Genomic DNA, 144,179 nt, shown 5'->3' with positions numbered 1-144,179 from the left:
GTGAATAAAAAGAGGGCAGAATTTTCATGGTTTTTATCCAGCATCTTTTCACAAGCACCAAATTGACTTTTGCAGGGGAAAAGATATAAGAGGCTTATTTGTGCTACCAAGTTAAGATTGTGTCATCAGTGTCTCTCTTAAAAACCCCACCAAGCCATAAGAATTTAATCTGGGCTAAAAGCTGGCAGAACCGTTCTCAGCCCTCAAGTATGTTTTAAACCCCATTAACAAATATGTGTTAGGCCATGTTAGGCCACTTATAAGCTAAAACACTCAAGGCTAAATAACAATAATAGAAAAAGTCCTTTCATCTTAATGTGGAATGCAAAGAGGAAATCAAATGTCAAATATTATATGGCCTAAAAAATATTCTTGTGTCTGTGCATCAAATGAGAAAGCTTTGACAAGTCTTTCTGATTAAGTCTCAGGATTATTGAATGGTTCTTTTTGCTTGAACTGTTGGGAATATGTTATCAGCAGGTCCTGAAGACAGATCACAGAGAACTTTAAAATATGTGAGTGATAACGTTTTGAAATAGCTGCAGAACTTTACTGCCATGAAGAAAAAATATGTAGATTTGGCTTACTCCCAATGGGAAGATGAGCTGCATAGTTTTGTGCAGCTTGAAGGCGTTAAATTTGCCTGGTGGGAAGACCAGTTAAAAGAGAATTACAGCAGTTTAAGCATGAAAAATAAGAGCAGGCTGCACATCAGCACTCTCAGTTCTCAAGAATATATTGTTAACCTTAATTCTTGTTTGCATTTCTCAACTGAAAAAAAGAAAGAAAATGGATGATTTTAAGAAAAAAATTATCATCTCATTTGTGCATTAGAAAAACACAGTTTTTTTCAACATTCATCTTTCAAGACATCATGAGCCTGAAAAGGGATAGATATTGTCCTCAAAAATCTTATCAGATAAATGCTTTTAAATGGCATATAAAGGGCTGGATCTGAAATCCACTTTAGGCTACTTTAAGCTCTGGACCTTGTGATGCCTCTCATCTGCTGTGGCCCTTTGCTCTCTGCCTTGATGTCAGAAGAATGAGTCCAGATGTGAACCGGGCTGAAACCCAGTATGCAGAGAGCTGCTGTCTTCTCTACATTGATCCCAGCACAAGCAACTAGGAATGCAGAAACACAGAGCTTGATGTGGACAGCATCGCATCAGACATTTAAGTTTGCCAAAAGTGAATGGACATTGTGCACAAAACAGTTTTAAGCCATGTGACCCAGGAAAAAGCACTTCTCACCAAAAACATTAAACACACTTCAAGTTCCTTAATCATAAATGGTTCTGTTCTGTGTATGTTAAAGAGACAAAAATCCTACACAAGATACTTCAGGGAGCCATGGCACTTTTATGGGAAATATGCTAGATAAGCTAATATATTTTTTTTTCTATCTCTAAATAGCATGGAGCTAAACTGCAGATAAAAATAACAATCTGGGAGCACGGCGTGTTGATAGGAGTGTTAGTGCAGAAATACTAATATTCCACTCACAGTTTCCAGAGATCATACAGTCTTAAATAAGAACTCATAGCCCAAAATCTGATTTACACAAGTGTCTCTAGTAGATCAAATAATCCCTAGATGAGCTACCTAAGTAGTCAGTAAAAAGAAGGAGAGTACTTCATCCTGATTTAGCTCCTAGCTCGAGTGCTGCTTCAAGAGGCTGCTCCACAGTGATTGCACAGTGAAAGGGACATGGTTCTCTGGTGCCCAGTTGGTGAGAGCCAGGGTCTGGCCAAGAGTCACTGAACAATGAGTGAGCTTTTTGCTCAACAATGGCTCTTTGCTCCCTAAGCAAACACAGAGTTTACAGAGGCTAAACTGCACTTTTGGGGTCACTTTATTAAGCCTTATATATGATATACAGGCACAATATACACATATGTTTTGTATCTGGGGGGAAATATTTGCAACCCTCTGTTCTGGGTGCAGGTGCATTGGTGCTGGCAGACACACACCTGCAGCCCCAGGACATAAACCAGTGGGACAGGTGGACATACCTTGTGGGAAGTGGTAGCCCATGGGGAGCCCACAGTGGGGCAGGTTTTTCCTGAAGGACCGCAGCTAGTGGGAATGCCCCAGGCTGGAGCAGGGAAACAGCATGAGGAGGGAGTGGCAGAGAGGAGCTGTCATGGAGTGACTGCAGGCCCCCATTCCATTGCACAGCTTAGGGCAGGTGGTAGAGAAGTCAGGAGTGAAGAGTAAAGTTCAGCCTGGAAAAATGAAAGGGTGCTTTGGTGCTTTTTTGTTTTGTTTATCAACCCAACTTTATTTTAATTGGCAACAAATTAAATTTTCCAAGGTGGAGTCTGTTTTGCCCATGACAGTAATTGGCGAGAGAACTCTGTGACCCATGAGTTTTTCCATCCTATTTTCTCTGTTGGAGAGGGGAGTGAGTGAGCAGCTGGGTGGGCATCTGGCAGCTGGCCAAGGTTAACCACAATCTCACAGCAACAAATGAATTGCCAGAACTCCAATGTGTACCTTGTTGACTGTGGTATTTAACCACAGAAGAGAAAGCTGCTTATTGTCTCAAATTACCTATGAGAATTTGATTATGGTATGACATTCAGCATTTATGAGCCAGAGAGGCATCAGCTGCAGAATATCAACCCTGGAAAGAGAGCTCTTCTGAAACGTGCCAAATAATGTGGGATCAGGCAGGAAGGCTCCTGCCAGACACTGTCACAGAGACACTGCTCTGAGGAGGCAGTTCCTTCATCCCAGAGTGAGGTACAAAGTGAAGATTTGGTCTTGTCCCTGTGCAAGTGTCCCCAAGAAGCAGCTACAAAAAAAGCTGCTCCTTTAGCCCAACAGGCTGTAGAGTCCTGTGCCACATCCATTGGGACAGGAGAATGCTTCTTTGACAAGGTGGAACTCTACCATGAAAAATGTGTAATGTTTCTTACTTTATATTTTTAGAAAATAGAACAATTTACCAACATTTACAGTTCTGGTGTTGTAATGTCCTCATGTGCACACAGCTAGTGAGAGGTATGTCTCTCCTCTTCAATTGCTTTTCTGTATTGTGAAGGCATGAGGTTCCCTATGCCAGTTCCCTGCCCTCTTGAGACATCAGGGACAAAAGCAGAATTTCATTGTAATTGAGTTTTAGACCTCTCTGCTATAGGGAGTGCATAGCTCTTTGAATTTATCTCTACCCAAGGAAAACATTTCATTTTTTGAAAAATGCTAATATGTTGCATAGTCTAACTAAAGATTTTAGTATGCTTGCTAATATAATAGCCCTTGTGCACCTTGTGCTCACTGTGATTTAAAAGGTTTTCATTGGGAAAGATCTGACTGCTGGTGAGAAACCAAAAAAGCACCCCTAATCCCCCCCCCCAATCCCTAAGTAATCCTATTTCTCAGTGAGGTTTGCTTTTTTTATGAAGTGTTGATTAAGCAAGGTGTTTAACTGTGTCAGTCAGTTTCCTGTTACAGTTGTTCAACTGAAGAGTAGTTCTACCAAAAAGCACAGAAAACCTTCTAAACCTATATTGCTCACAGCTCAGAATGGAGGCCCAGCTCCATCTCACTCCTCCAAGGTGCCTCTAGGAGGAACCCTATCTCATCACATTCCTTATCTCCTCCTAATGCTAATGAAGAGAGGAGAATGAGTGAGAGGCAATTCCAGAGAACAGCTCCCATTTTCCTCTCTCCTTCACCATTTGCTCCTTCACACTTCTTGTTATTGCTAAGTTCTTCCTTAGGAGTTTCACCTAAGCAGACTGAATCCAGTAAGTATGAGTCAGGAATGCTTAAACTCTTCCTGATGTAATGAGCAACCTAAACAACGAGGGCTGGATCCAATTACCCTGAAGCAGTTGGAGCACTAAGTGAGCTCTGACAGTCCCATGGTTCCAGAAGTAAAAGGCAATCAAAATATATTTGATTGTTGTGCTGAGAGGAAGAAGCAAAATATGGAAGTCCCAAGGTTGCCTGGAACTGTGGAAAACAAGGAGAAAGTGAGATGGCTTTTGACTGTCTGCAAACAGCACCCACAGGTGCATTAAGAAGGAGAGACAATCAGAAGGTAACAGGTTCTGACAGTGGCTAGTCCGTAGGCATAACATTTTGTTCTGCTAAAAAGAAGAATGCCAGAGATATTAGGAACAGATGCCAGAGACTCTGGGAAATTACATATATGCAGAGTGACAGTAAAGGCAAAACATCCCCCTCAGTGATGAGAGTCAGGGGCCCCAGGGCCACTGCTACTTCACGGGAAGAGACTGCACCTCCCCACGTCAGTAAATACTGGCTGTGAATTGCCATGGTATCACCAGAGGTAGTGGTTATCTGCAGCTGCCTGGAATTGTCAGCCCAGACAGTGGAGTCACCTTCTCAGAGGTTCGGAGAGGAGAGAGGCTGGGGCTGCCTCAGGTCAGCCAGCTCTCTCTTGAGGGGTCCTCTGCCAGGCAGGGAGCGCGACAGGCTGAGACAGTCAGGACTTCCAGGACACACATGTCAGAGCTGTATCAAAAGGTTTACTGCCTCCCTGGACAAGTGACATTGAGGTTGGAAGGGAGGTCTGTGAGCTTGAGCAACAGTGCTGCATACTCTCTCTGAGCCCCTGGTGTTGGTGTTAGTCTTTGCTGCAAGTGTGTAGAGAAAGGTCTTAAAAACTTTGCAGTCAAGCTTTTTAAGGGTAAGCATTTGTGTTGTAAGGGAAAAAAAGCTGGGCAGTGTGCTCAGCTCCCAAAACACAGCTTCTGCAAAGTACTGAGAAACTCATGAAGCTATGCAGAGCTGTCTGGCTCTGGCCATAGACCCAGGAGTCAGCTCTCTCAGAAGTCTTAAGCCCTGAATATCTAACGAACATCTCACCCTGCTAGCAGGTGGTGGGCCAAAGTGCCCCCCTTCATTGTAAGAATCCATACACTTCACTTCTGCAGGGAGGTAGGTTCTAGGTGTTCTAAAGCACAGAGAAAGGACTCCAAGCAGCACTCAAATGCTGGGGGCTCTGATGAGTGCAGGAATGGAGAAGCAAAAAGCTTCTTATAAACACACTCATAAGGAAATTCTAGGCTGCTTCTTTGGGGCTGAAATGGAAAGAAAGTTGTAGATCAGATTTTAGAGAGAACATGACTCAGGAGCCAAAGGGAGACAAGTTACCTCCACTGAGAAGATATAAAGGCATTTGCAAATGGCAAAGGCCAAGGAGCAGGACTTCAGTAAAGCAGGTGCTACATAACAAGTCATATGGTTTTAGACACTGTCTCTCACTTCTTTTCATCAAACTTGCCCTTAAGTCACTGTCTGCTGCAAAAAAAGATGAGAAAGTTGTTGCGGGTTCTCAAATGTAATGATGAGCAGTTTTGCCTGTTTGTTTCTGGCTTTTTGTTTGACATCTTACTGGATGATTTTTACAAATAAGGTAGCAACTCTGAAGTTCAGTGATGAAAAGATGAAGACTGCCATGTTTGTGAATTAATAATGCAGAAGAGCTGTAACAAAGGTGCAAACTGAGTGAAGCGGAGAGATTACATTTTCATTGAGTACAACAACAGCATAACATTGTCAGATTCAGACAGGGAGGAAATAATTGTAAGTTTTGCCATTTAAAAGAAGTGTTTGAGCCACCAGCAACATTGGCAGAATGATGGTTTGTTAGAAATCTCTTCAGTATGTTCAGGTAACTGGAACATCATTCTTATTTACATATATTATCAGTCAGATGCTGTTCTCAGCTTAGCTGACATACCCCTGAAGCAGCTATAATCACAGGCAAGGCCTGATCTGGGGTTATCTCCAGCACAGCTGAGAGCAGTGTGTTGCACTAGGGTGTGTTTTCACCTGTTGGTGGGAGTGGCAGGAGAATCTGCAATGGGCATGTCATGTAGAGGTCAAGACAACCAGCTCTAGTTTGCCTTCTGCTTAGCAGTGACTTCAGATAGATGAATAAGGTGCTGATGTCATTAGCACTCCTGGAGGGGAGTGTGGGTAAATTTTTGTATTGCTTGGGCTAAATAAGGCTGCCTCCCCGAAAAGACTGGGGTGCAGTTTGGTGAGGTTCCATCAAGCCTACCATGATGTGCTTGACAAAGTTTAGATGCTGCAGGAATTTATTGCTTGGTTTATGATCCAAAGGTTGTTGAAATCAAAATTGAGAGACACACTGTCTCTGAATCAAGACTTCATGTTGCCCTTCACACTCATGCAACAATGGAGTCCCTTGGGATAACTGGATGTGAGAATACACGAGAGAAGTTTCTTTGTATAGATCTCAATAAAAATTTCAATAAACAAATCCAAGCCAGAGGTAAACATTTGGATAACAAGACGTTGTCTGATAAAAACAGGTGGAAAATCCTCTGCTGGACTCTGGATAGATGAATCCTAGAAAGCCTATGGGCCACAGTGCACAGCTCATCCTGCTGAGTGAAAATGCCCACTGAAAGGGTAAGCACATGAGACAAAAAAATATTGAAGTGTAAACCAAAACTGACTGCAGAAAGAAATGTCAGGACAATAAACCTGACAATACTTTACTGATGTTGTAGATATTGGTAGCTTGTCATCCTTTCAGTATCATCTCTGGTTCTGGTGGTCTTCACCTCAGAAATGATCTGACCAAGTAGGTCAGTTCCAATGTTACTATAATAGTGGCATGTTTTATTACACCTACTGAATTTATAATCTCACCTATCAGACACTTCAGGAGCTTTGGTTATCTTCTGCTGATGAGGTTTTATGCCAGTCAGCAAAGCTCTAACATTAGAAATAGATGTAAATGTAAATTTCTCCCTGATTTTTACAATGTCTGTCCCATGCACTGAGCTCTAAATCTCATCTTTACTAAGAATATTGTTTGAATGTCTGTTTGTGCTCCAGGGAATTACTAAGAGCATTTTTATTTCCTCCTCTTTCTGTACCACATATTTTTAAGTCCTATTTCCCCCTGCAGTCTGTCAACCAAATCCAAATGTTTCACAGGCTGGAATATTTCAGGCAGCTCTCACCTCTTCAGAAGTCCACATTAGTTTACCGCATTTAGACAGAGAGTCACAGCCTGTCCTTAATTGCAGCCTACAAAGCTGACATGCTCAGTGTTAAGTCCCAGTTTCTGTCTTCCTCATGAAACACCTTGGCCTTGACCAGATCTGCCCTCTCTGAAATAAGATGAGGTGCACATGTGCTCTGTCTTGTTCTGCATGGGCCCCATCCCCCTGCCATCCACACTGTCTGAACCACATCTGGATGCCAGAGCCAAGTGTGGGCACAGCAGCCTGAAACCTACGCTGGAAAATTCCCATGGGACCCTGTCACTTGTTTTCAGCATTCATTTTAATCAGCTACAGTCCTGTAGTATGGATTCTCTGACTTTCAGTTTTCTTTTGATTCCTTACATTGAAAACCAATTTGTCTCTAAGGTACCTCCACATAAGAGTTTCAGTTCAGGCGAGGAATGAGTTTTTCAAGCAAATTTCTCAGTTGTCACTCTTACTCTGCTATGTTTCATATTTCTAGTGAAAACATGCTAACTTCTGGATGAAAATAAACCAAAATATACACTCTGGGTGCTCCAAACACTACCAAGCACTCAGCTTACAAGATTAGATTAGACCCAGTCCAAAGCAAACCCATTCCAAAATGTGTACGTCACATCCTCTGTATCACCTGTTGTACTGAACACATCCTTCCTATTGTGCAGCACTATTTGCTAACGTAGACCCAGGCTAGAAAAGCAAAGCTATTCCAGATGACGTTAAGCTGTCTCAGACAAGTGGCATGCATTTGGCACTTGAAGGGTGTAATAATCATGTAGCACAAAAAATGGTCTGGAGTGATGTAAATTCTGGCATTTAATTTTCTGGTACTTTATTTCAAAACAATCTGGATGTGGACAGTATCAACATAATTGTAGTGATGTTTGTGAATACTAATTATTATAATATGAAAACCTGGCCTCTTGAAGCATAGTAAACATTCTGATCTAGATTCTCCACTTTCCTACTTTTCTATAATCTTTAAAGGAGTTGCCCCCCAAAAAATTAACATGAATATTAACTTTCCAGAGAGCACTGTCATGCCCTCAGAAATGTGCAACAAGATATCTCTGTTACATCCTGTGTGAGCCCATGATCCCCTTGAGGACAGAGGTACTCACTTGCAGGAGCAGCCAGGGGCTTCACTCCTCAGAAAATCACAGTGGATGGAGATGGGCACTGCTTTTTAAGTCACACATGTTCATCTAGAGAAAACTCGTTGACCCACAGGACCTTCAAAATTTGAAGCTCCATTTACAGGTGTCTTACTTGCTCCTAGCCCTGTGATCTTCAGGTTGCCAGATATAAATGTGATGTGGTGGCCAGCAATCTTTCTGACGCTGTGTTTGGTGGGTGGATAAAAGAACATGTAGAGAGACAGTTTCTCAGTGTATTTACCCAGAGCTTAAAATGAGCAGAAACTTTAGGAATTGAGAATTTTTTTTCTTATTACTATGCAGGGATTGGAGAAGTCAGTGAAGAATGTGCCTTCTCTGTATCAAGTCCCCCTGATGATATTGTAGCAGCCACCATAACTACAAAATAAAAGCAAAACTGGATGGGGAGCCAAGCTGAACTGAGAGCAAGAGAAAGACTTTTATTCTCAAATATCCATGGCAGGGTGGCTGTTTCCCATGGAAAGATTGAACAGCTGGGAGCAGTGTTCAGTGTACAATGACCAAGGACAAATCCTCAGTCAAGGATGACAATTTGTCCTCCTAGTGAGAGAGACCCACTGCAAACTGCAGAGGATGAGAGCAGATCGCAGTGAATCCTTATGATGCTACTCCTGCCTATTCATGCAAAAAAACTCCAGAAATCATCAGAGATGTGTTAACTGCAGGAGTCTCAAAGCAAAACTAGATAATATTTCCCAAGGGAGGAGCTTGCCACCAAACCATGAATAATATTTACTGCATGGGAATTGGTATACAACAAATTATCCTTGTCTTTTGTATGTTCTCACCAGAACATGCAGGCAGTGGATTACAAATAAAATTACTCTAGGAGTAAGATCCACTGATCTTTAAGGTATAATATTACCCATTTTTTCTGCCTTTTGCATGTTGCTTTCTCTTTACAGTTTCCTCAGTCTTATAAGCCTATGTGCCATTTGTAAACAGGGAAATATACCCTCATAGGAGTTCTTGGGAAGGAAGCATTGAATAATGCTTGTATGATTTAAAAAGAGAAAAAACAAAAAACAATAAAACAACCCAAATAACAAATCAAATTATTTTGATAAACTATTCAAAACTACATTTTAGCCATGCAAAAGGGAAATGGATATTTTGGAATGCCTGTTGAGGATCAAATCCTACAAATTGGCACCTACCTGCAAATTGATCTCTACAAAAGAATGCAACAGAATGCCTATTCTTTTAAATGAAAGGGACAGTAGCACTTTCTAGAAGCTCTAATTTGCAAAAATTTTTGCAAGTGCAGGTGGAAAAAGGCTGACATACATAGTGGTGTGATTTACTTTTGTTTGTCATGTGGAAAGGGAAGAAAGTATTCCAGTTCCAAAGGCAAAACAGCTTCTCAGTAGAGCCTGTGTGTAACAGATCAGGTGAAGAAGAAATTTTGTGTTGCAGGTATGAAAAAATTTCAAAGTTTCAGATTTTTTGTGGAAGGCAAGATCATAAATGGTACAAGCCCCTTTGCCTAGCTGGCTACTTGGCAAGGCAGGAAGGAGGTGCTGATCCCTTCCTCCCTAGTAACCAGTGGTGGGACACATGGTAATGGTTCAAAGCTGTGCCAAGGGGGAGTCAAACTGGGCCTTAGGAAGCATTTCTTTATCAAGAGGGTTGTCAAACACTGGAATGAGCTTCATGGACAGGTGGTAGATGCCCCAAGACAAGAGTTGAAGAGGCACTTTGGACTAAATTATCATTGTAGGTCCCTTCCAGCTGAAATGGTCTGTGGGAGGAAAGGAAGGAAGGAAGGAAGTGTTGGAAGGAAGTGTCAGAAGGAAGTGTCGGAAGGAAGTGTCGGAAGGAAGTGTCGGAAGGAAGGAAGTGTCGGAAGGAAGTGTCGGAAGGAAGTGTCGGAAGGAAGTGTCGGAAGGAAGTGTCGGAAGGAAGTGTCGGAAGGAAGTGTCGGAAGGAAGTGTCGGAAGGAAGGAAGGAAGGAAGGAAGGAAGGAAGGAAGGAAGGAAGGAAGGAAGGAAGGAAGGAAGGAAGTGTCGGAAGGAAGGAAGGAAGTGTCGGAAGGAAGTGTCGGAAGGAAGTGTCGGAAGGAAGTGTCGGAAGGAAGGAAGGAAGGAAGGAAGGAAGTGTCGGAAGGAAGTGTCGGAAGGAAGTGTCGGAAGGAAGTGTCGGAAGGAAGTGTCGGAAGGAAGGAAGGAAGGAAGGAAGGAAGGAAGGAAGGAAGGAAGGAAGGAAGGAAGGAAGGAAGGAAGTGTCGGAAGGAAGGAAGGAAGGAAGGAAGGAAGGAAGGAAGGAAGGAAGGAAGGAAGGAAGGAAGTGTCGGAAGGAAGGAAGTGTCGGAAGGAAGGAAGGAAGGAAGGAAGGAAGGAAGGAAGGAAGGAAGGAAGGAAGGAAGGAAGGAAGGAAGGAAGTGTCGGAAGGAAGGAAGTGTCGGAAGGAAGGAAGGAAGTGTCGGAAGGAAGGAAGTGTCGGAAGGAAGGAAGTGTCGGAAGGAAGGAAGGAAGGAAGGAAGGAAGGAAGGAAGGAAGGAAGGAAGGAAGGAAGTGTCGGAAGGAAGGAAGGAAGGAAGGAAGGAAGGAAGGAAGGAAGGAAGTGTCGGAAGGAAGGAAGGAAGGAAAGAAGTGTCGGAAGGAAGGAAGGAAGTGTCGGAAGGAAGGAAGTGTCGGAAGGAAGTGTCGGAAGGAAGGAAGGAAGGAAGTGTCGGAAGGAAGTGTCGGAAGGAAGGAAGGAAGTGTCGGAAGGAAGGAAGGAAGTGTCGGAAGGAAGTGTCGGAAGGAAGGAAGGAAGTGTCGGAAGGAAGTGTCGGAAGGAAGGAAGTGTCGGAAGGAAGTGTCGGAAGGAAGTGTCGGAAGGAAGTGTCGGAAGGAAGTGTCGGAAGGAAGTGTCGGAAGGAAGGAAGGAAGGAAGGAAGGAAGGAAGGAAGGAAGGAAGGAAGGAAGGAAGGAAGGAAGGAAGTGTCGGAAGGAAGGAAGGAAGTGTCGGAAGGAAGTGTCGGAAGGAAGTGTCGGAAGGAAGTGTCGGAAGGAAGGAAGGAAGGAAGGAAGGAAGGAAGTGTCGGAAGGAAGTGTCGGAAGGAAGTGTCGGAAGGAAGTGTCGGAAGGAAGTGTCGGAAGGAAGGAAGGAAGGAAGGAAGGAAGGAAGGAAGGAAGGAAGGAAGGAAGTGTCGGAAGGAAGGAAGGAAGGAAGGAAGGAAGGAAGGAAGGAAGGAAGGAAGGAAGGAAGGAAGGAAGGAAGGAAGGAAGGAAGGAAGGAAGGAAGGAAGTGTCGGAAGGAAGGAAGTGTCGGAAGGAAGGAAGGAAGGAAGGAAGGAAGGAAGGAAGGAAGGAAGGAAGGAAGGAAGGAAGGAAGTGTCGGAAGGAAGGAAGTGTCGGAAGGAAGGAAGGAAGTGTCGGAAGGAAGGAAGTGTCGGAAGGAAGGAAGTGTCGGAAGGAAGGAAGGAAGGAAGGAAGGAAGGAAGGAAGGAAGGAAGGAAGGAAGGAAGGAAGGAAGGAAGTGTCGGAAGGAAGGAAGGAAGGAAGGAAGGAAGGAAGGAAGGAAGGAAGGAAGGAAGGAAGGAAGGAAGGAAGGAAGTGTCGGAAGGAAGGAAGGAAAGAAGTGTCGGAAGGAAGGAAGGAAGTGTCGGAAGGAAGGAAGTGTCGGAAGGAAGTGTCGGAAGGAAGGAAGGAAGGAAGTGTCGGAAGGAAGTGTCGGAAGGAAGGAAGGAAGTGTCGGAAGGAAGGAAGGAAGTGTCGGAAGGAAGTGTCGGAAGGAAGGAAGGAAGTGTCGGAAGGAAGTGTCGGAAGGAAGGAAGTGTCGGAAGGAAGTGTCGGAAGGAAGTGTCGGAAGGAAGTGTCGGAAGGAAGTGTCGGAAGGAAGGAAGGAAGGAAGGAAGGAAGGAAGGAAGGAAGGAAGGAAGGAAATAAAAATCTTACTTTCACTTTGCTGTATGAAGTGAATTGTATAAATTTCCTTCACATTCATATGTCTTCACATTAATGTATAATATTTATGTGCCCAGATGGATTTCATCTGACGCTTTTAGTATCCTTAATAATCTTTATAATTGCAACAAAAAACCCCAGCTGCCAATGTCCTGGACCCCTGATGGCCATGAATTGGTATCTCACCTCAGGGAAATGCTGGTGTTAAGGAAAGCAATCTAAACCCCTAGTTCCTTTAACTTCTGGGTTATCTGAGGTATGAAAGAACATGAGGAGTGAATAAACACCCCTATTCTTCCTGAGTGGTTCTCGTGAACTGAAACGTGGTTTTGATGTCTGTACCAGATCTGTTTGCAACTGCAGGAGTATAAGTGCATGAAGGACATTTTTATCTAGTACATTTAGTCTGGCACCTTTTGTCAAAACAGAACTCAAAACATTTGTGTCAGCCAAAACAGGTGTTTGGCTTTTAATGGAGCTGAAGCAAAAGTTTGAACATTGTGTAGGATGAAAGATGAGCTTGAGGAATGTCTAGAGAATACATTTCAGTGTGTAAATATTCCAGGCCTCTCACTGTTGCCTGATTCAAGAAAAAATAGAGGCAAAAACAAGCTTCTGGCAGCCTCCATCCCCACGCCTTCCTCTCTGTTTTCCTCCAGTAGAGCTAAGTGCACGCAAACAGGGAAGGCCAATATGTTACAGAAAATAGGCACATCTATTACTAGCCAATGTGCTGTCATGTCTCAGTTGGAGTACAGTTTGCTGAATTTCCTTTTTCACTTCCAAGAACTGCCTGTCCACAGTCTCCTTCCTCTCCCTTCCCATCAGCACCACCAATCCTGCAGGCTGGCAAGCAAACATGGTGTCAGGAAACAAATACTTAAGTACCCAGCAGATGTCTAGAGCTCAGCTCTTTCTTCAGGAATCACTTTATTTTATGTATATTTTTGATAACTGATCTGCCAAAAAACAAATTAAACTGTGTAATTTATTCTGATTTGACAAAATGCAAAGTATTTCTTGGAAAAATTTAAGATAAAATTAAAATCTGTGGTCTACTCATCACATAACAATCCAAACACTCTGAATAAATGATAACAAATCAGCTAGTGCAGCCTTTTGACAGTATGAAGTCTTTAATCTGCAGTCATTATGGTTCTCTGATTGCCCCTTCTCTGGCTGTTAATACCTCCTCCTGAGTCTTAGTGTCAGGAATTAGCTGCAGTAATTCTATTTCAATTACGGCCAATTGATGATAATCTGGATTTCTTATATGCTTCATATAAAATTATTGTCAAGCTGGTACATTAACTCTGTGTTTGTGTACCTTTCCTTTAGGAAAAAAACCAGACGACTTTTATTTGCAAATTCACCATTTATGTAAGTTCTTTCATGATCACCAAGGCAAATTAAAAGAAAAAAACAGAATAACGTATGCCACTAGTCTGTGAAGGATACTGCTGAATTTGTCAAAGAGGGATAAAACCTTGGGGTACTATCTGAATCATCAACTAAGCCTGGATGATCAGCTAGTGCCAGTGATTACAAAACACCACCCACAACAGACATACTCTCCCCACACACACTGTGTATCAGCTTCAGATTCCAGGGAAATGCTGATCCTTTATCCCTAGTGTGTCTTTGTTTCCTGTGATCCAGATTAGGCACTTAACAGCTCCCAGCTGGGTTAACAAAATTCCCTGTACCTAAAACGATGCATTAGCTGCAGCCATAAAAGTCAACTTTCTGCTGCCTCCAGAGCCTGATTGCTGTCTAGAAATAGTCCAAATGCTCTTTGCTAAGGTGAATCTTTCTGTTATAGTGATGTGGTTAGGATTGTCTGACATCAACTGCAGCCTTCATTATTATAGGTTAATTTGCAGGAGCTGTATTGAGACAGCTCCAGTTATCAAAACAGCAGTCCAAAACCCAAAGCCAAATAGTGATGGCCTACAGGCTACAGAATGGATACCTGGATATGAGAATAAAATTACCTCTCCCGCATTTGAAGTTATCAGCATTTTATAGCATCCTATTCTGCCTCCCTTTTCCTGTTAAAATGTGTCTTAGGACATGAGAGATCTCACATCCTATCCAGTCCTACTGAAGGAAAACTGTTGCATCCACGTAGCCATGTCTTGGAAAGAGCATTGACTGAGAAAATTGCTTTCAAGAGACTCCAGTACAACACTCCTAGCCATGTGACCAGGTTATGACCAGGTTATGACCAGACTGCACAAAAGGATGCCAACAGCTCACTAGATAGTTCTGACCTGCAGCAGATGTCCAAGGCCCAGCTGCAAGTGCCAGATGTGTGCCCTGCTCTCTGTGGCAGGCTGATGTGTTTGTGACAGGGAAGGCAGGTTGCCCAACATGCACAGTGCCTCGGCCAGCACTGCTCACAGCTCTGCATTGTTAGCAAAAGTCAAAGGGGAAAGCAGATTTGTACTAACATGCCAGAGTGATATGGGACAACTGAGATATGGGCACATTTTTTGCTGCCCTCTGACATCTTCTGTCTTAGACAGTTGCCTGCACTATCTCTTAGGTACCAACAGCCTTGACAAGAAGTGCAGGGAAAAAGGGTCTGGAAAAGAAACTGTAGCAATTATGAACAATTCAGAACTATAAACCTGTTTGTTGGTTTGGGGATTTTTGTTTCTGTTTTCTTGTGAAGGAGACGGGACCAGGATCCTTATCTGTATCCTACTGCATGGAAAGAATTTATAATTAGTACTTTTTCTTAGAAATACACATGACATGGAATAAAAGGAATTACATCTTATGCTGCAGTCTTTTGTGTACATACATATATGTCTAATGTCTCTGCAGCCTGGTTTTGCTGGTTGTCTTGCACACCATAACTATTCCTGATAGCATAAAACCTTGCCATTTTGTAGTGCATCCAAGGCCACCCTACTTCCATATGTGTAATATGCAGCCCCTTCAGGTACATGTAGGAAGTCTAGGCAGCCTGGGCAATTGCAGAGCTGTTGTCCATGTGAAGATCAGTTCTGCCCTGCTGGAACAACACGGCTCCCACCATGCTACTGGTTTTAGAGCTGCACACATTGACAGGGACATATGAACATAAATGCTGTGAAAGCAAAAATGAAGGAGCTGTGGGACCTGAGCTGTCTGAACAGATATAGGAGCCCCCAAGTTCCAAATGAAACAGAGTGACACAGTCCTGTAAAAAAAATACCATCAGGGAGAGAGAGAAATATATTAGGATGTTTGTAGGTCATTGTTAATTAAAAAAGGATCTGATTATCATTAACATAAATTGTCACTGAAGGAAATGGGGCCTGCATTGCAGGAGACAAAGCTGCTGAGTTAGCTTAAATTGCCTGGAGTACATGTACCATGTGATGGAACCACTGAAGAAATTGAAAGCAAATTATAAATTTGCATGTAGGTAACTGATTCAGAAAACAGTTATGCTGAAGTTGAACCTCAGTGTTTTGTTTAATTTCAATAAAGCAATATAGGTAGGGTTTCAGCTAAAGCTGTAGGAGCAGCAAATTTGCTATAGCTAAAAACAATATCCCTCCATTTTTAAAAGCTAACATGTGAAAGAGAGCAACACGAAAAATCAGAAACTCCTGATATTTAAAGGTGTAGATCAAGAAAATAAAATTTTATCACCTACATTAAGTTGTATCTCTCCACTTGCCAGACACTTCTGGGCCAAGCACTCTGATAATTTGATTTATTAATTCTTTCCTACAGACTATTCCACCTAGTTAGAATTTGACTTGGTCATCTTCTTGCTCCAGAATTCATTCTGCTTTGCTCTTGGATTGCCAGTGGCTATGCCAAGAATAGCCCTGTGACTGACACAGCCTCCAGAGCACTTGGAAAATTGTATCTGAAACTCCACAATTTGGAGAGCTTTGGAAATGAAATGTCTTTTGCTCTGTTTCCCTATTGTGTGGAAGAAAGACACTTGGAAGATCATCTGAAAGAAGGAAAAATACTAAATCAAGTAAGAAAAGCTGTAAATGCTACTCAGATCCTTAATTTACTTTCTGTGATACCCATAGTGATTACAATGCTGTACAACTGGAGGAGATATATATTGGTCGGAACATTTTGAATAATTTTGAATTTGTTTTTACCATGTCAACGGGCAGTTTAGCAGCTGGAGTTTCGGGATTACTTTACAAAGTTACCTTATTAAGTAACATTATTGAGTACTCTGCATTTACTTACTGTATTTCCATTTTATCTGTTGTGGTTGGTGCTATCTAACTGAGCAAGTAGACTACTTGCTGAGGTTTGCCTTCAGAGTAAAAAGCATTTGTGGTAGGACTGCAAAAACTGTAGTTTAAAAGTACTTATCTCAAGAAATGTAGTTCAGTGATTCTGCAAATTTAGTTTATACTGTTGAAAAACAAAACTAGCTACCAAGATATATATGCACAGATGTATGAGATAACCACAAAGGTAATATGTTATTTGTAATATCATTTGCAGATAGTGAGGCAATCAACATCACTTTCTTGATTTTGTTGGAGCTAAAAGGATTTACATGAACCACACATTTGCCCCATCTCCCATAAATGTATTTATCAGAGTATCATATCCCTCTTCTAAAGAAGTGTACTTGGAGATCAGTTCCTGTGGAAAGTGCTGTATCATTAAACATTAATTAAACCATTTACATTATGATAAATTAATAGCTGATAGAGTTTATTAGAGTGATATCTCTTCTACAGATACGTTAAAAATAAATGCTTTATTTCATTTAAAAGTAATTTGGAATTTTTTAATGTTTTTTTCTTTTAATTTTCTTTCCTGAAGGTCTTTAATTTTCCAGCAAGCACAAATCCTACCTTCAAATGTGCCTTGCTGTTTTGGACTGGGGACTGTTTCTGCATTTCTGAAACCATTTGAAAATGTCCAGACCCGTCTTCTCTATAGTGTTGCTAAAAATGTCTGCTGAATTTGAAAGCAGGTTGAGCTCTCTAGAAACTCTTTCATTTCTATGATTTTTCTGCTGGCCTCTGACTATGACAACCAGTTAGGTGCTTCCTGAAAATGTTCTCTTTGCTTCTCTTATATTTTTCTCTAGCAGGTACCTTTCCTCTGCAGAAGGTGACTGGGATCTTCTCTTCAGCTCTTGGACCCAAAGAGGCTATCAAGGGTGAAACCCTCTGTGCCATTGTCATTTTATTGTGGTTTGCTTACCTTAAAACCCTAAATTTGGGGTCACTGATAGTGAGGTAGCCAGATATGTAAAGTGAAGCTGTTGTCCCCTGCAAATAGACCAGAGCTAGAATTATGGCCTAAGGGCATAATGTCTTTGACAGAACATCCCCTGGTCTTGGCAGAGTCCTAAAAATGCACTCAAGGTGCAGATTTATTGACCAACTGTTACTATTTTGAGCCCTTTGGATATAAAATGCATGCTTCTCATATTAAAAATATTACTTCAGAGGAAAGAAAATTCTGAGTGGCCAATACTCCTTTGTCTGACCATTGTGACTTGCCTTTAAAGACACTCACTCTTCGAACAGTCCTCTTTTCTCATCTGGAAAATTCAGAGCCTTCTAACATATTCTAAAATTATAAAACTGACTAGTTTTAATCCTTTCTGGATTTAAAGGAGGGCGGTTTTTAGTTTTCATTCCCTGATGTCTTGATCTCTGACTTAAAGAACAAGCCTATTTTGTTTTCCATGCAGATATTCAATGATACTAAAATATGCATGTACAAAAAAAGGCTCAATTGTGCACAGGTTCTTTGGGGAAAATGTTTGTTGACATCAACAAGATTTTTTGCTTGAGTAAGGTCCTCAGGATTTGGTCTGATAGGTGTCTTGAGGTTTTCTGCCTGAATTGTGCTGTGATGACAGCTACAGTGACAGTAGTAGCAGACCAGACTTTGCTTTTTCAATGCTGTAAATCCAGCTCACACACAGGTACACTGGCAAGCCCACTTCTTACCCTGGGCAGGTGTATTTACATGTGCAAAACAAAGTTTCAGTTGCCTTTAAGCATGTAAATTAGCCCCTTGTGTGTCTGCTTGTTAACATGTGCCTCAGAATTAGCTAACGTGCACTGAGAGCAGATTTTTACCATATTCCAGAGAAAATAATGTCTTCAAAGGAAAATAAAGATGAGGCATTTTGTTGACTTTGCTCTTATTCTATCTATTCTAGGAAAACTGAGAACATATTTCATTTATGAAAAGCTATTCCAACCAGCTTAACAATCAAGTTAGAGTCACCTCAAAAGTAACATATTGCCTTTGTCATTTTTCATATATTTCTATATTTTATGTACTGCACTGATACGGAGCTTTTCTTGGCAAGTTTGCTTTTGAATCACTAAATAGTTGAACAGACTGTCACTAGAAAATGCTTTGGAACTTTTATGAGCATACTTTTATTGTAAATATTAATTTACAGTGGAGCTATTTCAGTATCAGAACATAAAAAGCAGTGCCGTGAAGATTCTTAGCTAAAATAATTTTTAGTTTGTGAGATTTATTTAGTAAAATGTTCAGTTGCAGATGGCAAATTTTAGTCTGAATTAATAAACATATAGGTCTGCTGGTTTGCAGTCTTATTTTAGCTTGTTTGCCTTTTCTGTGTGTGCATAAAATCTTTGAAAACTTTAAGCTTTACCAGTGTCTTTTAGAAGAAAACATAATTATGGTACAAAATTTGTTTTTCCTCGCTCTGTTGTAATCCCAGTGCATTTCCAAATAATAAACAAATTAGTATTTTCCTGCTTAACTTGTCCTCCTCCTTGAAGACAGGAATAGCATGCCACAAGAACATGCAAGTTACTGTGGTGAGATGTGTTGCCCCAGTCCTGAATCACAGCTCTGGTCTGTGTTTGGGCTCTACATGTGCCAGCTAAGACCGTGCTCTGGCACGGTGTGTTTCAAACCGTTGCCTAAATTTGGTTTTAGGGGGACAAACAGGTCTGTTCCTGGGGATAGCCCAACCCTGAAGCTCTGCTGACTGCAACATTCTGCCTCTCCCTGTGCCCTGACCATCCCTGGGGTGATGGGGATGGATGAACATATCCACTGCCCTGCCCAGAGGCGTGAGCTCAAACCCCGAGGCAGCCACCCCTGCCTTCGTCTTTCTTCACTGGAAACTTCCCCTTTTCATTAGACTTGAGCTGGTAACTGAAATTTATTAGCCTAAACTGGGCTGGAACTGATGAGATTTACGGTGATATATAGAAGAAATGCCGAGCTGGAGAAAACTGATGAAAAATTGAAATGATAAAGTTGTATTGGGAGCTTGTTGAGGTAATTGAAAAGCCTTGTTATGTTGTATTGTGATGGGTTCAAATAAAATATAGGTGCAATTTGTCTAGATCATGCCTGCAGCACACTCTGGAATAGATTCCTCTCCTCTAGAGTTAGGGATGTGTTCAATTTTCACCTGTCAGTGGCCATTGTGAAGGGGTGAGATGAGACTAAAACTTCTCTTAATTGACATAGTTGACAGCTCGGCATTTTTCCCACCACACTGCTTGCAGGAGGTCAGGGACTGTTCTTCAAAACACCCAGAGGCATTTCTGCAAAGACGTCCAGCACACCCATTTTTGTCCCCCGGCAATCTCCCATGCTCTGTTCCCTTTCCAGAGAAAACTGATTAGCTGTGGTGCATTTCTGAAGCTCAATGCAGCACCTTCTGCAGGCCCAAGGGTTGTCTGCTTTCTAGCAGACTTCTAGCACAGCCACCCTGTGGCTGAAAATTGCTTTCCATACCCTTCCTCAACACTTGTGGGCTCCAATTTGATTGTTTCAGGTGTTGAGGAGAAGATTTTGTTTAAATGTATTCCCAATACAGTAGTGAAAACAAGTCAGATGCTATTAATTATGCAGAGGAGGAACCAGGTTCTCAGACAGGTATTTTATAATTACATAAGCAACAGCATTGTAACAGTCATGGTGATCTAAGATTGTAACAGCAGCTAAGTTTGCCCAGAGAAATAACATCTTTTATGTAGCCAGTTTGAGCACCTAGGGGAAAAAAAACCAGACTCTTCTTTACTCTGCTTTTACTCTTGTGTTTCTGATTCATCTTTTCATTCTAATCAGTTGGTCTAATAAAAAATATTACTTGTGTCTACAAACCTTGCCTCACAAGTACATCTGACTTGAATCAATAAATAGATCTTCTTTGCACAATAGATAATCATATGATAATTCAGTGCCAGAGAGTTTGTCAGTAGTGACATATAAGCTGCACACAAGATCTTTTTAAATATAACCATATTAAATGTATTTTGAAAAATACTTTCTGTTTGAAAAAAAGAGTAATTTTATTCCTCTGAATGGAACCTGTAATGTGCTTGTGCAGTGGAATTCATCTTTCTCTGTCAATGTAGTATCTTTCTCTCCTTCTCCATAATGCCCTTCATTCTCTGCTTTGTGCTAAGTATATGTATTGACTTTGCAGAATTGCTGTAGCAAGCTGTAAATGATATATTCAAAGAAAAATCCCTGCTCAGTGCCCATAGAGAGAACATGAACAGTGCTGGGCAATCAGAGTTATGCTGCATTTTGTATTGTCACATTCAGTGCAAGCAGGAAAAGCAGCCCAAGCACAGACGTCACTGACTTAAGTTCTGACAATAGAAGCCTGTTCCTTTTTCTATTCATATAGAGACATCTGAAGTGTTTTTCCTTCTTCACTTTATTTCTTTTCTATTAGCCCCTGTCATCATGCATGGCAAGAAGACAATCCTTGATTACCTACAGTTGTCTGTAGTTGTCTGCAGACAAAGGCAATTTGACAATTGCTTGTTTACCAACCAGCATCCTACCTGTGATTTGTCCATAGTACACACTTCATATCCTGTGGTACAGGGACCACAACAAATAATTCACTTCTTTTACCTAAGTGGTGCAGTTAGAGATATTCAGAATTGGTTTAGTAAATGCCTGGAAGAGCAGAAAATCTGCTCATCAGCACTCCATTAGAAACATTGTGGGAGAAAAATTGTTAAGAGTAGGTAGAGTTGTAATAATACAGTTGTGTGTATTTTTCCTTTGTTTTCACTTGGAAATTCCACATGCCCTGATAAAAATAAGCAAAATGAAATGGGTACAGTCAGGGAGAGGCCAGGCTGAGGCCAAGATGACATGGCAGTTCCTTGGCAGCTCCCTCTGAGGCTTTCAGCCATGCAAGTCCCCTGGTGCCCTCCATCTGAGGTGACATTTTGAGATGTGAATAGGACTCAGTAAACTTTCTTGCTGCTGTCTTGAAACAAATCAGGTTTCAAACTATATTAATAAAGACCAGAGCTGTAAAGCTGACTCCTACTCTTGGGATTCCCTGCCACTGCTGTGGAGTTTTAAAGACTTGTGTGAAGGAAAAGCTAATGCCTCTCTCAGCAGAAGAAAAAGAGAGTATTTTCCTCAGTGACTCCAGACCACAAATTACTTTGCTGAAGACACTGATGGAGCAAACCAGGCTCATGGTCTTTTTAGCAGAAATAGACATCCATATTCTAATTTAATCTCTTACTTATGAACAGCCATTGAGAAAGGAGAAGCTGAATCCTACAGACCTTCCAATAAACAATAGACTAAAACAAGACTAATATGATAAACTGATAATTAAGTTTAAGGAAAGCTGGCAGAGACAAAGACTTTAGTTTAAAGAGCAGGAGATAGCCCAAATCAAGGCTGTATTTCCAGATGGCTACCAGATTTAAATATATGCTTAAATAAGGTTTTCTTTAATTGATATAGAAGAAAAGGTGACTAAGAAGAAAGCTGTGTCATATTTGTCTTCCCCACCCTACATAAGCAACAGAGGAGATAAACCACTATATTAAGTGACTGAGTAAGGCAAAACAAAAAAAAAAAAGGCAGAGCAAAGAGGGAGGAGATCCCTCTTTTCTGAGGGAGGAAAACATTACAAAGATTTTTTGACAGTGGTAAGCTCAGATAACCCCTTGAGAAGAAATAAAATCAGGCCTTACTCCCAAGGGGAGGTGAGGCCTGAGAGACACATCACTGATTCCTTGGAAGAAAAGGAGAGTGAAGGCCAAAAGAACAGCCTGTAATGGGGAAAGTCATGTCTTGGAGCCTGCTGGATGAGAGGTTCTGGGGTACATCTGTACACATGTGGCACAACAGGTTCAGCCATATAGTGTCTTTGTGTCCTGTACTGAAGTCTTATTAATTTCTCCACTGGATTTTGTGTGCATACATGCTTTTTGAACAGACTGTACAGCAGTCAGGAGTTTCACCATTGTAGCACGTAACAGCTTGGCCTTTCTTGGCTGCAAGTACAGCTGATATTCTTCCCTGTGGACATGACAACTTGAAAGCTATTCCTATTACTGGTTTAGTAACATTTTACAGAGATGGATGTGACTTTATGACCGCACATATTCCTTTCACCATTCTTGTTATAGATGCATTGTCTTGCTATGTCACTTCTTCAGCAATGTGCAATATTGTTTTATTGCTTTGGAAACTTACTGCTTTTGGGTTGTGGATTCATTTTATTGTTTGGCATATGGAATTTTTTTTAGTTAATATTCACTCTTTTTGCCTTCTCAAATAGATTCTATAGTGCTCTTAACAATTGTTGTATTTTAAAAAGTTGTGATTTATTGCACAATACAAACCATTACAGTTTAGGTCGTGATCAACTACAAAAGCAAATCAATGGTGAAATAAACACCCACTATTCTAAAAAGTCACAGAAGTGCTACAAAAATTCCATCATATCAGTTTCTCTGACATCTCTTGGTGCAAATATACCGTTCCAGTATTTGTAAAGAGTGTTTCTTGTTAGCCACCTCTAAAGTGACACCACACACAGTCCACACCTGCAAAATCCAAACCCTCTTTTCTTGTCAGAAGAATAATGAACCAAGCTGGATAAAGTGAGGCAGAAGAGAGAAACATAAAAGCTGTTGTATGACATGCAATGACAATAAAGTGGAAAATAGTTGCTTTCCTGCTTTCTCCTCTCTTGCTCCTTCACCTCTGTCATTTAGGTAAATTGCAACTCATGTCTTGTTTCAGTCCTGCTTGACAGAAAGCTATATGAACACATAAGCAATATCCATATATAATGCTTCATCTTCAAAGTCTTCCTTGTAGGAGAACAGTGTAAATACCTTGCAGCATACAAAATTTTCTTGTTCAAACAGTGATAGCAAAATGCTTCTTTCATCTCTCAGAAAGCCTCTAAATTTTAAAACAACTCAGCATGCTGCATTTTCTGGTATTTTTTTTTTATTCTGTATGGCTTTAGAATTATGTATAGTATGGTGGCAGGGAGTATTGGAGATGAAAGATTCACTTCTTTCATGTAAGGACACTTAATCACAATTGTGCTTAATAAATGGTCTAGATTCAACAATTGATTTTTATTGTTCATGTAAGGTTTAATAGTTCGATTCCTTTTTTTTTTCATTTAAAATTGTAATTGTATTTCATGTTTTTGGGGAAGGAGGTGAGACACTTCTTCATCCACCCGTTCTGCACGTGCATTTCACATGTGAATGTTTGAAACCTTCTCTCATTTTCCCTGAAAAAGCCTGGTGGTTGAAAACATGAGATGCCGCGACAGGTGAGTTGATGAACATATTCTTTGCCACAAACTCTCAACTCCAGTTTCAGAGGCACAGGAAAGCACTCTTCAGATTGCATGATTCAGCTGTGTACTGGGAGGGGAGCATAAGACAGTGAAAATGTAAGTTGCTCCTATTTTACTGTGTAGCACAGGTCTCAGAAAAGATAAGTCAAAGGCACGTTACTGAATCATGTCCCTGTGAAAGAAGACAACACATGAGACAGAATTTAAAGTGCACAGCCACATCTGCTTTAGTAAACACAATGTTTGGATAACCCATTTGGCTGTGTGTGTGAAACTGAGAAGTTTATTTATTAAATGCATGGATTTGTTCTAGTGCTTATTCTGTGTATCATAGAATTCTCCTGTGTTTTCTGTGTCACATAGGAGTGCTGCCTTATGTACTATATATTAACCCTAAATTATAAACTTAAACAATAGACAGTACTGCATTTTATTTTCATGGAACTGCAGTACATGCAATAATCTAAGGACATCCATTAGAGTCGCCATTCTGTTAAAGCTGTCACATGTATTTTATTCTGACTTTTTCCCCTTACTGCAGTCCAACTCAGGGAAGAAAAACTCACAGACTATGAATGGAAACAGACTGAAATGCAAACTTTTCAAGTGGCATCTATTAGCCTTTAAGATTGCAGTCAGACTTATTCCAAGTATGTTGAAGCAGAGGAATGGGGATGTGTGCAAATACAAGAAGTAAGTGCATTGATTCAGTAACCAGGTCAGTTCTAGCAAGAGGTCATTGCTCTTGCAATTATACTCAAAGTAGTAATGGGGTTCTCATACTTTTCCAGATGTTATTACAAGTATTCTGTCCTAGTACTAGGGAAAAGTGGTCTTTTTTGCCTTATTTTTGTCAGAAGTGTGTCGAGACTCTGTGGCTGACCAGTAATGCTGACAAAGGCCATTCCTGCCTCCTCCAACTGCTGCATTAAAAATATTCCCTCAGCTTGAGGATGAGCTCAAAGATGAACATTAAATAAAGGAAACTGGGAGAACATTGTATGGATTCCCAACACACCTAAGTATTAATTTATCATAGCTGTAATTCATCATTTGTTTTGGGCACTTTGCCAGCATTCAAACTTCCAGCAACTTCTCTCCAGAGATCTGACTGCCATTTTTTCTTCTGTAATGCTGAAATGACTATGTTACGATCAATACGAAAAATGCAGGGCCAGAAAACTAGCCAGTGAGACCTTGGTTCTGCAAATAATCATTAGTGCAAATCTGGAGAGAAAAAAAGAAAACAAAAAAACCCACCCAAAACAAATCTTGACTGTATAATCTGAATCCTCATCTCAAGATCTAATTGTTGAGGGACTGGCAGTGTCCCAGGTAATCGATAATGAGATTTAGAGTCTCCTACTGCCACTCACCGGCTTGGCCACAGACTGATGGGGCACAGCTCTCCTTAGTGGAGTTGCTTGAGATTTACCAATTTAACTGAGACAGGGAATGGGCTGTGTGCTGGCAGCAACAAGGAGTTATTGCTACAGGGAGCTATTAGAGAGGTAATAACCTCCTCATACCCAAATGGACAAGTTTCCCTCTCTTTTTCATACATACACATCATCAAAGTTGGTGCAAGTTTGCTGCCTTCCCATTCTGTGCAGAAAGATGAAGGCTAGCACAGGAATGGTGGATAAGGTATACCTGCCCTCCTGGCTGCTTCAGGTCAAGATCGAGACGAATTAGTTGGCAGAAAGGATGCCTTGTCCTGCCCCTGCTTTTGCAGTGGTTGCTCTGTGGATGGGGAGTATTTCAGCAAGCCTGGCAGCTTTTATGAACACTAAAATGATCTTTAAAGGTGGACTTAAAACCCCTTTATTATTTGGTTGTTTTTCCAAAGTCTTACACAAACCCTCCAGGAAACTCTACTGTTTGCCCTCATAAAAGTGGCTCTGACATTAGTCTCAGCGTGTTTATTAACTAAAATCGAGCCTTCCAAAGAAATTCAGCTTTCATCTCCGTACCCTTTTAGTTAAATAAAGGACCGCTTCCCCTCTCCGGTGTGACTTTTGGTCTACCTCAGCAGCCAATGTGGTGCATTTTTGGCATCCTCCCGAGATGTAGCCAGCCCTGCGGAGGGGACACCCGGCGTTCTCTCCCATAGCCGGGGGCTGCGCGGAGCCCGGGGGCCGCAGCTGGGGCGGGGGTTTCCCGGGAAGGAGGGCGGGGGGCGGCGCAGGAGGGCGCAGCTCCGGCACCAGTCGCCTCCCGCAGGTCCCCGCGGCAGCGTCGGACCCGCCGCGACACCCACGGGCAGCCGAGCCGGGGCCAGCGGCGGCCACTGCCCGCGGGCAGCTCTGCGGAGCGGGGAGGCCGCGGGGCTCCTTCCTCCTCCTCCTCCTCCTCGTTCTCCTCCTCCTCCGCCTCCGCCCGCGGCCGCGCAGCCCCCCCAGCCCGAGCGGCTCTCGGCACCGGGGACAGCAGCGAGCGGCTGCTCCCTCCGCGGCGGGAGCGGGGCGCGGGATGTGAGGGGCGCGCCCGGCCGAGCAGGGAAGTCCCGTCGCCGGGAAGGGAGTCGGGAGCTCCTCCACACTGCAAGGTAACCCGACCTCTCCTTCGCGGACTTTTTCTTCTGCTTTTTTCCTTTTCCCCCTCTTTCTCCCTCTCCTTTTCCTTTTCTCATTTTCTTTATTTTTGTTCCCTTTATTTCTTTCTTATTTTTCCCCTTTCCTTTTTTCTTTTTTTTTTTTTCCTTTCTCCCTTCTCCTTTACTTTTTCTTTCTTTTCTCCTTAGGATTTTAGTATTCTTTTCATCTTAGTTGTTCCTCCTGTTTTGTTATTTTTTTTTCCTTCTTTCCCCGACCCCCTGGCTGTCCAGCCGCAGCCAGAGGGCGAGGAGGCGGCAGTGGGGAACGGAGCGAGCCCAGCCCGGGTCGCTCTGGAGTTTGGCTGGGACAAGCTTGCCCCGCTCCGCAGGTGCCCTGGCGCGGCGGCGGGAGCGGGCAGAGCCGGGCAGCGCAGGGCGGAGCGGGGCTCGGAGCATCGGGAGCGGGGAGCAGCTCGGAGAGACGGACAGCGGGCAGAAAGAGCCGCCCGGGGCGTGGAGCGGCTCCCTCCAACTTTCCCGGGGCGGGGAGCCTCCTCCGAGATTTCGGCAGAGCGAGAAAAAACTGTGGGAGAAGGTGTGCGTGTGTGGATGCGTGTGGATGCTGTGCAGCCGGAGATGGGAATTATCCCCCCTCATCCCGCCTCCCGCCCCCTCTTCGGGGCTCCCGCGGAAGAGGCGCCCCCCTGTCCGCGGTGCCCGGCGGCTCTGGGGGTGTCCGGGGTGTCCCGGGGCTCGGCGGGCGCCGCCGGAGGGGCTGCGGGGGACACAAATGGCAAAAGATACGGAAGGAAGAGACCCAGTGGCTGGGACATAAATCAGGCAGAATATATGGGGAGTTGATGAGAATAGGTCTTTTCACCCTTAAAAAAAATAGCCACTTTGGAAGAGAAAAAGGAGGCTGATTATTGGCATCCAGCTCTGAAACCCAGGCAGCTGATGCTGAAGGGAGCCAAAGGGAGCAGTTCTTCTTGGTTTAAAAACAGCAAGACAGTCTCTGCCAAAGATTGCTGTAAACACTGAATAAAGATTTCATTGTGGCTTGGTGTGACTGGAATAATTAGGCAGTTAATTGTTCATTCTGATCTTAAAAGTGCAGTAATCAGTAGTGCACAGTAGGAAAGATACAGGGGAAAGGGAGGAAAAATAGCATTAGGAAAATGATAGGAAAATGCATCACTTTTTCCTCTTCCACAGTTGTTTTTTTTTTTCCTGTGGGATGCTTTTTTTCTCTGTGTGTGTGTGTGTGTGTGTGTGTGTAAGAGAGAGAGAGAGAGAGAGAGAGAGAGAGAGACTGGGAGCACGTGGGTCCCAGTCTATTTAGATAGAGAGCACCTTTATAAAGCTGGGGTGTAATTGTGCTTTTGCTGCCACTGTGTCAGTATCATTTTGGGCTGGACAAAATCAAATTATGAGACTTAAAGAAATCCTATTTTATGGAAATGAAATCTGAAGATGCCTGGAGAATGAACATTTTAACTAGATTGACTAATACCAATTAATGCATTTTACTTATGTGTGCACTTTATTGCCAACTCAGCAGGGATGAAAGCTAATGGTGCCAGCTTTTCTGCTGCTCTCAGACATTTCTCAAGCAGTCACACAAGGCTTTAATGGTAAACTGTTTCGAGGTTTTAACACTGTGATTGTGTCCCTGTTCAGCTCAAGTTCCTCGCAGCAGTGATTCTTTCATGGTAATCTAATGAAATGATCTCTTGTTACACTGTGTTAGCTATTCCCTGTGACACAGCAGGAAGATACAACCTGTGAGTGTTTGTATTGGAGGTGGTGATAAGTTGTTGAGCAAGATTCACTTATAAGCAACAGAATATGACTTACTGATATTAACTGGAAGGTGGCACCCTAGGCAAAAAGGTGTTTTGCTTTCCTATATAGCATGTTTTTCCATATATATTTATATACACATTTGTGTTAAAGAAGCATAATAGTGAATTAACCATCAGAAAGGATGGAAGGATGTTGTGTTTAAAAAGAAAAGGAAAAACCAATTTTGAAAGCAGCCCATAGTCATTTAAGCAAGGTAGAAGGATTTCTAAAAGGAAACAGACTTATCATTCGTATAATTTCCTTGACCTTACAACATTTACATGAAAGACTTATTTGGCTTGGAGACATCTATATAGCCTGCACATCCATCATAAATAAATAAATAAATAACCATGTTGTAATTGGGCAAGGTTTTAAAAGTAATTCAGTTAAGTCTCATTTTTGTCACTGCACATGCAAAAAAAAATAAGAGCTACCTACAATGAGAAAAAACAGAAGGAGAGAGCTTTCTTTCAGCTCTGAAAGTAAAGCAGTTGGTTATATTTTGTTGGAGCTGCGTTTGCTGAAGGTTTTGACCTGCACTTTCTGAGATTTTTGTGGAAAGACGAGGCAAAAACCTGAGGCATGTTGTCCATCTAAAAGTACAAAACTAATATAAAACACTGCAGTCTTCTCTCAGGTCATAGAGTTTAGAAGAGCAACGACAGAATGATGGCTCCAGAATGGCAAAAACATCTCTTAACAATTGGGTATGTAAGGGCCAATGTTAAGATCCACTTCACAAGCATTTTTATTAAGCTGTTGAATGTGCTCTGTCCTACTACAGTGATGCTCAATACTCAGTCTGTGAAGAGTATTCCTGATTTAACTGTGTTGAAAGAATGTCTTCAAGACATTTACCTATTGCTACAGTGTAGAGAGGGGTGCTGCCAACTTTTTTGCATCTATGTAGTCTGAGAAATCTAGGGATGTTCCACTTCTTACAAAAATCCAAAAGGTATAGTGACATGTGATCACATAAGAGACTCTGCTCAAGTTTCTGAGCATTACAATGTTTTGTCAAAGAGTGTTTCAAAAAATTTGCATGGTGCACCCCTTGCAAAAATATCATATTAAAGTCTAGAATAATTTGAAGACTGCTAAAAAGATTTTGCAAAGAGCCTGAAGTGCAAGTGGTTCCTCATTTCTATAATAAAATGCATTGAAAACACACTTAAGTCATCACAGGGAGTTTGGTAAGGGGTCTTTCTTGCATTGTTACAATGTGTAGCAAAATACACAGAGGATTACACACTTTTATTCAAGGAAAATATTTTCCATCAAATTGTAGCTAGAATCCTGGATACTATCTTATACCTATCCTTAATACCAATTTGTACTGTTTGAAATGCATATTACGTCTTCATAATAAAATTGCATTGTCACAGACATAATTGTTATTCATAACAAGTAGTCTCGCAAACAGATTCCATCCCTTTAAGTATTGAGTCTCAGTCAGGCCAATTATGACTAAATTACTGCGTGTTCTCTCCTGTATCAACTAATTAAAGGGTAATTAATAAAATGATAATTTCATTCCATGGCAATGTCTACATCTGGTTGTCATAGCAAAGATTGTTTGACATATGGTTAAATGGTCAGATACTACATTGTATGAATGCAGCATTTGCACAGAACACCTGGCAAGCCAGAGGAATTTAACCCTTAAGACATCAATTTCAAGAATCTGTGTCAATGTGTTATAACAATGGTTTGCTTATTCTCTCCACCTAGTCTTCTTATGCCTTTAAGAAAATTTAGTGCTCCAAGTTAATTTAAGTAACTCTGTTGGGGCGGGGGAAGAGTGGGTAGACAACTTGGGATATTAGATTGGAAATGAGAGATAAAATAGTACTGACTTTTCTGTGGGAAATAAAATGGGTGGCTCTAAATTAACTTCTGAGAAGAGACATTCCATTGGTTGTGATAATTACTGGGAGCTACCCCTTTTCAGAAAATCAGGCTGAAATTAGCATGGCGACAAAATTATCTTTTTTTTTTTCCTTAGCTACAGTTGTATGCCAGGCTTAAGGCTGTGATTGTGGTCACAACAGCATGAAACAGTCTGCATTGCAGCCTTCCCTCACTGTACCTGTCATATATAAATAAAACAAAACTTACCTCCTCCAGTAGAGTAACCAGAAAATTCACACATGCTAAAGAAATGAAATAATCTTTTATCAAGTCAACAGATTATATGAATAAGCATTTCTCCTGTAGGTAACTGTTGTACAAAATAACATATGCACATACTCTGAAGTATCAGTGGTTGAAATTGTCAGGGCAACCCATACATAGGATTTTATACATATCTTAATGGAATCAATATTAGCTCTCATCATTGCCTTGAAAAATTTCAACCACTGCTTTTTCAAAGTGTTCAACAAAACTGTCTGTCTGTCCTTTAAAACATAAACTCTAAGCAGTGATATTTTCACATGAACTAAATGACAATTTCTTATCTATACTGGGTCAAGCTGAATTCCTCATAAAACTAAAAACAAGAAGCAACAGGCATAATGTTTTCCTTCTTTTTAGGGAAAAAAAAAGCTTAAAAGGGGGAAAATAACTAGTGCTTTTTCCCAAATAGAGCAAAGTAAAAAGGATGTAGTGAACTGCAGGAAGACATGAAATTCTGTCTTTTCCCATGCAAAGGATCGTCAATGAACAGTTCCCCCAGTGAATAGTCGGGGTCGCTCATCACCTCGTATGGTCAGGTGCAGAGCGTGGCCAGTGGTGCTTATAAAGCGCTGTTTGTCCGTCTCTCTGAGAGCCTGAGTCCTGCTCCTTGAGAATTTCCAAGCACATGGATCCCCCTCATTTTCATTCTGCTCGTGCAACTCATTAACACCTGGAAAATCTTTTATAGCGTTTAACTGCATCAGATGCACGGTCCGGCACATGTTTTCTTAATAGGGCTTTCACTGTGGCATTGTCAAAGAGCCCTTATGTCACAGCTGGGAACATGAATCTGTCATGTCAGTGCTGTACCTTGGGCTAGACAGTAATCGTGTATGAGTGTGCTTTATGGAGGAGCCGAACATTTCCATATACTGTGTTAGCAGGGAAGAATGTGAAGCTTGTTCTCCTAAATAAAGATTCAGGCTGGTGCTAGTAGAGTACTTTGTACCATTTAAACACTGCTGCCTCTAAGGCATTGCACTTAAGGAGAGGGAAGTTTGAGGCAAGCAAGACACATCCTAGTATTTTAGTGGTATAATGCTGATAGTTAACGATATGTCATCATTTACATTTCAGTAGGAAAAAAATTGCCAGAGGTTTCTAATTCAACAGAAACAACCAGAAGTTGATATGAAAGTCCTTACCCTGGGAATATTTGTTTTTAAAACAAGTTTGATTTAAACATATTTGGCAATATAAGAGGAAGGGGAAGAGAAGTAAATGTTTTCTAATTCTGTATGGTTTTTGTGCCCATTAGATCACTGTAAAACCCAGCTTTAAATAGATTACTTTGTAGCTCTGTAATCAGAATGCCTTGGGTAATTAAAAAAAGGATAGAACTGTGAAAGCTGACAGCAACGCATGTATAAGACCTACTTTTTTCAGAGGAATTTTTAACATAGTTACATACATTTCATCTGAAAGCTAAACACTTAAAATTCACCAGCTACAACACTAGCAAGCATGTCTTGATGGCATTCCAAAAGATAGAGCCCACATTTGAAAAGTGTTTGCAGACTTGAGAAACTGTAACTGTTGTGAAGGAGTTGACTCGGGTCCTCGTTTACAGAATGAATGGATGAAAGGAGCATTTCATGCAGCCACATTCAGTTCCAATTTTCAAACTACTTGTTTTGCTTTGAAAAACACAAGTATAATTCATATGCTAAGAAATAAATTCAAGGTACACTACTAAATGCATTCTGTATGTTAAATATGTTTGTCTGTGACAATTTTTGTAATGGCACTTCAACAACCCCTGAGCATTCAGGGGTTGATACCCCAAACCACAACCAGTCCAAGCTTAAGCTGGAACCAGTGAAACACAGAGGTAATTGGGTAATAGGGCTGCCTTCTGAATTTCCCTCTTGGTTTTCTTCTTTTCAATATCTTCTGTTTTTTCTGACAGTGAGAGCATTGGGATGTTTTTTTGCGCCCATGCCATTAATTCATGTCCTCACCAAAGAGGGAAGAAATAGTGCTGGCTAGGGCTGCCACGGAGCCCCTGGGGAAAACATGCGGATTTGTTTCTCAGTAAGGCCTTTTTGTAAATTATTTTACTTTTTTCAGAAGATTTGATGCCCTTCCTGCTTCTGTGCAGATACCGAATGGAACAAGTACTCACTGAAAGGGGTAGGACTTGCCCTGTTGAGCTTTGCAGCAACCAACAGCATAGCCCAAGAGGTGCTAAGAGTTTTCAGAAAGAGAGCACACCAGGGCTGAGTTCTTCTACATGATTCCTTTCAGCAAATCAAAGGTAAAAAATGAGTCTGTGTAATTGGAGTGTGTTGACCCCAGTGCCCACCAAAGCCACTCTTTCCCTTCCCCCAGCTGAACAGGGTGAGACAAAATACAAGGAGAATACAGGTCAAGTTGAGGACAGGGGATATCCCTCACCAACTACTGTTACCAGCAAAACTGACTCAACTTGGGGAAATCAATTTAATTTATTACTCAGCTCTTCTCCCCAGACTCTACTTCATTCCAAATTTCTCTGCCTCCCTGTGGAACAGGGAATTGGGGCTGCAGTCAGTTTATCATTCATTGTCATTGCTTCTCCTCCCTCATGGGAAGGACTCCTAGCACTTTTCCCCTGCTCCAGCATGGAGTCCCTCCCACAGGACTCAGTTCTCCACAAAATCCTCCAATGTGGGGCCTTCCCATGGGCTGCAGTTCTTCATGAAGTGCTCCAGCATGGGTGCCCTGCAGGATCGATCACAAGTCCCAGCAACATAGGCTACCTTCACCATGGACTCTCCACACACATTCATGGGTCCTGCCAGGAGCCTGCTACAGCAAGGGCTTCCCATGGGGGTCACAGCCACATTTGGGCATCCATTTGCCTTGATTTTGGGTCCTCCAGGGGCTGCAGGGTCACAGCTGCCTCACCGTGGTCTTCACCAGGGGCTGCAGAGGAATCTATGTTCCAGTGCCTGGAGCATCTCCTTCTCTTCCTTCTTCACAGACCTTGGTGTCTGCAGAGCTATTTCTCTCACACGTTCTCACTCTCCTCTCTGGCTGTTCTTGCACAAGGGATTTTTCTCCCCTTCTTAAGTAAGTTATCCCATGGGTGGTTCCACCGTTGCTGATGGGCTCAGCCTCGGCCAGCAGTGGGTCCATCCTGGAGCCAGTGGACATTGGCTGTAATGGACATGGGGGAAGCTTCTGGCACCTCTCACATAAACACCCCTGTAGGCCCCCCCACTAGCAAAGCCTTGTCACTCAAATCCAATACAGTAATTAACCTTTGCACATGCCTAGGTATTGTGAGACACAGTCGAGAGCCCTGCAATATGTCACTTTGTTACTGTGAAGAAAGTTAAGGATTGACGGAAAGGCTTAACTATAAATTTTCTTGCCTGTATGAGTTTAATTTAGAATTGCAATCACGATGTAACATAAATTAAAATAGCAGTAGTAGATCACTAGCTGGCAAATCTCTTAAGAATAATGTAGGTACTTCACTAGATTATGGAGTACCTTCTATGTGCTTAGCCCATTGCTGAAATTAGTCCATTTTTTTAATTTTGAAATACTTTTGAAGAGGAGAGACAGGTTTTAAGAGGTGAAGTTATGGTGACTCTCTCTCTGATCTAGAAGTCTGACTTCTGGAAAGGGGAGCTTCCTTAATGAAAAGAAGCATTTCCCTTGAAATAAAATTTGAAGTTTTGCCCCAAGCATTCTCCAATCCATGCATAATCTGGAGGACATCAACCATTAAAGTAAATATTATGTATTACTTGACCTGCAGATGTAATATATTAAGGCTTCAGAGCAAAAATGTGTTTTTAAGGAAGAGAGTGGAGAAATATAAAGGAAATCTGCAGGCCTTGTGAAGGACCTATGAAGGACAGAAAAATGCTTTCCCAGAAAGGGAAGTATGGGAATACTGTGTATCAGTGATTCCTGTGTGTTTTAATTGGACACTCAGTTTCTTTCAATGTCAAAGGAGGGCTGCATGCAGCAAACAGCTACCATACCTCCTGAGAGGAGCTGCTGCTCTGTCTCCATCAGGAAGGGGTATGGAAATGGACAGTCTCAATGCAAAGAATGCATGAGGAGTGAGCACAAGTTGGTGAATTTATTCTAATAGCAAGGTTAAACGCCATCTTTTCTAGGCACCCATGAACAGCCAGAGGAGATCCTGTCAAATGACTAGTGCACATCCTTGACAATGACAAGGGGAAGGGCTGCCAGGCCTGTTGGAAAGGCAGCAGTCAGCTATTGACATTATCAGACCAGCTCTGTGGCCCACAACCCTGCTCACTTTCTGTCTAGGAGACGCTCCTCAGGAGGAAGGGCCACGAGGAGCAGTTCTGGTAGAAGAAGCTCCACATCAAACACTTGTAGCAGAGGAGGCGCATAGGCACAGTGCTGCAAGGAAGAGCTGAAGTCAGCCTTCAAGCAGATGACAGGAGAGGATCTGTCAAACCAGCCTTCAAGAGGACAGAGAGCATGCTGAGACAAAATGATGATAATAGCAACAAAACCTTGAGGAGACTGAACAGAGAAAGAAGCTGCAGGAGGGCAAGAAAACAGGATTTGTATAGTGAGGCAGACAGAAAGAAATGACAAATGTCTTCATAGAATAACAGAGACAAAAAAGGACAGATCTGATCAGTTGCAAGTATAGAATTTGGCTCTGGTTTGGAAAGAGACTAATACAAAAAGAAGACAAATAACTATTCCACAGGGTGGTAAATGAGCATGGCAGAAAGCAGAAGAGTTTGTGGTAACAGATAAAGATTGGAATGACAGCATCTGGATCCCACAAGAAGTCTCCAGGGTGAGTAAAGAATATTGAGGGAGTTGTTAAAAAAATAATATTCCTAGATTTGCATGTAGTTTCAGATTGCAGCTCACCAATACACCAAGAGAAAGGCATCAGTCAGCAATGTGTTGTAGGTATTAGGGCTATATACAAAATGCAACCATTGTATAAAAATGTTGGTCTGGACCATGGCTAAACCTTTTTTTTTGTGTAGCGTAGACTTGGGAAAGGCAAATCCTCATGAGGGTGAGCTCAGTGGTGCCACTAAAGGCACTGTGTTCAATATACTGTGGTTGAGGATGCTTTCTTCCAGGTGGGCTCCTGCTGTCTCCTGCCCAGGGTACATCTCAGCATGAAGTGGAGGACAAAGGAGCTGGCTGCTGGGTTCAAATGTGTAGAAGCAATAATGGAAGCAAAGGAGAGAAAGAAAAGAGAGCCGCTCTACACTGAGCTGTCAGTCTCTGCCTGTCTGTTTTCCTTCACTCTGCCTTGCCTGCTTGGCCTGTGTAGCTCCTCAAGTGCCCTCATTTGCTGTCCTGCTGCTCTGTGCAAGAGAAGGGGCTCACATTAAAGACTCATTTGTATTACAGCCTGCTAAATAGGCGACTGTTAGTGAGGGAATGAATCAGCCATGGCTAACAACAGTGATACCAAGTATAGCTAATAACTTTTCCCTGCTGCTGTTTGCTATCTCCACCTCATTTGTTTCTCACCCTTGGGAGAAAGAGCTCCACTGCATTACCTCTGTAATCCCCTACTGGGCTGTACAGGTGTTTATGCAGAACAAACATATATGGTTGTGTGGCAGGTAGGTGTTAATTTTTTACTACAAGTTCCTAGCCTCAAAAAATCCATTCCCATTAAAATCTGTTGCCACTTTAATCCTGTTGCCAATGTACCCTTTGGCTGTGAAGTCCTTGTTTTGTTGAAACATCAAGAGTTACCATATCAAAAATAAATTATAAGGTGTTCCGGTTTCCTCTTCATTGTGCCAATTTAGTAAAAGATCAGTAAAATGCTCATAGATAGCCATTTGACACTGGGGTTTTATGCAGTTTGTTCTCTTTCTTTCCTGAGTGTTTAAGTGTTAATACCTTAGCAGTGGGCAAAAAGTATTTGTCCCAGGAGAGCATGGATAGGAGTATTGAAACTGCTGTAGGATCTGGACACTTAAGTTCCCATTATTTTTAATGATCACTGAGCATCCAAATTCCCCATGTAGTTACAGTTACCTATCAAAATGTCCTCATAGAGTTGGTGGACCAAAACTGTTTTTATTCTGAGATAAATTGCCTTCTTTTCTCTGGGAACTTATCAAGTTATTTATTGAAGAGGTAATTACCAAATGTCATAACAGATTTGACTTACTAGCTGTTAATAGCCAATCTATCAACAACTACATGCATTTAAAAGCATTTTTAAGTCAACTGGTCAGGGTTTTTTGCCTCTTAGAAACTATCTAGAGGGGACTGAACCACTTAACTCCTGATTTACAATATCACCCTATGCAGGATGATTATTTTATTGGAAGACCACTTTGCTTTGCAGGGCTCCAGAAGAGTTAGAAGAATGTCTAGTTTCTGTATTAAAGGTTTGTGTCTTTGACTAAAGAGATCTTTCCTGTTCTGTATCCTCATGGGCTATTCAGACACTGAAATCACTGCCTTGATAAACTTCTTTTCATAATAATTTGCTCACCAGAGTCACATTTCACAGTGTTGACCTGTTACTGTGTCATTAACATGACACAGGGAAATAAAAATATAATTTAGAAACTTATTTTCTACAGAGATTTTTCTTTTTATTTGCTTTACTGTGTAGATTGAGATGACTCAAAAAGCATCAAGCCAACTACATAACCCTGCCTCTGATAGTAACTTTAAAAATCATACAGTCCTTTAATGCTCACCATGTCCTTAAGGATAAAAAACACAGGGTAAAGTAACGCTGCATAATTGAATGTTCAGCATTAGAAAATTTCTCACCAATGAAAAAAAGAGTAGAAAGTGGGAGTTTTTTGGAAGCTTAATACTAGATGAAAGTATTTAGAATGGAGACAATATCAGTGAACTGCAAAGGAGGATGCATTTGCAAATTCTGTCCATATTGACCAATAAACAATTTATGGAGAGAACACAAACAAACCCTTAGAATATTTTAAGATCATAGCTTCTGACAAGTATACTTTATTTATGACTTTGCAGTACATTCTTCTCCAGTAATGTTAAGAGGAAATAAAAAGGGAAAGGGGGAAGGCACACCATTCACAATGTTTACAGTGTTTTATCCTCTTGTCCTCTGCCATGTGTGGGGTATTGTCAACATAAGTTGATCAGATAACCTCAATGTTCCTGTCTTATATAAAACCCTGGAACCAGAAAAAGTCACAGATGTGACAATAAATGTTTAAGGATTAGGACTGCATAAAATGGTGCTCCTTTATCTGAAACTTGTGCAGTACTGGTGCCAGTAAATGAGTGCTGCCAGCACAGCCAAGTGAGTCTGGGTGAAAAAGAAGGGGTAGGGTAAGTGTCCAGCCTTAGCACAACTTCTACCACCATTGGATGCTCTACTGCCAAGGCCAATGCTTAATAATCTGATGGGATTATTTGCCTAGATAAGAGCAATATTTGAGTTTAGCTTTGTATCTGCTGATACAACAGCATTTTTTTTAGCTTTTGTCCACAGAGTGATCTGAGTGCTTGAAGAAATACATCAGATTTAGGTTTCTGAGACTGAATCACCAGACAAAGGTAAAACTTGTGTTATTAGTTATAATTTGTGGTTTAGAGGTGCCTGCAGGTGTTAGGTAATATGCAGATTCCCTACAGTACAAACGCATAGGGCATAGTGCTTGCAGTCCAAATACCAGAGCTGGGAGATCACAGTTCTGTTTTGTCAAAGCTTAGATTTCAAAATCATCATGTTTTAGAGAGAAACCAAAGCCTTTAGGAAAAGCTCAGACAAAAGACCTGTCAGAGCAATCACACTAAGTAATGAACAGGTCAAGATTGTGATTTGTGTCCCAAAGTGCCAAGAAGGAGCCCTGATCTGAGAAGTCTTTTTCTGGAAAAGGTTGAAGTTCATATGTTTCTGGTGGGGGGAAAAAAAATGCTTTTTTTGCTTGAAGAGAATATATCTTAAAACCAAAATGCTGTTGAACACAAGGCAGAGTGAATGTAAAACAAGCCCGGAGAACAGTGTGGGCCATCAAGGGAAAATACAAGAGAAAAACCAAACATTGGAGTCAGCCCCTGGTTCCCAATCCAGTACCATGAATTTGCCATCCCATTTCACCAGCCATTATCCTCTTTTCAGCCTAGGCCAAAGTTTCTGGGAAATGAGCTGCAGTCCCTGGGATCAGGAGGGCAGCAGCCCTCTTTGCTTTGGACACTCACCATGTCCCACATGCCCACAGCACTGAGAGGTGCAGGTGTTCCCCCCAGTGTACCAGAGTCCCTTTGGACATCACCACATCTTGGGACAAGGCCGCCAGACCACCCCATAGCCAAGGAGGGTCCCTTTCTGGGGGGACCCTCTGCTGTCTGAGGGGCAGCCTTGCTTCCAATGCTGGACAGACACTGTTGTGAGAAACAGGGAGTAGAAATAATAAGTAGGCCCTTAACAGTATTGTCTGCTTTAAAAGATACCCTGACGGTGTTGGTTAACTAGACAAGTGTGCCTCTAACAAACCCATCAAACTTGATAAATGGTTCTCTATTAATATCCTAATTTTGCCGGATCTCATGAGCAGCTTTTGGAGTTCAGAGGCAGAAAAAGACTGCTTGAAAGATGGCTCTTACAAGAAGCTAATTGCATGCAGGGTTTTCAAAAATATTAGGTCAGTTTCTGTTCAAAAGTTGGGTGCCCGTTCTTCTTTAGTGGCAACAAAATTAATTCTTCTGGGCTTGGGGAGAAAAAGAAGTACTTTGATTTTTACCAGTTAATGTACTGCTGAGTCTTACTTCAAGTAAGTTCAGAATTTTTTAAGTTTTCAAACCATCCACATAGGAAGGGATATAATTTCAAGGATGAAGGATGGTGTAAAATAATTTCAACAAAATTGATTGTGTTGGAAGCACTGTGTTTATATGACTTTTGTAAAATACTGCTTTTTTAATGTTAATATGTCAGCAGCAGAAAAGAAATATTGCAGTTGAGTTCTCTTCTGGAAACATACATAAAAATACCATTTACACCAGTACAGCAATGAAAACAATGTGATTTAAGTCGGGAAAGATCTTTCCCCATAGGCTATGTTTTAGTTCTAATAACAACCCATCTATCTTAAAGACTCAGGATTTACTGTGTAAGGACAGACTGGTGTCTGGAACAATGACCCATGTCATTATTTCAAAGAAAGATGTAAAGAACTTTTACAGCATGGCATGTCTCTGTTGCTCCGCTCTTTAATACCATAATGCAAGCTGACTGGTTTCAATGGGGTTATGGTGGTGCAATGAGAATACATTTCACTCAAACAGGGTCTGAGTTCTCTTTGTAGCAAGCAACTGATTTTAGATTGTTTGATTGTCTCTGATTATTTTTTTAATGAATTTATTGTTACTGTTCTGTTACAAAAATGACCCAATCAACCTCTGGCTTGTTAATTCTATACATCATGATAGACCTTGCACAGATTCCCAATGAGGTCTCTACCTTAATGAGAGTTTTATAGAAAAGTATTCCAGTGTGCTTCTTGATTTCTAGTTGTAAAATAATTTTTTAAATCAGTATTGCCATGAAAAGAATTATAAAAAGAGTTGCTTATAAAACTTTTATATACTTTTAAAACTTGAGGCTGCAAAGAAAGATTCATCTCAAATCTTTTCAAAGTCCTTTCTTATTTACAAATTACACTGAGATTCTAAGTTGAATACTAGTCTTCTTACCTGATATTCTGCCTTGATAGCCACATCCAAAGGATTCAAAAAAGCAAGTTGTAAAATAACAACTAGGTTTGATCACTGAAGTATCCAATTAAGTATTGTATCTATTGTTCTGTTGTATCTGTTGTTCATTAAATTTAAAAATGTTCATAGTGAAAATAGACCCTTTAGTAAAATGCTCCACAGGAAAATCTGTCTGACATTTACATTTTGTAATTGGGATGAGACATTGCATTGGTGTGAAGTCTCTTGGGAACAGCCACACCATGAGATTCTCATGTCTGGTGGGGTTCTAATTCTGTCTGGGGAGAGGGGTCCATAGTCAGATAGAGATGAGTGGATCAAGAATATCAGCTCTCAGCTGTGGCCATCTGAAGTTGGAGTGAAGGAGCAACACCCTTCTTGCTCCTTAACACTAAACATTTTATTTCTAATACTTTGAGATGACCCATATCATACCATAGATGTTAAAGTTTTGCCTTTTTAAACTGATTTTTAAGAACTCCATGGAAAGATAAATTGCATTATTTGGGCTTTTTAGCCTGACGTGGAAGAAATGCCAAGTGCTATAACTTCTTGCAAGATGGAAATGCTGTTTTTCAATCTGATATAAAAATTGTAGGATCATAGTAAATATTCTATCTTAAATCTCTTGTGAAAGGAAAAATAATAGGTACTGTTACATTTCTTTCAAACACTCTTAGCTAATCTAGACTTCGTAGTTGCAGTGGGTTGCAGTTATCACTGTGTGTGTGTGTGTGTGTGTGTGTGTGCGCACGCAAGACTGGAGAAATCCCAGTCATCTAACTTGAGTTCCAAAGAGTCCTTCGTGCAGAAGAATATCTTCATTATTAAATCCTTCCAATGCACTCTATAATACTGAACTCTAGGAAATGTGTCAATTAAAAACATGATGAAAGGCAGAATGAGTAACCCAAAAAAGAATCTCCTTCATGAGTGCAAAAGGCTTTGAGTATTTGGGAATCAGCTTTCCCAGTGAGATGAGCCCTTCCAGTAGGATGAGGAGCAGGAAATTCCAAACATTCCTTGGTTAAGGAAAGTGAAAATGACGGTGTCCTAATGCAGGGTGAGAGGTCCTGCCCTCTCATTTTTATCCCCTGAAGACTCATCCAACTAATGTGTTAGTGCTATTTTTTTTTTGCTGATGATTTCAATTAGATCCTTACACTGCAGCTCTGCCACATATCTGTCTTCTTTCATAGCCTTCTTTTTCCCTGTCTTACTTGATAATGGCCTTAAAGTGGGCTTGCATTTACATGTGCTTTTAGCCTGAGCTCATCCACAGAATTGAAATGTGGAAGTACTGTTTTGTGCAGCCTGTAGAAAGACAAAGACATGAGGCTAGAAAAGTGACATGTGCCTTTTGGTACTTCCTTCCTGATCTAACCTGAAGGTGTGCAATGGCCTTTCAATGTTTCCCAAGCATCCTTGCATCTCTAACGGCACATTTGCCCACTTACATGTTTCAAAACACATTGATAACCTCTCTTCTGTGCTTCCCTGTTTGGAGACAACCCTTAGGCTGTAGGATGTTAATCAGAAAAGAAAAGGGGAAAAAAAGAAACAAAACAATAATCAATGGAGTAGGTTTTGCTCTGTATTGTCCCAGCATGTAATATAACAAAGCAACAGGCTCCTTTGAAATGTTGTGATAGGTAGGCAAGTGCTCAAAGCTGGACTTGAACAGCTTTTACGCATGGAACAGATGCAATTTTCCAGTGCATTATTATTTCCAGCTCCCTGTGACAGTCTGTGAAGTTTGCACCTTTCTATCAGCTCTAGCAGCCAGCAGGAAGCTGTGTCTTCTGGGAAACCAGGCTGAGACTTTGGCACTAACTTCCTCAGAAACTGATGACCTTTTAAAACCCCCTCAAAAACCCACCACCTTCTCCTTCACAAGCAAGGTGCTGCCCTTGTTTTCCTTCCCAACATACCCAGCATGTAGATTTAAAACAACAAAAACAAAGTCATGCCAAAACAAAAAAATCAAACAAAACAAAACACTGCAGTGCATACCCAGTTCTCCCTTGGGAGCAGGATGAGAGGGAGAAGTTACATGGCAGATGTTGGTTGTTTAATGCTCTACAGAAAGACAGTCAGATGCCACAGTGATGTTTGACCCCACAGGGAGCAGGGTAAAACAACTTTCATGCCCCCCTCCTCAGTAGCATGAGAAACAGGGACAATGTGCAGGTGGAAGCAGTCAAGCTAAAAAAATGACCGGAATGAGTACCAGCACTAAGCAGCCTTAGTGCTTCCACTAGGTCAAATCCTTGCTTTGGAGGATTTAAGTAGGACAGAGCCCCTTGCTGGGTTTCTTTCTGGCCATGGGTTCCACTCCTGTGTGCACATGCGTGTGTGCAAACAACACCCAGTCTAGTCCAGGCAGTGAACACAGCAAAAGTTCAAAACTTTTGGATTCCTCTTCATCGTTTTTTTTAAGGGACTGCGTCTGATCTTTGCTTTTCATCCCCAGATTTATTGGGAAGCATTTCTCTTCCCATTTCTCCATGTGGCAGGTTGCATGCAGATTCGTTTTTCTGGTATTCAGTGACCGTCCGCATTGCTTTGTACTTAGTTTACATCTTCATGGCTGTAATGAAACCGAGACTTGAAGGAATAACTGGATAAGCAGGTCTCTCTCTCCAGCTGTCATGTCTAGTTGTGGCAGAAAACTGGTGTTTCATTGTAAAAGATGTTAATTTCAATCTGAGCTGTGGCTGTGTTGAGAGGAGCATAAAAGGAATTCTTGATTATCTATATCAGTACCGTTGTCCCCAGGGACAGGCTCTGAATCTTCAGATCACATATGGCAAGAGTGCTGTGATAAAATATGCATCAATAAAACTTTGCAATTTATGATAATAAAGGAGTGGAAAGTTTTATACACTGTGATAATTATTCCTGACTGGTACTTTTTCCTTCCTTTCGTTCTTCTGTATGCCTTTGTTTTTAAGCCTTTACTGTGTATTGTAGCAATGATTGCATCACTGAAACTGCAGGTTCACAAACTGGGAAACTCACCTTGTTTCTAGGTCCATTGACCTTCTGTAGCCATCAGTTCACTTCTACAGCAGCAGGAATTTGCCATCTCTGGGAAGGTTCTGCAGTGCTGTGACTCCTCACTCTTCTTTCTCTTCTGTGCATGCACACATGCTACATACAGCATGGATTTCAGAGCAGCTTCCAAAAAAGGATCAAATTATATTCCTCTGATCTTTCTTTGCATATTTTATTACTATAATCAATGAGAGAAGCGTACATTTACATGCAGGTAACATTTATTCCATACTGCGTGTCACGTGCACTGTTTTAAACTTATTTCATCAAAATAGAATTCTTATTCTTTTGAAGCAAGAGAAATAATGACATGTTTCCACTCACAGGAAGTAAACAGTGGACTATTAAATAAAACCAATATATTATCTGTGACCCTATTTTTTTTTCTTCCTCAGCTCAATATATCTTTGGTGGCCATCCTATGAGAGAGCCTGTCTCCTTCTTTGGCACACTCCACTGCAATTAATCATACAGCTTGAAATGCATGGCCCAGCAGTACAAACGTCTTGCATGCTTGGGCTCTGCTGACTTCAAAGGGACATCCCTTGCAGTGTTTAGAGGCAGCTCCCCTTCACTGAACACCCTCCCTGACATGTTTGCACGGCGTCTCGCTGTGGGATCCCAGGCTTTACTGGGACATCTAAGCCCTGCTGCGACACAAATAGTCGTTAGTCCCATCTGTCTCCTGTTCCCCTTTTGTAGTTTTTTTCTTTTTTTTCTTTTCTCAGTCTTTTGCTCCAGCTGACCTGCAGGAAATAAATCAGCCACTCTTAACCATTTCCAGGCTTATTTCTTCACAATTATAGATGAGTTGTGAAACTAGTTAGGAGAAACAGCGTAGCCATCAAGCTATCTCAAGAATGTTTCCTTTACTCCTGCTCACTCCACTAAATTGTGAGCTCTTGTGCAGTGGTAGCAAAGCACATATCTTTACACGTGTGCTTATTTCCTATCAGCTTCAATAGTACTTGGTCACCTGCCTGAGGTTCAGTATGTGCTCAGAGGTTTTGCATGTCTGGGTACCAAGGCCTTACCTCACAAAATCCATAACTATTCAGTCTTGCAGGTTCAGCCTTTTTCCCAGATTTCTGCAGATGCTTGAACATCATCAAAGGCAGTAAGATTTAGATAATTTGTGTAGGTGCTTAAGTGGACTTTGACATCTATAAAAGTTCTGCTGAATCTGGACCTGCCTGATTAAAAGAACCCAAACATTTAGCAAAAAGAATAGGAAGGCTATTGCAAGTACATTTCCTTTTTTGTACAGCAGCAGTTAAAAAGACGAAATGCAAAACTATTAGTTCCACATTAAAGAATGATGGGGGATTTAGGTTACAAAAATAATAATTTCTAATTCTACAGATGTAAGGAGAACTGGATGATAAGACCAGCAGTGAAAACAAAAGGGATAATGTGAGGGGTTTTCTGCCTCTGCACTTGTGTGAATTAATAGGAAATTAAAGACTGTTAGAAAGTTGATTGAATTTTGTTTCTTAACTTCTTCATTTTTCATTAAGGTGATCCTAAAAGCAGGTGGCTTTCAATTAGTTTTGTTCAATGCTGGCTAAAGTTGTAATGATCCTTGGGAGAGTGAGAGAAAAGAGATTTATTGCAGTAGGGATAAGCTAGGCCAGGCAAAGAGACAGAGTACATAACCACTAATTAACTCATGTAGTCATTAAAAAAAAAAAAAGGAAGAAAAGGAGAAAGAAAAAACAATGTGCAACCTGAAAGAGGATTGTAAAGCATCTCTGCACTGCAGATCAGACCCTTGAGCTTTCATTACACTGTGCATATCATATTAGATGGTATATATGAGCCAATTGCATATAAATCACATTCTCCCAATGTTGCAAGTCCTTGTCACAGAGCATATTTAATTTAACATTGTAATATTTATTTTCTAAAGTTCTAAGTAGGCCAAAACATACCCAGTAAATTGAGTGCTCTGCCACAGCACAGAGCCTGACCTACACTCCAGTAGAAAATTAACCCTAATTCATCTTCCTAGTGACCCTATGCCAAACAGCTATTCCAGATGCTCCATTCCTGCCCTTCACTGACTTAGTAAAGTGAAGCTGTAGCGGTTTTGACTAATTCAGTTTGGACTTTTAATTACATCTATTCCATTCATTTGTTTCCACTTAAAACCATCGTGTTGTGGTTGCGTGGCTTGTAAGCAAGCTTTGCTTGCTCTTAGTATCCTTTAGGGACAGGCTTAAGCCAGAAGGCTTGTACGTCTGTTGAAACTATGTCAAATGGGAGCTGCTATCTCAGATTGAACTACAAGGCTTTGTTTTCTGACACAAAGGGTCAAAGTCTGCCTAGTTATTTCCATGTGTCCCTTCCCCCTCTCGCTCTCATCAGGATTATTTTAAATTCACATTATGGATGAGCGTTTGTGTGCATATGCACAATTCACTGGAAAACAGAGGCTCTTTATTGTTCAAAGCTTCTCTAGAAGTGACTTGTTTCAGGCATTCCTCTCACAACCATTCGCACATCTCTAAAACCAGAAAGATTTCAGTCAATCTGCTAACAAAGTCTGTTTTCAGACACCATGTGGAGACACCTGAAATGCTTCAAGCATTTTTATAATCTGTTTTTTTCCTTATTGTTGAAAAGAATTAGAAGAAATTGATTAAAAACATTTGTGCTAATTCTGCTATCATTTGACGAATTAATACTATGTTTTGTAGTACATCACACATTAATACTGTATTTTGTAGTGCATTACAACCAAACTGTTTCTTCTGCTCCTCCCACAATTAACACAGATTGTATCTGATTTCTGTAATGTTTTCTACATGTGTAGAGCAGGGCATAATTGGACTGCAGCCCGGGTGCAAAGTAAGAAAGCTGCAGAGAAGACACCAAGATAAGAAAATCTGAGTCTTCTCACTGACCTCTTGCCAGGCACATATGAAAATGTTTCACGACAAAATTTATCAAATTTTATGTATCTTGTGCATGTAAATTATTCCTAAGCTAGACTGTTGAAGGAAAAGATGGAATTTATTTAATTTTTTTTTTCAAACCCTGGATTTATCAAAGTCAGGTGACTTCTGGTTTTGACATTACAGGTACACAAGTAAAGCTTTGCTGTCATTTCTTAGCTCTGGTACAACTCCACTTATGAAGAAAAATTGGACCATATGGGAGCATATGGAAAAAACAGAAGGTTCGTATTTGTGGGAAAGTACCTCCTACAGGTGGCATTGTAATTAACCTTGTGGGTCCAGACTGCACACGTCACTCGAGTGCGCACAGGTGCCATGTCCCTGCATGGGACAGGAGCACATTTCCCATGCCAGCACCACCAGGAGCCACCTGGCCCTCAGGCCACCCTTCCCCACCATGGGTGTGCTGACAGCCCTGCTGCCCCACATCCCACAGGCACCCAGTGGCCAAGGGGGAGCGTGTCCCCTCAGAGCTGGGGCCATGCTGATGGGTAGCGCTGTGCTCTCCCACAGTCCCTGTGGAAGCCGTGGTTGGGAGGCTGCTTTCTCTCCACCTGTGATTTCCCACATCCCCCATCCTGGCACAATCCTGGTGCCCGGGGTCTTGCCAGCTGGGAAAGGAGAGGGAAGCTGTGTCACAGTCTGGTTGGCCTTGCTTCTCTTAGTTGTCCTGGTTATTACCAAAGGGCTGGTAGGATGTGTCATAGTAGACATTTGGCAGGCTCCTTCCCATATTTTGGGCAGAGCTGGGTGTGTCTCTGCGTAAGACACAAGCTTGTGGCCATGTCTCCTCCAGCCCTGTCAGCAGCTGAGACCAGGCTGACTGTGCCCTGGGCATCTTAGCATCGGGACAACAAATAAAAATGAGGAATAGCCGTGTACACAGCGGGTCATGTGCCTGGGACACTGGCCTGTGTCTTGGGGGAATGGGGGGAACAAATGTGTTTGGAACTGTGAGCTCAAGAGAGAAAATAGGAAAAGGTGGGATGGGATCAAGGTTGGGCAAAGGGTTGGATCCATGTTTTTCCTCCCAGCATGACTGCCAAATAAATTTCATCAAGAATTGCTGGAGAGGACGCAAATTGAAGTGGATTGAGAACTGCCTGAACAGCAGATCCCAGAGGGCTGTAATCACTGTCACAGGATCCAGTTAGAGGCCTGTCACTGGTAGTTTTCCCACCAAGGTTCAATGCTGGACCCAGTATTGTTAAACATATTCATCAATGCCTTGGATGAAGGGGCAGCAAGTTCACTGATGGCACAAAGCTGGGACAAGTGGCGATACCCCAGAGGGCTGCGCAGCCCCTCAGAGGGACCTCGACAAGTTGGAGAGATGTAAATGGGCAGAGTGCAACTCTCTGAAATGCAGCAAGGGCAAATGCAGCGTCCTGCACCTGGGGAGGAATAATCCCATGGACCAGCACAAGCTGGGGTCTGAGCTGCTGGAAAGCAGAGAAGAACTTGGGGTTCCTGGTGGACAACAAGCTGTCCATGAGACAGCAGTGTGTCCTTGTGGCCAGGAAGGCCAAAGGTATCCTGGGGTACATTAGGAAGAGAGAGCATTGTTGCCAGTAGGTTGAAGGAGGTGATCCAATGTGACCCCTCTGCTCAGCCCTGATGAGGCACATCTGGAGTGCTGTGTCCAATTCTGGGCTCCTCAGTATATGAGAGAAGGAAGCTCCTGGAGCAGGTCCAGTGGAGGGTGACAAAGGTGATTGAGAGATGGGAGCATCTCTCTCATGAGGAAAGGCTGAGGAAATTGTGCTTCTTCAGTCTTGAGAAGAGAGGACTGAAAAGGGACCTCTTCAGTGTCTATAAGTGTCTGAAGGGAGGGTGTCAAGAGGATGGAGACAGGCTCTTGGTTTTTCCAAGCAATAGGACAAGAGTAAATGGGCAGAAACTGGAGCACAGAAGTTCCACCTGAATAAGGGGAAAAGCTTCTTTACTCTGCAGGTGACCGCACACTGAACAGATTGCCCAGGGAGGTTGTGGAGTCTCTCTCATTGGAAATTTTCCAGAGTCACTTGGATACAATCCTGTGCCACATGCTCTGGGATGACCTTACTTAAGCAGGGAGGTTGGACCAGATGACCCATTGTGCATCCCTTCCAGCCTGACCCATTCTGTAATTCTGTAATTCTGTAATTCTGTGAAGTATGTCTTAAATAACAAGAACCAGCACAGTCAAAAAGTCCTCACCTTTGAAAGGATTTGAAGCCTTTGCATAGCTTTAATAAATGCAATTTGCAGAAACAGTGCAGTGTTTTAAAATAAATTATGCTCACAGAGTCACATGCTGTGATTTATCTTTAAGCATCCTCATGCAGTGTGTTTTATTAAATTTCAACCTGGGCTCTCAACTGTTCAGTTAATGTAGATAATTAATTTGATTATCATTCAATCAGGCTGTTTTGTGACTGAAACAGTCCCATATTGTTGCTACAAATATTTCAGTTAGCTTGTATGAAGAAATCATAATTTCTTTTTTTTTTTTGCTTCCTTGTTTATTTTATTCTAGTTTTGTTCTCACTATCTTTCTTTCTGGCAGTGACTTGTTCTAAAGCACGTAGTGTTGGATTACTAATGCCTCTCCCTAATGCTTTAATAGGTTTCTTTGAGCACACAGTTAGTATTCATTCTTAGCTATGCATGCATCTTCTAGTCATGTTAGGTGACCCTTTTTTCTTTTCTTTTTCTTCATGCAGAATATAGAGGAGGAGAACTGTGGGCGCCCTGTGCATTACACTGCAGTTCTTAATGAATATATGTGCATTACTAATTGTAAAAAGCTGTCTGGCTACAATATACAGGATGAAAAGTGTTATGCATTAGTAGACTACATTCTACTACACTTCTTGGCTACAAAATTTTATACTAAGTACATTACTTTAAAATTAAAGCAGAACGTAAGTACCTAAATACAGTTGATGTGTTCACCCTGTTTACTTCTTGTGACAAAACAAGCGGAGTTTGTTTTTACTAGCATCCATTAGATGTACTCTGCTGTAAAAATTCCACAGAGTTCCAGAGATGGAGGTGGCTTTATGTGTTGTACCTCACCAGGCAGGGTGTGCAGCCTGCACCCCACACGTCTCAGAGGAGGCCCAGTCCAGCCTTGCCCAGGGAGGTGCTCACTGCACCTCCAGCCAGCAAAAGGAGCTGAGTGAGAAGAGGTAGGAACCCTTGTTAGTCCAGCTGGTGAAGATGGGCAAGATTTTGGACCCATAGCTTTGCTTCAGACATGTCAGCCTGTCCAATGGAGGGTATTGAGTCTGATCACAGGACTTGTTGTGTGACATCAGCCCTGCTCTCTGTTACCATGCACTGCACTCTTCTGACGAGTTCCTGCAATAACACTGAAATCCCTCTCTGGGGAGCTTGTTCACATATGTCATGGTGAGGAAGGCAGAACAGAAAAACTATAAAGAGATAAGGCTTTTTAAAGTGATAGGGTCCTTATTCCCTTTCAACAGCCACTGCAGACTTTGAACCAAGGGTGTTCACATCTTTTTTTTTTTTTTATCCAGGATAGAAATTCCACCTTGAACTTCTAATAATAGCTTAGCATGGATTGTTGATTTCGCTTATGAAAAATGCCTCTGAAATTGTGTTCAGTCTTGCCTCAAGCCTTCAGGAGTATTTCTTCCCAGTTTATGGAGTGCACTGCAGTGGATGCTAGTAAAACAAATTATTTCATGAAAGTGACTGGTAGACTGCAATGAAAAGAGAGCCCTTTCCCATCTGCCGAAATGAAATAGTTTCATTCCCTGACTTGCCCAGTTCAGACCAGTGGGCAGTGTTTGCTGCAGAGGGGTGTCAGTGAAAGCCTGCAGCAATGTGTTCCTTCTTTCTTCACCTTTCCCCTGCTCTAGGGGAAATGGCCATGTCTTAGAAAGGGTATGGGAAAAGGCTGTGATTGTGGAAGTGCAGAAATGTCCTGACAGCAGACCTCAGTCATTATAATGCCAGGTTCAAGCATGAAATATTTGCTTATAAAGGTACAATTGAAAATAATCAAATGTATCTTAAGCATCAGGACTGAATTCCAGCTTCACTGAGATTGATGTGAGATTTGGCACTGAATTCCCTTGAAATATTAGGCTCACCAATGCACATAGCTAAGGATAGACAATATCAGTCGAACTTGGAGAAATAAGGAGCTAAGCTACATCTTACACTCCTATTATTTATTATTAAAAGGCATTTCTAAAAGAGTGCTGGGTACTAGGGTACAGAAATGTGTAGAAAAACTCAACCCATGCAGCAGGCAGCTTCAAACTCTAAAGCACCAGGTCTTGGTCTCTGTGGAAAGCTTTTTCAAAAATTATAAGTTTTTTTTTTTACCCCTTATATTTGACACTGCCAAAAAATAGTCACAGATCTTCTTGTCAGGTTCTGTATGTCACAAGAATGATGTGGTGCATTCTTTACCCCAAAAGCCCCATATCCCACACAGAGAGTAGATAAAATGTATTAATTTTTTTCTTCCCTTTTTTTTCCACTCTTTAGTAAATTTTTTTAAATGCCATTCAAGTATTGTGCATGATGTTATTTTGCTTTTAATAAAGACATCAGAACTGTGCTTAATAAGTACTATGGATCAATTTAAAATAGCACCACTTTAGAATTGCTGCCCAAGACACAATCTTAGTTTTGTGTCTTAATTTTCATTCAGATTTCCATTCCATTGCTATATGACCTTTGTTACTAAATTCAGATAGCATTCAGTGTGTGTGTGCTGGAGGAACAAACAAAAAATGCAAGGTTGACTTTCCTGCCGCTTGAGAGCCTGTGTAGAAGCTGTGTTCAGACAAAGTCTACTGGAAAGAGAAGAGTTAAGGCAGCAATAGGTCATGGTAATGGCACTGTAATATCGGTAATGTAGGTCTTGATAACATAATGGCTTTGCTCTTAAAGGTAGTTACCTGAGAATAAACAGATTACAGTTATTTGTACATTAATTCAGCCTTATTAAATGCCAAAGAGCAACTGGAAGTGAGCCTTCAGGAGTTTTCTGACTGTGAACTAGAGCATATCTTAGAGAGACATTTCTTGTAAAGGCAGTGAAAACAGCTTTTGGGCAACCAAAGGATGTGTAGGCCTGGGCCAGTAGATAAATAGGAGCAGTGCTGATGCAGAAAAAGGAAGTTATATAAGGAAGCAGAACATATCCGGATATTTAGAGAAAACGATGACCCTTGAACCCAACATGTCTCATATAGGTGCTTTTGCCTAATGAAGTATGTTGTTAAGAGTGACCAAAACACTTGATTTTGAGGGTGAACCAAACGTCTTACGTTACAGAGAGATTTTCAAGAGAAATAGAAGCTGTGGTTACTTGGTTAAAATCAGCCTTTATACAATCTGCTTATTACTGCAGAATTAATGGGTATGCACGTATCTTGCTAAAGTTACTTTGAAGTATATTGAAAGGCACGTTTTATTAGTCTAATTCTGCTAAGTCTACTTTAAACAAAGTTGTAAAGGAAATACTATAATATTTTCTGCTGAGATTATAATAATTTTCCCAAGTAACATTAGTAAAGCAGTAGATAATGGTGACAAATGACTATGGAATATTTTAGGCAGCAGAAATCAGGCTTACAAGAATTGAAGTCACTAGGGACCACAAAGGTAAAATAAATTTCCTGACTCTTAAATACTGAGTTCTATCCCATAATGAGATGTGAAAGCTCACTGGGGATTTGTTTCATATAACCTCCAAATGAGAAGTCAGAAGAGATACAGTCAGTATCATAAAATTTAACAAGTTGTTCCAGGAGCAGCACAATTTAGAAAGCCTAGGGTCATATAGATTTGTTTCCTGTACCTATAGATGCCCATGCCTCCGCTGGAGTAGCCTTATTGGCTTCTGTTGTGGCTCCCATTATCTCAGACACCCCATCTCTGTTTTCTGCCCCCATGCCCTGTCAGTTTCCACACAAAACTAAAGATTCTTTCAAGGCCATGGGGATCAGTTCAATGACAAGGTCCAAGCCACCCATGTGATAGCTGGCCAGCCAAATCCCCAAGCTGCCCAGCAGAGGCCAAGGCCAGAACCACAATTAAGAGAGAAGAACTTGCTGCAGATTTTCTCTCCATGGGATATTCATTTGGCTCTTTCTTCTCTTTGTTGCAGTTTTGTATAATATGTGTAGGGCCCTGATGATTTCTCTTGCTGTCAGCTCTGAATTAGGCCAGCTGAAACTGGCTGAAAGAACTGAAATTGGAATAGGCCAACAGATTTGAAACTAATTACGACTAGCCAGGACAGACAGGCAGAAAGAACCCTGTCTTAAGGAGTGGGCTGCAGTTGTGTGAGCACTCAGGGCCCCAGCCTTGAACGACTCTGGAGACCCATCAGTCTGTGCTAGGATTGTGCTTGATAATAGAGATAATCCTGTATTATGCAGTCCTGTATATACAGTCCAATTCCAGATCTGAGATGAGGAAACCTTTTGAGGGAAAGGATATTTTCTGTATTTTTGTGGCAACAACATCCCCAGCACCCCAGGCCGCTGCATGCCCAGAAACCAACTGCTGTTTGCCTGCAGATAAGTTGGCTGTGGTCTGTAAATCTGATCTACTGGACTGCATCTGCAGGGAGGTTGTGCCTCCCATGGGCAGCGTGCCCTGCTTCACAGGCCAGGGAGAGTCATTCCCTTCTGTAGTAGGTATTTATCCAGGATCTCTATGGCCCTCAGTTGTCATTGTCCTTCAACATTCACGTGGCGGCTCTGCCACAGACAGAGGGATGGCAAAATGTCATTTCTTTATGAGCCTGTGCTTTAAATGGTGCAGTCACTGGGAAGGATCATATTCTCAGATGAAAGAGGGAGCAGAGAGATGTCAGCAAAGCAGGAAAAACCCAGCGTAAACTGCAAATGAATATTTCCCTTTTTTATTGTGAAATTGAGTGAATTTGGAACCAGCCAATTTTAAAATGAATGTGATGCAACTCACTCTTCCACATGCAGTTAAAACTGCATCATAAGCCTGACCCTGTTTTTCAGTAGCACCCTGTCCTCTGGCACTGCCTCTATTCAGTTAAGGACATGCTTAAGAAAAGATGCACGTTTCTGCCTTGGTGAATTTAATGGTGCTGAAGTCCATCCCACTGCAGGACAGCAGTTAAGTACCTGCTTAACTTTCAGAAAGTCCCTATGTACCAACTGTAATCCACTTCTGAAGCAGATAATCATCTCGAGTACCAAGATATCTCCCTAGAAATGAACATGCCTTGAACTGTTCAATTTATTACAGGTATTGAGGGGATAGAATTCTTATGTAGTTAATAGGCTAATACACTATTATTTAAAAATTTATGAATAGCTATTGAACAACAATATAAATAGTGCTTACCTGCAACTAAAATCTGTGTTGATTAGGTGCTGCTGGAGAAACTTCTGTAATGAAATATGCGCATTGCCAAAACTTGAACAATCCTGTAGTCTGTTATCCCTCTTCCAAAAACCAGAAAAACAAAGCAGAACCCCTCCAATGGGCTTATTCAGTTATGAAATATTGTGGAGGAGGTGCAGGAGGAAAACAGAAGGAAATTCTTTCTAACCCTTGTAGTTATTTTGCCTCAAGATGAAACCCCAAGTCCCTGATTTGGATTTAATGCTTATTTAAATAGTAATTGCTTTTATGTCCTAGGAACTGTGCAACCCACATAATGCCCATCATCCCAAACCAACAGAATACTTTTTCAGACTTCTCACCTTAGCCTGTCCCTTTTAGTGACTGTTGCTTTCTTTCTTTATCAGAACATGCCTTGCCCTTCAAATGAACAGCCAAATTCCCTCTCCCATAAAATATAGGGCAAAGTCATTAACTTCTGGAGTCAATGACTGAATGGGCCCTTGCTTCAGTGGGGTGAGGCTCACAATGAGCTGATGAACAAAGCTTTTCCATTTATGTGCTGAAGTCAAAGAAGAGGGTGTTCAGCTGACCTAATTACCTCTCCAAATAGGACAGACCAAGTAGAAAATAAAGACCATGGGTCAGATCTGGATTTGTGTTATGCTGCTGAAAACTTCAGGGTAATCTGTGATGCTGCTTCATATTTAAAATTGACTCTGTGTCCACTCAGTGCATTAGTCCTACTCTCAGAATCTGTAATGAGCAACCTGCAATTAACTCACTGTGTTTGTACCATTCTGATTCATCATAACATTTCATGTTATTATTAATGCAAATGGTTACCATGAAATATTTCTTCATTAGTTCTGACTGATTGACTTTTCGGTTTTTCTCTTTCCCACTAGGAAAAATAATTAGACAGGAATAATACAATTAAGACTGTTTCAAATCAGTTCCATTAACTTGCTTTGTCTAATCAGTTGCGTGCACCTCAGTCTCCTTTAAGTTTTATCAGAGGAGCTGCTCCTGCACCGGTGCCTGCTCAGGGACTGTGATGTGAGTTGACTGTCCTCCCCTGGGACTGCGCGGCGCCAGCGTCCGTGGGGGCAGTGCCATGTAAGGCCTTGACCCTTAATTGGGATGAGTGAGTGAGCTGGACAGTGCTTGCTCCTGGATTGCAGCCAACACTATTAGACAACCCCAAACTGAGCTACATCCTCCCCTTGTAATGCTTCCATCTGGCACCATGCAGCAATGCCGCTTTGCAAAATGCCATGGCGTTACAAACCCGGCGCACAATGGGCAGGAGCAGCCAGTTGGAAAGACAAAGGCTTGTCCCTCTTCTTCACCTTCCTTATGTATGGGCTGCCAGGGCACAGAGATGAATTTCAATGGAGGTGGGGGCGGTTCTGTTACTGCATTGGGCACAGAGCCCCGATAGGGCTTTTCTAGAACAGCACTGTAAATTTAAATTAAGATGGTAGTATGAAATCATTGTATTGCAGCATCTATTTGCCGAGTGCAGGCTCCAGGTAACTTTAACTTGGTCAGTTTTGATTTAATTGCTTTCCTTCTCTCTCCCCTTCTGCTTTTGCATTTTCCCTTTCCCCATCCCTCTTCTCCCTTTCTCTTATATTTTCTTTTTATTCCCCTTTAAGTCAAGCCAGGTGTTCATTACATCTGCATGGGTAACTAAATTATTAGACACTGAGAGAAAACAAAGCCTTTTACTTAATGGCCATGGGCTCAAGTGCAGATTACACAGAAGTCGGAAAATTGTCATGGCCTTCGTGTGTTATATTTTGCCATTAGTTTTTTCATTTGTGAACATTTAACTGGTGAAATCTATTGGGAAAAATTAGCTTCTCAGTCACTGTGAGGATGAAGGGTGCTGGCAGGACCACTTAGATCAGCACAATCATCTTCTGCAGAGTCATGGAAAACTTCAGTCTCTGGGACAAAATCCACTTGCCATCTTCTCAGTGATCCTGGCCAAGTCTGGCTTCTCATCAGTCCAAAAGAAAAAGGTCTAAAGGAAAGGCGTGACTCATTTCCTATGATTTGGGAGTGTGATGTGCAGGAATGAGATTTGTTGGATGCCATGTCATGCCACCATGTGGGAAGATTTGCTCTGGAGAGCATTCAGTAATTTTCAGACTAATTCTACGGTGGCAGGCACAGAGTAGGAAGTATTGTCTTCATATGTAGGCAAAGTCATTTTATCGCTGCTTTTCTAGGCTCCTAGGTTTTAAAATTGGTTATTATTTGAATACCAACAAACCCAGCATTATTTCCAGGAATTGAAGTTCTGTTACAGAATTGCAGCAGCACAGAATAGGTAACATTGGAAGCAAACGCCTGAGGTCATCTAGCCCAACCTCCCTCCTCAGGCAGGGTCTCCTCAAGCAGCCTCCTGTGTCTTACCTCTAAAATTTCTAAGTCGGGGACAATCCTAGTAAATATCTGGAAAAAAACTATGGAAGGGCTGTGGTTTGAATCTATGCCCTGAAAGCTTAGGGACAAGTTTTTTCTCAGAAAACTGAGCTAAAGCAAGCCTGCTTCACATTTATGTTATTATTGGTTTATTTCCTTGTACTTTCGTTCCTTCACCCTCTTGTTATTTAAGAGAGACATCTCTTTCTGGGAAAATGTGGGGCTAAAAAGTCAGCCATGGCTTCCCAAATGTGTCCCCAAAACAACATAGCTGCTTGACAGAAGGCTTTCAAGGAGGGGGATGTAAGAACCAATTGTGTGGCTAAAATGAAATGAGTTCAGCCTTCACTTCTGAAAAAAAAAGTCCACAAGTGTAATCTTTTTCCATTACAGTTGTAGACAGGACATTTTTAATGACAATGACATATTAGGATGAGAAACTTATAACTGGAGGCATGATGCAACCAAGCTAAAAATGTAGTTAACTTAAGAAATTGCCAGCGGAGACAAAACTGGAATTAAGCAGCAACATTTTCATCCAAGGCAAATTAGCCCTCATGGTTCCTCAACATGAGAATACCTGCTCTGTCTCAGTGCTGTTGTGGTCTGGGGCAAAGACAGATGCAATAGAGGAAAATCCTTGATTATGGATGATATGAGAGATGACCAAAACATCTGGGTGTGGATGAAATAACCAGTATTATTGCTTAGGCTTTTCTCTCATACTACTTTGGCTTTCCTTTCAAACCACCTCTGGTTTTTAACTCCAGAAAGAGTTCTTAACACCAAAGTAGTCTGCTGTGCCTTATGGTAAATTTTATTGAAGACCAGCTAAGCTAAACAAAGATCAGCCTGCTACTACAGTCACTTTGCTTTCTTTAATTATATCCAGTGCTTTACTGTTTCCTGCCTTAATTTTTGTCTTCAGTAGCTTTAAGCTTATTCATTTCTAGCTCAAGGCTTGATCTTTTCCATCTTCTCTTTGGTTCTTGCTTTTTCTTTTGCTTCTCTTTGCTTCAGGCCTGAATAGTTTGATTGTTTAATATATTCTTTAACACTTCCCTCCTGAAGGCAGGTTTTCCATGCAGGTTGGGGATGATTATTTCACAGAGTTGTCCATTACCTGCCTCCTATCCCCAAGTCCTCCATCACTGCTGCTCCCCGTTCTGTAGGCCTGCAGGCTGTGCTCAGTGTCCTGCTATATTTTTTTCTGCCATCCTGTGGCTGTTGGTCCCAGCTTCCCCAGTGGAAGGGCTCATAAGCATCCCTCCTGCCCCCTGCCACACTGGAGGAGGTTGCCTTTCCTCTAGGAAGCCTTGGTACTGCACAAAGCTCCCTGAAGGCAGCCTCTCGACCCCAGCCTTGATCATTTGTTATCAAAGGCACATCCATGTTCGGGGCAGGGAAGAGAGAAAGGGATTACGGGACCCATTAACCCCAGTGCCTATGAAGAAATAACTTCTGCTCCTTTAGTTTTTCAGTTTGAATTGTTTTTTTCCATAACAATGTCAATGGTTTGTGTTTTTCCACACCACTCCTGCAGAGAAAATCCTCTCTCCTATTTTGTCTCTGTGGGATCCTCCTTGCTGTCACAGCTTTTTCATTTTGGCTTTCAGCCCAGTTTCTCCACAAAAGGCACCTGTAAAAGATTTTTTTTAATTACTTTGGCTTTCTTTAACCTGCTTGTTTAGTGTTTTCCTCAGTTCCGTCTCTGATTTAGAACTTTTCTTTATGCAACCACTCTCTTAACAAGTTTTCACTGTTTGGTTATCTTTTATTGTTGTAGCAGGCAGAAAACAGCCTGGAGGTTAGATTGAGATGCAGGTCCTCTCTTTCCAGGCATGTGTTTTATTTAGTTTGAGGACCGCCTCAGCCATGCTACATACAGAAGATAGGAGCTTAGAGAAACAGAGCAGCTTTGCTGACAGTAAAAGTTCCATTAATAACCTGAAAATGACACAGAAATAAAAGGTCGATTTCAGAGCAAGACTCTCTACTTCTCTGCACTTCTGCATAGCACATGATATCAGAAATACAACCAGTTTTGAGTGCTTTATCTTTGCAGTAAATATGTAGTACTTTATATGGCTGCCCAAAGCTGAGGGCATTGGAAAGTCAGGCAAGACCCCTTTTAGCATCACTCTGAGAAGGAGGTGTACCTACTTACAGCTCTTCTTCTTCTTAACCTCTGCACTTTCACAGATTGCCTCCTTGAACCTCCAGGAATCTCTGCTGGGCCCATCTTTTCCAATCCCTGTGAACGTGCTTCCACTGCCCTATAGGTAGGGCATATTTATAGGGATGTATTTTCAACATCCTTCTCTATATTCTCCTGTCAAGCGATCATAGATGGTTCTCTAGGTTCTATGATGCACTGACCATCTGAAGGGAAAATTGCCTATTCTTTTTGCAAATAGAACCAACCTCTTAATTGTCTTTCTCATTTAGGGGGAAAGGCTGCCTGCTCTGGCCTTTTTTTTGCCTCCAGCTTTCTTTTTTTCCCTTTTTAGGAGTGCCCTTTATTATGAGAGTGACTTGTATCAGCAATGTAATTCCTCCAGCAAACTCACTCTGCTAATTTCAGGAGTCTGTTGGTGCTATTTTATTCTTGTCATGTCGGATGCAGTAATCCAGTTTGCATTCACGATTAGATTAGGAAAGACATGAAGTACCTGCATTTGCAAAATTAGTGTGGATTTTTACCAGTTGGCAGCTTGTTCTCTTACTTCCTCCCCACCTCACTGCTGGAAGCCTTTAATCCACTACTCAGATGTATAAGTTAATGCCTTGCTGTGAATCAAGAAAATGTCTTTCTGCATTGTTAATTCCTGTGACATGATCTCGCCTCATGTTGTCTTCGCAGGCACATGCCATGGCATAGCCTGATGAGATGTAACCTGTACTCTAACAGGCAGCAAGTAGTCAGAAGAGCAGCCTTTCATGGGGGCAGGTTTTTCCCACTGAGGATTCATCCAGCCAGATCAAGGCAGTTGGCCAGCATTTCCCAAGGTGAAAGCTGCAGTGCCTTGAGCAGCCAGGAAGTCAGTCACTAAAATGTCAGCATCTGTGCCTCCTCCCTGGTGCATGGAGGACAGAAAGGCCCTTTTCCTCCTCATGGTGTCCTTGGCAGGGGATGAGAACCAGGTGGAAGATGGGATAAAGCACAGAAACGACGGCTGCAGTGCTCAGGCCTTTGCAAGTCACCTCTGTCTCAAATTGGCTTAGCCCAAATTTGGGAGGAGCAGGGTGCTGGTGGGGTGAGCCTGGGCACCCAAGGCTCTCTTTGGTCAAAGGGAGCAAAGCAGCCAGGCTGCAGCTGCCTTCAGCATGGGCAGTGCACCTTTTCTTTCCCAAATACATCCTACCAACAAGGCACATCGTTTGCCTCTGGGCTTTCAAAAGTGCTCTGGGTCCCCCACAAGATCACCTTCATGTTAACTACCACCACTATTGCCAGATCATCATGGAATGAAAAGATTTGGAAGACAAAGGAGTCCAGTCAAAGCTGTGGCTTAGCAGAGAGGGCGAGTGAGTAAGTTTAAGCAAAGCCAAAAATAAAAGCCCTTCTCAATTTTCACACAACTGTGTTGACATATGAAAGCTAAGCGACAGTTTATTTAAAGCGACTCTGTTACCTATTAAATTGCAAAAGACCAAGTCCTTTGGTATTCATGAAGAAGAATTCATTAATTCCATAACAGTTAACTTTAAAAATGCAGCAATATGCTGAATGCTGATTACTGAGCCATGTAAAAAAGGGCAAAATCAAAAAAAAAAAAAAAAAAAAAAAAAAACACCAGAGCAGTATTTTATTCATTTCATGTTGATTGTATTACTTCAGCAGATGCAGTGCTAACCACTGTGACCCTAAACTGGTCTCACAAATGGCAGTTCTCTAGGTCCAAAACCCCCATCTCTCACTGCAGCGTGCCCACAGCACTGCAAAAGAGCACACTTGGCTGTCAAGAAAGGCTTGCAAGAGCTGAGGATAGGGGAAAAAAAAGAGGTGGAGTGGGAACACCAAGCACAAAGTTAAAGAATGCGTTTGTAATGTAACAGTGGTGGTGTGCTGGATTATTCACGCTTCTGCTCCACAACTTGAAATTGAGGGTGGTAAAAACAAGATGTTCAAAACCCATCTAGATGATTTCTCAAGGGGTGCTGTATAAATGTGATAACCATCACCAGTGAGAATAAAGCAAACAGCAGGAAAAAAAGTAAGCAGCCTGGTCTTTGGTGAATTCACTCAGAGTCTTATATGTCAGGAACCATTGTACTTATCATCTGAAATCCAACTCCCAGCCCTATCCTGGCTCTCCATCAGCCCTCGGTCTGCGGTGAGCAAACTTCTTCTGAAGGATTGTCGGTTTGTAGCCAGCGCAGACAACACATCTCTGTCAGGAACAGTAATGCATGTCGACAAGTGCACATTAATTTTAGATTATTCATCCTGACAAGGCTGTTGATTTGGAGGTTTGCTGCAACTGTTGGTTTAAACAGGCACAGAAGGAAGCTGGAGGCATGAACAAAACCCAAAAGGGGTCTTCTGGGAGGGGATCTAATATCCTGATGAAAAGTCTTCCTAAATTTGTCTAGAGCTCAGCTTTGAGCTTGGAAAGCTAAAGTGAAATAGAGATGTATTTCAAGGCCTAGCAGCACAGGAGAGGTAACCATGGCAATTGAACCTATTCAGTCTGAGATAGGAAGGAGCAGGATCAAGTTCCTTCACTCCTTTTATGCAGAAAATGCTTCACATGCGATAAAGGATGAAGGAAAGGTTGTCAGAGAATGAATGAAGGAAATTAAAGAAAATTCATGCAGAAGGAAGAGTTCTTGTGCTCCAGAGCTGCTGAGGAGTTATCCAACAGAGCCAGTCCTCACAGCTAGGGCTGACAAATGCTGCATTAGATTTTACCCCCAATAAAGTTAATGACAATCCCCACACTTGAAAGAATAAAGGATATTGCTTTACATCACCAAGATAAGCTGTGCTTGGGACTTCTCCCAGAAAAGCATATGGAGAGATACAGCTCACCAGTGTGTGCTCTAGAGGAGTTTTCTTTGGTGTGTGCAAAGCATCTGCATCTGCTCTCCGTGGTGCAAAACAGTTGTAGTTGTCTTGCTGCCCTCCAGACTCCCTGTGCTCCTGGGCTCCCAGAGCCGTGCAGCCCTTCCGTGAGCTGCTCTTGTGTCAAGTGTTGCAAATGCATTCATAAGACTTTGGGGAGCAACTTCATGGATCATCAATTTTCATGGATCACAGGTCATTTAAACAAAAGAAGACTGTTAAGTAGTTGATAAAATTATTGGAGTGCTGCTCCCACTCTTTAATATTAGTAAATCTCTCTGTGACCCTAAAACAAACAAAAATGAGTAAACTCCAGTCAGCCTATTCAAGGGACCTGTAACATGTCACAGAGTAAAACTGTGCCATTCTTATGACCAAAAGGAGAATCTATAGAAGTGAAGATGAAGACAAGTGAAAAATACTTTATATTCAGGTTTTAATATTTGTTATTTAAAATATTCAGACAAATACCTAAAATACAGACAGGACTGATTACATGGGTGTGCCCTGCTCTCACAGTGGGGAGTTCCACAGCTGTGGGGTAGGAGGCTGATTCTATACCTCCTACTGTCAAACATCATTGTTTTCTTTTCTCTGAAGACTACATTTTTGCTGTGCATTGCACAAATACAGGGAGCATTGCTTTAGCATTATCTTTTGATAATCACAGCTTAATGGCCTTCAAATTCACATTGTCAGACAATAGTTCTTGTCATGCATAAACTTTTCTATTATTAAAATAAAATTCTAGTAAAAAATAACTTCTTTAAGATTTCCACGGAGAGAGTGCAAAGAACTAAAACTGCTATCCTGTTTGAAACTTCAATAGCAAGCAGACTCCATTACAGAGGTCTTCTCCTCAAGGAATGATTTAACCTATAGACTTTTAGTGTTTGTAGTAATAATTATTTTGGTGAATATGGCCCTGAGCATTGCAGATAAGCAAGTCTTCAGACCCTCAGTTCACTTCTCCTTACCAAAATGGTGCCTTCTTGTGCCTAGGGCAAGGAGAGATGTTGTGGTGGTGTATGGGCTTTGCCTCTGAGGTGAGTAGAAGTCAGCACTGTGAAGTCTCACAGAAATGACAAGCAGGTCTCAAGAGACCAGGTGAGCACCAAAACTTGCCACATGGATGTTACATGCAAGTTCATGGTTACAGGGTGTTTTCCAGAGACTCTGTTGCTGCCTGTTGAGCGTATTCCTTACCCAGAGCACCTATTTAAGCTCCGCTCTTCTCTGCAGCAGGAACAGCACTGGGCAATGATGTGGACAAAGGGGCAGTTTCAGAGGTGAAATGGTTAAGCAATAATCATCTCCCTCTGTCTGTGAAATTAACATTGGAGGCAGAATGTAAAGAGCAGCATGCAGAGCAAGGTGGGTGCAGCTTCCCAAAGGGAGGATGAGCAGCCCAAGTGAATAATTGACTAAATAGCATGAAATCTGGCAATATTCAGTCATCTGAATTCAGGTGAAAAATGTGGGCTGAGCTACTGAACCTCCTGCTGCTTCTAGCAGCAGCACTAAGCTGGCAAGCCATAAGACAGGTTCCCTCCTGTCAGTCTTACCAGTCTCCTGCAGCTGCATGGGGCCAGCACAGGGGGCCCTAATTTAGCCTGACTTCTTAACTAAGGAAATTGTTTATAATAGCATGTAAGTTTTTGGGGGTTTTTTTGTTGTTTGGGATTTTTTTTGTTTTGTTTTTTTGGTTTTTTTGGGGTTTTTTTGGTTTTGTTTTTTTTTGTTTTTTTGGTTTTTTTTTTTTTGCCTGAGCACATTTGCCCCACTTTTTACCGGCAGAACTTTCTTCCCTGATGTTGCTTCCCTCTTCACCTCCTCCCCATATGCCCCAGAGTGCATCCTGCACACACAGGTATAGCCAAAGGAGGACCAAAACCATGCCATTTAGTTTATTCTTTACTTGGAAAGCAGGGTGCAAGGCAGAGGCCATTTCCCCTCAGTCTGCAGCGGAGAGGTTGATGTGGTGTGTTTGATTACATGGAGAAAGCCAACATTTTGAGTCCCCATCAATTATAGTTAACCGATCAAAAGGTTATGGCTTGTGAGTACAAGGGATTGTGGCTTGTGAGTACTCTTACTGACTAGAAGGGTGAGGTCTGTGGGCCCTTGCTTCACTCCTTTGGGAAGTTAAAAAAACAAAGTAGAGCTGCAAATGGAAGATGATTTTGCAGGGTGGCCCTTGAAATCAGGTAAACACTGAGTAAAATCTGAGTAAGAAAATCCTCACCCATCACCACTCAGTACTCTCAAATGCCTTACTCATTCTTTTACATACCAATGCTTAGTGGATTTTTCTTTTTCCTTTAACCGTAGCTGTTTCACTAAGATTAAATAACAAACTGCAGGATTTTCTAATATTTGAGCGTGTTGTAATTTTAGTGGTCATCTTTAATCTTTTTTCCCTAGCACAGCTCTTTCTCTCATCAGCTTAGTATTTAAACTGGATTCATTTTTAATGCGTTAATATGCAAACACATTTATGTCAAAATTGATTCAATATTTAAACTTGTTCAGTTTCAAATACATTTTATGCTTCAGCTGTTTCAACTTGTAGATTATTTCAAACGTGGAATTGATTCCAAAATTAAGCAGGTTTAAATGTTCAGTCAATTTATTTTAAACTATGTGTGTGTTTTAGAGACCTATATTGAGAAATGCTAATTTTTTTAATGGTGCTTTCACAGTTTGCAGTATGTCAGCAGTTTAAAAGTAAGTCTCTGCACATACAACTGCTCCCTAAAGTTTAACCAAGTCTGCATGACTTAGAAAATGGCAAATGATTAGCCTGCTCTGAATATAGTATGTGGAACCAGCCAACCTCAGAAAGATATTTTTTTCTGTCTTCAAAAATGATTGGTGAAAATTAGGGTGAAAAGCTATCTGCCTGTCAGTATATTTAAATATATAAAATAATGCTTTTTGAAAATATGCCATTTCCAGACATAACTGTGAAGCTAGGCTGTGTCTGTAGAACTGCTTGGCTGGACAGTGCAGCGTGTTAGCTAAAAGGGAAAGAGGTCTGCAACTGATGCCCACTAAAAGGATCCCAGCAATCTCAGTCAATTATCTCCTCCCCCTGAAAGCCTGGCTTCTCTGGACCCTTAGAAAGGATACTGGATATTTCAGGCAACAGCATCTCTGCTCTGCATCCTAGCACTCTTGCTCCACAGTGTGAAACAGACAAATACTATTTTGAGGGGAAATTGAAAGCAGCTTCCCTTATTCTCAGGTGAGTATCCTTACTGCAGAGCTATAAAGTCCTTCTCCTTTCCCTTTTCTTCTCCTGGACACTTAATTATTTATGCAAAGTGGCATAAAATAAGCAAGAGAGATTAAAAGCAATGCATAACCAAATTTCTTATGACCCTCTAGCTTTGGAAGTCCAATCTGAGACGCCTCTTCTTTCCCTATTTCAAAGCAGAGATTTGAAGCCTGTTTTCCTGCTTCTTCAAATACATGTAGAATGCCCCTAAGTTTACTTTTAAAGCTTTAATTTTTATTGATTGCTTTTTTTTTTTTCTTCCAAAAACTTCACAAAGCACTGAAATCTCTTTTCAGTGAAAGTGAAAAGAGTGGGAGGAGGAAGAGTGAAATGGGGATGTTTTGATTAATTTTTATCCATTTCAGTGGTGAGGAGCCAAAAACCAAATGTGGCTTGAAGTACTTCTCTTTTGTTTGGTTTTGGCTGTTTGGCTGTCTTCCTCTCAGGAAGACTTAACGTTTTATAGCTGCTTTTTTATACCATAGTAGAACAAAACCTCCAGTTTTCCAGCTGGCATGACCTTCTTTGTAATCTTAGAGAAAAAGTACTGAATGGTTGCAAACACCTTTGCAATTGGATGCACAGGTGGTGTGTTTTTATGGTAGGTGACAAAAGCCTTTGGTTTTGCTGTCTGGATAGAGCCAGAAGTGCTATGCTGCTGTTATTATTGATCTGATATTTTTAATGAGTATTAAAAGAAGAAATGTTAAGTTATTGTCAGACAACTGCTTGCAATGTTGTTGATGCTTTGTAGTAGAACCTCTCCTTGCAGCAGTTACTTCTTGTCCTTCAGAGTGCTAATTTTGCACTGCTAATGTTGTTAATACGTCATAATCCAAAGAAGAAAAAAGAAAACCTCAGGTAAATTTCTTCTCAGGTTGCTTATAATGTGTGAAAATAGGAATTAGTTAATTTGGGCTATTTTCAAGATTCCCATAATTTTAAAACTCTTTTGTTCTTTAGAACGAAATGTTGCATAATAGTAGTTCATGATGCAGATGAGCTCTTTTTTTATTCTCTTCAAATTATAATTTTTAAATTGGAGACGTCTGAGTGTTGGCAAGAGAACACATATTAGCTGCTTTCCTTTCAGCTTTAATTTCATTAAATGCACTCAGAAGTATTATCACTTCACATTAAAAACTGATAGGCTATATGTATCTGCCAACATTATCTATAAAAAACAAGTGGGTTTAACACCTGCATAAGCTCAGGTTTACAATATCTGGCACATTTTATTTGAAGTTGTACTTTAACAAAAGCATAGGTAACAAAAGATGATTGCTTGGGCTTCTTGAGAGTTTAGGGAACTTCAGAAGACACTGTGCACAGACACACAGACAGATCCACACACTCCTACAGAATGTTGGAGAATACAGAATACAGAAGTTACTGTCACATTTGCATATTTATTTCTATCAGGTCACAAATTATGGTCAGTTTAGGTACTGCTGACTGTTTTTTGTCCTATGAGAGACAGCAGTTGTATGCCAATGAAAATACTCAGATGCTCAGCAGTAGCAGAATCAGGTCTGAGAGTGAGAAATGCAGCCAGTCAGCAGATGATAAAAGCAGCCTGAGGTTGCATCTATCCTAGTTAATTAAACATGCCCAGGACTTCTGTCTGGCACTGAGACCAGTAAGCATGAAACATTCCATGAGTCTGGGGACTATTCTGACAGTCTTGAAAGACAGATTGCCACCATCCACTACCCAGGCACCATTATTTAATTTACTAAAGGTTAAGATAGCCTAACTGTTCAATTCCAGAGCTGACATTCTCAGGGCATACTCAAAACTCCAATGGTAGCAGAGGCTGCCTGTTTTCAGAATCAATACAAAGGCTCTTGGATTAGTAGCTGCTGTTCCCATGCAGCTCCCTTCCCTTCAGTGGATGCAGCAGTGCAGCCCCTGTATGCATCTGTGCTGTGCCCAGAGTTCCTGCAGTGCACCATCATGCACCCAGCTTGGTGCATCATCACACAGGAGCAGCACAAATCACCCAGGGTGCAGGCATGGCCTTACTTTTGAGTTTCAGTGCTGGGGGCTGATGGGCAGTCAGCTTTACAGCTTCAAAGGTAGGTTTCCCATGAGAAGCCAGAAAAGCAAGAAGAATATGGTCCAGAAATGAGTCAATAGGCTGGATTTCTAAAGACAGGCCCTCCATCCCTCTGGAAAAACAGGCAGCAACTGGAAGCTCTGCCTGGGACCTGTGAGGAGGAGTAGCCTTGGTGCTATGTCCAAAGGAAGGATAGTGATACTCAGAAAACATAACTTGAGTGCAGTCTGAGGGGAGATGGGGAAAATTACCTGGGTGTGAGCACAGGGAGAAATTTGGCTTGGAAATAGCTTCTGTGCTTCCTGGGACACAGAGAGGCATGAAGGGAAGAACAGCTGAATTCTGTGTTGGTTTCAATGGGCTTAGGGCTGTTAGCACAACCTTGTCACTTCAGAACATTGTACAGTTAAATACATTTATGGTTTTGACAGAGATATCTCAATCCATTTAATACCATGGTAAACAACTAGCCTAAAAATCTATCATCCTTTATAAAAGATTCAGAATAAGAAAAGAAGAAGATTAATGCCTCTGACATATAAACAGGGAAGTTACTTCTTTTTAGCAATATGCCATATTTCCTTAGACTTTAGCTGTAGAGAGACCATTTGGCAACCATTTGACCGATATTAGAAATTATAGTAATTGCTCTTGTTAAAGAAAAGATAAAATGTCATCTGGGCTGGGTTGCAGCTGTTTTGTCACATCTTGGTTCCCCGAAGGACAAAATGTGCACTAAGTAAGGAGCAAAGAGCATCAAGGACAGAAAAATTTGGCTTTGGACTCTGAGACTGGTTATTGCATCAGTGCTCCTAGAGAATAGCAGGCACCACATCTAGTCTTCTTAGCTCATTCAGTCCTTGTACTGGTGTTGGGCTGACTTGGTGGTAGCTCCCTTTTGATGATATGTTTAATGTAGCAACAAAAGCTGCCACCTTAGTTAAGCAGATCAGATTCACACAAAAAAGACACAGACACATCAAAAAGCACACAAATGTATATAAGAACATCCAAATCACACACAAAGAAAAAAATATTATGGAAAAAGAACAAATAGCATAGAAAAGGAACAAATAGGGATAGATATGGACAATAAAGAGATAGAAAGCATAGAAAGAAAGGAGAGAACTAGGAATTCATTCATTGCACAAGATAGATCCTGGCCACAAATAGTTCTGTGGCAAAAAAATGCTCATGTCCTCAAGGACCCCCATTGGGGGTCCTTGCTTGGTTCAATCTTATAATTTTCCAGGAACAGGGAAAGTAAAGTCCCACAGTGTTAGGGTGCAATGTGTGATCGGAGGAGGTGACCCCAACACACACGCTATTATCTGCATACCTGTATTGGTATGTGAGTGCAGTAGTGTTGTAGTGAGTGCAGTACTCACTACAATTTCTTCCAATCAACTTTCCAAATAGAGCTCTCCCAAAGGAAATGGAAGGTGGAATAGCATGTCCACTTTATTTTTTAGCTTATTTCTCAGCATATTGGTTCTATACTCTTGATTTCTCCAGGTCTTATGTTCTTGTGCCTGCTGCTCAGACTTCAGCACACTTGCTGGGCTTACCAGTCAGACATCTTGTGTTCTCCATGACTTTTGCTGACTCTTACAACAAATTTTGTGCAACAGACTGAACTGGAATCATGTTACCTTAGGGAAGGGGGGAAAAGGTTGTTTCTTGCTCTATGACTGTGTAAAACACCATAAAGTAAAGAAAAACAGCCTTGCCAGATCTGAATATTCGGAAGTTGCAGTCCAACATGCATACAGTCAGAATAGGTCTATAGAGGCTTAGAAGTAGCAGCCAGTGATAGAGGAATCTGTTCTAAACTGTAGTTTGATGCATGAATGATCAAATAAATAAAATTAATACTTATATACTTCTAGTACTCACAGGCTGGGAGCTCTCAGTCCATCTGCTCTCTTTATGAGCTATCTGCATTAATGTAATATCCAAAAGGCTGATCAGCTGCAACACTATGTCTGTATTTCTCCAATAAAACTACTGTGACCCAGAAGATCTCAAAGAATTAGATTGAGATGAGCATGGGAAAGCTGGCTGTCCTAACTTGTAATATATATTTATGAAATGCACAATGCATTAGGTGACACAGACAGCTATTTCATTAACTACACATTTTGAAGAGAGATTTTTCTTTGTCTTTTAAATAGATTTTGTAAGAATAGAAAATATCATTACATCAAAGAAAATATTCATATAACCCAAAAGATCTGACATAAGCCCTCAAATGCCAGGCAACCCATAGATGATATTAGAATTCTTTGCCTACCTCTAACTGCAATGCAAATCAGTAAAAAGTTCGAACAAAATGTCATCTTTTATGCTATAATTCTGTGACAGGAAGACCTGAAGGCAGATAAAATGAGTATGCCCAGCTGATCACTTTTCACAATGGTAACGTTGTCATTTTTTAAACGCTCTGATTTGCTACCTGATAAGGCAGGGTTCAATACCCCACAGAGACATAGCTCTGCTCTGAGGAAGCTTGAGATTCCCTTTCTTCCTCAAGATGCCCTAACGACATTCTGCCTGGGGGAACCTTCCTCACCTCCTTGATGTTATCAAACCCTCCTGTCACTATCACTTCTTCTGATGGGGTCAGTTTTGTACTTCTTACATTGCCAGTCAGGTCCTCTAGCAAGGGTGTGGGGCTGACATTGAGTTTAGGGTGCAGTCATGTCTTCTCAGCCTCTGTCTGCCTATTAGGAGTCAAGACTGTGCTTGTGCTAGCAATTTGCCTTGGAGCAGAAGTGCAGCATTGAAACAAAAGTGCAGATTATCGTCATGCACTGCATAGTGGTTGAAAAATCCACACAGTTCTTAAAAAATAGAGGACAAGGACAAGAAATACAAGGGTCCCATTCATACATCGTAGACAAGCAGAACAGAGCATATAGTAATTTGCATGTTGTTCTGTATTTCCTTATATTTAATTAGATTAAATTTTACTGGAGAAAATAATAATCAGTTGATTATTGAATTGAATTCAGTTTTTTGCTATGCTTTTAAAATGGAACAATACATGCCACCTGTAACAGAAATTCTAATAGGCTAAGTATAGGTTATCAGAATTTTTTCTAACTATCAGATTTTATGGCTTGAGACTTAAGTAATGAAGAAGGATCGATACAGACAAAGAAATCAATATGTTTTGCACGCACTGTTTCCCAAGTTCAGAACAAACTTGCAGAACTGTCTGCAATTCCTGCACTGTAGCCATATATTTTGAAATCTGTGGAAAATCAGCCATGCAAAGAATGATCTGAAAACAAATATGAACATAAAATCTTCCCTCCCTGCCCCCAAAAACTCAAAAATATCCATGCATTTTCTTCCCTTGCTTCAGTTAGATGAAAAAAGATTTGCATATGCTGCTCAGCAGAGATGATTCAGGGACCAGTGATGAAAATTACTACAGACACAAAAAGACTTCCATATGAAAAGATAGTGAAAATCTTGAACCTCCTTAGCCTGGAGATTAAATAAATAACATGGAGCATGATAGAAGTACACCAAGTAATGAATAATGTAGATGAGGCAACTTGGGAACTCCTAATTACCTTTTCTTTATAACTCATAACTAACTGCTAAGATGGGACATATTTTTACCCAAAAGCACAGTTAAATATGGAATTCAATGCCACTAGCTACCACTGAAGCAAATCATCTAGTAAAAAATGATAAAAGGGTAGAAAAGTATATGTACATTGAGAATTTCTATTGTTACCCTGGGTCAGCTTAAAAAGACAATGTGTCATAAAGCCATAATCTTCCAAAAGGAAGCTAAGTACTAACACATTTTTGACATCGAGTTTGTTCCACTGTTGCGTTATGTAGTTTTTGCACATCCTTTGAAACATTCATTACCAACCATTGGCACAGGTGAGAGCCTGGGACAGGTGTCAGTGCCCTGCTCTGGCCTAGCAGCATTTGTACGGCTCTAAAATGGGAATAAAGCACGGCTGCAGGGTCAAGAGGCCACTCCTGCCTGAGCAAAGGATCAATTATCCTGGCCTGGGTTTAAACATTGTTGGGAATGGAGGTGCAAGTGGCTCCACATGCAACCTTCTGCAGTGCCTGATAAGCCTTGTCCTTGCAAGGTCACATGTGGCCAATCGTCCCTTGCAGGCAGGGAGGGCCCCCAACTCGGGCATCCGCTGTGGGCACGCACCGTGAGCTTTGCCTCTCTGCCTCACACCATACTTCTGTGTGTTTGGTGACTGTTGTGATGTTGCCTCATTAGTACTTTCTTCTTCAGGCTAATTAAACGCAGACTTTCCTCTGAAGCCACGTTTTCCAGACCCCTGATCTCACTCGGTGCTTGCCTCTGCCCTCCCTCCACCTGAGCCACACACTGGCTGCGGCACAGTGCCCAAATCTGAGTGCAGCCCCCCAGGAAGCCTCTTCAGTGCCAATGCAATGAGAAGGGCTCTTTCACATGTCTTGCTTTTTTCCTCTCCATACATTCCACTATGGTGTTTCCTTTTCTTGGATGTGCTGGACATCTTTGAATTTTGTTTGGTGTGTATGATCCATTACAACCTCTGAGGTTTTTTCCCTAGAGCTGCAAGTTGCAAATTATTTCCCCCAAGACATGCACAGCTGATTAACCCAAATAAAGTGTGTACCTTACTTTTCCTCTCTCAAATTACATTCAGTGTAAAATAAGAAATGGGATACCCATTTTGAATGACTGAATTTTGTAATATACCACATGATCAGGATAATATAAAGAGGATAATGGGAAAGGGCTCTTGTTATTCATTTGTTAAGTGTAATTTAGCTTTCATTATTTCTTACAATAGCAAATCATCTAGTCGTAACATCCTGTGCTAAAGTCTGAATTCTCTATGACTGAGAACTGCATGACAACGTTTAGCAGTGTCGAAAAATTTGGTTGTGTGTGGATTTGCAAATCAGAAACCTTTTGCAGTTTTCACAGATTTTGGCTATAGTCTTGTGAAAATGTGTGATCTGACTAGATAACTTCCCTCAGGAGCTCATGGCTGTTGATCTTCTAGGAAAGATAAAATACAGAAATGTATCCAATCATTAAGTGAGTATTTTGACCCAGATAGGAGCTAAGGTTTTGTCCCTGATACTGCAGTGATATATATATACAATGGCAAATGGAAATTCTCAGATATGTTAATGTCATTTAGAGGCTGACATTAAAAAAAACCAAATATTCAAAACATAATGAAGGAACTCTTGAGAGAAAAATTTTGTAATTATTAGTTTGATATCTTGAACTTGAATTTTCAGAAGTTAGACCATTGATTTATTTTTTTTATAAATTCTGAATTTGATTCTAATTGCTAATTTTATAGAGAGAATTTTTTGAGTATTTGTAAAGAAAATATGCTAAATTGCACTTTTGCTTCCCAAGTGACAAAATTGTCTAAGCCTTGAGAACTATGAGACTTTCTCCAGTTAATACATGGGCAAAATTTCTGGTATAGCCATGGGTGTCTTCCCATTAAACTGCCTATCTAAATAACTCTGGTTTTCCTTTTTATCTGGAAGCTTTTGTACTGACGTGCTGGCAGGACAGGGGTTCCTACAGCCTTTTGTAGCCTGTGAGGGTTACAGCTCTCCAACACCAATGAATCACAGAAACAATTCAGTTGGAAAGGACCTGTGAGATCATCAAGTCTGAATATTAACCCAGCACTGCCAAATCCACCACTAAACCATGTCTAAACCAAGTACCACATTTTAAAAATCTGTACATTTTTTAAATACCTCCAGAGATTGTTACTCTACCACATTCCTGGGCAGCCTGCTCCAATGTTTGACAACACTTTCCATGAAGATATTTTTCCTAATATCCAATCCAAATCTCCCCTGGTGCAGCTTGAGGCTGCATTTATCTTGTCCCATCACTTTTAACCTCCAAGAGGCTGACCTCTACCTGGCTACATCCTCCTTTCAGGCAGTTGTTGAGAGTGATAAGGTCATCCCTGAGCCTCATTTTCTCCAGGCTGAACACCCCCAGCTCCCTCAGCTGCTCCTCATAGAACCCCAGCATACAGGGGTACAATCACTGCCCTGCTCCTGTTGGCCCCACTGCTTTTGATAAAAACCAGGAAGCCACTGGCCTTCTTGGCCACCTGGGCACGTGCTGGCTCACGTTCAGGCAGCTATTGACAAGTTGAAGAGACAAGCCCGAAGATAAGCTACACGTGCAATGACACTCAGTACTAATTAGCCTAGCTAGCCTGGTAATTAGCTCCCAAAACCCCTTTAAAAGTCCCAGATGCACATCTTTGCCTCCACACCTTTGCTTTTTCATGAGATCTGATCATTTTCTGGCTCCAGCCTGAAAGAAATTTCAGGAGCTCCTACTTCCTACCTCCTGCCTCCCACCATGGGTACAGGTGAAACATCTGGAGCTGGAGCTATTTTATTATATTATTCCTTGCCAAGGCAGTAAGCAAACCTCTCTTGGTTTGGATTAGTTTATTCTTCCCAGAGGAAAACTGGAGAGACAAAGAGGAGCACTTTCTGAGCCACTGACTCATTCATCTGCTCTTCCATCCTTACATGTAGCATCCTCAGTGTATGCACAATGATACTTTCTGTTTAGTTTATATATCTTGGAAAAATTTTTATTGGGTCTCAAAATTTGAGCCCAAACTTGGTAGGGTATGTTACTGCTTCCAGTTCATAGCTAAGGACTGTGCTCAGCAATGGAGGTGAAGGGGTGCAACTAGAAAAAAAAATTTTGTTTTTTGCTTTATTCCTAGTTTCTGCTAATCTAGTGGCATTGATCTGTTGCTATTAATAAAAGCAATTGTTTACCTCCCTCATCTGCAGACTCCTAACATCCTTGCAAACACAACAGCGCTGTTTGCTTTATTTTCTATGAAAGCATTTTCCCTCTCCATACTCCCACTCACGTACAGACAAAGCTGTTAATATACCACAGCTATCTCATCACAATCAGGACCTTGCAATTTGATTTTACTTAATGGATCTTTAAGCTAAGGAAAATGTTATTATTTACTCAAAATTAGTCAAGCCTCTTGTTTTGAATGTAAGGGCTCTTTCTAATTATGCAATTCTTTCTTCATTTATTTAAGGTTTCAGAGGAAAAAAAAAAAAAAAACACAAGACAAAAGTAACCTCTAAGTTCCATTGTATTTAAAGCAATTTAAACAGTTCACAAAACAGAAATCCCTGCAAAACCAGTCCTGGTATATTATTTAATCAGACAATGGCCTCCATTTGAAATATCTTAATTTGAAGGGCTAGAGAGACCTTCAGAAGTCAGAGACCTTCAGTCTCCTGGCTGTTTAAGAGTCAGATTCCCCTCTAGGTAGAAAAAGATTGGCATGTGCCAGCACTGAAATATCAACTCCTGGTACACAGCACAGAGATCTCCAGCTCTCTGGTCCCCAGTTACCCAAGCTGTTGACAATCTTTATCTGTCACAGCCTCCTTAGAAGTGGATGATGCCCTTTCTCTCATTTTCTGCTTTCATAGAAGGAAAATAGTAAATACAAGCCATGAGCAATGTGAAGACAATGTATGCATGGCAATGGAAGGGAGTGGGCATCAACTGCTCACACAGCACTTTCCTTTTTTTATTCCCAAAAGCTATCATGGAAAGAACTGGGCAGCATATTTTAGTTTGCAGCTCCCTTAGAATCCTTCCTGGCCTTGTGTATAAGAAAAGGGCTCATGAACTTGGAGGGAAGATCCTGAATTATCATTCTAATAGGCTGACAGTCCTCTGTCAGAGATTCCTTGTCTCTAGGAGAAAAGCATCTAATAAAGCATTCGACAGCCTAAAGACAGGGGAGGAGGGGGATTTTGATCCATTTGTATGTAACTTTACTGTGAAAAATTACCACATAAAAAGAGCATCTTCTTGCTCAGGGGGTCTAACAAAAGTCTGAGTTTCTCCAGTTGCTTTTCCCTTTATTTTGTCCTGCAGACTCAATGCAGATAGGCAGACAGTAGGAGCTGAGGTTTCTATTCTATCATAAGCATCATCCTCAGAAGTGTTTACAGAGAGCTAATTAGTCGCAGCCTGACTAATTGCAGTGAGGCCAACAGAACTGTACGAGGTCCAGCAGCAGCAGTGCAGTTTTGCCAATTAGCCATTCATGCTTGGTAGCTGTGTAAAAGACTTCACCAGTCCAGGTGTACATATGGTTTGCAAAGTCTGCAGTCAGGAAACAAATATCCCCTTTAGTCTCAAGCTGAATGTATATTATGCAGAAAATCACACATAAAATAATAATCACAGACATGCACAATGTGATTTTTGCTGTAGCAGAACTTCCTAGGAGAACACTGCATTTCAATACTCCCAGTTATACTGTGGGACATAGAGGTCTTGCAGGTCTTCATGTGTAGATGTCTTTATAATTTTTTTTCTGAATTTAATCATGGGATTGTATCTACTGCAACATACATTGGTTTAATGTTTAATTCATTAGATCCCCAAGGAAATCTGCAGGTTCCACAAGAGCTATGAAAATCTGTCTGCTCTGTGCAGACACCCCATTGTCAGGGCCACCTCTCCACCTCTTCACAGCAAAGATCTTCTGATTAGAGGAAAACAATATTAGGCTGTGATGTGACTTTTGAGCTGTTTAAAGCTCCTCATTTCTGCAGTTCAGAGTAATATTAAAATATGCAATCCCTGTTAATTGAGACCAGAGCTAAGGGCAGACCTGTAAAGCAACTGGAAAATGGCAGCAGTCATTATGAGTCCCGCTGCTGCCCTGGAACAGGAATGTCCAGTGGTGGCACAGGCACTGCAGAATGCACAAGAGGGAGGGAAAAGAGAGCTTTTCTGGCAAAAGTAAACTAATGTATTTCAATCAGAAAGACCTGCCACTTCCAGCCAAATCTGAGGAGCAGCAGTCGCGCTTGGCACCCCATCCTTGCTGTGGGATGTGTGCCAGAATGGCCCCTGGCACCTGCCCATTGCAGCAGCTCAGTCCAGGATGGATGTGGCTGGGCCTGCACCTTCAGCCTCCTCTGGGCATGCAGCTGGGTCCCGGAGGAGCCACAGGGCAGCCCAAGTACCCAGAGGCCTCTGCAGCCCTGAATTTTCACCCCATTGCTGTTGTTGTTGTAAGAGAAATAGCCCCTAGGGACCTCACCAAGGTGCTGGGGAAAAAGGGAGGCTGCTAACAAGACCCAGACCTACAGAGACACAGACAAAGGAGAAAGAGGAACCATGAGCAAAACAGATGGGAAGAGGAGAAATAAAGACAAAGAAACTGGTCACTGCCTACCCTATATCTGTTTCTCATTTTGCCAGTGCCTCCTTGCATCTGCAGTCTACTGGAACTCATTTACATCTATGTCCCTTCCCAGATTCACCATAACTAAACCTCTCTGAGGCTGAAGCACTCTGTAAGACCTCAAAATAAAATGAATGAGTGTTTCCCATTGCCATTTTGCTTCAAAAAACACCTACAATGCCTTCAGTCTTGTGACAGTCATTCCTTCCTCAGCTGTCTCCTTTGAGTTCTTTTCTCACCCACTTCTGTTCCTCTTTCTGCTTCTTTACATGATATTTTTGGTAGAGAGGCCATGAAAAGGAAAGGCAAAAAATACAATGTTGTTCAACCATTGCCAAAAGCTGGAGTCACTTCACAGAGACAGAGTGATCTAGGATTTACTCTGTAATCCCAAACATGTGAAAACTGAAACAGGTCATTGTAGGGCTCAGATCACAGGATGCACTGCCAGAGGATGTTTGGGGTTTCTGTCCTGTCAGACAAAAGAAGCCTTTATTGCTAAAAAAAGGAAAGAAAAAAAAAAAAAAAAAAAAAAAAAAAAAAAGAGAGAGAGAAAAAAAGATAATGTCATATCTTAATAATCGAGTGTGCTGGTAAGCAAATTCATTTTACTGTTCCAGACCAGCTGATGACATTCTTAAGCTTTTTTTTAACAGGTGTTGCTGCTGTAAATTTTATGCCTCAGTTTACTTGCTAAAGAATGTAATTAAGCCAACAAAAAGCTGGTTGTGACTCACACATAATGAAATGAGAACAGTATCATCATCATTAAGCAGCAAATAAAGCTATTGATTCTTTGCATTATGCTGTAAGGTTTAATTCAATTTCATTTTTTTCTCCTTTCAGCCCTTAATTACACAGTTCATGCTGATTCCTCATTTTAGCAGAACAGAATGGAGTGATGCCCTATCTTCTTACCTTAGCAGCAAAAGCACAAGCCTTCTGAGCCCCAGTGTATCTTTGTTGGACTTTAATTAAAGATAAACTTTCACAGCTTCTGATAAAGGCAGGAATTTCAGTCCTGAGACAGGCTGGGGGCTTCAAGCACAATGTTGGTGCTGCTGGGCTGTGCCTGGCTCATTCTGCCCATTGCCAGATGGGTGCACCATCATTGCCTTGCATTTAGCTAGTAAAGGTAAACCAGGCTGCTAACAAATGCCCCACAGATCTGGAGCCAAGGAGAGTGGGACAGAAAAATGCTGCAGCAGTCAAAATGTGAAAATAAAAATCAGTACTACTATGTGATCTCATCAAAGGACCACTGTGGAGCAGGGTATGAGGGAAAAAAGGTGGGTGAGAGAGAGGGAGGGGGCATCTCCTCTGAGTCCTTTCTGTCAATAGCAGGTACAGAGAGCATTGAAAGCAAGTTCATGGACACTGGGAGCCCTTCATTGTAGGATGTGCTGTGCCAGAGCTGTACTGTCAGCGTGGGTTGGGCTGCTGGATGCTTACAATGGCAGGAACATATTGTACCATTTCTGGAGAGCAATCTGAATAGTGGGAAGAGAGGGGGAGGTTTTGTTGATTTTTTTTTTAAACAAAAACCATACAGATCAGCTGAATAGCATATTTGCTGGATATTGTTCAAGCAGCATTTTTTTTCCCTGCTTGTGGCCAGTTTGCAATACATGTATTCATGCTGATTCCTTATTCTGTGAGCTATTCGTAAATACCTTCTTAATATGCATCAATGGCAAATTTGGCCCTGGTTGAGTAACTGTGTTGGAAACAGTCTAGACTGATGGTTTTTTTCCACTTCTGACTTTCTGATGAATGTGGACATATGAATATATGACTTAGAGACAGGTTCTTCTCTCTTACCTCAGACCTTCCAAAGGGATCTCCCTCAGCTCCAGCCATTGAAGCAACACAAACTTCCATGGGACCACTCAGTGACTTCACTCCTGCTCACTGCAAGTCAGGAAGTCAGAGCCCACAGCAGACAGCAAAAACTGATTATTTTAGAGGTGTCATATCTTCTAAACGTTTCTCTTCTGCCAAGGTCCACAGGGATTTCCAACACAATTAAAGGAGTATGTATGTACCCTTCACAGGAACTGGTGAATAATTTTTTTTCTGCTCTTCCAGATGAACATATCATAAAAGGAGGAGATTGGAATAAATCCTCTGGCATGAATTCAAGCAAAACATACCTGCCAGCATCTTAATTAAAGACAGAAGGTAGTAGATCAAGCGAATTTGTGAAAATATTCACTGAGGGGAAAAAAATGTCCAAAAAGGACCTAAGGATGCTTGTTTTCTTATGAGGTCTCAGGCTCTGTGTTTTTCATGTTCTCTACAACAGCTGCTTAGACCTTGGAATAAAAATCTACCTTCCCTCCTTCTACCCCACTTCTTTGTTTCTTACAAGAATTAGCCCATTTAAATGTAAGGAAAGTTGAAGTACTGTTGTCACTCAGGGTGTTTTTTAACAGAATATTTAAACCCTTGGGAAAACGCTGATTGCCTGAATGCTCCTTAGGTTTGTAATTTTTATGCCCTACACCCCTTTATGTCAGGATTCTCAAAACAGTGGAACTGTCTCCACCTGCAACAGATCTTAGAGAACTGACTGATGGTTTGCAACCATGAACAAACCTCAGGGAAAAGTAAAGTTGATTGAGATCACTAAGTCTTCCAAGGATGCCACCTCTGAATCTCACAAAACTAAGTTTCAGCATCTGCTTCATAATGATGTGAGGGTACTTTTCCCTGAGAAGATGAATATTTGTTATCAGTTGTCATCACCTTTGTTTTAAACTACACCAACAAGCTAAAAGAACATGGCACAAAGTGCTTCTAAAGTCCATTTCATATCCTGTACAGGTCTGTGTGGGTATTGTGGAGCCTGTTTCCCCTTGCTAAACATTTTTTTTATTCTGTCTACCTTGCGGAAAATGCAAAACAGAAAAGGAGCAGTGATTTGGGATCTGTCTTTTGAGTGAAGGAGGTTCAGATCTATGTAGGCTTAACTTTCCTGCAGGCTAATAATAATGCAGAAGGGTTTGATGAAATTAATACAACTGAGTCCATCACCTCAGTGATTTCTTGCAAAAGAGCAGAGAAAAAATTTAATTTCTATTCCTCTCCTATATGGCCAGGATATTTCTTAGTCTGTATATAATTCCTTGAACATCTGTTAGGAAAAAGAAAACAATTGTAACAGCAAAAACAACAACAAAAATACCCTCAGATGTTTTAAACGCCTTTATAACTTTAAGGTCTCTTCTCTTGCTTGTTACACAGTCTCCTTCTCTCCAATTTTCATCACCTCCTTCCTCCTGCATTTTTTCTGTTGCAGTATGCTCTATACTGAATTAAGTACAAGCAATTATTTGCAAACTTACAGATGCAGGTTTTAAAGCCAGCAACACCAAATGATAATTTCCCTAAGCAGTTTTGTTTGTAGCTTTGTTTACTGCTCTTTGCAGCTGTTAGCAATGCTCTTTCCCCATTATCTGCCTGGTAGCAGTTACAATGGAGAAAGTACTGTGAGGGAAGAGTGCCCCAAATTTCCTGCTTGGTGAGGAGCTCTGAGCCATCATGGCTGCAGAGTGCTTGGCTGCTTCTGAGGCAGAGCCTCTAAGCAATAGCACTGAAAGCAGGAAATTGTTTTGGGGTTTTTTTCTCCCCATCTGATTCTCCAACTCTGTGAATTGTTAATATGGTTTAGAATGGAAATGAAAATGCCACAAAAGAGCATCTCATTGCAGGATGTCTGTAAAGATATATAAAAGGATCTTTTCAGGGGTAATTATTCAAACTACTTCACATAACTGTCACCATTAAAAGGTCACTAACTTTTACCACACAGAGATTGCTAAAGATGCAGTGCTGGCATCATCTTCTAAAACTTGGGAAAGTACTCTAGTGTCACTCATGGTCATCTGTGATACTGCCTGGTTTTATCTTCCCTTAACTCAATTCAACTCAGCTTTATTATGTTAGTAGAGAGGATCAAGGTGACCGCTCTTACTGACAGTGTACAACCCTATAACAAATAGCAGTTCTTTCCTTGAGGAACTTTCACTCACAAAATGATAGACAGACCATATCTCAGGCATGTCATCTTTTTACTGGTAATAATTGCAATTATAACCTACAATGTTCTTGCTGTATTTCATTTCAGATTTTAATTGCATACTATCATTCTCATTCCAAATTAAGATCCCAGTGCATATTTTAAACTGTAAATACACATTAAAAAGATGACATCCATTAGACAACCATGCAAGCAGTGTATATGTGGCATATTAAAGAAGCAGATATACTTGAAGAGCTTGCTCTCAACCTAAATGCATGCATATACAAAATTTTCTGTGAAAAAATAAGTCCTTTGGGTATATCGCAGATAATCCTCTTCCCTATACACTATAACATCTTTTCTGTCAAATAGGGTTGAAATTGGCTAAATGGATTCCAGTTTCAGTAGATGAGGACTGACAGGCAGAAAGAAACTACTATACAGCCATTTCTTTGGGAAATCCAGCTAAAAATCCTTTATTCTCTAGGTAGACAATACAAGTGGTATTACTCCCAGCAATGTGATATACAGCTGAATTTTGAGGCTTCAAATCGTGGCAGGCTATACAGATGCTCTGTATCAGAGGCAGCTCTTCTGCTGCCTGAGTGAGTCCTGGGCATCCCTGAGCCGTTTAAACATCTGCAGAGCCTAGGGGGGTTGCTTTTGAGCAAAATGAGTGCTAGCAAACTTTTCATGCCAGCCTTATAGAAATAGGTCACTGCCCCCATTGCCTTGCAAGTCAAGTGAACTCTGAGACTCAACAAAGGCAAAGGACAGGAACATTTGTGTCTGCAATGAAGAGGTGAAAAAGTTTTGGGCGTTCAAAGAAAGATGCAAAAAAGCTGCATAAACCCCTCATCTTGCTCAGACTGAGAATTCAAGGGAGATGAAAGAGTCTGCCTTAATGAGATGGTAGAGGGAGGAGAAGTGGATCTAGAAGTGGAAGATGAGCAGAGCTTCCTTCTTTCTTTGGCCAAAGAGAAATTTTCCATATGGCTATCTTTTCAGAGCAGCAACTTTGTGCTTGCACAGACCAGAGTAGGTTGTGTCTGGTGTTTGCAAGACAGCCTGAGAAACCTGAAATTCTTTTACCTTTGCTTGTCCTTGACCTCTCCAAAAGCCAAGAGTAAAGAAAAGAAAAAAACTTACAGACTTCACTTATTATGAGAAACCCGGAGGAAAGTGCTTGTTTCAGCTGAAAATTACTCCTGCAAATACATGTTATATTATGGGGAAATTGTGTTTTCCAATCACATAAACTGGAAAGTAAAGTGCTATAAGGTGCTAGGTTTTTCACAACAAAGTTGTCTGCCACTGTACCATCCCTAGAATTTCACATGAAACATGGTCAGTGAATGCCTCTCTGGATGCTTCATGTCACTGGGAGCTGCCAGTTCTGAGAGTCCTTAAATGGGTGCACAATTATTGATACAAACACAGAATTACAAACAGCTTTTTGAATGTTATTCTAATGATTGTTCATTATTCTGATGTTTCAGTGGCAGTGGACATAGGAGTTTTTTGGTACCGTAGCCAGTGTTAGATAATGTAGAAATTAGTGCAGTGCTCATTGTTAGTGGTTATTTCTTACTAGGAATGTTTGTTGAGTGAGCCTTTCTTCTGCACAGCAATAGGTGGCTGATTGGTGCTGATTTAATGATTTATAGCATCTTATTTCCTGATGAGACTGCAGCTCACAAGAAGTGCCAGGGACGTGCCTTTTGAGCAGCCTGACATGGGCTGCATATTTCATGTACTGCTGGAGAGTGCAGGCAGGCTGTGTAGTATCAGATCATGTCAGATGTACGTATCCACGATTTTCCTGTGTAACAAAAATCCTGTCATCTCTTGACATAAGAGACACGAGATAACAGTTCTGTGACCCTGCATAATCCTTCAGTCTGGACAGATGAGACAAATCTAAATAATTGAGTATGGGCTCCTCAGACTTTCCTCATGTCAGTGCAGTGCCACAGCCAAAAAGCATAGAATGGTTTTGAACTGCTTTCACTCTCCTCCTGCTTGCAGCAATCATTGTGCTTTCCAATCACCATTAGTGGAAAGGCCAGCAAAGTCCTGGGTTCATGCAAGGCACCATAGGAAAGACTTCCCCACTGACCAGCAGCAGCTTCCTGCTCTGCCTTTTCTGCCACAGATTTGGGAAGTTGCTGAATCCTCTTGGATAGGAAGATAGTAGGCTAACTAAAAAGTATACCCACATATATGCAGTTACACTTGCTTTCACTAATACTGACATTTCCATCTAGCAACAGGACAACATCCAGCATCCTTTCTCACCTCACTGCTCACCGCCTGTAGTCCATTGTTTCGCTGAGACCCTGGACTCTATAAGGCTTGAGAGGAAAGGAAAATTCCAGCATTAATACCACTGTATTGAGTGGAAAGTTCCTAGCTGCCTCCTATTGGAAGTAGAGAACTGGCAGCCATTAAGCCTATTGTGATTATCACTGCAGAAGATTCCTTTTTAGAACTTAGTCCTGTTTTCTTTTAATTGCATCTGTTGGTAGGACTTAGAAAAAGCAACAAAACAGCAGAACATTCACCAACACATTCATAACAACCTACTACCAGTCCTTTTTTATTGCTGTCCCTATGTAAAATGACTGCAGTTTGTATTGACATTACCTGAGATTCATAACATCATTTCCAACTTAGTATTTGATTTTTGGGTGCTTTTTTTGCTTTAAAGCTTTACTTGTTAATGTATTTTTCTATAATTACACCACAATCACTCCTAAGTGCACAGTTTACATTGAACAGAGCCATTAAGGGTTGCTGCTGGTAGTTGATTGTTACGCACAGTTGTGCAGACAACTTTGTATTTAGACCCAAACCAGCTTTACAGAGCAAAGATATATTTAGCTGCAGGAATTTCCAGCCATCATTTTTGTTGATGTCCATAGTTAATCAGGCTGGACAGCCTATAGGGTAATTGTGAGGCTGGTGTTAGGCAGCCCTGTGCTCAGCAGAGATCTCAATGTCTTTGCTGTGCATATGGTGATGAGCTTTAGTGGCTCTGAACTGTGTTCTCTCTGATGCAAAGGCTTCATGGCACACTGTAAACTATCAACAACGCACATTTCTGAGCTCTTTGTTGTTTCCTTCTCTAAACTTTTCCCTAGGTGATGAAGTGATTCTCTATTCACAAAACCTGATTTTGATCCTACCTCTTTGGTGAAATTCATTTGAGTTCTGTGCCAAATTTGTTTAAGGAGCTACAGCTCTTTAACATGTTTATGGCTCAGGGGGGTACACTATAATTTGAGGAAAACATCAGTATGTGTAATACTACCAGTGATGAATAATTAATGCACAATTATAGAATCTTTCATCACAATTTTAAGTGGGCAAGAATAATTTCATTTTTCCCCAGACCACATTTGAAATAAAGCAGAACAGCAGTGAAAGGGGATATACACCCTCAAATAGCCAGGGTAGGCACTGAAGATGACTGCCACACACAAATGAAAGAACAAAGGGAATTTACTTAGACAGAAGGTATTAGCAGAAATCCAGCATCCATTGATGGGGCTTTGCACAGTGCCTTGCACATGTCATTAAACTGATTTGGAATTTGGAAAGGAGACAGAAGACTTCATTACTGCCCTTGTTGAATGGACTAGTGCATCTTTTAATAGCCTCACATAAACAAGAACTCATTTTAATGTCCTGTTCAGAAGAAAGAACACCATCTGCAGAATTAACAAGAAGTATCTGTGGCAAGTGTATGTTCCTGAGGAATCTCCCATTCACTACTTTTTCCAGCCCTTCCACAACTTTTAAAAACATGGGGAATCATAATGCAAAGTGACATGAGTGCTCAAAAGCTACTGCAGGTTGAAACAAGGAAGGGGCCTGTTTCTGTTTGGGCACTGGAGGTTTGCTGAACCAGGAAAAAAATTGTGTATGAAGAAAAAACTTGAGCAGCTGCAATGGCCCTCAGAGTGCTCCAGCTCTGAGCATGAGGCCAGCAGCACAAAGGCTGTGGAGATCAGCCTGGTATCATTTCTGCCCCAGTACATCAAACAGCAGAACAGGCAGTCCTCAATAGACAGGACAGGGGATTAGCTTGTCCTATCAAGGGAAGGCCAAACCTCTTTGGCCTGATATTCAACAGTAATTGCCAGCTCAAACTGCTGATAAACTGAGTTGTTGCATGGAGCTGCTGACTGAGACATGCTGCTCAGTCACGAGAGTAGGAGAGCTCCGACCCTTCAGGACCACCCACTATTGCACTAAAGGCTGCTGCTTGCTGTACAGTCAGGATCCCCTGCTTTAATCCAAATGGAAGCTCCTTTACTTGAGCCATTGTCTCCAATTTTTGGAGGGAAAGACTACAAGAAAATATCTGAGCCATCAGTAACAAGGGGAAGTGGAAAAGGAGTGAGTCAGGCACGGGTTCCTCCCCCGCTTGTCTCCTCTGGCATGGTTGCAAGTGCTGCCTTGTTGCAGGGGCCCTCTGCCTCTTGTCCCAGGACTGCTAGAATGGAGAAAACCCTCCAGCCAGGGACCCCTTAGGTAGGACTGCCCACCTCCAAGGATAGGGGCATCAAGGCAGCCATGTGCCCACCCACACAAAACTGCTTGTGGCTGCTTTTCACTCACTGTGGCTGCAGCAAGGCTTTTAAGACTTTAGCAACAGCTAAAATGAGCCAAAAAAGGTCCAACAGATACCAATCCTGCGGTGATTGGTTTGGGAAAGTTTTGTTCCCTGCCCAGTCTCATGGCTGATTGGCAGGGCACCTTTTGAAGTGGTTGATTTTGTTCCTGTTTAAAGTATCAGACCAGGCAGATTCAGTGCCACAGCCAGCAAAGTCAGCCCTCATTCCCAAGGCTCCAAAGAGGGGTCACCAGTGGGCAGGCAGGTGGGTACTAATTCCTCCCATGAATGCTGTCTCTTCTTGACTTTGTACTGGCAACCACTTTAGAGGTCATCCATAACTTCATCCTGACATACAATTAGTCTTCTATGTTTGTCTTCAAAAGTTTATTTTCATTTTTTCTTTTGTCTGTTTATAAAAAGAAAGGACAGTTTTATTTTATATTCACTTTTCTCCAGCATGGCTCTAATTAAGGCTGATGACAATCTACCCCACATTATAGGCATGGAATACACTTTAATGACTCCCTCTAAGTAATAAATGTTCCTAGACAATAAATAATGATTGAAATTGATCATATTTTCTTGGCAGCAGTATAAGTTTTATTGACTTAGCTGCGGTTTCAAGTCCAAAACAGAAAACCTGAGTTCTGTCTTCACTGTAAAATACCCTTTTTGAATGTGAGCATTTGTCCATTGGATGGTGACTCACCCATATATGACCTGACCAAAAAGGATAACTGGTAACAAGAATGCATGAGGCATAAAATACTGAAGACTCTCTGAAGTCCATTCTTCTGAAAAAGTTGAATTCTTGGGTTTATGATCATAAAAAGTCAATTCAGAATGGACTTGCTGTTCCAGTTTTGCTGACTGTTCACAGATTTTAGAACTAAAGATCACACTGTAAAACTTACATTTTGCTATTTTTTTCTTGCATATCTAATAGAGAATGAACCTATTTTGAATTTTGCACAACTTCCTCTAGAGACACTTAAAAATTATATAAAATTATGCCATGTCTTTAGCTAATTATTTTAGTTAGGGGCTGTTTAAGAAACAAAATTGCTTATTTAAGTTTCACAATTTTCTGAAGTTATCAAGGTCAAAGGGGCACTTTTGGGATTGACATTATAAATTGAAAATATGACTTTGCATTTTACTTTTTTTTCAATCTGTCTGGTTTTTCCCCAGTGTTTTTACTTCTTTTACTAGATTTTTACTTTTTATGTGTCATGCTAAAATGAACTCTTCTAAATAAATGACAAAAGCAAGACCCTAGTACTTTATTATGTTAGACAAACATTTGTCCCAAGTACTTAGAAAATATTCTACAACTCAACGTAGGCAGGACTTCACCTCTGGTACAGTGTGCAGTTTTGGGCTCCACAATATAAGAATACTAAAGTATTAGCAAATGTTCAAAGGGGGGCAACTAAGATGGTGAAAGGAGTAAAGGGCCTGACTTAGGAGGAGTGGCTGAGGATAATGTGTTTGTTCAGCTTAGGGAATGGGAATGGGAGACAGCAGGGGTGTGACCTCATTGCTGTCTACACCTTCCTCCTGACAGGGAAGTGGAGAGGGAGGTGGTGATCTCTTCTTTCTGGTGTCCTGTGATAGGACACAGGGGTGACCTTACTAAGAGATGTTCCATCCAGTTCTAGCAATCTGAAGTTACCTCCTCTGGTCTTCATTAATTACTCTGTCACACTTCATGCTTGATTTTCTGACATGGGTCAGGGACATGAGAGTTGGAGAAAAAAGAGCTGAAGAGCTGCCAGTACTAAGAACTGCTGGAGTTTTTTTCTCTATTAATTTCTCACTGACTTTGTGGCTGGAGGAGTCTGACCAAGACAAAGTGCTAGTTGAGAAGATAGTTTACAGTGAATGATGGCTTTTTAGAGCTTGACTGACAACAGTGTGTTGAAAGGTGTTTGACATATTCTTATTTGATAGCAGTAATGGTGTTGGTCAAGAGAAGATCCGAATACTTCTCATTGGCATTCAGCAGCCCCAAGAATTAAGGGTCCCTTTCAAATCTGATAGTTCAGATTTCTATCTGTCAGGCAGTGTCAAAGAATTCATTCCTTTGTGTGGTTTCCAGTCTGGCTTTGCCTGGAGAAAGCACTTTGAGCTCATTTTATTTCATCTGCAAAGGAAGATGACAGCTCTTTTCTATAGAAAATTTGTGTCTGATAATTATACTATCTCTTAATACAGTCTTTTCAGCCCAAGACTTCCAAATACCCACTGCAGAGACAAGGCAGAACTCTCCCCATTGATCTGTCACAGGTTAAGGCTGTTCTTTGTGATGCTTTCATGTAGATTAAGACACAAGATGTAAGTTGTGGGGGACAAAGGCAGGGAAGGAGCTGTGTTTGTGTGGGGAAATATCCAGAATTTATTGAATTTATTTCATTTTTATTTTTCAAAACATGCCTACATATCTTCAGCCTGTACTGTGTTTCTGGGCTGCCCAGTCCACTCCCAGTATAGAAACATAGAATGGTTATGTTGGAAAAGACCTCAAGATCATCAGCCATTAACCTACAGGCCAAGTCCACTGCCAAACCATGTCCCTGAGTGCCACATCTAAATTTATTATCAGTAATAGTCCTTCACTTGTGACAATGGTAACTAGATAGTCTACTCTTGACCTCCCAACTCATTTCCTGTTTGTCAAATCAGAAGCATCCACTGAGTCCATGTAGCACAACATCACCTCACTCCTCCAAGCTGTGTCCAGCCCCTGCTATCTACAGCATGACTTCACATAAGCTGTATCCAATCTATTTCTATGCCACATTGTCACAGCTAAAATTGGTCTTGTTCCTCCATTTTCAAGCTGAAAAGGGAGAGGAGCAGATAAGCCCGAGTTTAATTTGTTCTGGCAATTATTGGAAATCTCCCACTGAGAGAGGAGCCCTTGCCTGTTGGTGTGGAATGACATATAGCCTCACGGGCCCAGACAAAAGGAGACCCTGCTTTTCTGCAAGTCTATTCAGGCATGTATAGACATATTGGCTGAGGTACCAGCCCATCCGCATCTTAATGGAGAAAAGAGAGAGACAAGGACCTAAAAAAAAGAAAAAGGAATAAAAACTGTGAAGCGAGGACTGACACTGTGGCATTGAAGGCTTGAAAACAAACTGTGCACTGGTGAAGAGAGTGGGGGAAAAAACTGGACTGGCTAGTCCAGCAGATAACTACATTGCTGCTCTCTGTGTTTCAGAAGTATCAGAATAATTCTGTTATTACAGATAAAGGTCATGCTTAGATTGATTTAGAAATGTGAATGGAAGGTAAGTGTGTTTTGGAGCTGGGGTGGAAGCTCAGCTTTATTTCTTTTCTTTTCTCTTTCTCTTCCTCTCCCTCAATTTCTGAAAATCAGGATTCAACATTAATTCAACCCAAATGAATGTGTTATGATAAAACACCTCTGAGAAGCATTTTAAAATATAATTTCCTGCAAAATGAGTGTGTAAGTTTATTTAAAAAAAACCAAAGTGCTAGTCAAAAGGTGAAAGAAATATATTCCATGATTATGGAGGAAGAAAGAGGTTATTTAAGAAATAGCTGAAATGGCAGTTCTTTTTAAATTGTCATGTGAATGCTTTTAAAATGTAATGACAATGGCAGCTATTCTTTAAGGCTTTTTCCTTATACTCTGCTCCTGAGCCAAGGGGAAAAGTGTTTGTGGAGAAAATCACTTTAAATTCCAGGTAGATTTTTTTTTTTCCCATGCCTCTGGATTAATTTTCTCAATTTATCCCTTTAACAATGCTCAACAACAACAACAACAACAACAACAACAACAACAACAACAACAATAATAATAATAATAATAATAATAATAATAATAATAATAATAATGGCCACCTAATTTGTCTACACTGAAAACAGCTGACAGGACGAAATGTCAAAGTTTGGTCATTGGCATTCCAAAAATGATTTCTTATTGCATTAATAACATATTGCAGAAGAAAAGCTGTAATGTAAATTTAGAAAACAGCAGACCCCCTGCTTGGTTTTAAAGAAACTGTCGAGACCTATCCAAAGCTCACTGCACTGATTGAAAATGCTTTTGCTAGCTTTGCTGAACTTAGAGCTGATGCATTGTTTACAGGGATTATAACCTTTGCTGTTGTTGTCTGCGACAAAAAATTAATAATGTACGAAGGTAGCGCACATCAGCTTTCTTTTTGTTAATGGTAATTTCTGTGCAGGACGATTAGAGAATTTTTATGACTGACCAATGCTCTAGTTAGATAAGTGGAAAAAACAAAGTTTAAAAGCAAGAACTGTGCCACCAGATACTTAGAAAGTGCATGTGTAATTGCTGGGAAATTAGTTCTTACTGCAATTAGTGGCCATTGTGTTTGAGCATTAATAGCCTGGGGAAAGCATAATAAAGTTGCTCCTAACTGTTGGTAACAACACATTTCTCAGGGATTATTACTTAATTAACAACAATTTGAAAGGGTAGTTCTTCTAAGACGAAGCATTAATTTATATGGTGTATCTAAACAATACCAGATCAAAACACATCACCTGCTAGGATTTCTCTTGGTCCTTTGGTTTCACTTGTCAGTGCCTGCTTGCCTACATAAAATACTACATTTGCATCTGAGCTACTTCTTCTGTGGGTCCATGTAAAAAGAATTTGTCCCACCTTGGAAGTTTGTGCATTGTTTTCCCATCATACGGTGTCTTCTGGGTCCGAGCAGACTATGATTTTAATTAGAAATGCTAACATGATCAGGGAAGTACCTCACACACCCACTCTTTCCACGCCCTCTACACCAGAACGGGGCAACTGTTTCCCCAACACATGCATTATTCATTCCCAGCCACCTCAACATGAGTTTGCTATTGTTTCCACTGTTCTCTCATGTAGCTTATATTCTCCCAGCATCCCTTCGAGTGAATGGTGTCTGTATACCTCAACTCCTGGATTACTGGTTCCATTCACACACTGGTGCATCAGTTGAGAAAGAGGCGAGATCATCAGACAAAGAGTGTCTGATTGGTTTGTGATGATGTCTTTTCTTCTTACTGAAAGTTGCTGCATGCTGTAGTACAAACCAGACTTGTTCTTTGGAGTGGGTTATGTTGAAAATAAGGCAGAGCTGCTGAGGCAACCTGTTGTACACATTGCCCAGAAGAGCACAAGAGAAATGCAGTGTGTAAACTGAGCTGCAGCAGCAAATGAAAGAACAGAGAAATGCAAACATAGTGAAAGGTATGTCGTAATATTACTATTTATTTTTCTCAGTGGCAGAAAGTACAATTTCTCTATTGCTTCCTATTGTATGCAGTGGGTTGCTCAAACCAAGGAAAGATTTTAAAAGCATTGTATTTTTGTGTCTGTAAGAAACAATTAATCTGCTATGTTCTCTAATATGTGGACAAGCTGTCTGAGGCAGTGCTTCAGAATTATTTGATAGCTGTTTTTTGTGTTCACTGGTATCCATATAAGAGGCTCAGAATAATTCTATTATTTGCTCCTTGTAGTCTGTTCAAGGAGACTGGAAATTTAGACCTAGGCATTACTGGAAAGTGACAGTGACATGGACAAATTATTCTTAAACTGGTTGCAAAACTCTTCTAATTGAAAAGATGTTTTGTAAAATAGGCATTAGGCACATACATTTCTATTTGTGCATTCAGAAAATTCCTGTTCAAACAGCTAATCTGCATGTCTTGAGTGTCTAGATGGAAGCTTATATTTGGAAGTAGATTAGACTGGCACTTATGCAGAGCCCAGACTTCTGTGGTGGATTAAGATTGATTACAGTAACACAAAATTTCATTTTTATTTCAGCAGAATTTTAAAATTTCCTAGTTCACATAACATCAAAGGCGTCCTTCTAAATAAAAATCCATGCAGTGCTCTATCTGAGGGTATATCTTATTATGTACAATATAATCAGATTGATATAGTATTGCATCAGAAACAACACAAGCTGTTTTGAAATGGGCCTTGTGGGAATACAAAATAGGGGATATATAACAATGTATGTGTTTCTTTGAAGAGAAAGAAGAGTTACAGTGAATGAAGCTCATGCTAATTAATAACATTGGACAGACACTGTGTTTTTTTCTTTAAATACTAAATGAATATTAAACCAGAAATCAAAAGTTTTGTTGTCCTTGACATATTTTTTCCAAGTAACATTGTTCATATTTTACTAGTTTGTACAGTTTTTCTTCATAGCAAAATGACCAGGAACTACTGCTACAGAGTTCACTCTGAAGTTGATGTTGTGTGGGGATTATCATTAAAGAATAAACTCCTGTATTTATTTTTTTTTTAAAGGCTGCAAAGACAGGCTGCCTGTGAAAATTCTCTGCAAGCAAAGCAGTGTGGTCCTCATGCATGGGGAAATCCTCACTTTCCTCTTCCTGCCTCTGACACTGCATGAGAGGCAATGATTACCTTGCTGCTCTACTGGAGCCATCCCTCCAGCTCCCCAGCCAGCTACACTCCTCACACAGTGGAGTGGCTCTCTATCAGGGGGTCTCTGAAAGCAGAGCAGGCAGAGATTCTGCAGTCCATGGGGCAGAGACTTTCCTCTGCCTGATTTTTACTGTACAAACTCCGCAGAGCTTCCGTCCAGGACAGGCACTATGGGTCTTTCATCTCCATTTCAGAATGGTGAGGATGCAAGCCAGGCACCCACTGGGGCCCCACAGCCATTTGCAGGTGCTTCTCAAAGCTGGCATCCCAGGCATGGTCTCTGCCAGCTGGAGCAGGTGGGAAGTGCAGGCAGGCAGAGTGGGTGCAGCAGACAAACCACAGCTCAGCAAGTAATTGCTGGTGGTGCTTGAGACTGCCTGTGTGCAGAACCTGGGCAACCCCGGTCCTCCGGGTGTCTGTGTCACTCCAGCAGACTGCAATGCCCTCCCTATATCAGTTTTGCAAGATACCACTTCTCTATTTAAATCCTCTAAAAATGCAGATGTTTGCCAAGGCTTCCCAAGTTAATCACATTCACTGGTTTATTACTCTACCTTCAATATTTAACTAGAAATTATCAGCAACTGACTTAATCAAATCTGATCATTTCTTCAGTGCATCACAAACTGTGGATTTAAAGGTGTCTCATAACCCCCTGCTTTAGAGCTGGGACATGAGCTGCATGCATCTTTAGTTTGCTCTTCCTGGTATTATCAAGTGATGCATTTTCATAAGCACACCTCATCTCCTAGGTAAAATGGACACTATGCTTTCCATATGCATCATATTGTATTAAATTATGTTATATCCCTTTATAGTATATTATATAACATTATATTATGCTATTTAATTTTACTTGAGTGAAATATTTAGAAACCCCATCCCCTTATATTATGGAATTGGAGATCATTCTGGCACTAAAAAGTAGAAAATTTCATTTAGGCTACATTTTGCTTATTATCATGTGATTGGCAAGAAAAATATTCCTTGAAGGAAAGATATTCCAGGGACTGGAGAAGAGGTGATAGATTTTTGACAGGTAATACTATGAATTTATATTGCACATCCATCCCCAGGAATGTCACAGTAGTATAAATAGTATCTGAATAAAATTTTAGTTTCTTGACACATATTTTGTGCCTGCTGTTATTCAATGTTGATAATGAGACAATTAATAGGCTAAAGATACAATATAGGCATTTAATTCTGCCATTTCAATATCAAACCTACAGGGGTACCTACAAAGTATATAGGTAGGTTTTGAAATTCTTTTATGCCTTTTAAATGCATCTGCAGAACTGTAGGTCATATCTTCATGGCTCTGCTCACCTGAATATTCTTACTGAAGTACCCTGGGAGGTGCAAATGAGCCAAGCAAGATTTACCCTGAGCAAAGTCTGTAGAAATCTAGAAACTTGGACAGAAGCTTTTTTGGGGAAAAAAATTGGTTGGGGAGGGGAATTTGGTTCTTATGCGTATTGAAACCCTTCACATTGAAGCATGGCAAGTCCAAGATCAAATGCAGTAATGTAAAGAGCATCACTGTTAGACATAGGCCAAAAGTAAGACAATCAATGCCAGCTTTAGGTGGATTTATATAAACAAAAAAGTGAGTTTAAAAGAGATGAAAAAGAACACTTGTACTCTTACAGAAAGTGTCAATCAATTTTTAAAAGGCAGACATACCTAGGGTCTCTTTTCCATGTTAACTGCCTAATGCAAAGAAGCATTTCTTGCTGTGCCCTGTGATGCTGTACAGCTAGCTAGGATGGAGTCACTGGCATTCAAACTTTGTTTCATTGAAAATACCTTGTACTTAATAGGAGGGGTCACTTAATTATTTTTGCTTGGATATATGGATGTGAACCTATTCTCAGAAGTGGGAATCAATGAGAAAAAATGAGTAGATAGTCCTTATCTTCTCTTATAGGGATTTAAAAGGCAATGGGGAATAATGGTCTTTTACAAAGCTGCAGGGAGTTTGGCCTAGTTAGCACTTTTGTATGCTAACTTAGACTTTAATAAAGTATCAATTAGCACATGCAGAATCAGAGGCTCCTTCTGAATCAATGGAACATCTTTTGATGGTCATTTTATGAAGTAAGGAAGCTCTTCAGTGTTGTTAGGGAGATTACAGAGTAGCTTGCAACACAAAAGTTCTTATATTGGGATCGAGGGTACAACCTCCTGCTTGACAGGATAGTCTCTTTTAAAAGAAACACCATTTAAGCATACAAAGCTCTGGATCTGATTTACCTGTCATGACATTACTGCTGTTACAGAAGTGGGGACCCTCCAGAGCAAACAAAGTGGAGCGGGAGTAAATGCTTTATTCCCCATTAGCCCCACAGTATGGCAATCCTGAACAAACACCTTCTGATCATCTCTTCCCTGGAAAGAGATGTTTCTTGTGATGATTAAGAAAAGCATGAGGGCTTTTTTCTTCATCTTTTTTCCTAATTATCATGAGAAACACTGATCATTCCAGGATCCATTGGTATGTACACATATGCCTAACAATACTATCCATTCCTGGTTAGGTTTCTCTCTACCACACAGTACAACCAGCTGGTTTATTTGAGTACTCACGCAGTAAACACAATTGGAACATGTGGATTCAGCCTAACAGAGGAGGAGACAACGAGGTGGAAAGATCCAAAGAAATTATAGATTAGTCTAGATATAATGAGTCTTCAGACCTTTTATTTTACATTATAAGATGTAATTTTTATTTGCATTTCAGGGTTGTAGAAATGTAAAACTTTTCTAAATTACTTCTGTCTTTTGTTTTTGATGCAAAATCAAAGATCACCTGAACAACTCCAAGATTATTCTCAAGTCTTTTCTTAAAAGCTAAACAAAAAAATGAGACTACACAATTTCTATCAGTCACCTGTTCCAATTTCCACCTGACTTATTCTTAGAGGTTTAGTGTACTTGTAACCTAAATTCCTCTTGCTTCAAAATAGGCTTATTTCACTTCACCTGTCCTGGAAACTAAGATGTACATCAGTACTCTTCTTGTTATACCTGTTAGTATGCATTATACTTTTTTTTAATCTGGTTTTATGCCCTCACCCAAATCTTGTTTTTCCCGACTCAGAAAATACAAATTTTAACCTTTTCACCAGTCCTGTTTTTTCAGACCTCTGCTAAAGTTTCTTGCTGTTTTCCTGGCAGCAGTTTGGGAGTCTGTCCATGTCTCATTTTCAGCTGTGAGGTGCTGCCTTTTTTATGTTGAGGTTGCCAGTAAAAATGCTCCACAGACACGATACAAGAAGCTTGCCCAGCATCCTGTGGACACAGCACAGAGTGGCATTTTCCTCCTTTGGAACGACCCTTGCAATAGTGTTGTCTCCTATTCAGTTTGTGGTCATCTCCTTTCCTACAATGCTGACTCATAGGCTGTTACTCATCTCTCTCTATACCTGGGCATTTGATTTTGCTCTTCCAAGGCTTGTGTTTTTCACTTGTCCTTATTGAATTTTCTGGTATTGATTTCCAAACATTTCTCCAGTTTGCCAAGATCATTTTGAATTCTACCCCCATATTCCCGAGTGCTTACAAAATCTCCCAGCCTGATGTCCTTCTCACACTTTGTAACTTTTAGCATAACCATCCAGTGTTCTGGTCATGAAGCAAAACCCTGCAGGACCACTCAATGCTGACTCCCAGTTTAACACTGAGCTGCTGACAGTGGTTCTTCAGGTTGTTTTCCGGTCTGTCACTGTCATTTCACCTGGGTCTTACTGACCTACGCTGCCTTTGACAATGAATTGTGGAGTTGTGTGAGACATTTCACAAAGGTCAAGTTGTAGTGCCTTTCTCTCCTTTCACATAGACTAGGCCAGTTATCTTAACCAGAGAGGAAAATCAGTCTGGTTTTGTGGTCAACTTGTTCTTCACACATTAATACATGTTTGCAAATCCCTAGCACTTATTATCCTCTAGATGCTGAAAATTTGGTTGTTTGTTCCAGTAACTATCCACACACTAAAGTTATAATGAAGAGTCTGTAATTCACTAATTCACTGGTTCCTCTTCCCCACTGCTCCCTTCTCCTTAAATATAGTATAATAGTTTTTCCCTGCCAGTCCTCTAGGAACTCACTTATCTTCTGTAATCACATGAAGGTATTCACTAATTTTGTCTATTGCTTTAGCTGGTTTCTGAAGTACCTGGGGGAAAATTCAGTGTGGAATGATTAATTTTGCAAGAGATTTCAAAAATGTAGGTTATATGACTTGAGAGAAGACAGAATATAATATATAATATCCCATCAATTTTCACTGGGCACTGTACCTGGCTTTTGGCTATGATGAAGTTGATGAAATAAAAATGGATCAATCTATGTCTTCATGCTTCCCTCAAATTTAAAAGAGAAGCTGAAAAGCTTCAGAAAAAGGCTGGGGAAAAAAAGGGAGAAACTGAAGGTAGTATTTATATGGCTACATTTTTTTAAAGAGAAAAAACGATTCTTCAGTCAAAAGGAAGAAATCAAAACTCACGCTTCAGTGCATAAACTGATTACAAGGGTCAGCAAGGAATTGTTCTCACCATTTCCATCATCTCACAACACTACAATCTTATTTTTTATGGTTAACTAAAGATTATGTATCAAGCAGTATCACATTATTGACCTCAGCATTGAGCACTAGTGCTTATTCCCATTGTTCTTTATTTTCCACTTCTTCTTCCCCTCTCCGAAACTTCAAATACAAAATAGCTAATTAATCAGACTTCTGCAACAAGGAGGAAGAAACAAATTACATCAAGTCTGGAGTTCTCAGGTTTAACTTGAAGCAAAATTTCCGTGTGTAACCATCTTTCAGGCAAATTATTTAAATATGCATGCACATCTTTCACATCTCATACATTTTCCCAGCAATCTGTAGTTCAATATCTAAGAAAAATACCACTTTTCCTTTTTTACATGTTGTCTCATTAGGATTTCACTTGTGTCAGACTAGAAGACCACTCCATTCCCACTTGGGATGTACCATTTTTCCAGCGTCCTGGTGTAATCCTCTTTGCTGCTGTTAGTCACAGCTATTCTGATGTCAAGTTTCTTTTGTCAGAATTTCTTTCATTTCTGAACTATCTCTTTCAAAGCATGTGAAGAGGATGTTTAACTATTTGGAAGTACCAGCTACTGGCAATTTCCAAAGGCAAAATCCCAACACTAGAGCAGAAATCTAGTTTGACAAGCCCATCCTGGTATCTCAAAAGATTGCAGTGCAGAACTTGCTGATAAAAAGGCAGATCCATAAGTAAGAAGGAATACATCTAGAAGGTATGTAAGAAGAATCTTGTTGCTGAAGTACACATACAGATCTAAGAAAGGATCTTCAAATTATTTGAGGGGTTACACGAAGTGGCTACCAACAGTGGGAGAAATGGGCCTTGATGTCCCTGCAGATGCTGCTTGTAGGGTTTCTCTGTGTCCATGTGCTGTGTTCAGGGTCATTCATTCTTTGTACACCACCAATGTCTCCCTGCCTAAAGAGGAGGTGTACCTAAATATTGAAGAGGCACCAAATGACCTTTTAGTGACCATCAGTAGCAGTGAATGAAAGCCATACTTTACTTTCAGGTCCATACTCAAAAGGTTGCATTGATGTGCTCTACTGATTGCTGGAAATGCTTTAAAGCAGCAGAGAGGCCCCTAGAATTTATATGTGAATAAATTTTTTCTCTAAGACTTAAACAAGTGAAAAGGAATAGAACTACAAAGCCTGGTTTATTATGGAAATGTCTTTCCCTCATATCTCTTCCTTCATACACAATAATTACAGCTCCTTGCAGCTGCCTTGTCATAACAGCTAGCATACCTCAGTTACTATGGCAGAGCTGCATGCAAGATGATCCCATAGTCAAGGAGATTGTATAACTGCCCGCACTTTCCTCATGGGGACATTAACCTGGTTCCCACTTCTCAAATAAACCTGCTAATCCCCAGGGAGCAGATAGAAATGCTGGGCAAACAGTTGGACTCAATCTTAAAGGTCTTTTCCAACACTAATGATTCTATGATTTTATGAAATACAGTAATCCTTGGGATCTCTCCTTTCACAATGCTAAGAGAATATCAGTGCAATTATATTGCTGTATCAGCTCATTTCTTTGGGAAATCAGACTCAAAACAGCTGCAGAAGATTCTCCCCTCTGAAGGACAGCAACCAGATGGCTCACAGCAGATAATGGAAGGATGGGAATTTTGGCCAAGAATACCTCAGCTCTTACAAAAGCTGCTATTACATCACCATTACAAATTGAATACTAAAACAGATGGAGCACGGGGTTTTGGATTCTTCTCTGAACGATTCACCTGTAACAAAATGACAAGCAAAGAGTTTGCCAGCAAGACAAAAGATCTTTTATATTCTAGTAAATGCTTGTTCTGCTTAGCCATTAAGCAATCCAGACAGAGGAAGAGCTTCATCTAGGATACTCATCCTCTGAAATGGGAGGCACTGGGAAAGGTGGAAACATGTCCCAACAGTGGATTATGAAGAAGATGGAAAATAGATAACACATACTTCTTTGTGAGGGGTAGGTGTTGTTAGAGCATGTCACATTTACAGAGGACAATTAGATAATGCATTACACACACTCTTCATGGAAACTGCAACAGTTGAGTTTGAAGACCAAAACCTAGAGGCTGGCATGCAAAGCATGGGAGGTTGTTTTTCAGGCTTTATGAACCTTTTGCTTGCTGTCTTAGAACTGGGACAAATGAGGTCAGCACACATTTATTGCTTCTTACTTTATTCTTGCAGCTTGAAAGTGTCCTGTGAAGGCTAAGTACTTATATTCTATTATTTCTAGAAACACTTTGAAGCTAGGTGTTAAAAACAAGGTAGATTCTAGTATTTCAGACAGAGAAGGAGGCTGTAAGACTTCTGTTTCTTTTGCTGGTTTGGTTTCATATACTGTAGCTTGGAGATGACTTGAAAATGTTCGTCCTGTTGGTTAGTTAGTTTATGCCCTCATGCTCAGACTAGGCAATCAATGAGATCAGGGGAGGTGCAGGTGCCAGTGTTGTACTGCTGAGCAATGTCATAGTCAAGAAATGGGAATTAGAGGAAAGATTTTCACCTTTAGAGCACTTACAGCTATTTTAAAAGTTAATTTAAAGAATATCCTTTCCTATGAAAAGACACCATAAAAAAAACAAACAACAACAACAAAACCCAGAAACAGACAAACCAAAAACAACAGAAAATTCCACTATCCACTAAATGCCAGTGGGTGCATACAGTAATTATGAGAGATAACAAAATATTAATTTCTGGTTAGAAAAAGAAATTACCTGTTCACTTCTTTGTCTTCAACAAATGTTGAAGCTGCTTTTGGAAATGGATTGGAGTCCATTTCTAATATGACAAAATGCTGTATGAAATGCCAAATTAACAAGGAACGCAGTCACAATGAAAGTAGGAAGTTGTCTTCACCAGCAACAGCACATAGGCCCTTGTCAATCATTGGTTTTGATCTTTATGCATGGGAGGATATATTACCTCTACTCGGTGCAGGCAGACGGCTGCTTCTCATATCTGTCACCAGATAGGAGATAACACCTTCTCTGTCTTTGGCATTTGGGATTATCAGAGAGCCTTATCAACTGTCCAGTAGGTGTGGGATAAGAAAGAGATAATTTTTCACTGCTACATGGAAATATGCCATATTGTGGGGACTAGCAGACACAAAATGCAATGTTTTGTAGCTAAAGAACATGATCTGCTACCGTAGCCACCATGCAGCATAGGCAGGGACACCTCAGGTTCAAAATGCATTCCAGGTGTGCAACAAGAACAGATTTTATCCCATAGCAAGGGAATGGCAGATGCCTGAATTGCTCAGGGGCCTTGAGACAAGTCTGAGCAAAGACTCCTGGTACAGCTGCAAAGAAAGGTCACACTTTGAGGAGAGGAAGGGCTTTACAGTTTGGTTTTTTTGTTTGATTTTTTTTTTAATCACCATATGTGCTACTTTATGTGAACATCAATTCACAATTTAGAGTTGTTTGTACAGGCTTTTTGACAGCATGGCAAAAGTAGTCAGGATGTTAGAATTAAAAGGAGTTTTTGCTCAATAATGAAAGCATAATTAGTATGATTTTCATAGGTTTTGTGTATCTTTGCACATCCTTGCTGAAAGAGGGGCTGTTTTATCTGAAATTTATTTGAATTTTGCAGTGTATTTGCAATGCTACACTTACTTCCTGTTGAAGTTGACTTCAGCAGAGTTAGTTAGACATGCATGGAGCTTTAGAAACAGTCCTGTACTTCTGTACTGCTCTTTACAGTAGTATTTACAGTGCCTCACACTGAGTAAAAGCTAGGGATCAAATCTTCCCCTGATGCAATTTATCAGCATAATTCTATTTGGAAATGTTTACTTTGTGACTCTGTGTGTCTTTCATTCTTTTTGATCTTTTTATGCATCTATAACCATAGGGCTGGGATTTATACGATGAGACTCCCTCTGTCATTCTGTGGGATTTTTCACTCTGCAGACACTCCGAAGCTTTGAAGGACTTCGGATCTTGAACAAAATTCAGTTCACTGATGTGTCCCAGGAGAGGTTGTTGACTAGTCTGTAGATGTAATTTTATGACAATGGATTGTATTTGGAGTTAATGTTTATGCACCATATGGTACATTGTCAAGTTTCATTGTATTTATGAAGATCTTAATAAAGTGAAGTAAAAATAAAAATACATGTTTAGGCCCAGTCTGTTTTCAAGAAAAGTAATAGTGCCTCTAGATTTTTCCTTTTAACTTAAACTTGCCCAGAAAGTACAACAACAGGTAATAGTAACAGTAGGAGTGTCCTGGGCCAGAGATAAAACATAGGTAGTTCTGGAAGTAGTACAGAAATATTTAGGAGTATGCCTGTTTAGAGATAACTAACTTAGGTACTGCAAGCATTAGGACTTCTAAAATTGTAGAGTTACAGGATCACAGGATGGGTCAGGCCAGATGGGACCACAGAGGTAATTTGGTCCAATCTCCCTGCTCCAGCAGGGTCATCCTAGAGTACATGGCACAAAATTGCAACCAGACAGCTCTTGCATATCTTCTGTGAGGGAGACTCCACAACTTCTCTGGGAAATCTGTTCCGGTGCTCAGTCATCTCCACAGTAAAGTTCCTCCTTGTGTTCAGGTGGAACTTCCTGGGCATCAGTTTCTGCCCATTGCCTCCTGTCCTGTTGTGGGGCACTGCTGAGCAGAACCTGGATCCATTCTCTTGACTCTCTCCCTTCAGATACTTATAGACATTGATAAGGTCCCTCTCAGTCATTCTTGAGACTGAGCAGGCCCAGCTCCCTCAGCCTCTCCTTGTAGGAGAGATGCTCCAGTCCCTTGACGATCTTGATTGCCCTCTGCTGGACCTGCTCCAGGAGCCCCATGTCTCTCTCTCGTACTCAGAAGCTCAGAACTGGAAACAGCACTCCAAGACATAACCTCATTAGGGCTGAAAAGGAGACAAGCAGGGCATTAATTTCTTAAGAAATTTTAGTTCCTGGATCAGCAGAGCCTCCGCCCCTGGTGGATGACTTTAACACCCATTGTGGTGGTGTGTCTGGTGCAGAATACAGCCTACAGCTGCTTACTGACTGGTGCTCCTGTGGGCTTATTGCAAAAGTGTCGTATGCCAAAGCAACAGCAAATGAGGGTACAGGAGCCCTAAGAGCTAATCTGTGAAAACATAAAAGAATAATCCATTTCATGGTGGGTAAAAACCTGCACAGTACTCCCACCTCCACCTTGGTTTAAAATATCAAAATTGAGAAATTCAAGAAACAAAGTAAATAGCTCATTTGGAGAATTCTTTTTAGTCAAATTTAATTTCTTCCTACTGTGGTCATTACCAACCTGTTTAGTTTTTTTTTGCAAAATACTGGGGGGAAAATCTTTAAATGTGTTATTCAACACATAAATCATTTTCTTTAGCATATTCCTAGTGCAGTGTATGTACTACTATGCATGACATATTTGAAGTGTTTACTTAAGGATAACATGAATTTGTGTACTCATGTACAGAGAAAATGGAAGGGGGAGTTTAATACTGGTTGCCTCTCTTCCCCACTTTCTCAGTGTAATGCTACAAATGAATTGCTCCCACTCAAGCCAGGTGTCTGCATGGGTTCCACTAAGGTCTGTAGCATTCTACAAGAGTCCTGAATCTCCACAGCAAAATCCATTACAAGGATCAGGCATAAAAGATATAGGCATGTAATTAATTTTATGAATGCAAATAGTGCACTGACTTTCTGGGAGACCACTTGCACATTGTGATGAGTGCAGTAAGCATGTCAGTGAAGCTTTTCAAGTCTGAGCTTTTTGACTATAAAATCCTTGGCATTTATGTAAATATGTATTGAGCACAATACATTTCAATCCCAGTGGAACTCTCTGGGTGCCCATATGGTCATCCAAACTATAAATGGTTTTATCCTTTTGTTGGAAGTGTTGTTCTCTTCAGAATTAACAAGATAAATGGGTCACTTGCAAGAAATGCCAGAAGTTGGTTCTGGCAGTTATTTCATTTTCCTTTTCATCTTTGTCCAGAATTAGCTATTCAATTAAGAACAACTTAATTACAGAATAAATATGTGCTGGGGCAGGGGGGTGGGGGGGGTGGAAATTTCTGTAGAATTGGAGCATGAAGAGTAGTTCACACTTGGAATATGCCTACTTTAATTTGCAATACGGGCTAAAAGAGAAATTAATACTTTCATTGGTGAACTCTTTTTTTTTTGTAGAATAATTAGGTAGTTCCTTTGTACCATGTATGGACCACAAGTAGCACAAAGATCAATCAGATCTTCATGGGTCTTTATGAAGCCAAAAGTTGTATTGGTAACTGCTGACTGACAAAAAAAAAAAAAAAGGATTTTCAGCAATGCTTGCAAGGCAAGAACAGAGAAAGTAACCTAAACAACCGAGCTGATAATCAAATATTCATCACAAAAGCCAGGGCAAGAAAGACATTTACTTTGGGTCAGGGATATAAACTGTACAGATACACCTACATGTTTTACCACGGAATAGACAACTGTGAGAAACAAAATGAAACATTTAAGTTATTCTTGAAAAACAAAGCACCCTCTGCAGAAATCTCACAGATTTTGGTCTTGTAGTTTTTCCAGGCTCAATAAATTTTGTGTCTGAGCAAGGAAAACAAAGATTTCCCTCTCTTTACTGCCTTCAAATTCTTTTCACATCCCCATGCTGAGTCATGAAATATGTTTCTGTAATATATATTTCATATGGCAAGCACAGGCTCATCAATTTCATCTTTGCAGATTTCCTTAAGAATGCATTTTGAACGGCTCCAAGAAACAATTTGCATTAAGGGAACATTAACAGTTCAGTTCTGCCTCACTCAGCAATGCCAAGCAACCCTTCCTGTGTGGGGCCCCCCGATTCCCTGCAAGGAACAAAATCTGCCTCCAAGCCTGAGCCATCCATCTGTGGCAAAAACCACTGTGGACTCTCTAAGTCTAGAGACCCCACCAAGCTAATCCACCCCAAGCACGTGGCTCTTATCCTAACCAAGTGTTGTGTCTACAGCTGAAGTGACCCTGTACTCGTCCATTACACTCATCTGCATGAGTCCCCTGAGACACTCAGTCACCCATGGCCTTAACTCTATCTCAGCCACCACTTGTGCTACCAAACAGTCCAAACCTAAATTTATGTGAGTGCCTTTTTACGCCACTCAGAAATGCCTTGCCTGCCTGCCTTGGCCTGCAGGCCTTGCAGATGCAGAAGCCAAAGCACACACCTAAAGTTGGTGACACTGTGGGAAAAAGGACCCAGAGAGATCAGCAGCACCTCAGCCCAGGAGTTAACAGAGGCCTTTTTCATCCCTTTAACATCAGCTGAGGACCTTAGACAGAAAAAAATGTCATTCTCCTTCAGTCTCGGAGAGGAACCACAGTGGACTAAACATTGTTATTAATGGTATCAATTTGCCCTTAGGCAAGGAGCAAAATGCAATGGGTTTGAGCCTGCTTGCTCACAGTTTTGGAAAGGCATGAGAAAGCAGAAACTCTGCTATTAACAAAGAAAAAAAAAAAAAAAAGCTCTGTTCCACTTCAATACTACTGCTTTCTTCCATTTCTACAAAAATATATGACCATGTCACCATGGGCTAGCAGTAAATGGGGAAATTACTGGTACTCAAGGAAGGAACATCCTTTTACAAGACTTTACATTACTTAATGGCAAGTTTCCTGACAGTTGCCATACTGCAGAATGAGATTGCATTTGGAATAAGAAATGTTCTTAGGGCTATTGCTGCCAGGGACCACTGAGTTGCACACTGTTTTCAAGAAAGGTTCCTCATGGAACTGCACATTCTGGTGGCAAGTGCTGTTCTCACAAAGAGCTTGAAGCATTTATATCACTCCTCTTGACCTCTTTTTCACTGCTTTTACTTACCTTGCTTCTTCCTGATTTAATGCACATGTGGATGAAAAGCATCCTGATGATCAGATTTCTTTTGCTATTGCCTCCTTACAGGTATACTGGTAACTCTGCAAGTTCATTTAACAATGTTTTGATACCTTTGCTTAAGCACTGTTGATCCTTGATGGCTGAACTTAATTGCAGGAAACACCTGACACCATTAGTTTTGAATTTGTAGTTTGAGAATTCACCTGCAAACAATTCTGATTGCCACAGGAATTGGTCCATAGTGCTGTACCACCTTTTTGCCACATTAACAAAAATGCAACTGATCTGTGCAGTAGGGGGAGTTTCTTAAAGCAAAAGCTCCAGGTAGGACCTTAGCTGCTGGATCATAGCCTGCCCACAGTTTCTCTTCCCGTCGCAGGGTGTATTCCCTCAAACTATACTGGGGGGTGGTGGGAAGCTCTTCCCTACATTTACTCACCAGCAAAACATGGATTGTAAATAATGTCCCCCTGACTTTGCTAAGAATAACTTCTTGTTTAGAACACACCAAGAACATGGTGGGCATGCTTATGAGTGGAGGGCTTCAGCCTTCTTTCTCCCAGGGCAGAGGTGCGTTGGAGGTTTGGAGCAAAGGCATCACAGGACAGAGGCAAGCCTTGCACACATAGCTCTTGGACATAGTTCTCCTGTGGCTGTGGGCATCCAGCAGGGACTGTGAGCCACGTCCCTGCCTCTCACAAAGAGCTGACAACTTCTTCATGAAGTGACAGACACACAGAGATTACTGTGGTCCTTCTGGGCTTATACTGCTTGGGGTAAATCCCCAGTCTTTAGCTTTGCAGACAACAAACCCTGGCATATTATGTAGCCAGTATCTAAACAACAAGCAGTTCTGGACATTGCTCTGCTTAGAAGGATTTTACCATGTTCTGTGCTTATAGTTTTGACTTTCTTTGTCATATCTATTCAGGCTTAGGTTGTAAACTTTTTCAAGGTAAAGGATCCATTAGTTTGCTACACTTTACAGCTGTATAGGCTAGCAGCACTGTGTGGTCATACTTCTGGGCTTTATACTTGGAAACATTATTTTGTGTAGAAGTTAGTCTTAGATGGTCATTTTATCTCTGCTCCCCCTGTGGACATCACTTCCAGTCTTATACTGCCCTTTTCAGATTTCAGCCAACTTTCGGATTATTTTTTGAATTTCTATTTCAGTAGATTTCTAAGTGTACCCAGTTCTCCAGTTGTAACTGCCTTTATGCCGGGGAATTCACAACCATACTCTCCCTCTCTGTTAAAAACACTGCATTGTCTCAGTCTTTAATGTCACACAACTGTCTAAAATGCTTTTTTATTCTTTTGAAATCTTTCAAAGATTTCAGTTGGAAATGTTTGACAGACATCTTGTACATTTATCTCCACAGGATGAAACAATTAACTAAGCCTAAACACCTAAGTGTAGAACAGCAGTAAAAGGAAGTGCAAACTAATGGCTTAAGACTCAGAGCTCCACGTACCTTTCCTAATTAGCCTGTTTGTCATGAAAAATGTCTATTTTTTGTCATGAAAACAAAACATTCTGTTAGTCATAAATGTTCCTTAAAGAAGCAGTAAAAATACTGGACCAACAGAGGATGCATGGAGTGCTTTGACAGAGTAACTTGTGTGCAGCACTAGATCATTAAGTTCAGCAAAATAGTTTGCTAAAGGTTTGCCATAATCCATAGCCTGGAGTGAGGTCACCAACTAAACTGACTTTATGACAAGAAAAGACCCTAGACTGATGAGAAAGGGTCCTCTGATAGAGGTCATTATTCCTTTGTCTAAACAGATCTTTAAGGACTGTGAAAGAAAAAAACATGTTAGCATGACTTGCTTGGACATAGACTATGTGGCCATCAGCACTGTGAAACATTTTGTGGGTTATAAAATGATTAACTGACCATTCAAATTCTAGAAATGTTGCATTTGTAGCAGCAATCAGTTCCTCAGAGAGGAGGCAACAGAGTGTGAAACCTGAATTCAAGCAACAGAGAGGCTGAGAGTATAATTAAAGCCAGAAATAACTTGGAGCTTCCAGAAATTATACTCAAGGTTTGCAATATAGCAATAATATCTGTATTTATGTAGACATGTGTGCATGGACATGTGTGTAATGACAATGGCACAGTTTCCAAACAGAAAGATGATTGCCAAATATTGTTCTCCAGCTATCAAAATTTTCCAGAGTGAACTGTATTTAAATATTCTCTAAGGACTTCTGGTCATAAATATTTCTAAAATGTATGCACTTAACTCATGCCAATCAATATCATAAAGCAACCCTACAGGTAAATTAGCAAAGTCAAGAACTCATACTTATTGACTAAACCCTGATATGACTTGTACCTAAGGCTTCAAGTCTTCAGCTTATATGGTAATAGTATTTCTGTTTTCAAAAGTTGTGCATCGTGATCTTACATTTTTATACAGAGGATTAAATACCTTATAGCATATTTGCCTATTGAGAAAACTCATTTGCCTTGAGAAAAAAGGCATCCTCTTATGAATTTCCTTTTACTTTACAGGATACTGCATTTCTGAGAACCAGGATCTCTCCTGGACATTTCAAAGGACTACATAGAGGACCTTCTTTATTCTCAAGGGACCCAAGTTATTGTGTTTGGACTTTTAAGTCAGTCCTAGTATACGGATGTGGACTTCAGGTAGAATGAGCAATGCAAAGAACTTGTTTGGACTTGGTGTCTCCTTGTATTTTTGGGGACTGATGGACCTTACTACAACTGTGCTGTCAGGAAGTGCGAGGCCCCTCACTGAAGGGCAAGAAGACAACCTGTCAGACAAGCTGCACCAGCGTATGAAGAGGAGCTGGGTGTGGAACCAGTTTTTTGTTCTGGAGGAATACACAGGAACTGACCCTCTCTATGTTGGGAAGGTAAGATCCACAGTGGGAAGATGTCTATAAGAGTGTATCCATCTGAGTATTTGTAGATTGTGGTGAAACACAGGATGTTTCCTCGAGTGCCTTTGCCTTCTTTCATCCGCATTAATTTCACTTCTGCTCCCAAGAGCTTTTCCCCCATGTCACCTCTGTTTGGGAAGAATTTCTGTTTCAAGGGGCTGTCAATATATTGCCTATTTCAAAGAGATCTGCTGCATCAATCATCATCTGCAATTTGAGGTAGTGTTAGAAAATCTGCAGGATTTTTTCCAGGGACTCCTACAATGTCAAGACAAAGCAAGGTTATATTGACATATAAGGATTAGGAAAGAAAGGAAGAGTTTGTGATCATGCTTCTGTCCATGATCAAATCAGCTAGAAACTGCAATTCAAAATCAAATTAAGTAGCCAGTTTCCCTTGAAAACTGACATTTTAGTTTTTGTTTTCAGTAAATCTTCAGGGTCAGAGTATATTCTGGTTTACCACGTCTTGACTGCTGGTTAATTTTGTGGACTACAGAAAAGTTTTTCCACATCTAGAAGGGTAGATGGGCACCTCATTAAATCCAACTATGAAGGGCCCTATTTTTAGATCCCTTATGCCCCACGAACCTACCCATCAGTACAAATATGTGTAAAATATATTCCTGAGCCCATCCTGTACATATACTTGGTAATATTTTGCATTTACTTTTCTGTGTCTCTCTGAGGAAGAAGATGATGGAAATTAGACAAGTGACGTCTGCTGTCACAATCTGTCTTACTATAACCATCCTCCTTTTTGGTTTTTAAAGACCTGAATCACTGACCCTGTATTAACCCTGTTATTCAAGGTGTTATTATGGTCAGCATCAAGTTTGCTTCTATCCTACACCAAGGTGACAAATCTGGACAATAACGCAGAGAGAGTTAATGTGCTTAAGTATTTGAACAACACAATCAAGATTTACATGCCTAGAATATCAGATACAGCTATGACAAGTGGAGAATACACATAGGTATATATGAAAAATAACTTAGAAAGTATGTCAGAAAAGAATTCCTTCACATTTCATTGTTTATATTTTATGAGATATAGGCTCCAGTTTTCCTTCCAAGCTATCCATCTGCAGAAAAAAAAATTACATATCCAGAAGCCCAGTTTGGACTCATATTTATCATTCTACAGCTCCATAGAGCTAAACTGTGCTCTCAGTCACACCAATATAAATCAAAATGGATCTGCAGACTTCAGAAGACCTCCTCCTGATTTATCCCTGCATGACTGACAGCAAGATGTGCTTGCCTTCCTCCCACAGGAATGGCATTACTAGTGATTGCCTCCAGATGAGACCTCATTAGTCTTCATTCATCTGTGCACCTAGCTTTTCAGGTCTTGAGATCTCTATTGAATAAAGAAATTAATATTTGTTTTCAGGCAATTCCCAGCTTCAGAACAAGGGCCAGACTTATTATTCCACATTCTCAGTTACATCTGAAATGACTTCAGGCTTCTGTTTGTGAGCCGAATCTTAGGTAAAATACGCATGGGGAGAAACCAGCTCATCTTTTAGACCTGCTGTTGTCATTAGGAGCACACATATTTGGCACAGTCAGCAGCACTCCTGAGCTTGCCACTGCTCAGCTTTGCCCAAGGGAAGGACACGAGGACACCAAGACAGCTCCTCATGGCCTGCACCCTCCGCTCTGAAGCCCAAGCTGCCATCAGGGAGCTTCTCCAAGGCTGCCGGGGCACTGGCTGTGCTCGCACCGGGGTGCACAAGGGCTAATTAGCACCCACGGTTAACAGGGTCAATTAGTCCCCTGCACTGCTGAGCTGACACGGCTGGATCCCTCGCAAGGCCTCCTAACTCGGCAGAGCTCCATGTCGTCCCGGCACCAGGGAACTCTGCTGCCAGGAGGGGCGTCTGGGGCTCACACATTCCATGGTGTCCCACCCCCAGTGGGGTGGGGAGCAGCCAGCAGAGCAGTGGGATGGCGGCTCTGGTGCTCTGTGAGGCAGAGGCTTCCCCTCGCCTCGCCCAGCCTGGAGCACAGGCACTCTAGAGAGGCAGCAGCCTCCCTCAACTTATCGCTCACCTGCATTTGCGCTGCCTGAGTCTCAGGGATCCTTAGGAAAGGAGTCATTAGGGAATAGACTGTGGGGTGAATTAATTGTTCTGCAGGCCAGAAATTTTTCAGCCCGAGTCACCTCAGGCTGGCTCAAAAATAGCTCTGTAAGGCTTGCACAGAGTGGGGTAGAGGTGCAACAGGGCTTTCAGTCTGCTGCTGGCTGCTCACACCAGCCCTGGGTCCCATACCAGGCCAGGTATAACTGATATCAATCACAGCATCCTGAAACATCCTCATAGCCAGGTCTTGCTTTTATCCATCTGCTCTCTCCAAGCCCCTGTCAGAAGGAGAAAGAATGCACAGCACAGAGCCAGCTGTGCAGCTGGTTCTGGCTGGTTCTGTATGACTGGAGCAACCAAAAAAGCACCTTGGCTTGAACTACAGGTCCAGGCTTGCCTAATTTGATTTCCAAGGCTGCTATGATTCTGTGAACTTCCCTAGACAACTGTTAAGGCAAGGTGCAAAATATGTTTTGGACAGAGAAATGAAAGAAACTTCCTGATGTGGAGTCAGTACAATTTTCCTTTTCTCCAGTGCTCATGATAGTGATTTAAAGCACTTCAGCTTCAGAGGGTTCCTGGTCCTGTCACAGATAAATACAAGGCTTCGGTTTTCCTAGAGGTGGCCATTATTGGCTAATAGGATGAACCAGGGAAACCAAAGCCCCTTCATTTGCTACAGCAGGTATTTTCCACATTCAATGAGCAGCCTACACTGTGTCAGTAATTGAACTGGGAACACACTTCACCATTTTGCCATGTTGGAGGCTCCCTAACCCTGTTTCAAAGAAGCATTTGAATCACAGCAGCTGAATAAATGAATAAAATGCAACCTCTCTGCAGACTATCAATGTACATCAACCACACTCACTCCTGAATCCTTACAAAAATCCCCTGCAGGTGCTACCTCCCTGGAAGCAGAGAAGGGAGAGGCACATCAAGGATGGAGTCATAGACTCACAGACTGCTTAGCAGAGCTGTGTGGGTTCTCCCCTGAGCCGCTCACTGCAATGCTACTCTCTTCCACATGCCCTTTGCCAGGAAATGTGTCATTCCAATGCAGATGTAACATCCTTAATTTTTTGTACAGTTCTCATCAAAAGGAGCAATGCGGGTTGAAACAGTTAAAAACTTCTCAGGAGTTATCAGCTTTATTCCTCCAATAACCCATTCCTTAATATGAAGGAGAAAGTAAAAATTAATTCCTCCTACTCTGTATCCACCACATGGCAGCACAATTTATTGCACCACCCATAAAACAGAGCCAACTTAAAACTATATCACCTTTCCAACACAGTGACTTTTACACTCCAAACTACAGCATTCTGATATTAGGTTTGGTGTGAACTTCAGTCCCTTCAGACACCAAATTCTTTCAAATTTATTGCAGTCTGGCAGTGTTATGTCTTTTTGTCTTTTACACTCTTTTTTGCTTTGTCTTGAAAGAGTGGGTTATACAAGAAGCTACAAAAGTGCTGCTAGCATTTGTTACTGCCTAGCCTTGGTTGAGACCCAATGTTTCTAACAAATCACAGCTAGACAGAGATCCTCTTGTACTCCCAAATTCTTAGCAGCATGCCATGTTCATTCCTTGTTTGCTCCCTTCACAACTGCATTTATTCCAAACAGGGCTTTGGGCAGAAAGTGTAATTTAACCCATAAGTTTGATTCATTATTTGCTTCTAAGTATTCAGAAAATTCCTGAACACCTACTGCTATTTAAAAAAATGCTTTTTTTTTTCTTTCTCTTTTCCTTCTTATTTTTCTCCTTCTTAATTTTCTTTTCCTGTTCCTGTTCCCTTTTCTTTTCCTGTTTTCTTTTTTCCTTGTTTTTAATTTCTTTTTCATTTTTCTCTTTCTTTTCTGTTTCATTTTTGCCTTTTGACTTTGCATTTGACTTTGCCTTCCTCTTTCTCTTTTCTTTTTTTTCCTTTCCTTATTTAATGAGGACTTGTTGGTGTTCCAAAACACATTTTCTTCCATCAAGCCCAGCTCTAATTCCCCAATCAGGTCTAACATCTGTATCTGTCTCGGCAGCTGTATTCTTTCACTGGAGCACTAATGCACTAAAACAAATGCCCAAGATGTAGCTTAGTGGTTCTGAATCAATTTGAAAAGCTATAATAGTGTCCTCCTTGTGGAAGTATCCTGTTTACTAGCTCCTGCAGTGATAATCTCTGAGTAATGGGTGTTTAGGATAAATAATGACAACCACTGTCTTTTTTTAAACTAATCACAAGATGGTGTTTCCTGAAGATATACCAGTTTGCAGTCCTGGTGCCTGCATGTGAATCAATACACATGGCAGCCATCTAAATTTAACTGTTTACCGCTGCCAAATTTTTCTGGGCTTGTTCTTCCACCATTCAGTTAATGCATCACCTGAAAGCTGCCAGATTTTCTCCAAAACACCGATGTTTCTCAGATGCAGTAGCCACTGCAGGGATGGAGGCAGAGGAGGAGGAAGTGAAATACCAGTGGCCTGACACAGCCATTGTCTCAACCTGGACCTTCAGCTCCTGCAGCCACATTGCAGCGCTGCTGCCCTTAACATTCACTGTCCCAGAAGCTGCTTGGAGCCCATGGGCCACCTCCATACAGACCTGTCTGCAGGCTGGGATATGCCATGGAAAACCATGGGATCCCACCTCAACTGAAAGCACTCTCGCCCTAAAATCAGGAGAGGGTCCAAGTTTTGCATAGATCACCTGACCAAACTAAGAGGCAAATAGGGGAGACACGCTTTGGAGAATGAGTGTCTCCCGACCAGACCCTTTACTGGGGGAAAAGGTCTTTCCACTCCCCAGCCAACAGGATCAGCATCATGTGCCCTAAAACAGCTGAGGACCTGCTTCAGTGGCACTAGAAATGCTTAGGTCAGATAAGTCATTTTGCCCACATTCCTATTGAACTTTCTCCTATGTAATAAGTTATTGTATATGATCCTTATGTTTTAAACAGCTCAGAGATGAGATTTCTTCTTTCTTTCTTGACAGAATAGTCTATAATCAACTGTACAAAGTTTGACTTCTGCTTTTTGACACAAATTATGCATTTCTGTTCGGATTATTTCTTCAAATACTGTGTTCATATATTCAGTTTATTATTCTAAGATTTTTCTCTCCAGTTGAAATATTTACCTATGTTTGGCCCCATCCTCCAAGATTACTCCCATCTGTCCTTTAAGCTCATCAAAGCATTAAACACACACCTAATTCCGACCAAATTTCTGAGATAATTTGCCCATATATGCATTTTAAAATGTGTTTCATTGAATCCAGCCCACTTTCACTGCGTTTTTAAAATTATTATTTATCCTTTATTCATCACCCACAATGATAATCACACTGGAAAACAGTATTCACATCTGAACCATTTTGATTTTTGTACCTCAAGTCTATTGCCTTCCTGTCTTTTGGTACTGAATGATTACTGCCACTGGGCATTGATCTTTATGCTCTGTTCCTCAAAGGCATGGAAGTATGAGCATACCATTGTGGATTTTCATAGTGTGAGTGAAATTAACCAATTTGATTGCTTTTGACAGTCATTCCAGTATTTCATGGGAACCAGGTGTTTAACAGAATGTAGTCCCCAGAATTATTTGTTTCCCTGTTTTAGATTATAATTGGTACTATGTTTACTCTTGCTCTTTTCTGTTGCACTCACAGTTGTCTGTGGCTGCTCAGAACTAATTAGCAGTCATGCAATAAATTCGTTTGCAGATTTCCTAGATAATCTGGGATGGTTCTCATTTCTGTAGCCTGCCATGGGCATAAGCAACTGTTTTTTGCTGCTTAGCTCGCTGTTTGACAATATTCCTTCCTGAAGATGTAATGATCCAGGCTAATTTTATTACTAAAATTTAATGGAAAAAGATTAAAATATTTCTGAATCATAACACTTACTGGGCAGCTCTCCCATTCTGCTTTCCCCTTGACCCCAAACAGATTTGCCTTATTTGCCCCAACATTATGCTACTCCTGTAGTATTTGACTCCTCTTAAGCCGTGTGAGGAATCACAGTCTGCAGCTTTGCTGTCCTCACTTTGTCCCAAATCTTCTCAGTGGCCATTGTAACAAGGCAAAAGATAATTATTGTGTTGAGTGAAATTCCAAAAAGGCACAGAGCCTGTTCCTGTTTGGGTGCCTCTGCCTTTTCTTTTGGCACAGCTGTGGGTGCAGAAGCAGGAAGACAGGAGAGGGTTTTTAATTGCAGCTACGCGATACCAACTTTACTATTTGCCTCTTTCAGCAAAGCGAGTTCATTAGAACCAGCTTGTGAGTCCCAACAGTGAGACCAGAATGCTGGGGATGATCACATGCTCAGTGTTTCTCAGCAGCTGCTTACCCAGCCCATGGTCTAATTGAATCCTGTTCCTTTCCACAGCTCCACTCTGACATGGACAGGGGAGATGGCTCCATCAAGTACATCCTCTCAGGAGAGGGAGCTGGCATTGTGTTCACAATAGATGACACGACAGGGGACATTCATGCCATTCAGCGGCTGGACCGGGAAGAAAGGTCACAGTACACCCTCAGAGCACAGGCTCTGGACAGGAGAACGGGCCGGCCCATGGAACCAGAGTCAGAGTTTATCATCAAAATTCAAGACATCAATGACAATGAACCCAAGTTCCTCGATGGACCTTACATAGCCTCTGTTCCAGAAATGTCACCTGTGGGTAAGACAGATTTTGTGGAGTCTCTTTCCCCTATGAGCAAATTGGAGATGGTCACCAAAACACAAATTCCCTGACTCCTTGATCTCAGCTTCTGCCCCTTGTGCAGGAGCTGCAGGACAGAGGAGTTTATCCTGGGGTGCCTGCTTGCTGTAGGAAAGAGACAACAGGCTTTACAACAGCATCAGCTCCTCTGAAAGAAAACGTGCCAAGGGAAGCCTGAGAGATGAAAAAGGTGTGATTCAAACATGCCATGTTTAGACAATTTGTATTACATAGTGCCCCCTCTCCTTTGACATCAGATGGTAGAAATAATAAAATCCATTGGACAGTCATTACCATCCTGAAAATAACACAGTCCTAGCAACCTAATCAATTTCATACTGAGAGCTCAGCTACTGTCCAGGAGCCCTTGAAAACAGGGAGACATAAAACAATCATTGGTTCCTTCTAATTCATGTAAGCCTGCACTAAAAGTTCAGTGAATCCTGAGATTCTGTTACTATTTGCCCTCCACTTTTACAGAATGGGATCATGTTGAAGACACTTCTGTTATTGCAACGCAGAAGACAAAGAGCAGCCTTCCTATTTTCCTATCCTGACACAAGTCAGGAGAAATCATTTCCATATAAGAATTCAAATAATCACATAAAATATTGTTTTTCTGGACTTTTTTTTTTCTTTTTGCTTTGTCTTTGTTTGCTTACTGCTTTTTGTCTCTGTGACATCGCTGCAGAGATAATAATACCATATAAATTTCAAGTCCTGAAGATACAGATATGCTTCAACTTCTCATTCTTCAATATTATGTTGACATAAAGCTAGAGAGAGGCATCAAATACAGAAGTTCCAGTCAGTAATAATATTTTTAATGGTAATGGCTAGCTTGAATTCAGATTTATCTTCAAGCACTTATCTAGTAACATCAGATTTGTTTGTAACACAAAACATTATGTAGAAGGCTAGATACATTCATAAAGGCATTGCCTGACATTTTAAGGAGTCAAAACCCACACATATTTCAATTGTGCCTCACCTTCTCCTTGTTCTTGATAAATTACATCACCTGCAAGCCATTACTAGCTTCAGAGGAAGCAGACCTTGAAAACCAATTGAAAAAAGAAATATATACGCCTCTGTGTGGGTTGCAAAGGCACTTCAGCAGTGTATAATCTTTAGGCCATACAATGTAAACTGCAGTCCCACAGAGAGATTATCTCAGAGATACATCCCTTCATGCTCACTGTTTGTGTACAATTTCCATCCCTCAGTTAACTTGCAGCATCTATGGGCCGGTTAAAACAGTTCATGATTTATGTCAGCAGAGCTATGGAACTTCTTTGAGCTGCCTCCTAAAAATATTCAAAATCAAGACAAGGGGAAAAGAAGCAAGCAGTATATAATTACCATCTCTCTGTCAACCATAACAAAGTACTGTTAGCTCAGCAATTCTGTAACTGTGGTCCATAGCGTACTTGCTCTTTTATATCTTCTTATAGAAGCATGATGACTTAATACCTATTAATTCCTTTAGTGATAATGAGCTACAAGTATGAACAATAAGTACAAGCACTACGAGCATCAAGTGAAAAAGTTCTGTGTGGGAAAGCTCTTGTTAGGCATTTCAATTTACTTTGAATTGTGTACTTTTCCTGCCAGTCCTTTATCCCACAAAGTCTTACCTTGATGGTTTTTTTGTCAGGCACCTCTGTTATCCAGGTGACAGCGACAGATGCTGATGACCCAACCTATGGGAACAGCGCAAGAGTCGTATACAGTATTCTCCAAGGACAACCATATTTCTCTGTGGACTCTCGGACAGGTATGTTATTTCATCAGGGAATGAGTCAGTGTGGAAACCAAAAGAAAAAGTTGCAAGCAGAAAAAAAAGGGCAGTGCATCATAGCTGTGGTCAGAAAAATGTGGCTTTGTGGCTTGGAGCCAAGACAGAGCAGCACTATGTGAGGGGTAAAGTAATGCGGTGGCAGTGAGCTCCAGAAGAAGAATGTGCTTTTTCCAGTGATATATTCCCCTGAATGACCATATTCTGCAACTCAGGATCTAGATGGGTTTGGTGCTGTAAATACTCTTGTTGGTTTCTATCATTGAAAAATGTCTTAAAACAGATCTAGTTGATAACAAGGCTTAGGGGGAAAAAAAATCTATGAACCAGCCAGGACTGGAAAGTGCAAGCTAAAGATGCAGTTATCTAGAGTAGTTTTACCTAAGGGTATTCTTGTTAATAACCTTACATTCATCTATAGGACATCCTCTCTGTTTCACTTGCTTTCTCTCTCTCTTTTCTCTATACATCCAAGGTTTATATTCAAAAGTGGAATCTGGCAGATTTTGACAGTTTCTAAAGGGTATCTGTAGTGCTAAGGTCAGAAACTCGTGAGACAATAGTCACTGCAGAGCCCTAGGGGACAACATAGGAAAAAAACTGAATAAACTTCTTCCAAAGTTAGCAGTTTACGGTGTAGGTAAAGACAAACTTGTATGTGGCATGCTATTTTCTCAGTTTTGTTTATATTTATAATATTAAAAAGTTACTAAAGCTCCTTTGTAATCAGGTGTCAACGACAAACAAATAAAGATGTAATTATAAATTTGTTGAGAACCAAATTATTTCTAAGAAAACAAAGTATCAATATTCAGGGTCAGATCCAGAACAGATTTAACCACTAGAATGCAGCTTATACAGAAGATAGGCCCTTAAGTCCAAAAGCATGTACTTTATCAGTATTTAAACCAGAAAAGGTATTTTTCTCCTCTGATTAACTTCCCAGTCACCTAGACCTGCATCTCTAGACAGGCTCAGAAATGCCTCAGCCTTTAGCTGCCTCAGTCAGCAACTGGACTCCCATTTAGGGTAAGCCCTGTTGTGAGCCATAAACCATTTCCCTATGACAAACACAGGACTGTAATCAACTTCCCCTGTGCAAACTCACCTGTGGGATTTGGTAGCTCACAAAATGCAATTGCAGCTCTGACGTTTTTCTAAAATAGAGCTAGAGCATAAGTGACCAACAGCTCCTTTGCATTGATAGATAGTGATTAAAACACCCAGTAGTGGACAACTCATTTCAGCACAGTCCTCCTCTAGTAGCATTTGGAGTCCCTACCATTTACCTCCCTACACAGACTCTTGGTTCCAGAGGTGTGCTCCTATTCCTATTCTGTCACTGTCCTCACAGGTGCTGAACAAGTGTCTACGTGAAAGCACAGCTTCAAAGGAAAGTTGAGAGCCTCCTCCTCCCTTTTTCCAGAACACTTTTACAGCCTAACCACAATCATATTCCCCTAGAAGATAAAGGAACTCTCCCACTTCCTAAGAAACCATCTGGCTCTTATAGAAAAAAAGGACCTTTGCTCTTTTCTGTTTCCTTAAGAGCACAAACCTCACTCACTTTAGTGAAAGAAATGGTTCCAGTACATTTCTTTGGCAGACCTGAGGATCTTAACCTTTCCCATAGCCTTTCCCATAGCCCTAAGGATGGGTTTGTTTTATGTTCACCACCATCCTTAGCATTTCTTTGCTGACTGACTGTGTGCAGCAGCATCAGATGCTCCCTGCTCTGCACTGCTGCATCTCTGGGTACCTGATCTGGTTCTGAGTCCTGGTGTCCTCTAGGGACCGGAGGCCCCAAAGACAGGCATGGCAGAGCCTGGAGTTTAGGCACTGATGTCTTTTTTTAGGTCAAGCCAAGAGTGGAAATTCCCTACAAAGTGTTCATATATGGAGAAAATACCTCCCAAAATGCTACGTATTTTCATATCTTATTTATATATCCATGGGAGGTGGGGAACTACAGCACTTCACAGGAGGCATTCAGCTTTGCAGGATGGGACTCTGAAGGGCTCCACACTGGAAGATTAAAGCAGCGCACTGCGAGCTCTTCCTAATGGTCACTATTTCTTCCCTTCGCACACAGCGATAATTGCCAACACAATATCTTTTTACTGCTTTTTTATTAAACCCATACATTGCCTTTCTGCTAAAAATGAAGGCTAAATGCAGATCAGTCAAGTTAATAGTGTCCTGATGTGCAAGTGCTGCCTGTTGAACCGTGCGACTGGGATGGTGCCTGGGGCTGACACGCCTGCCCCCGCCCTAAGGACATCCCAAACGTGTCGCTAGCGAGGGATTGTCCCATGGCAGCGCGTCCCCGGGCTGCACTGGCGGCTGCTCGAGGGAGCACCCGGCGGTGCTGTGGGGCTGGCTGGGGCTGGCAGGGCTGCAGGAGGACAGCGGGGGGACAGCGGGGACGCGGAGCCGGCCCGGGCACAGCGGCACGCCCGGAGCGCCCGGCAGTCCCGCGGCGCTGCCCGGGCCGGCGCTCGCAGCCTCCATAAGAGAAGTGCTGCTGCCACCTGATGTCGTCTCGCAGAAGTGTTACCCCGAAGGGAAGGGACGCCCTGCGGTCTGGGGAGCACGGTGGCCCCTCCGGAGCGGGGGCAGCGGTGTTTCCCCGCATTCTGCACTCACAGCCCCAGCCTGGGTCCCGGAGCAAAGCCCCCCGGGCTCCTGCCAGGTGGTCGCTGGGACTGCGTGCTCTGGAAAACTTGTCTTGATGGATGTTTTAGCAAAGCACAACACTTCCAGTGATGTGCAGAGTTTGTCATCCTCGGCAGGGCCTTTAATTCGACCTAGCACACTGTTCCCAAAAAGCTTTTCCTTGGAAGGCAACATTTTAATTTTGAACGTGCAGCCTGTCCCAGAGCTGATGCATTTTAACTGGCTTCTTTAAAATTCACACCTTCTGTTAACCTAGATTCCACTTGGGTGGGTTTTACTCTGCCAGGAAAGGTGGGACTCGGTGCAGAGCCTGGAGTCACTCTTGACACAGAGAATAGGATGCAGGAGCAAGAGCCCTCTACCCTCTTTGTGTATTCTCTAACAGCCATTTTCTTTTGTTCCCCAAATGCCTTTCCACCCTCAATCTCAGGCTTAATTAGAACAGCTCTAATGAACATGGACCGAGAAGCAAAAGAATATTACGAAGTGATTATCCAGGCCAAGGATATGGGTGGACAGCTGGGAGGATTAGCTGGAACAACCACAGTCAACATCTCTCTCTCTGATGTCAATGACAATCCACCCAGATTTCCACAGAGTGAGTACCCTTGGGGCCACGACAGGCAAAAAGGGGTGGCTGAGTTTTGTGTTTGCTCTCATGACAGCCATTTTCAAACTCAGGATAGTGACAACTAGAGATGGGCAGAATTTCAGATTTGATATGGAACTGTCCTTAAAAAAAATGTCAAAAGGAATTATTCAACACCTTGCCTTGCAGAAAAAGTTTCTGACCTCCAAAATTATCAAAAGCAACACTTTTTTTTTAAAAAGGATGGGAAATTAATTTACAGAAAAAGGCAGGAAGGAGAACTTTTGTTTTTAGACTGCTCATGGCCATTGCCTTTGGCTACTAATTGCTACTCTGATTGCCTTTTCATCTTATCTCCAGAGGATGTCTCTCAAATCAGGGACATGTGGTGGTGCTGGAAGTTGAAAGACAATTCATTCAACACTCCAGCCAGGCCACAGCAGGGGAGCATCTGGGAGCTGTGCTGCCAGTGTGGAGTGGGTTGTCACACAGGCTGTTCTCCAGGAAAGGTTCATCTAAACCTTGGCAATATACAGTTAAACCCTAAGATATGTAAGAGCCATACTTAATGGATGCAAAAATAGGCAGCTCCACTCTTACCAGAAACACAACTTTGTATTTACAAAAGTGAACTTCAAAACAAGATTTGCAATATTTTGCTCTTTGTTAATAAGATTTTTTATCACATTCATTTACATAATTCTATATTGCCATTAAAAATTTGAAAGAAGCTTTTCAGTTTTGATTGGACTAAATCTTCCAAGGGATGTAATTTGGGATTTTTAAAGAAAATGGATTCTTTTAGTGGTGTAAATCAATGTCAGGCCATTTTGGTTTTGACTTTTTTCTCATTTAGCTGAGTAATGCAAACTCCCGCAGTTCTTTTTGATGGTATTCTTCTTCTCCATCTGTTACTGCATGTTGCACTGGTAAATCAAAGTATTCCACTAGGATCAGCAAGAACTCTCAACTTCCACTTTTCTTCTGCTAGAGCAACTTCTTGAGCACGCCATTGCCAGCTGTGTTTTCAAAGTGGCATGAATTATAACTGATATCAAACTCTTGATTAAGAAAAATTACAATTCATCAAACCCCGTCCTTGGTGTTATTCTGCCTTCTAAAGCTTAGAATAGCCTTCTAAAGTTGATGCAGTCAACAGAGGGGGTGCAGCAAGGAAGGTTTGAAAGTAAAGCATGACGCCAGAGAAGTATTTTAGGTACAGCATTTATATTTTCAAAATACACTTTTAAAATAGCAGGTTGTTATTTCCCCACTCTTGCTGTTAAGCAAATTAGCAATGCCACAAATGTGGTCAAGACAGTATTTGTAGGGAGAGGCAATACATTTTAATAGAATAACTGGTAAATTCCTTCTTCAGGGCTGAAAAGAACTTTGAAGGGACTTGAGAAAGGATTTGTGTTGCTCAAAACTTGTTTATTCCTGCTGTACAAACTGTTCAAATAAAAGGATACCTGTCCTATTAAATCTGTTACATATCCTGCTTTATATCATGGCTGCAACAGCACTGGTGCTAATTGCCCTATTTTTCTAGTTGAAGTTCCTATCTTCAGATGTATTGCTGTTTTTAAAAAAACCCATTCAACAAACTTGTTCCTATAACAAACACCTAAATAAAACTTCCCCAGGAAATTTAGCTGGGCTGTGGCTTTTAAAGGAAATCACGTGGCAGTCACAACTTTGGCACAGGTGCTAAAGACTCTCTGCAGGCCATGCAGTGTTGTGGCCTCCCTGATCCACTGCATTGTTTTGCAGTTTTTTTGGTTCCTCCTCACAGCCTGTTTTTCCCCTCTCTCCCTGTGTGCTGCTTGTGCCAGAGCATTATCAGATGAGTGTGCTGGAGTCTGCTCCCATCAGCTCCACCGTGGGCCGCGTGGTTGCTAAAGACCTGGACGAAGGCATTAATGCAGAGATGAAATACAGCCTTGTGGATGGAGATGGACTGGATGTCTTTGATATTAACACTGATCCTAATTACCAAGTTGGCATCATCACTGTAAGAAAGGTAAAAAAGTTTCCTTTTTATAGTGATTTATATGGCTAACTGTCCGGGTTACATTTTATGTGTGGAATATTCCCTATGCCTGCAGTAACTTGGTTCCCATTATGTGACAGTAGCCCCTTTCTGGCTGTAAAACACAATTTCTTTAACATTTATTGCTAAAATATGAAAGCAGACTGCATTCCTAAGAACAACTTTTATAAAGTGGGAACATCATTAACATAAACATGTCTTTTCCCACCAAAGGAATGCTCTGACTCCTTATTTATCTATTTAAATATTCTCTGTAGCTTAATTATCCTACAATGCAAGAAATTAGATCAATATTTGCATTTGAACTGTACATATTTTTCACTGTGGTGTTCCACAAACAATAATAAAGCATGCCTTGGAATTATTTATAAACCAATAAAACCCAGGCAGTGTTTATTTTTTTTTTAATTGCTGCTTGAAGATCCATAAATGCTAATTAGTCTAGAGGAAGCTGTCTCTAAAATGGCAGCTGTGAAACTGCTGGTACTCTGTACCACAGGCTATGCAGGAAGGCATTGAGTATTTTGCTTAGGCTCCCCGCTATGGGATATTTATTCTACAATCGTACATAAATGTTAGAAGTTCAACTCTGTTTCTAGGTTATGAAATTGTAACCATATTTCTGCCTAAGCATCTCTAGTGTACTAATAAGGAAGTATAGTTTCCATTTAAATGGCCTGGGATTAAATTGTGCACTAAAATGGAACAATACAGGGGAGAGCTTTGACCTTGCAAGCCTCTATGCCCTGCAGCAAAGCATTTAAGCATGTATTTATGGTCACCTTTCCCCAGCATTTTGTTTTGTGCATATTAGTCCCTAAAGTTAAGCATATCTTCTGGAATGAAATAGATGCTGAATGCAAACTCCAATGTAATTTTCCACTCATTTATCAATGAAAGAAAATAGTTTCTTTTGAGCAAATGTGGCAATAAGCTTGACCTTCGTTATTATGAATACAGTTTTGCTACATTTTCTTGTATGTCCAGAGGAGTTATAAAATGTATGGTATCAATCATACCAGATATATACTGATATACTGGCATCAGGTGCATATTGCTCAATCCACCTACTGTACATAAACATTCGTAATATTTTATGTATGTCTCTAGCTTTATGTAATGCTGTGATTATCAATACTGGGATTGTTGTCCTTTGAATTCCTTCCAAAAAAAATTCAGCTGGTGTCGATATAAAAAGATATCAAAATGGGAGGAGAGGGAAGAGAGAATTTCTAAACCAAGAATGAAATCTTTTTTAAAAGTAAGCAAAACTTCCCCTTTAATTTTTCTTGACAGATTTCCCAAGCAAAATAATTAGCACTTCTAACACAGGCATCAGAAAGCCAGAACTTACAGTTACTGGCAAGACTGCTGCTTGTGGTGTTGTGGCTACTTATCACAGCCTACTAATCCCACAAAATGTTGAGCACCTCCTGAAGATTTACAGTACCTTCCAGGCTGCCTGCCTGGGATACTGATGCTCACCCTACTTTCCTCTTCTCCCTGCCTTCCCTTCTGCACTGCCCATGGAAGGCAGGGTGCTGGGTAACCCAGCCAGCACAGCACACAGGAGAGCCCTGTCCTGTCCTGCCTTCCTTCCCTGACATTGCCTGATCAACCACTTTCTCACAGTGGGTCTTGCCAAATTCCCCCCTGCATGGTGCCCTCTCTCATTGCCTGTGTCAGCAGTGCCAGAAGGACAAGGACAAGGAGAGTTTTCCATGGGCTGCCTCTCCTCTTGGCTGTGTTTTGCAGCATGCTAAGCTCACAGGAGAAGGTAACTTGCCTGCCCTCTCCATGGGACCATCATTGGGAAGAAGTTTGAATGCACCCATGGGAGAAAAGTCCGATGAGAGGGACAGTGTGCTGAGGCATTAGCACAGGAGAGAAATGGGAGGTAAAGTCATCTTTGACAATGAAGGCGAACAGGAACATCAAAAATGCAGTGGTCTAGCACACTTGTCTGATTTTTCTCATTTTTCTAACTTGATCTAGGTGATTATGTATTTTAATAATGTAATTGGGTTTTACAGCTGTTAAGTCTGTGATTTAACTGCTTTTTTATATCTTAGCTTTTTAGTGTACATGCAGTGTTTCTCATGCAGTTTTCTTCACATGTGAAACAATTCAATTCTTTCTTAGTATATGTTTAGGCACCTTTGCATTGCACATTCCCAGCCAGATGGACAATAAGTGTAGCTTGGTCCTTTGAATATCTTACTGCTATTTTTACAGCTCATAAATATGCAACTGGTAGACAATAATGACTCTGCAGCCAGGGATGTTACATTTGTAGACCTCACCAAACCCTAACTGACAAGTGCTATGCCTGCAGTAGTTGCTGATGTACCAGGTGGAGCTAAAGGCAGCTAGAGCAGGTTTCAGACCACCTGCTTGTAGCTGCTGCCACAGACTGCACAGTTTGTACTGCCTCACTCACTGAGCAGCATCTCCAGCAATACTGGACCATCACGTCCCCAGCACAGAAACCTGTTCCCATTCCAGTCTTCATTTCTCACTCTCATGTACTAAATGCTGAGTGATCTTCAGTTTTATAATTTCAAGAATGCCAGTCTTTAGTCAGGCATTCCTATGCAGGACATCAGTACTGGTAATCTACTGTGAAAGCATGAGCTTTCATATGTCACTGTAACATGTCCACTTCTGAAGGAGGAAGCTGTTGGGGCAGCAGACAAGTATTGAAGGCTTGGTTGGATCCAGGAGGTGTTTTGAGGCATGCCTGAGCATGGAAATCTTCTGCTGATGCTGCTTAAACTAATACACACCTCATGGCTGCAGAACAGGGTCAGCTGCTCCATTGAACAGGGCAGAAAAGAAATGGGTTATGACTGGCAAAGGATAAATTGACTGCCACAGTCATGATCTTTGTACCTTTGACTTCCAATGGTGTTGGCATCCTCCTTCTCTTTTGCTTCCCATCTCCATGTGTCAGTCTGGTGATTGGTCTTCAAATAGAAAGAGCTGAAAAGAAGAAGCAAAGGGATTGGATGGGAACAGCAGATATCTTACTGCAGTCAAAATGAACTGCTGCTGTGTGTGGCAATTCCACACATGAGGCTCAAATCCTTATGTCCATATAAAGCCGCTCTTTTTGAAAACTGCTCATATAGCATAGAGGGGTATGCCCCACTGGGTGACCCTGAGATTAGCCATTTCTTTCCTGGTACAAGATTTGTCTTGCTCAGAATCTGTGCAAGCTAAGGGAATTCACTGTGCTGGTTTTCAGCATCAGACCTGCCCAGATTATCCAAGTAAAGGGTTGTGACCATTTAACCACACTGCAATTGCTTGCAACTTCTGAATGCAATTTGAGAAGCATGACTGTATCCTCTGTGAGCTGTATTTCATCTGGTGGCATTTTTTTATATTTTGGACTGACCCTTCCATACTGTTATTCTGGTTTGTTAAATCCTTACTGTAATCTCTTACCAAGACTGGTAAGTAGCACATTAAATATGGAAATTTTCATTCAGATCTAAGAAGGTTTGGAGATACCTTATTTTCTTCAGGGATCTGTGAAAAGAAGATGGAAGGGAGATGAAAATGTTATTTATTGAAAGGTTCAGTGTCAGCATTAGTTACTTCTATATCCATGTATACCAAATAAGTAGTTTTATCTAGATAGGAAATCAAATTCAGGTAACTACTAACAGAGTAAGCTGGCCCCCTTTATCCATTGTCTCAGAAAGGAAAGAAAAGGGAAGAGGGAAAAGGGAAAAAGAGACCATTCTCACTCCCTGCCTCAAATAATACTTGAGTTTTTAATAATTCACATTTCATATGAAGTGCAAAAGTCCCCAGAGGAAGATATCAGGGATATTTTATAATTAAACCACTTTGAAATTAATCTATTCTCTAGGCAGGGAGCAGATTCAAATCCTAGCACTCATTACACCTGGATGGTGAACCCATGTTTAGGATACTTACTGAAAGGAGGAGGTGAAAAAACCTCACTTCTAGGAAGGATGGATTATGGATAAAAACTGGAACAAGAACTTGAAAGAGAGGCTGACCATGTTCCCTGCTCCCACTGGAGCCCCTTACCAGCTTGGCAACCAGGGATCTTGGAGACAAGACTCTGGTGTCCTCAGGAGAAAAAAGAGGATGCTAACTGGGACCTCTACCTCCTGTGTGAGCATCCTTGTTCCTGCCACTGGGCCCATTTTTGAGGAACCAACTGCCTTACCTTATTTTCAGGTACTCCTATTACTGTCTGTTTCTTCATGTATTTTCCTCAGAGTGGCATGAAACAGGTTGTGTGAATCATGATGCAGTGGCAGGGTGGCTGTTTATATTTTCATTTTAGCAAGAAGAATGGAAGAGTATGTCTTTTGAAGTGATCTGCAAGTATTTCTCCTGCCTTTTCAGCTCAACTATCAAATTAAGGACAGAAAACACATACAGTGCCATTTCTAATACTACTGTCTTTCAAAGCTTTTTCTGCATCTGCAAATATTTATCTTTGTTGCCATTGAAATTAAAAGTAATAATGATATGGCTCGGTGTGCCTGATGGTAGATTTAATTTTTTCTCCTCAGCCTTTAAGTTTTGAGAGCAAGAAAAGCTACACCTTGAAGGTAGAGGGTGCCAACCCTCACCTGGAAATGCGGTTCCTGAACCTGGGTCCCTTCCGTGACACCACCACTGTCCACATCAGTGTGGAGGACGTGGATGAGCCTCCTGTGTTCGAGCCCAGCATCTACTTTGTGGAAGTGCCCGAGGATGTGGAGATTGGGACCACCATACAGATCATTTCTGCCAAGGACCCAGACGTGACCAACAACTCCATCAGGTCTGTCCTCTCTTTGTGTGCTGCCCCACGAGCAGTCCTTAACACATCTGGTTGGTGGGGCAGTGGTGAGTAAGAGGGATTCTTTCTTTCCAGCCAGTAGTGGTCATCAGTGGGTTTGACAAACCAGACCTCACACACTGAGGACTCTGTCAAAGCGATGCAGGAGCTCTCCCTGTTCTGTGGTGTGGAAGACATCAGCATCAAGCCTTGCAATGAGCTGGTCAGGCATGTCCTGACATTAAAAACAAACCTCAGAATCTTCCCTGTGCTGGCACAAAACCTGACAGCGTTGCTGAAAACCCACTGCCATCCTGATGGCAAGGGGATCAACTTGCTTCTCTTTTTTCCCCCTTCTCTTTCAAAGTTTGCACTTGTCAATAAGCTAAAACACACAACTACTTTCAGAGTAGAGTGAATGCATGCTAATAAATATACAAGAACTGTTAAATTATCTAGTGTCTGGTCAAAGATGCAGAGTTAGATATTCCCATAAGGCAGTAAGAAAGATAAAGGTGCATTTACAACCATGGGAGCTTCATAGGTGCAACTCAGCAAGGAGCCAAAGGAGCAGATTTGTGTGATCACAGCACTCTCTTCCATAGTGGCTGCCGGCCACTGCCAGCCCCATTTATCAGAGGAGAGTGCTCTTGTCCAAGGCCAGCCCACACAGAAATTTTCACTACCTACTAGTGCAGGCACTTTGATTATCCCAGGAGGTTGGCTGCTCCTCTCATCTGAGAGTTTCAGGTGTTGAGCTGCTGTTTGACTACCCATGCATTGGCCCAGCTTCTGACATGCCTGTGTTCAGGAACAGTCCTGGGAAATACAGGAGGGAGTTGAAACATTGAGTACTAGGATTTTTTGAAAAAAAAGTAAAATCTAAATGAGCAATCCTGTGGGCTTCAGCTAGAAGATCTGAGCAGACACAAAGCCTGTTCTTCTTAATGGTACAGCACTCTGTGTTGCTGGTCTAATTATTTTTTTTCATCTCTGCTACTTTAATATACCTATCTTTTCTGCCTACATTATAAGGTTATCATACTTCTCATGACATTGCCTCAAATTCCTCAGTAAAACTATTATACTGTCTGCATCACAATTTCATTACTCTAAACTTTTTTTCCATTTGCATCCTATTTTGCTGATTGAATACTGTCTAGCATCATCTAAACCCTGCAATGCAAACAGCTCTCTGCTAATCTGCTTAAAATAGTATAAGAATAATTCTGAGGACTATCAGAGGGTAGAATTGATCATTGTTATTTTTAATGAGTTTTTTCTTAGTTGTTTCAGAGCTTTGTAGTGACTGAAGCTCTGCCCTTGATGAACAACACTCTATAAACCACAGAATCCATCAACAAAGATACATTTAAAAAAAAAAAGTTGTAAATATGCACAGACTCTTTTGTAACTCTGTTCTTCGACAACTTCCTTCCTCTTTTCTCCCCCCCTTCCTCCTTTTCCACTGCCCTTTCTTCCCTCATTCCTTCCCTCCTTTTCCCCCATGTTGAGGTAAAGGAACAGATTTAAAAAGTAATAATAAATACCATTTGTAGTGCTGTCTAAAATGCAGATAGTCAGAATTAGTTCTTGCCTTTTCTGTGGTCTCCTCCATTCATTCCAACTCTGTGCAGTATCAGCCTGGCAACGTTTTAAGCTGAATTCACTTTGCACAGGGCAAGGCAAGCTAAAAAAGACAATAATCCCAAAGATTTACTATGTTGCACAAGCTGAAATCCATTTGAAATTTACACTGTGACCTGGCTCAAATCCTCACTTTCCATGCATCCAGTACCTGGCTCCCACACTATGAAATTCTGATGGCTGGAAATATGCCATGATTGTTGTTAAATGATTCAGGAAGATTATCTAAATAGTACCGTGGAAACAAGTGTGCAGGAGCAGGTACACTTAACAAGAGAACTTAGCTGGAGAATCTAGAAAAAATCCACCTGTGCCTCTTGACACCGGTGCTTATTTTTGAACCACTAATCACAAGGCTATAGTCAATTTCAGATACTCATTGGCCTTAAAATGTCAGAGAAATTATTTTTATAGCACTCATACAAGAATAATTATTATATCAAAATATAGGAACACTCATTGTCTAAATAAATCAAATGCCTGAGGAATCTTTTTATTGATGAAGAGTTAGGAAGGCCTGGGAAGGAAAGGGATACAAACCTGCCATCCCTTCCTCTTTGATTGTTCTGAAAAAGAGTGTAAAGGAATTTCCCAACAATATATCTCAATAGTGTTTTATATCCCGGTTTAATAAGTCCCTATGTAAAGAAAAGGCTGACATGCTTGTTCCAGTGAATGCATTCATGCTGAAAGGAGAAAATTCAGAAGAATAAGCCCTGTTCAGTTTCTGTTGTGACTAATGCTTTCAATTCCCATCCACTCTAATGAAAGTACCAACAAAAAGGACAGAAAGTCTGGTCTCTGTTCTAGGCTGTGACATTTACCTAGGCCTGTGTGTGGCTTTGGCCAAAGTATCCCTTGCCATGCTAGCAGTCAGCTGGGAAGGCAGCTTGCACAAAGTGCCTTTTAGAGCAAGGCAATGCCTGTGAAGGATACTGAGTATTTTACACACTCTGAGAAATCATCCCTCTGATCGAGTACTGCAGTGACCTCTGTCCATCAGCTGCCTCCCTGCCCAGGTTTTCTGGCCTGCAGGCTTCACCACATTCCCCCACTCACAGGGGCAGGAAGCTGGTTCCCAGCACTGAACTGACACAACATTGGTCAGGAAGGTTCAGTAACTACAATGAATCAGCCTCACAGAAGGAGCTGTTTTCTCTGACTGGATGCTGTGAGAAAGGCGCACATCCCCCTTGTGCTGACACAGCTCCATCAGGGACATGCTTCAGGATGCAGGTGGAATTTATTCCCCTCAAGAAGGAGAGAATACAGAAGAAAAGGAAGGGAATGGTTCCTCCTCATCAACCTAGGGGCTCAGAGAATGAGCTGATCTGAAGCCATTTTCATCCTGTCTGAATTTGCCTAGAGACAGGGCATAATTAGTTCTCTCAGAAAAAAAATTATACTTCTCACTGGCAGATTTTCTCTGTAAAGCAGATGTTCCTGCACTGTTCTGTGCCTTATTTTGAGGCTTCTTCCTCTAAATCTTCCTGTATTCCAGCTTCATTCAAGTACCAATTCATTAGCCACATGAACTTTTTCCAGCATCTCACTCTGGACCTATGCAAGTCAAAGGAGCACATAACTAGGTTGTGGAAGAATGTGGATCTGCTTTGTACGACACTGTCCCCATTGCTGGGATACTTTGGTGGCTGTAACACACAGTTTTCACAAGGGTTGCATAATATTTTTCGTATGTGTTCTTGCAGATACTCGATTGACAGGAGCAGTGATCCGGGACGGTTCTTTTATGTCGACGTAACATCGGGAGCACTGATGACCGCAAGACCTCTTGATCGAGAGGACATTTCTTGGCACAACATCACTGTGCTGGCCATGGAGCTGAGTAAGGAGAATGCAGACTGGACACAGACTAAAGAGATACAGCAGACAAAGCAGGCTGAGGGGCCTGAATTCAAAGTTCACATATTGTTATGCTCCGAGTGGGAAGGCGCATTAAGTGAATTGCTCCTCTGACATCAACCAGCAAATACTGCATTTTATGTTTTTTTTATGCTCATTTTCACGGGGTGGTGGGAGGCATAGAGGATGGCAATTAAATGCAGAGTCCTTCTTTTTCAATTCATTTGCATTCCAGGGATTTATTTAAAACTCCTCCTGATGTGTTTCTGGCAGAGCCCTCTCACTTCAGAAAGCCAGGCTAAAGAAAATACTGCAAAGGCTGCACAGCTGCTAGAGCTCCCAGTCCTGCCTGGGAGGACTGAGTGGTGCAGGGATGGGTAGGCAGCAGTGATCCTACACTGCTAGGTCACTAGTTGAAATCTGCTCTGGTTCAGCAGCAAGTAAATGACATCGCCATCTGCTTGCTACATAAATAATTTGGGCCAGAGTGCTTTGGTATCTTTGAGTATGCTGAACTCATTATGCTTTTGGGTTTTACAATGAGCTAAAACTCAGATCAGGATTCATCTGTGCCGGGTATTTTTCAAGGCCGTGAGAAGAAGGAGATGCTCATTTCATTGTGTCAGTATAAAAAATTTAGCTGAGTTTGAAATGCTCACATATGTGAGCTTCATAAAGGAACTTCAGACATATAAGCAAAGAAAAGGTTCACCTAGTCTTCACCTGAAATTCCTTCAGTTCACATAACTTTTGCTCAAGATCTCAGTTCATCTGTGAGAGGCAGCAGCTTTTCTGCAGCTTGGTGCCAATAGCTGAGTCATTCCTTGTGTCTCAGAAAGATTCCTGCACATCTAGCCTGTGCCAGAGATATGGAGCACTTTGAGAGGAACAAAGTTTCAACAAGTTTGCCCAAATTGCAATCAGCCAGCTTGAAAGCAGGGGAAATATTTCACAAGAGTTGGAGTTACTCTGCCACGTATTTGCAGGCTGTTCCAGCACATGATGCCTTTCTGTGCCCTTTTAAGTAGTGAAAGTGGTTGAGACAATGGGATTTCACCCCCATCTGTTTTGACACTACTTTTATTTTCAGCCACCAATGGCCATTGCAATACCATGAGTCTGTAAAAGCTGCCCCTGTAGCAGCATTGAGGGTGAGAGCAATAGGAAGGCACGTCTTCCTTTGTTCCCTTTCCATCAATCCTCTGTCAGTTTTGCTCTGTACATGTGCATTTTAATTTAGTGAATAGTTTCAAAAATTTCATAGCTCTACACTCCTGAATAGCCCTAAAGGTTAGATCAATTATTTCTAAGAGTGTGAACTCACCTGCCACAACAACAGGTGTGTTAGCAAGATGTATGTATGCATATGTGGGAAGCTGAAGGATTACATTACAAATTAGGGAGAAACAACATAGTTTGAGGATTATTTGAATGACACAATGCAACACATGTTGTGAACTGCAGTACACTGAACATTTAATAAAAATTTCAGAGTTTATGCAAACTCTCTATTGTTTATATGAATATATCATTTCTTGCTATAAAGGGAGATATATTTGGAGGTAAATGTACAAAATGCTACAGCTGAAAGAAGATGAAATACTAATATTAAAAATTTTTCTTGGTTTTTGCACTTCTTCTGATCCCTTAACATTTTTTTCTTTCTGATTACAGTTTTATTTTGTCATTAAATGAGGGGGGGAAAGACGATTTGAGGCAGACAAGAACAGTAAGAAAAACAAATTATTCTGTAGCCACTTAGTTGGGAATTTGTGAAGATATGCAAAAAGATGTACAGATTTACTGACAAAGAAAGTTAATGCACCAGTGGGACAGAAACATCACAAATGGTGTCATGCAGAATGTAAAATTTTCATTGCAATTTTAAGCTTCACTGAAAGCTTTTCTGTTCAATTTCATGTGTTATTACATTTTAAACCTCTCTGTACAAAGTATCAAAGACTTGACACTATTTTTGAGTTCAAGGAACATAAATTTTGAGCAAAACCATCTCTGAACTGGAGATAGAAACTGCCATTTTTAACAAGTTCTAAATAACAAGTCTGTCCTTAAAAAAGTACCTTCCAAATTCATGCTATCAGTAGGGAGGCTCAACAAAGAGTATTGCCCGGTTGAAGGACAATAAAAAAAAATGGGGCATTGTCTAAAACATTTGCTGTAGAAATAATTCATTGGACTGAACCAGGTTGAAGTCTTTTACAGAATTGCTTTGTTTGTAAAATATGTGATTAAATGGGAAGTCAGGCTAGACAGAGAGCAGCATTTGCAGCTTCACTCTGAGTCACACAATACCCAAGTCACCACAGTTCCCAATGGGAAAATGTGCTTAACACAAGCTAGTAGTGGAAAACCTGATTTACCTCTTGAGCCAAGTGAGGAGCAGCCTCTTCCCCTTCCCAGATTCTGCCTTTCCTTACATTAAACCTTCTTGTTCCAGATAACCCCTCACAGGTGGGCAGCGTCTCTGTGACAGTGAAAGTCCTGGATGTGAACGATAACGCGCCAGAGTTTGCGAGATTTTATGAAGCTTTTGTTTGTGAAAATGCCAAAGCAGGCCAGGTGAGAAATGCTTGTACCCCCAGGGGTTGGGAAGGGTATGCTGTCCTACATGGAGGCAGCATGCCAGGAAGGGTGAGTGTTGGGAAGAGGGCTCAGCTACTCACACATTTCATCTAAACTCTTATCAGCAGCTGTCTGTGCTTCATTCCAAAGGCAAGCATATCCCACTGGAAGGAGCATCACATAGAGTATCTCTTCTGTTTCTCCCACATTTCTTTTATTCTCCCAAAGTAGATTCTAGGCTCACTGCACAATACATTTCATAGCTGAAATAAAGCCTTCCCTTAGGCATGTGCCAGCAGGCAAACAGCCAGTGTGTCCTGTAGCAGCATCAAAGAGAGGAGAAGTGTTATGAGAAGTGCCACAGAACCAGCTCAGGCCACGTGTGACAGACAAGTCTTACTACTAAATGTTTAAAGAGCCTTAGGCACACCTGGACTTATGGGAGCTGGACATAACTCACTACATCAGGTTCAAAGGGGTGCCAAGCAGAATATGTTCTGCTGTAAACGGGAGACCACAGAGAGTCAAAAGCAACACAAACTTCCCGTTGCACGCACTCTAAAGGATCAGCTTCAAGCAAGAGGTGAAGATTCTTCTCCTCTCCCTTCCAAAGCCCCATCAAAGCCTTTGAACAAGGTCACCAGTGCCAGAGACAGATGTGAGCTCTCCCTGGCAGGACCTGCTGCAAGCTCTGCTGCTGATTGTTTGTGGGGAGCCTCTTCTTGCTCCACCACCAGCATCCACGGTGGGGACTGGTGCCTCCTCATGCACAGCTGACTAGCTTAAATAGCACTTAAACACACAGACACACCTCTCGTGATCTGTGAAGGAAAAAATATACAAGTAGTATCACTGTGTGTTTGCAGAACCTTCTCCCAGCTGTGTGAAACAGAATGAAATAGCTGCTCACTGCTGGGGTAACTGTTCTTACAACTATCATGGATAGGATATTTTCATCTCACCAGTTTACAGAGCTTTTTAGTAATATAGGCAATAGAAGTCACTGCCTAGACCGTTTTTCCTGGTTTTGAAGGGTAAGTGTCCTAGGTAATAAGCTGTTTAAGTTCAATATTATTATGAATGCTAACCTGGACTACTTCCTTCAACAGGGAACACTAAATTCTATTACCACATTTTAAAAAGTTCTGAAATCAGTTTTAACATGGTGAAAGAGCCTTTATGGGTCTGACATTTGCCTTTGAATCCCAAAATAACTTTCAAGTTAAAAAATCCAGGTGAAGATTTATTCCTTGTCCAAAAAGATGCCAGAACGTTTATTCAGACAGTGCTCATTGTGCTTCAAGCTGTTAGACCTACTTTACAAAGCCTCCATAAGTGAAGTAACAAATCTCTTTCTGGATTTAGCATTGTCTTAGTTTCTTTAGTTTGGTGTTATTTATTACATATGCATTCTGCATGGTTGGCTTTTCTCTCATTTCCACTGACATCTTGGGAAGAATTTTATTGATTTAAAACTAAAAGAGTGGCAAAATAATCAACCTGAAGTCCTTTTCTACCTGCATAATGAAGCTGAAAGTAAGTATGAGCTTTCTTACAAGCTCTCTAATGCACAATAAATCTTCTGAAAAACCTGGGCCTCCAAAGGACAAAAAGAAATGTGCAACAGAAGATAGGGATGCATGACAGGAAAGCATGTGTTATTTGAGGTAAACCAAATAGCTCTTCCTTTGTTTAAAAGTGATGTGCATGACCACAGAAAAATAGATGACCCCTGCAAGCTTTTGAGTCTCTTCTTGACAGAAGATTGTACCTCTGGAAAGCAATTTTATGGAAATGCTCCAGTTCCTTATATTTACAGATATAAAATACCTGTTATCAGTTTGATTGTTATTTATATTATAAATATTTACTTCTCACCCATTTCTACTTTTCTCTTGTGTTTTGTAGCTGATCCAGACAGTGAGTGCCATCGACAAGGATGACCCACAGGAGGGTCAGCACTTCTACTACAGCCTGGCTCCAGAGGCAGCCAACAACCCCAACTTTACTCTAAGGGACAATCAAGGTAATCAGAGTGGACACAGACAGTTAGCTACTCTAATTTCTAATGCCTGAATTGGACTTGAGAAGCTGTGACTTACAGTGGGTGATAAGATTGCCATTTCAAATAATACCAAGTGACACCTGCTCCTTAAAGGCAATAATAAAATGACATATTACTTAATACACTTGAAGGTTATAGGATATTTTCTTCTCTATAAATATTCTCTAGCAATAGGCTCCTTTTCCTTTTTCGAGGAAAATGTGCCAGTGTTTTGTGCAAATTCAGGTCTTTTGGTCAGGCTGCAGGCATCTCGGATTATCGGAGTGGAAATTGCATTTGCTCAAAAGGATATGCTTAAAGGTAGGATAGTAACTGGAACTAGAAGACAAATCTGAAGGGAATTACATTGCTCTTTTTTTTTTTTTTGGTTGTACTCTTCATGTTTTCTCCCAGGCACAGAAAAAAGGAAGGTCTTTGTACTGTTTCAGTCTTTTCCCACAAGCTCTTTTTTCTTTCTCCTTGCACATCCTCATTTCCCTAGAGAAAGAGGGAAGTAGGGAGGACTCGCAGACCCTTGGGGAAGTAACTTGGTGTACAGCTAAAGGTCTGTGTAAGATGACCTAAGTAGAAACTGAAACACCAGTGGGAAGACTCATGGCAAATCACTGGCATTTGAGCATTTTAACCAGTGGAATTTGATTCTTTTGGGAAAGCTTTGGTGGTTTTGGAGCCTGCAGGAAAGTCCTGCCGTAGCAGGCCTTTGTATGACTGCTGTTGATAGATGATTTCCATGGCTAAAATCACGCCCACACCAGCCTTCATTAGGAAAGAGGGATGACCTTGAGTGACCTGGTGCAGAGCTTGGAAAGTCAGTACTGAGGGGCTGGGTTGTATGAGTTTAGTGTGTAAAGTACCACGGATCAGCAAATCCAGGATAAATGGGGAGAAAGACTGGCCACCTGCAGCATCTATGGCCAGCCTCCAAGCCCAGCCTTGCTCCCACACGCTGCTTGCCACACTTACTGACATAAGCTGCTATCTGGCCCACTCCAGGCATATCAAAGAGCAACAGAAAGGCTTATAAAGAATCCCATGCATTCACTTACCAAACATGTCTTAAAACATGATACTTGCAGTGTCTGGAGCATTCCTCCACAGCATGCTCTTTCATCCCAAAAGTATTTTTCTCTGTAGTGTCCCTGAAGGCTCCCCACACAACTTCTTGCATTTTTATCCCCTTCTTTCTCTCCTTGTCTTTTTTATCGGTGAGTATTTATTGCCAAAATAAATGAACAAATATAACACAACTATCGCTAAATCATTTGGCAAAGAAAGCTCATTTCAACCTCAAGGCATTGTTCTAAAAAAAGAAACTCACAAAACTCCCAGCATCAGATGCACTTTTTCTGTCTCAGGCCATGTTTGCAATAATTTATAGTGACAGCAGTGACTAAATGGCTGTGCTTCCCACTCTCTATAAAATACCAGTTTTCCATATATATATATATATATATATATATATATATATGTATATGTATATGTATATATCACAAGAAGCTTAAGGTACTATTAGTTACAAATTTGAAATAAAAATTATAAGTATCAAACCACTGACTATTTGAATGATCCACATAGTAAACCATAGCATAAGAAGAATATTAAGCTATTAGAGAGCATCCAAAAGAAGGGCCATGAGGATGGTGAAGCATTTTAGGGGAAGCTGTATAGGGTGCAGCTGGGGTCACTTATCTCTTCATCCTGGAGAAGACTGAGGGGAGACCTCATTGCACTCTACCATTTCCATGTGAGGGGAAGCAGAGGGGCAGGTACTGACCTCTTCTCTCTGGTTACCAGACAGGACTTGACAAAACAGCGTGAAACTAAGTCAGGGAAGTATATGAGGAAGAGGTTTTTCACCCAGAGGCTGTATGAGCACTGGAAAGGCTCCCCAGGGAAGTGGTCACAGCACCAAACCTGTTTCAGTTCAAGAAGCCCTTGGGCAAAGTTCTCAGGCACACAGTGTGACTCTTGGTGTATCCTGTGCAGGGTCAGGAGTTGGACTCGTCCTGAAGGGTCCCCTATAACACAGCATATTCTATGACTCTATGATTAAGGGTTTATTTACTGCCTCAGCAATTTGGAGAGCAGTAGTCATTTCAGTAAAAGTAATTTATGCTTATATTTTCATCTAGGGGCCACTAAGAGCTATATAAATCATTTAACTTGGGCACAGAGGGGGTAGCTACACTGTTTGTCACAGGGTGGCTAGACAAGAAGCAGAACACACTTTGCTAGTCACAGCCTGTGCCCATAAACACGAGACAGGAATGCTTCCCAGGCTGCGGGAAGGCGCTGTTAGGATTAGCAATTGTGCTGATTACTTGGTTGTCCAATATAGCAGTAAGAGAAACTGCAAGACATGGAGCCTCCTTGGCAACAATTAAAACCTTGATTTATACTGAGCAACACATAGATCACAGTTTGCATTCTGATGAGCTGTTTTACATTTTTTTTTTGGCCCTTGTAATTTTAGTCTCTGAGAACTTCTTCAGACTATTCATCCTTTGCATATCTTCAGCAGACAGAGAAATCCTATTGTTCTCCTTTATAGATGGGGATCTGGGGCAAGGAGAAATTAAGCTACTTACATGCTGGATTCTCTTTGAGTTCAGTAAAATCAATGAGAAATAGACATGTTAAGTAGCTGCAACAATCTGGGCACAAATGGCTTCTCAAGGCCTTATAGGATAAATGTGATGAAGCAGGGAATTGAGCTGGAGTCTGCCATCTCTTCGCTGTCTGCTGTAGGGCATTGGCAAGACATCCTCCTTCCACCCTCTTCTAGGTGAGACTATGCTGGGAATAAGTTAGAAAGAGAGGTTTGCTGTAAGAACAAGCTACAAAATAAGTTTACTGCATTTCTAGATTAAGCTCTGAGCTTATCTTCTGTTGAACCTTAATCACTGCCCTCCATCTTTGGGAGCCAGGAACTGTTGAAGACAGAAGCCTCTTATAATAGGTGCACAATCAGGATCTGTCATACCCACCCAGGCATAGTATCCTGGCAGTCTTTTGCATTACAATTAAATTTCTCCTGGGAAAAATTTTAGCTACTTCTCCCTTCCCTAAATCTGTGGTTTACTTCACACATGTAAGCAGTGAGCTGAAAATCCTCAAGGAAAGGTTTGACTCTTTCCCCAACTCAGTGGTGTCTAGTTTGCCTGCTTCCTTGTGTTCTTTCTCCCACTCCTGGTGGAATATTTATTTATATTATTCCTAGCTCTTCATAATTACTACAATCAGGTTTTAAAGTCTAACAAAATTGTCAGGCTGATCATCCCCAGTTCTTCTACAGGTTTGTGCAGAAAGAAACCAAGCCTTTCTTGTGAGAAGAGCAGTGGTTAGCTCTGATCTCAAGGTTGGGACCTACACAGTGGTTAGCTCCCCTGACCTCTCCAGAGAGGTACATCTTTTCCAGAGAGGCAGAAAGCTGCAGGAAGATGGTGCTCCCTGGCTTGTTCTCACAACCACATGAAGACACCAGCCTGCAGGCCTGTGGGAAGTTCAGTTTTCACACAAATGTGGAACCAGCCATGCTGCAACCTTCAGCATCTCTGCTCAGTGCTGGAGCTAAGTGCTGCCAGCCACCCTCCACGAGCCAAAGTTGCTGGGCTGGATGCTGAGAGGAAAAACATTGTGCATTCTTATCAGGCCTGCTTGTTCTTTTTTAATATAATAGGGCTTTCATGTCCTCACAAGCCCTCTTCTCTTGATGGCTGGGGCTTAGCAGATATCAAATTTGGAATAAAATTGTGTATTTCAGTTTCTGCCATGCTGCATCACATTCCAGCTCGTCCTTCGCACTGCGCTAGCACGTCAAATCACATTGGCTTTTGATGAGTCACACAACAAGCTTTGGCACCAGTGCATTTCACTTGCAGAGTAACAGGTAGAACAATTCTTTAGGGATGATTTGGATGCCTGCCTAGTACAAAGCAAAATGAAGCAAAAGGCCCAGAATGTAATCCTGGGAGTTACAAAGAGAATTTAATTACCAAGAACATTTAAGACCTGGATGATATGGTCAGGGCATCACAGCAGAGGTATTTATACATATATATCTTTCAATATTAGATTATAGAAACTTGGTTTTGGCCTGAAAAGAGTGGTTAAAAACTCTTGAGAGCTCTCACTACCTAATTTTGCTCAGCTTCTGTCAACAGCTTGTGACTTCTTTTGCAGGCAAAGTACGACCAGCTCAGAATAATTAATCTTTTTTTCCCTCACAAAGAGCAATTTTACATGAAATGAAGGTTTGCTGTCACCTGAATAGAAGCTGTGACTTCTAGTGTAAGTCAGTTTAAAGAAAGTGAATCTTTCACCCAGGAAAGAGAAATACAACCAAATTACTCCAGTTAGGGTGACTCAAGTATTTTCATTGACAGAGCATAAAAGCACTTTGCCACTTTCTGCCTTTGGGCTGCTTTTCCTTGTGCCAAAACTGGCCCAGTGATGAAAAGGTGTGATATTAATAGCTGTGGAGCACATATAGAGGGCACATAAACAGCCCAAGGGAGAGAAAGCACTTGTATGTGCCCCAGTAGAGAGAAGGGAAAGGCTTGACCGGGCAAGGGCTCCTGTCCACAGCATTCCCTTTGCCCAGAAGCCATGGGAGGCATGGGGTACTGCTCTCTGATGAGCTTTGGGACACATTCCTGAATTGTGGAGCCATTTAGGTTGGAAAAGGCCTTCAAAATCATTGAGTCCAACTGTTAATCTAATGCTTCTGAGTCCCCCACTAAACCATAGCCCTAAGTGCCCCATCTACACATCTTTTGAATGTCTCCAGAGACGGTGACTCAAACACTTCCCTGGACAGCCTTCTCCAAAGCCTGACCATCCATTCAGTGAAGAAATTATTCCTAATATCCAAGCCTCCCCTAGCACAACTTGAGGCTATTTTCTCTTGTCCTATTGTTTGCTCCGAGGAAGATACCTACCTATGTCTGTCCATACCCACTGCACACACTCAGAGCTGCACTGCATATCAAAGGTGAAATCAGTAAACACTGACACATAATCAGTTTTAAGCAACTTTTGGATTTTCTCTTGCACCTGGTGCTTTTTCCTTGAAGCTCCAGCTCTTAGGACCGCATGATTTAACAAGACATTACAAATCACTATATATTTGCATGCAGACATGTAGCACACTTCAGAATTTTATGGTTTTAGAGTAAAAGCTTGAAATGTCATTCACGTGCAAGAAAAAAGACCCTGAGATTCTTTTTAAAAACATGTCACAAATTTAAATTGATCTCACAAACTGTGGAACCTGACATCTCAATACTTAGGTGTGCCTGTACTCTCTGATGCCATAAGATTAGAGGCACAGAGTTTGTAATTTGGGCCATAGTTTTAGTCTAGGAGACAAATCTGGCTAATCTAGCTTGAGTTTGCCTGTATTCCATAGTTGGCTGTACATGGAGTTGAAGCTCCTGATTTCCCTTCAACAAGCCATTAAATCATTTTTGATGTCTAGACTACAGTAGATCATATAGCTGAATTGATCTGCATATAACCTGAGTATCTACACTGAAAAAAAAAATCAGCCAAGATTTAAATCTTAGCAGTGAACGGACAGAGGAATAATAAGGAAATTGAACACTTCTATGTTAATATTTTAGGTTTTTTCAGAGTCTACCTGTGATCAGAAGGTTTATTGCCTTTTCCAGGCAGCAATCCCATTGTGCCAATCCACCTGGGACAGCTGATCAGCATCCTGCATTTTCAAGCATAGCAAATGTACATTGGTAACAACCTGGAGATGCAGATGGCCAGACTGTGTGACCTCTTTTGAACAAAGGGAACAGGAAATAAAACTAAGTAGTAAAAGAAACTGCATGAAGATAATTTCCCAAAAACTGCCACAGCATCAGTGCAGAGAATCAGAGCTTGTAGGTCTGCCAAAGAGAAAAAATACCTGTACTCTTCCCCAGTAATCTTTCTTGGCCCTAGCTTTGCAGACATGTTTGTAAGAAAGGACAATTTTCATGCAAGTTTCTTTAGTCTCTTTGGTGACTCAGTTCACACTGGAGACATTCAGTCCTGCACTTTCCAAAAGCACTGAAAAAATCAACAGTCATCTCCAAAGAGTTCTTCTTTGGCATCCTGAGATGAGAATTGAGAACAAGCTCCTGAATCCATTTTTCACTTTTTTTCCACTTTTTTAGATTAGGAAACTTGGTGCACATACTGAGAAATTTGAGGGAGGAGATAGAAAGGAATTCAAATGCCACTGGTAAATGTTGACATTTTAAAAAGCATGTTGAATATGAAGGAAAAAGCCCCAAAGGTAGGAATTTCCCCTGAAATGGCCAACAGCAACTGGCTGTTAGGTCACTCTTTTACTATTTTTGTCAGCAGCATCATTTTGATTCCTTTTGATTTAAGTTCTTATAAAAACAGGCAGTCACACTAAATGAAGCAGAATGGTCAAATCAAAGCAGACTAATTCTGACGACAACACAAAGCATTCTGGCTTTTTTCTATGGCAGAAGTACTAAAGAAATTGCATGTACTTCACAGAAAAAATGTTTAGTTGCGAATTTTCAACTCACTGCTGCTTTAGGGTAGCAAGCTGGGTTTTTTCCTTTGTCCCCTTGTTGCCTCAAGCAGATGGTCATGCCATGTATCAAAAACCACAGAGTACCATCACATGTCAACAAAGGTTATATGCCAGCATCTCCAAAATGGTGGCAGTGTCTGAGACCTAGAAAAGCTGCTGAGCATAAGCAAACAGGAACAACAAGTTGCCTTCAATTGCTCATTTCTGTCTTGGCCTCTGAAATCTGAATACTGTGAGTTTGCTCTGGCATCTTATATCACAAGGGGTAAAGGCAACTCTTAATGTGTGTATGCCTCTCAGGTTTGGATCTATGGCCTGAGAAGATACTGGAAGAGGGGAAGGAGTCGCAAAATAATTAGTGATTGACGAATTAAAAAAAACAAAAGAAGAGAGAAGAAAAAATGGATGTGGCTCCAAGGCTGTTTTTTTTTAAACATTATTTCTCTGCTGAATGTACTTGCTCTGCCTATAAGCCATCCTCTCTGTTTACTCCCTGCCCCTAGACAATACAGCGTGGATTTTGACACGGCGCTCTGGCTTCAGACAAAACGAGCAGAGCACCTTCTACCTGCCCATCCTGATCAGCGACAATGGGCGCCCGGTGCTGAGCAGCACGGGCACGCTGACCGTGCACGTGTGCAGCTGTGACCAGGAGGGCGTGGTGATGTCCTGCAACGCCGAGGCCTACGTCCTGCCCGTCAGCCTCAGCCGAGGGGCCCTCATCGCCATCCTCGCCTGCATCTTCGTCCTGCTGGGTAAAGTCTGCACTTCTTCCTGGGAGGGACAGACTTCTCGGTTCTGGCCATGGTGCTGATGCACCAAAGGTGTAGGACCCAAACACACACACACATATCTGTGTTTACCTATATATGTAGATGCATGCATGCCTAAAGGGCCAAATCAAGGACTCCATGGTGTAGTCAGCTGCATATGGTTTCAGGATCTGGACTGTAGGAATGGGGAAAAAGGTATTGCCTGTAAATATTTCTGCCAGATGCCCCAAGTGCTAGGATGTCTGATATGGCCATGCTTTCCTGCAAGGGTATGGCAGTGGGAAGTATTGAGAGCTGTGGCTTGGGGTGGGTTAGTTTCTCATCCTGATCCACAGGAAAGAGTAGTGGTAAGCCCAGTTCCATTTTTTGTCTAGGAGAGAGATATCCCCACCTCCATCCTTTTTCCTTGTGACTCTACATTTAAATGGTGCCTGTGCTGCAGTAAAGGGGCTGAGGGTCTTGCATGAGTTCTGTCTCCACAATTAAATTTCATGCTTTCCTTGCCCAGACATCCTATGTCCCCTGTTAGCTGTTGGTACCAAAAGAACTTCAGTTCCCTTGTTCGCTCTCTCAAATCATGATATACTAGCTCAAAACACACATTCTCTGAAGTTTCAAAGGACACAGTTTGAGGAACAGTGTAGTAAGATACAGGAAAAATTGTTTTAAAGGGCCTCAGTTCTGGCTGTTCAAAGGAGCCTAGATACATTTGCTCCAAATTTCAGTATCCAAAATCTTTTCTGAGTTCTAACTCTGGAAATAGTCACCAAGCACATTTTCAAAAGAAAAGGGCTCTGGTGCCTGTACAACCACTTTTCCCCATGCTAATAAGCACAGCGGGGGTGAGGAGCACCAGCACTGCAGCACTGCAGGAGGCTTGCAGATAAACAAAAAATTCCTTACAGCAGACTAAGGGCTAGCTCTGCATTTTGCTGTGTAGGCAGACATATCATGGTGGTGCCTTAGGACCATCCATTTCTGTCACATGCAGTGGCCAGCTCAAGAGGCATCCCCAAAGCAGGCTGCAAAACCCACCCACAGAGCAGAAAGCAAAATATCTCTATGGCACTGCTGCTGCAGATAAACTGTTACTGACCTCTGAGCCGGGTAGCTTAAAAGAGGCAACCACCACTAGATATCCATGTCCTGTGTCACCAGGAGTTAAGAATTCAGGTGAGGAAGGGGACAGATTAGCAGGACCTCAAGTTACCAGTTTTGACTGGGGTGTGAGAGAGAGAGAGATTTCTACACCCCTCAGCTTTCCAACACCGCAGCTCTTTAAATCCAAGGGGCTAGTTGGGCTCAGGGGAAAGTAGGGCCGAGGAAAGTCTGAAGCCCCAGCAAGATCTGTGTCCTTGCTGACAGCCCTGTGTCTTGCTTGGTTCCCGCAGTGCTGGTGCTCCTCATCCTCTCCATGAGGCGCCAGCGGAAGCAGCCGTACATCATCGACGAGGAGGAGAACATCCACGAGAACATCGTCAGGTATGATGACGAGGGCGGTGGGGAGGAGGACACGGAGGCCTTCGACATCGCTGCCATGTGGAACCCGCGGGAGGCCCAGATGGTGGTGAAGAACCGGCAGGACATGCTCCCTGAGATAGAGAGCCTCTCCCGATACGTGCCTCAGGCGTGCATCATGGACAACAATGTCCACAACTACGTGCTCGCCAAGCTGTACGAAGCTGACATGGACCTGTGGGCACCTCCCTTCGACTCCCTGCAGACCTACATGTTTGAAGGGAATGGCTCGGTGGCTGAGTCGCTCAGCTCCTTACAGTCCGTGACGACAGACTCAGACCAGAGCTACGACTACCTGACGGACTGGGGGCCGCGCTTCAAGAAGCTGGCTGAGATGTACGGGGCCACGGACAGCAGCGGGGTTCTGTGGTAACAGGAGAGGAATGGCAGAGGGCTTTCCATGTGAAACGGTGTCCAGTTCAGTCCATTCTCATCAGATGCTTCCACGGACATGGGTGAGACCTCATGAAAAAATAGCAATACAGTGCTTGGATGAGAATGGGAAGAAGGGTGTGAATGAAATTCTCTCTGGATCAGCTTTACTCAGTTAAATTAAGTCACATTTTTGAAACTATGAGAAACAGAAGGAAGGAAGTTTTTTCCTGGTTCTTACAGCAAAATTGGAGAGCTCCATGGCATTGCTCTCTCTCTCTCTCTCTCTCTTCCTTTCTCTTCCCCTTTGTACACGGCAGCTTACTGAGCTCTATACATCAGGGTTCAAAGATCTTTAAACTCCAACTGTAATCTCCAACTCACTGAGAAGTTGTCCCCACAGAAGAGTTGCTTTCCACTGGTCATTTCTTTCCCCATTAAAACAGAAAAGAATTGCTTGCTAACAAAAGAAAAATATCCACAAAGCAGAAAATTGAAACTGGAATCTCAGAGGGCTTCTTGTAAACTAAACTCCTCCCTCTGTTGCTAACAGAGCTCTTTTTTAATCCTTTAGAAACAAGGCTGAGGTTGGAGGTTCTTTTCCCACGTGACTGAGAGGGCTGGGGAAGAGGCTTTGAATTTCTGCTCTAGTTTAGTGGCTGATCTGTGAGTCACTGGCGTTAACACTAATCCATCTCCTATCAAGTTTGTGTAAATTTATTTCTTGACTCTTTAAAACCATGACTCTGCTAAACTGCTCAGAACAAAACCAGAAAATCTGCCTCTTTTGCACTGTAGATGTCTCTTCCATGTGCCAAATGTGAAGATTAGATTTTACCAATGAAAGCCAAATAAATTTTAAAATAAGAAAAAGCTATATTTGGTAACTACATGGGTTAGATGGGCTTTCCTAATCTGTGTGAGGTCAATCCAAGGGATGTTTACATACTGTAGATAACCTACTTGAATAAATGCAGTATTATAGACAAATAAATGGATGTAAGAAAATTACATGTATAAGTTTTGTATATTTGTTAATTTTGGTAATAAATATGATGTACTGCATACAGTACAGTACCTTAGCACCTCTTTTAATAAAAGTTAAACAGAAGGGAAAGTCTGATGGCAATTTATTGACTACTTTGCACACAGCAGTTAGTGCTTATCTGCAGCTTGACATGCCTTGAGCATCAAGAAAAAATGGTTCATCAGCATCATGTCAAGGAGACAAAGCTTCAGTCTGCAGAAGTGAACAGATTGTCTTCTTCTTTTATCATTGGTCACTTGGACATTGCCCTTAGCAGTGAATCTGCCCAAGTACAGCCCACCAGACTAGTTACTTTTCTAATCAAATCATGATGAAGTCAAAAAAAAGTCTTGCTTGATTTTTTTGAAACATTAAGGCCGGGGCATTGATAGGCTTGGAAACCAGTTACACAGCCCTGACAAGTCTCATGCCTTTAGAGCCATGACAGACTAAGATAAAATACCTATTTATTCTTACTCTGCAGTCAGTTTTGTGCCCAGGTGTTTGCATGTGTAAATGAGAAGAGCTAGGGAAATTACACTAACACAAGTTTCATGGAAAGTGGCAAAAGGCCTCTGAAAGCAGAACAGTCTGCAATGGAATTTGCAGGTTTATTTCTAGCTAAGGACTCTCTACACCTCCAGTTGCCCAGAAAATAGATGTGCACACATAGTGCACGTAACCACCCAGCTACCATACTTCCACTATGGGCGTGCCGTGCTCAGTTCCTGTTGCAGATGGGCACAAAACATTGCAGTCTGTCCTTTGCTAATGTTAGGTTGTACCAATTTAAGGCAGGAGCCTTGTTTCCATAGACTCACACAATGCCACGCATCCCTGGAGAACTATGCACCCACCAAGGAAAAAAGGTTTTAGTGACTTCTTTCTTGTTAATCTGATGTGATGAAAATCTGGGCCTTCCCAAATAGTATGCCAAGGGTTCTGCTTATCACCTGAACATGCTTTATACCATTGCAGAAAGAGCACTGATAATTATTTGATAGTGATTCTTTTACTCATACTGAAACACTCACCCTCACATGTCATATTGATTTAAAAACATTCAATTAGAACTGCAGCCATCATGATCAAGGAAGTAG

At 41.4% G+C, this 144,179-nt stretch overlaps 1 protein-coding gene across 1 annotated transcript; it reads left to right on the top strand.

Annotated features, from left to right (window-relative positions):
• Window positions 1-26,014: 26,014 nt before the first annotated feature.
• CDH20 (cadherin 20) lies at window positions 26,015-142,981 on the top strand. The gene is made up of 12 exons (XM_058820440.1): window positions 26,015-26,216; window positions 105,530-105,897; window positions 112,404-112,698; window positions 114,398-114,517; window positions 117,645-117,812; window positions 119,639-119,826; window positions 124,416-124,669; window positions 128,023-128,159; window positions 130,635-130,756; window positions 132,668-132,785; window positions 139,893-140,144; window positions 141,554-142,981. The coding sequence occupies exons 2-12, from the start codon at window positions 105,655-105,657 to the stop codon at window positions 142,051-142,053; spliced, it is 2,397 nt and encodes a 798-aa protein (XP_058676423.1). The 5' UTR covers window positions 26,015-26,216; window positions 105,530-105,654; the 3' UTR covers window positions 142,054-142,981.
• Window positions 142,982-144,179: the final 1,198 nt, after the last annotated feature.

This window comes from Ammospiza caudacuta, chromosome 1 (genome assembly GCF_027887145.1).
Source record: "Ammospiza caudacuta isolate bAmmCau1 chromosome 1, bAmmCau1.pri, whole genome shotgun sequence".
NCBI lineage: Eukaryota > Metazoa > Chordata > Aves > Passeriformes > Passerellidae > Ammospiza > Ammospiza caudacuta.
This window is presented reverse-complemented; position numbering and strand designations above follow the sequence as displayed.

Coding starts and splice junctions, on each gene's coding strand:
- CDH20 (XM_058820440.1), top strand. CDS start 105,655: ATGTGGACTTCAGGTAGAATGAGCAATGCAAAGAACTTGTTTGGACTT. Junction 114,518..117,644: donor CTCTGTGGACTCTCGGACAG/GTATGTTATTTC, acceptor CCTCAATCTCAG/GCTTAATTAGAACAGCTCTA. Junction 140,145..141,553: donor CTGCATCTTCGTCCTGCTGG/GTAAAGTCTGCA, acceptor TGGTTCCCGCAG/TGCTGGTGCTCCTCATCCTC.